Genomic DNA, 144179 nt, shown 5'->3' on the forward strand with positions numbered 1-144179 from the left:
GACATATGAAAACGGTATTCAAACCACACAAGTGAGGTATCGCCGCGATCGTTAGAGCGAGAGCAATAATTTTAGCCTTAGGCCTACTCTGTAACTCAAAAAATGCAACCTGTAGAATTTTTTAAACGTCGCCTATCAAGATTTTTAAGGGTAAAAGTTTGACGCCATGCCACGAGCGGGCGCAATTTTTAAGCGTGACATGTTGGGCATCATTTTACTCGGCGTAACATTATCTTTCAAAATATATAAAACAATTGGGCCAAATTTATTGTTGTCTTATTTTTTTAATTCAAAAAAGTGAATTTTTTCCAAAAAAAGTGCGCTTGTAAGACCGCTGCGCAAATACGGTGTGACAAAAAGTATTGGAATGACCACTATTTTATTCTCTAGGGTGTTAGAAAAAAAAATATATAATGTTTGTGGGTTTTAAGTAATTTTCTAGCAGAAAAAAATGTTTTAGTCTTGCAAACACCGAATCTGAAAAACACCTAAGGTCTGGAAGTGGTTAAATGGGTCAAGGGTTCAATAAGGAGTGCAAATAGAAGGGGGAGAGAGAGAGGACACCCTTGATGGGTGGCTCTTCCAATAGGAAAAGGGTCTGATTTAAACCCAGCATATTTGATAAACGCATTCAGCTTGTCATATAAGGATGAAATCAAAAATGCGGTCCAAACCTCAATTTCTTTTAATATATTGTAAGTATATGGCCAAGAGAGCTTTTCTTATATTGGCGCAAGGAGATAAACCCAACTTGAACTCGATGAACAAGTTTGCCAATTACTTGATTTATTAAAAGCAAAAGGAGAGGGTAGTGGGACTTTGTATGAAGCAAAACTTCAGGATAAGGATGCAAAGGCATGTTTGACAATTCCTCATCCATATACAAAAATTCAAGGTAAATAATGTAACATTGGTAACAAAGGTATCAACTTGATGTCTTGTATTTCATATATATAACACATTAATATGAAGTACATTGTTTAGAGATAAACATAAATGATCTTAAAATTGATTGAAGCATAAAACATTTTGAATGACGTGCGTAATCCTGGAGAATCTCAAACACATTCTTGCAAAATGTAGCATATAACGGCTCTACGCATTTCGTGGAGTTCATCCACTCATCAGGAGCAATCCGAAGTTTAAAAAGCATCTAAAAAAAAGATAAATGCAAAAAGGAATCAAAAACGGCGGCACACGGGGAAGGAGGTCAGAAGCAAGAGGGGGGGACATAAATTCCCCAAACACTCATACAATACAATACAATTAAGCTGAATCTTTAAAAAGTAATGTTGACAGCTAGGGGCACTGTGGGAACAAGCCTCCATGGGATTTGAGGCAATAATATCCACTGCCATATGATGGCACAGTCAGCAGGAAGGGACACATATGGAACACATCTATGGAACTGTAATCCCCAGAAGAGCACATGTGTAATATATTCCAGAGGACTTCTGTGAAAAAAAATTAAATGTGTGATTATGTATATGTATCTGCACAAATGTAAACAATTTAAATTACAGCCCAAGGATCTGTGGTAATGTGAAAGCTAGATGAAAGGTAAGGATAAAACCACTTGGTGAAAGAAACCACATGGCTAACTAAGACTAATATGACAAACATATTGCCAAAGAAAAGGCCGGTGAAAGGGGTAAAAAACAACCAAATAACCTATAAATACCTGTGAATATCAGCCAAGGTGCGTGTGGCCTCGGAAGTGTAAAAGAGGGGTGCTCGACCAGCGTGTGCTAACTGTGGCAACATATAATCGCAGTGTACTGCCTTTGTCACGCTGCATGATACGTCCAAACAGCTGATAGCATTCGGCAATTGGCGCTCAAACCTCCCTCGTGTTGAATGCAGGTGGACAACCAGCATTTCGATGCATGGCGCCAACTAATGACGTCATGCGCGTGGAGCGTGGCGTCGATGCCTGTCGAGATCCCGCCCACACCGGCGCGTCCATTGGGAACGGGGGAGGAGAGAGGGCCCATCGCAGCTCCCAAGAGTGGAGACAACCACAATCGGCCAAGGCAATCAAAAATAGTTAACAGTTATAACACCCAGAGTGCCGACTAGATCCCAATGCAGTCATTGATAATATAATTAGTATGTATATGCTTCCATCCCTTATATCAGTGGTCATCAACCCTGCCCTGCAGGGCCCACTAACAGGCCAGGTTTGCAAGATAACTGAAATACATCACAGCTGATATCATTTGCTCCTCAGTGATTGCAGTATTCTAGACTGCATCTCCCCAAGGTAATACATAAAACCTGGCCTGTTAGTGGGCCCTGCAGGACAGGGTTGATGACCACTGCCTTATATCATTGAAAAAAGAGGGAGAGAGGGGAAATTGTGACTTTGATTGAGTGGGTAGGTTCATCTGCCTCCATCCCTAGTAATGTGTTAAAAGCAAAAGGAGAGGGTAGTGGGGCAGGATAAGTATTCAAAGACATGTTTGATGATTCCTCATCCACATACAAAAATTCAACGTAAATAATGTAACATTGGTAACAAAGGTATCAAGTTGATGTATTGTACCTTTGTTACCAATGTTACATTATTTACGTTGAATTTTTGTATGTGGATGAGGAATCATCAAACATGTCTTTGCATACTTATCCTGCAGTTTTGCTTCATACAAAGTGCCACTACCCTCTCCTTTTGCTTTTAACACATTACTAGGGATGGAGGCAGATGAACCTACCCACTCATTGCCTTATTTAAAGTCTCAAGTTCCCCTCTCCCCCTTTTTTATCTATTACTTGATTCAAGCAGGTCGCAAGTATTTTAGCTAAAAGTTTAATGTCAATATTAATAATCAAAATAGGACGGCAATTTGTCCAAGAGGTTGTTTTATATTTCGATTTGGAAAACATGAAAATTATGGGCAAAAAGGATTCCGAGCGAAAAAGAGTGTCCCCTCAACAACGTATGGAAAGCCTCAGAATAGAAGATAATATATCAGAACATTTCTTGTAGTAGGAAGCAGAAAATCCATCTGGGCTGGGACGTTTTTTATGTTTTAAAGACTCAAGTCGTTCACGGTGGGTCTGTGAGAGTGTTGGAAGGGTAATTTGTGAAAAAAGTGAATCAGCAGCAGCATGGTCGAAATGATGTTTGTGTATGAATCACGGTTTAGTTAAAGTAGCACAGATGTCGTAGGTTTTTGCAGTGAGCATAAGGTTCGAGCTAATAGGGTATCTGGTTTGTTTGCGTTAAGGTAATAAAGGTATTGTTATTTACGTATATATTTTTCTGCAGAGTCTGTGAGAAACAGGTCAAATTTTAAGCGGGCTGTATCAAGCATAGCTTTAGTAGAAGGGGGGGGGGGGGGATTTTGTAATGCATCATGACACAGATTGAAGTCATTTTCTAATTTTTGGTGAGGGAGCTTACATTCGCATTTGAGATATGATGCTTGCCAAAGCAAAGGCAGAACAGGGGGGATGCCTTTGTAAACAAGACATTCCCCTGTGCTGCCTAGTGACATGTCACTGATCTACTGTTTCCCATGATCGGGAACAGTGATGTGTCACTGGTAGCTCCTCCCCCTAACAGTAAGAATCACTCCCTAGGGCACACTTAACCACTTTAGCGCTACCTAGTGGTTAACCCCTTCACTGCCAGTGTATTTTTTACAGTAATCAGTGCATTCTTATAGCACTGATCGCTGTAAAAATGACAATGGCCCCAAAAATGTGTCAAAAGTGTCCGACATAAAGTCGCAGTCACGTTAAAATTGTAGATCGCCGCCATTACTAGTATAAAAAAATAATAATAATAAAAATGCCATAAAACTATCCCCTATATTGTAGACGCTATAACTTTTGGGCAAACCAATTAATATACGCTTATTGCCTTTTTTTTTTTTTTACCAAAAATATGTAGAAGAATACATATCGGCCTAAACTGAGAGAAAAACAATTTTTTTTTTAAATGGGGATATTTATTATAGAAAAATATTGCTTTTTTTTTTTTTTTAATTGTCGCTTTATTTTTGTCTATAGAACAAAAAATAAAAACCGCAGAGGTGATCAAATACAACCAAAAGAAATCTCTATTTGTGGGGAAAAAAAGGACGTTTGGGAGACACGTTGCACGACGGCGCAATTGTCAGTTAAAGCGACAAAGTGCTGAATCGCAAAAAGTGGCCTGGTCTTTACAGCCAAATGGTCCGGGGGTTAAGCGGTTAATGCACCAAGACGAATCCTGGGATCTTGGAATAGGGGAGGAGATGGTAGCACAAACTGCACTATGATCGGACCAAGTAAAGGGTGTAATAACTGATTATAAGATCTCTAGGGCCATGCCAACACTTAAGATATGATCAATCCTAGAAAACGATTTGTGTGGATGAGAGTGATACATAAAGCATTTACAAGCTGGATTGAGTTCACGCCAAGAGTCTAACATGTTAATGCGTAGAGGTAAATTGCTGAAGTGAAAGCTTAGGGGATCAGGAGGAGGGAGAAGGGGAAGATTTATCCAAGAAGGGAAAATACTTGGTTTGGGTCTCCACATATTATCACTGTACCTAACTTGTGTGAATCAATTACATGAAAAGATGGGAAAGAAATGATAATGTTTCTTAGGAGCATAATATGATACAATGGTAACAGCAACATCAGAAATGTGCCCAATAAGAATTAGGGGCCATATTCACGTACCTGCGCCGCGGCGTAACGTATCCCGTTTACACCGCCGCAAGTTTTCAGCGTAAGTGCCTGATTCACAAAGCACTTGCCTGTAAACTTACGGCGGTGTAACGTAAAGGAGTCCGGCGCAAGCCCTGCCTAATTCAAATGGGGCGTGTACCATTTAAATTTGGCGCGCTCCCGTGCCAGATGTACTGCGCATGCTCCGTTTTGAAATTCCCGCTGTGCTTTGCGTGACGTCATTTTTTTGAACGGCAACGTGCGTAACGTACTTTCGTATTCCCGGACGTCTTACGCAAAAAATTAAAAAAATTGAAATTCGACGCGGGAACGACGGCCATACTTTAACATGGCTCGTCTACATTTAAGCAATGTTAAAGCAGCCGTAACTTTGCGACGGGAAAAAATGACTAGCGACGACGTAACGAGCGCGACAACCTTCGTGGATCGCTGTAAAATGCTCATTTGCATACCCGACGCAGGAAAACGACGCAAACTCCACCCAGCGGCGGCCGAAGTATTGCAGCCTAAGATCCGAAGGCGAGTTAAGATAGATCAGAAAAAAGTATGTCCCTGGAAAATCAGTGAATCTTTTGCTCTAGCTGCAGCTAGAATTTGTTCCTTGGTAGGGAAATAGTGTAATTTGGCAATAATATCATGTGGTGGTCCATCAGCTTTGCGTGGTGTGAGGGCTCTATGTGAACCCTGTCCATTTCCATTCATTCGTCTGGTATGGAAGACTGTAGTTCTTGAAATAGGGATAGTATAGTGGCTTGCAAATCAGTGACAGATTCATGTATTCCACGTATACAGAAATTGGAATGACAGATCCGATTTTTGTAATCTTGTAAATGAGATTGAAGGACTACCGTGTTTCCCCGGAAATAAGCTCTACCCCGTAAATAAGACCTAGCATGATTATCAGAGGGCTGCAATATAAGCCCTACCCTGAAAATAAGCCCTAGTAACGTTCATTAAAAAAATGTAAAATTGGTATGAGGTGAAGTGTGTGTAACTATATTTAATACAGTAATCCCATATTTACAGCCACTGCTCTGCCGGAGGTTTCTTTCTCTCCTCCCGGCTGACATCTGCACCGCTCCTTCATCACTCCAAAGATGCTGCTAGCAGGACTTTTTTTATTGTCCTCCTAGCACACTGTTCCAATGTGAAAGCCCTCAGGGTTTTCACATTGAAGAGACAGCAGCGGCTCTTTCAGGCGCTATATTTAGCGTTATAGTGCCTGCAAAGCAACCCAGTGTGATAGGGGGTCTAAATCCAAAGAGACATTTGAAAAGCAGTCAGTCTGTATTCCATTCAAGGTAGAGGGGTACAGCAGGATGGAATATAAATGCAGGATTACCAAAGACATTAGAAAATCAGTCAGTCTGTATTCAGTTAAAGGTGGAGGTGTTATGCCCCTATCATCCCTGAGATAAAAGCGGATATTGGCTCGATTGTAACCTCCTCAGCGGGAATTTTACCATTTAGAGAATACTATAGCCGTCTATATTCCTCATGCCTGCCATCAGACTTTGACCCTGCTGTCATGCAGCCATTACTAGACTCTGTGGCCTTGGACTGGCTCTCGGATAGGGAGCCTGAGTTTCCGGTACGGTAATAAAAGGTTCTCTTGGTCATCAGCTCCTTTCCAAGTGGCAAAGCTCCTGGCCCAGACGGTCTCCTGATAGAATGTTATAAATTACACAGTGCCCTTTTAGCCCAGAGATTGGCTTCTTTATATACCACCTGTCTTGCTGAGAACGCCCTCAATGAGGGATACTCACATAGTGTTGATATACAAAAAGGATTCTTTCTGACGATCCTTATATGTAGACTGTATTTGCACATGCAATACAGTGGATCAGTGCAGTAATATTAGTGTGAAAGCTAAGGTCCTTTGCAGTGATAAGGGCATTTGCTTTAAACCCAGACCAATAGTTGAAAAATAATTGAAGATTTTACTTTGATCCTGGCTTGTTCTATGCTTTTATATCTCAACAACATGGATTTTCAAAAATACAATATATGTGAAAACTGCAAGACCTTTCTATTTTGAGAAATATATAGGTGCTTTGTGTAAAAAAAAAACACCTTGAGGGATATCAAAGGACAGAAGTTTATTGAAACATAACTAAACTCTCAAGAATACTCACCTCCACCTTCCAACGAGGCTGTGGTTACATTCCTGGCCGCTGTCCTATTCTCTTGGGGCTACTTCCAGGTGACAGTTTTTAGCCTCTTGATTGGCTGGTGGGAGCGACATCAGTCATTTTGATACAGCCAGAGTGAGCTAGGAATGCACATTTTACTTTAAGCTCTGTAATTTGCTTGCTGGCTTGGATTAATGCTCAGAAATTTTTCAAGAAACAACATTAGTGGATCAACCTTGTGTTTTGCACTTGTGTTCTATTAGAGTAAAACCTTGGTTTGAGAGTAACTTGGTTTGAGAGCATTTTGCAAGACAAGCAAAATGTTTTAATAAATTTTGTCTTGATATACAAGCGATGTCTTGATATAAGAGTAGCATCATGTCACAACTGAGTATGAAAAAGAAGAGAGGAGCCTCTAAGTGTAGCAATATGGTTACATTTAATGAAGGTACAACATTTAGCAACTTATTGCTACACTTAGAGGTGACTCTATTCTCTTTTATACCCTGTAAAAAAAATGCTTTGATATACAAGTGCTTTGGATTACAAGCATGTTTCTGGAACGAATTATGCTCGCAAGGTTTTACTGTATAGATTTCTACAGAAACTGATAGTTGTAAAATCACTGATCTCTTTTTGAAGTGTCTTTAATAAGCAGAAAGTGTAGTATATATGTTATTCCACCAGAGGATGCTAGTTATCTGATTACCATTTTCAAAAGCCCTAAATTGCTTTTTTAACATGAGCTGATTTAACGTGCATTATGGTCAATGTTTTAAATCATATATTTATTTATACATTGTATTTCAATTATTTCTAGAATACTCCTGTTATTCTGAACAGTCCTGAAGTTTGTAAACTTACTTTGGGAAGATCTCCACACATTTACTTCCTTTAATTCTGTTACACATTTCACAGAGCCTGCCTTTTGAATTACAAAAGTGTTGAGTCGGAGACCGTCAGGAAATGAAGTCGGTACAGAAATCACTAGCGAGGTAAAATGGGACATGTAGGCCCTTGAAATTAAAAGTAAACAGCAAAGAAGCTGCAAAGCATGTAGGTACTTCAGGACATTATGGAAAGAGATGACCAGCAGACAGGCAGTGTCATAACAAGATCAAAGGTACTTTACTCACAAAGCTTACAAAGGTGCAACTGTATTGTTGTGACACAATTGGTTTGCAGTCACAAAAACAATAGCATTAGGTACAGAATACATTCTTAAGATGGACTCTAAAGAGTGTGGTTGATGCTCCCCAACATTGCTTAGGTAGTAAATGGCATAACTTTCCTATAAGGTACTGTATATTCGTGATAAACAGATATTGTTGCAGAATTGTATACTGGGGGGAGTTGTGAGACTTAAAATATAAAATTGCAGTTAAAGCATATAAAGAGAAAAGACATAGTAGGAAAAAGGCGGGAAAGAAGAGGCAGGAAAAATGGAGAAGAATCCCAGATGGCTCACTATCAATTTTATATTGATAAAAGTGTCAGGTTGAAGGTTGATGGCTGGAAGTATACGACCCAGGGTTGCCAAATTTGAGTAAATTTCGATTACTATCAGTTAAAATGACAGTGCGTTTCTCATTGATCACAACGTCTTAGGTCTTAGCTTATTTCAAACATGCCTGGGCTAAATGATGTCTATGTTATGTTGGCTTTAAAAGGGTTTATATTTATACATTAGTAGAAACTGATCCTATATCTGAACATATAGTAAACACCACAAAATATAATCAAATATCGGCATATAGACAGCTGAGGTTATAAGCCAACCTTAACTTTTTTTGACTGTACATTTGTTTACGGCTCCACCACCATCAATCTATATTATAGATTATATTACCTATCTATATTATATATCAGCACTGTCCAGACAGAGGGTCAGGGGTCATGCAGCCTCACAGGACAGTCAGAGGATAATGAAAACTCCTCCTACAAGCTTTAACCAGTGCTTGGCTTGACACTAAATGAAGTCACAAGACTGCTATATACTGCTGATGAGAAAAGGTATTTATCAGTTTATATTAACTGCATCGAATCACATTTTCATGTCCTGTGTACTGTGGGAGACCAGATATAGTGAATGCAGGGTCCTAGGTTTAGCATCACTTTAACCACTTCACCCCCGGAAGGATTTGCCCTTTTAATGACCAGGCCATTTTTTTGCGATACAACACAGGGTTATATTAACTGACATTTGCGTGGTCGTGCGACGTTGTAACCAAATGAAATTGAAGTCCATCTTTTCCCACAATTAGAGCTTTCATTTGGTTGTATTTGATTTACTCTGTGTTTTTTTTTTGCGCTTTAACCACTAGAGTACCGCGCCATCGTCAAATGACGGCTCCACGGTGACTCTGAAAACTCAACAGGACGTCTATTGACGTCCTGTATTCCTCCGGCCACTGGGGGGCGCACCCCCGAGATGCCGATGCGCGTGCCTGGCGGTCGCGATGTCCGCCAGGTACCAGCGATCGGTAACGAAAGAGCAGTGACGTGGAGCTCTGTGTGTAAACACAGAGCTCCACGTCCTGTCAGGGGACAGAGGAGACCGATCTGTGTCTCTTGTACATAGGGACATAGATCATTCACCTCCCCCAGTCACCCCCCTTCCCCCACAGTTAGAACACAATACAGGTATACATATTAACCCCTCCCTCACCCCCTAGTGTTAACCCCTTCAATGCCAGTCACATTTATACAGTAATTAGTGCATATTTATCGCATTAATCGCTGTATAAATGTGAATGGCGCCAAAAACGTGTCAAAAGTGTCCGATGTGTTCGCCGCAATGTCACGGTGACAGTAAAAAAATCGCAAATCGCCGCCAATACTAGTAAAAAAATTAATAAAATAAAAATGCCATAAATCTATCACCTATTTTGTAAACGCTCTAACTTTTGCGCAAACCAATCAATATATGATCATTGCGATTTTTTTTTACCAAAAATATGTAGAAGAATACGTATCGGCCTAAACTGAGGGAAAAAAACGTTTTTTTAAAAAAAATTGTGATATTTATTAAATAAAAAAGTAAAAAATAGTGTTTTTTTTTAAATTGTCACTCTTCTTTTGTTTATAGCGCAAAAAATGAAAAACCGCAGAGGTGATCAAATACCACCAAAAGAAAGCTCTATTTGTGGGAACAAAATTATAAAAAAATTGTTTGGGTACAGTGTAGCACGACCGCGCAATTATCATTCAAAGTGCGACAGTGCTGAAAGCTGAAAATTGGCTTGGGCAGGAAGGTGCGTAAGTGCCCGGTATGGAAGTGGTTAAACAAAAAAAGAGTGACAAATTTGAAAAAAAAAAAAAACGTTTTTTTCCTGCTATAAAACATACCCAGTAAATAAAAAAAAAATCTAAATTCTTTATCAATTTAGGCCAATTTGTATTCTGCTACATACTTTTGGTAAAAAAAATCAAAAAAAAAATCAATAAGAGTATATTGATTGGTTTGTGCAAAAGTTATAGCGTCACCAAAATAGGGTATAGATTTATGGCATTTTTATAAAAAATAAATTCTCCAGTAATGGTGGTGCTCTGTGATTTTTAGTGGAACTGCGCCATTGCAGCGGACAGATCAGACACCTAACTGACATTTTTGACACTTTTTTGGGAACCAGTGACATTATTACAGTGATCAGTGGTAAAAATATGCACTGACATTGTACTAATGGCACTGGCAGGGAAGGGGTTAACATCAGGGGCGATCAAATGGTTAAATGTGTTCCCTGGGTGCGTTCACTAACTGTATGGGGGATGGGCTGCCTGGGACAACACACAGATCAGTCTTCCTGCATAGCAGAAAGACAGGATCTCTATTTGATCCCCTGACAGAAGGGAGATCTGCCTTGTTTACTTTGGCAGATCCCAGTTCTGTCTCTGCGAGGAGGGATCACAGGGCGGCCTACGGACATCGAGTCTGCCGGACCCGCTGATTTAATAATTATTTCAAATACATTTTATTGCTGCGTGTGTGTCATTAATTTGCGTCAAAAGAGGAAAAAAAGCTCTGTTAAATCATAGGTCTAACTACAGTGGAACCTCGGATTACGAGCATAATCCGTTCCAGGAGAATTCTTGTAATCCAAAGTACTCGCGTATGAAAGCAAGTTTCACCATAGAAGTCAATAGAAACGAAAATAATTTGTTCCGCATTGACTTCAATGGCATGCAATATCGCATGTGGCCAGAGGTGGGGGGGGGCGCCCCACCTCAGGACAAACATGGTACTGCACACCGCTGTGGCTTGAATCCTGCTCGCAAACTGAGTCAGGATTTTTAAAAATACAGCGCTCGTATTGCGAAACGCTCGTTAACCACGTTGCTCGTGTTACTCGCAATCCAAGGTTCCACTGTAACTTATATGTTACCCTTTTAGACAAGATTATGTTGATTACATTTTAGGCTGGGAATCTAGAACTGGGCTAAATACATAAAAATTGCACTGTGGAAAATGTCTAATATTTCTCTATTCTTTCTCATGAAACCTTATACTATAAAGATAAATGTATCAAAACCTGCTACCAATTTAAGTCCCATCTGTTTTAATCTAAATATGAAGAGCATGAGAAGGATAAAAGTGGTAGAAGTATATTGTGAGTTCAGTAAGTCTTTATTGCAGCTGATAGATGATCACAAAATTAGCCATTACATTTCAGGGACTCAACACTCCCCCTTCATCACTAAACTCACAGTCCTGTCTGGCGTTGCACATCGCCTGTTAAGGACATTCTCTTGCTTTCACTCAAGTTGTTTTGTGGTTCGGGTTTTGAAACTTCCTTTGTATGCAGTTTCCTCATAGTCCTCAGCCTAGGAGATCTTGAGACAATATATAGGCAATAATAAACTTTTTCTGAATAAAAGGGCTTAATTTTCTGCCAGACATCTTATTATGAAAAACAAACAAGACAAGCAAGCTTTTATCATGTGAATGCTATATTCAGAGAAGGTCAAATAAAATGTTAATAGAGCATCATGTGCTGATAGGGACTGGTACCTAAGATAAAATTGGAGGGAAGGAACACACCCCCTCCACACGGCACACAGGAACAGAGCTGAGGCTGTCAATCATCTGGAGCTCCCTCCTGTCACCTTTTTTCTCTTGGTGTCAGGAAAACTTGTCAGAAGTGAATTATACAGATAGCACAGGAACAAAACAGCAGACAGAAATTACACTTAGTGCTCTTAATTGAGACAAGAACACACTATAGAGGGATATGCTTTGTTCATACGTCATGTCTGGGGTTTACACATAATCGATACACCTCATTATTTCACTTTGTAGAAATCTACACAATGCATTTCAAAACTCATGTGGCACGTCGAAAAAAAAGGCCTCATGAGTAATCCTAAGTGCTCAGACAGGACAGATCTTCAGAATATCCTCACTTTGCCCATTCAGAGCAAAATTGACAGTGTTTATGAAAAGGCCATGACTTCTCTTTAACAAGCCCTATATTTTTAAGTAATTAATATCACCCGCCGTTTATATACATCATCTGCACTTGGTTATGACTTTTTATTGGTATTATAGTGAAGAAGTAGACCCGTGCTTGATATACCAGGACTTTGGTTTTCTCCAGGGATCAGTACTTAACATATCAATATCAAAAATATTAGCCTTCGTAGAGATGCTTAGTAAGAGATTCTGTCTGGCTCATGAAGCTTCTGTAACAAGATGGTGAGCAGGCGTGAAACATGAATGGAAGCTGGCGGATCCCAAAGATTTTTTCACAAGGTCGGATAAAGCGCAGGCCTTCACCTGACAGGGCTCCCCTGCAGCAATCGCATGCTTTAACCCTAAGTGAAAAAGAAAATAAGGATAACATTACTCAGTAATACTTTAGAGTATCTCTACACTGGCTCAGTCAGTGGGAAAGACAACAGCAGGTTTTCCTGTGCAGAAGTTTGTCCAGAAATGTCCCCCTTTTATAGGCCATTACTGCAGCGGCCCTTTCAGAAAAAAGAAAACAAAGGTCTAACTGCAAAAAAAGAGAGAGAGAGAGTAAATAATTACCTCTCCCGCTTTTTTTTTGCCACTAAATGCTACTCGCTTGAAGAGGTACCTTTCTCTGAAGTCTGCTGAGAATACAACACATCACTACAGGACACTTCTTTTGCGGATTGACCTTTTGCGGGAATTCGTTTTTGTTGATAGAGTCCCTTTAAAGTAGAACTTCACAAAGTTTTGGATAGCGTAGGGACCACTCCACACCAGTAAAGCAATGGCTTCCGGGGTTCTGCTCTTTGGAGCATATTCCCCATATATTCACCACTAGGAAAACAATGGTATTAATGTGTTGCAACCTCCATTCTCTATAGAAATATAAGGATAATATGGCCCAGAATAAGAAATCTGGATGGTCAGTTCTTGTTGTCACAAAAGTTTAGCAGGGGGGGGGGGCCTTAACAGGTAGTAAAGAACCAGAAGGGCATATACCCCATTCCCAGCTTTATCCAAAAGTAAATGAAACTGGGTGTTGCTCCCCGTCAAAATAAATGTAATGTTTAATAAACAGGGCATTAAAGTGAACAAAGAACAAAAACACCAGTTTATTTTCCAAAATGACAAAAGTTTTGTTTTTTTCTTTGTTAAAGTGGAGGTTTCATCAAAAAAACTATTTTGCTTTAAACTGTAGCTTACGACTAAAAAAGAAAAAAAATATTTTTTTTTTTACTCATCTGGAAATGCCTGTTGCTATGTGGTCCCACGAAATCTGCCTCTGAAACCACCTAGGATTCTGACATCATCTCCCTCTAATGCTCCTGGGAAATGTGTATCATCATTTCCCAGGATGCAGTGCGCTGTCCAATTATCACTCCCCATCCAAGACTTCCAGGAAGTAAATGCCTGTAGGCTTCACAATGCCCACAAGCAAAATGACAACGGTGTAGATATAGTTTTATAAACTATCTTTTTTGAATATCTATGCGGATCGGCGGCGGATTGTAAAATAGTAAGTGACCAGATTTATATTATAAAAACGCAGGATGAAAGGACATACATTTAAAAAATGCTAATTGTGGTTGGAACTCCGCTTTAATGTTGAAGGGGTTTCCTCTCTCTTTCTCTCCTGATGACAAGACAATAAAATCAGCTCAAAGCAGAAAAATAGCATTAAAGTGTAAGTAAAAACTTGTTTTAGGCTTGCAAGTTTTCTATTGCAGTCTGTTTCCTCCTGGGGAGATTAACCACTTAAGGACCGCCTCCTGCACATTTACGTTGGCAGAATGGCACGGCTGGGCACAAGCACGTACAGGTACATCCTCTTTAAGTGCCCAGCTGTGGGTCGCGGGCGCGCGACCCGGTCCGAAGCTCCGTGCCCACGGGACCCACGGACCCGATCGCCGCTGGAGTCCCGCGATCGGTCCCCGGAGCTGAAGAACGGGGAGAGCTGTGTGTAAACACAGCTTCCCCGTTCTTCACTGTGGCGCCGTGATCAATCGTGTGTTCCCTTTTATAGGGAAACACAATCGATGACGTCACACCTACAGCCGCACCCCCTACAGTTAGAAACAGACATGAGGTCACACATAACCCCTTCATCAAATGACGTCCTCCTGTATTTTCAGGTCCGCGCTGAAGCCGTCATTCGGCTATAGCGTGGGCCTCAAGTAGTTAATTCACCTTTTATCGCTTTCTTAGAGCACATCACGGGACACAGAGCATATTCATAGCCATGACAATAGGGTTATGCTGACAGCTTCAGGTGAATGGATGATAAGGATTTCCCAAAGCACTGAATAAGAACGGAGGACAACATGGTAACAAGTCAACTGGCCCAAAACAACTAAACCAGAACAGGTTAGTACCTTACGCAGCAGCCCACAAAAGACGCTGATCAAAGGTAGCGGTCCTAGTAGCTCTAACATCCACTTAGTAAAACTTTGGAAAACTATGAACCAAAGACCAGGTAGCAGCTTTACAAACTTGAGCTACTGAAGCCTGATGTCAAATAGCCCAGGAATCAGAAAAAAGTGAAGCACTGTCTAATGGGAAGGGGTTATTCCTAGGAGGGTATTTCCTTCTTCTTTTTTTTTTTTTGTTACCAGTGTCCAATTACCTAAAGGTAGCATAACCCTATCATCATGGATATGAAGATGATCTGTGCCCCCTGAGTGCATTAAATACATAATTACTGTATTACCTGTGCAGCACAATACTAAAAGGCCTGTTGGAAAAAAAACTATATCCTGCATCATTTGATTTTAAATTCTAGCCTGCACATCACTTACTTGAGCAGTATTTCTTTGACTTCACTAGGAATGTCTGCAAAGTAGCGAAACAGGTTGTTTTTGGCAAAAGCCATGGCAGCTATGTCAAGGAGGCGTTGTGGTTGGATGTGGGTGTTCTCTCTCCAGAACAGGGGGTGCATTTGGTTGTTGCCTACACGTAGCTGCTTAAGCTTTAGTTTTAGTGCCCCACAAGGCAATGCTGGCAAGCTGTTTCCTTCCACATTCAGGAACTCCAAAGCTCTAGACAAATACAGATTATTTACAACATAATACTGAAGAACACATTTCAGTTTTTTTGATGGAACAATGTATACCAGCTGCATTGAAGGAATCTTAGGCATTAGGGTTTGAGGGCTTGTTTACACGGGCTGCCAGAAGAATAGTAAAAATGGGCAGATGACCCACAGAGTTTCCGCTCCCCTACCACCAAACCACAAGTGAACATGGCCAGGGGCATGTTAGTACACATTGGCAAGGTTGTGGCGGAATACAACAGTTTGAGATTAGCATGGGGTATTGCTGCCAAACACAACCCAGTTAAGCGAATGGGGCCACGTTGTGGCAAGATATTTCAAAAGAAAATCCCAGTGAGGCTGAAAAAAAAAGAGCACTAATGCCTCGTACACACGGCTGCGCTTTCCGAGAAAAAAAGTCAGACGGAAAGTACGGCCGTGTGTAGCCTCCACCTGACTTTTCTTCTCGGAAGTCCGACATACCTGTTCTCTTTTTGTCCGTTGGACTTCCAACGGGGTCACGGCCATATGTGCGAGGCATAAGGCTGCTGTTCTACCAACCCTCTAAAAAGCGGTGCACTGTGAATCACTTTGCAGAGGATTGTAGACAGTGCCACTTGAGTAAACAAGCCCTAATGCCATACACGATCATTTTTCGGCATGTAAAAAACAACATTTTTCAGCATCTAGAAAAAACATAGTTTTTTCCAACTTCATCATTAAATTTAACCACTTCCATACCGGGCACTTATACCCCTTCCCGCCCAGACCAATTTTTAGCTTTCAGCGCTGTTGCACTTTGAATGACAATTGCGTGGTCATGCTACACTGTACCCAAACAAAATTTTTATCATTTTGTTCCCACAAATAGAGCTTTCTTTTGGTGGTATTTGATCACCTCTGGGATTTTTATTTTCTGCAAAAAAAAATACTGAAAATTTAGAATTTTTTTTTGTTTCAGTTATAAAACATTGTAAATAAGTACATTTTCTCTTTCACGGATTGGGAACTGATAGGCACTGATAAGGCGGCACTGATGGGCACCGATGAGGTGGCACTGATGATGGGCACTAATGTGCGGCACGGATGGGCACGGATAGGCGGCACGAATGGGCACGGATAGGTGGCATGGATGGGCACTGATAGGCGGCATGGATGGGCACTGATAGGCAGTATGGATGGGCACTGATAGGTGGCACGGATGGGCATAGATGGGCACTGATAGGTGGCACTAACGTACTAATGTATGTTTTGTACTAATGGATGTCAATCAGTGCCAAACAATAATGCCTGCCAATCAGTGATGCCCATTGTGGGCACTGATTGGCATCCATTATTTGTGATTGTCATCCCTGGTGGCATACCTGTGGTGGGCATCCCTGGTGGTCTAGTGGCATCCCTGGTGGTCCAGTGTGGGCATCCTCGGGGGGGCTGTGCTGATAATCGATCAGCACAAACCCCCCCTGTCATAGGAGCATCCGATCGGCTCTCCTCTACTCGTGTCTGGCAGATGCGAGTTAGGAAAAGCCGATTACCGGCTTTTCCTGTTTACATCGTGATCAGCCGTGATTGGACAAGGCTGATCACGTGGTAAAGAGTCTCCGTCGGAGACTCTTTACCAAGATCGGTGTTGCGGGGTGTCAGACTGACACCCTGCAACAACAATGACGTCCACTCAGGATATTGAAACCACTTTGCAGACGTCTTTTTGCATAAGGCGGGCAGCAAGTGGTTAAAAAATGCTCTAGCAAAGCGTGGTGACGTACAACACGTACAACGGCACTATAAAGGGGAAGTTCCATGCGGATGACGCCACCCTTGGGGCTGCTTTAGCTGATTTTGTGTTAGTAAAAGACGATTCACGCTTTTCTGTCTGTTACAGCGTTATGAATGTGCTTACTCCATTATGAACGGTAGTTTTACCAGTACGAGCGCTCCCATCTCATAACTTGCTTCTGAGCATGCGCGGGTTTTTAACATCGTTTTAGCCGACACACGATCATTTTTTACAACCCGAAAAACACCATAATTTAAAACGTTGTTAAAAAATGCAGCATGTTCGAAACTTTTTTTTTTTTACGTTTTTCAGAACACGAAAAATGATGTGAAGCCCACACACCATCATTTTAAATGACATTTTTTTAAAATGTCGTTTTTTTCATGCCGAAAAATGATCGTGTGTACGCGGAAAAAGAGTTTTATTTTTCAAAATATTTTCAGGATTGGAAAGCACTCATATTTAACATTTGTCTAAAGAAAAAGCAGGATATTGCTTAAAAATGAGGATCTGTTGAAATCATTAAATATAATTAGTTAACAGTTTTACTTCCTTAGCATGCAATGAGACAGCAGATTACATATAGTCAAGGCCAACTAAGTTGTGCTTACCCACCCTCTGCTTAGCAATCTCACCATTTCCTTACCATTTCCACCCTCTCCTTAGCATTTCTACTTTCTCCTCAGCATCCCAATCCTATTCTTAGTATCCCCACCTTCTCCTAACCATTTCTATCATCCTCTTAGCATTCTTACACTCTCTGGACCATTTTAATTGAGAACAAAACAGGTGACAATTCAGCTTCTTCATACAGCACAGTGGGTATAGAAAATAATCACCCACTTTAAAATAATCAAATTTTGTTGCTTTTCAGCCTGAAATGCAGACAGCTACTGTTTTTTTTATCCAGCTGTATTTACTAAGTGTAACCTTTAGCCCTGGTTCACACTGGGTACGATTTGGAACGATTTGAGATGCGATTTGACATGTCAAATCGCATCTCAAATCGGCGGCAATTGTCGGCAATGGCACTGTCCTAATCAGTGCGACGCCGCATCTGCGATTTCAAAAAGTAGTTCCTGTACTACTTTTTGCGATTTCGGGCCGCGATTTACATTAAATTGCGGCCGAAATCGCGGCAAAATCGCAGCCGCAAAATCGCGGTAAAATCGCGCATTTTACCGCGATTTTGAATTCGCAGCAGTGTGAACCTAGGCTCAACATCCAAGTGAAAGATATAACACCAAAATGTGAGGGAAAAAATAAAAAAAATTCAATAACCGAATCACTGAGTTGAAAAAAGGATCACCCCCTTGTGTCAGTATTTTGTTGAACCACATTTTGCTTTAGTTACAGCCTTAGTCTTTTGGGATATGTCTCTACTAACTTTTCACATCTAGACTGCAATATTTGCCCACTCTTCCTAGAAGAACTGCTCGAGTTCAGTTAAATTAATGGCGGGTGATTCTTTTCCATACCCACTGTAACATTTTTACTATGCGTGCTATACACTTATTTCACATGGCAAATAAATGCTGCACATCCAGGGCACAACAGGAAGTGAGATGTACTCTCTTTAAAATGAGGTATGCTCGCTCATAAGACAGGTGTCATTGGAACAAGTGTCCCCACTGAAAGATTTCCCCACTCCTGTTCTGATGGCATCTCATAATATTGTTTTCTCCCTCACTTTCATTCCATGCGATGGTGGTCACAGGGATAAATAGAAAGTGTATCTCCCTGATGGGGACACAGATACAAACATGACAGGGGTGCTAACCCCTCAGCACTCGCGCCAAATGCACATACACCATGTCGATTTTAGAGAGAGTTCAAGCTAGTTTCACATCTTAAAAGCAGATATAAAATTGAGACTGATCAGTTTCCTTGCTGAAATCAGGTGATATTTAGTTGCTGACAAGTGAGGTGAAGCCTTCTCTAGAAGCATGGATGAGTTTTAATGGCCAGGAGACAGTATGCTTGGTAAATTATATCTGTTTTGCAACACAAGCCAACACAGGATTGGCAATATAAATAGACTAAATATAAATGAAAAGTACTTTGGGGTGTGTTATTTGATGGAGTCCAAGCTGAACAAGGTGGGCTATTCAATATTAGGGATGAACCGAACACCCCCCGTTCGGTTCACACCAGAACCTGCGCACAGACCAAAAGTTTGTGTGAACTTTAGAATGTTTGAAATCTAAAGTGCTAATTGTAAAGGCTAATATGCAAGTCATTGTCCTAAAAAGTGTTCGGGACCCTGGGGACATGTATTAATGCAAAAAAAGTTTTAAAAACGGCAGTTTTTTTCGGAGCAGTGAATTTAAATTACTTTTTATCCTTTAGAAATGAGACTTTGTGCAGGGACAGTTCTAAGCACGGGAAACAAGCGCTGCTTTACATGCATACTATACACCCCCCCCCCTAGGTATGAAATTTGAAGGAAAATTTCACTTTTATTGTTTCACTTCAAGCATTATTAAATTCACAGCTCCTGAAAAAATTGCATTTTTTTTAAAACTTTTTTTGCATTGATACATGTCCCCTGGGGCAGGAACCAGGTCCCCAAACATTTTTTATGATAATAACTTGCATATAAGCCTTTAAAATTAGCACTTTAGATCTCTCCCATAGACTTTTCCAGGGTGTTCTGCGGCTTTTCAAATTTGCTGCGAACACCCCAAATTGTTTGCTGTTCGGCAAACAGGCAATGTTCGAGTCGAAGCTCATCCCTATTCAACATGTTCTTTGTACCAAGGGTACTGATGTCCTGCAAAACCTCTACATTTAGTTAAATCTTTCTCTATGCATCCAGGAAATTCCAGACACATACATTCTGGACTGATGCCTGAGACATTAGCTCACTCTTGGAGCTCTGCCACACTGCACCACTATCCTTCAAGCTAATGGGGGCGCTGTTACTGACTGATGGGATGCTCGAATAGGTTAAAGTGGTTGTAAACCCACTTTTTTGACTTTTACCTACAGGTAAGCCTATAACAAGGCTTACCTGTAGGTAAGGAGAATATCTCCTAAACCTGCACGGTTTAGGAGATATTCCCCTCGCAATGCGCCGCATTCGCAGGGGGGATCTACGGCGAAAGGACCGGCAGCCGCCGGACCTTGCCGAGTTTTAAATCTCCCGTGCGCACGCGCGGGAGTGACGTCATCGCCGCTCCAGCCAATCACAGCGCTGGAGCGGCGATACCCGGAAGACATGCCGAGGCAAGATGAAATCTCGCTCGGCGTGGACCAGGTAAGTGCTACACACCTCGTTCCGAGGTAAGTATTTCATAATGAGCTAATATGCGGTGCATATTAGCTCATTATGACTTTTGCCTTACAGGAGAAAATAAATAAATAATTTGATGCGGGTTTACAACCGCTTTAAGGAGGCCCATTAGTATGGTAGAGCTCTAAGATACAACTCAAGTTGACACCTTCAATCAGCTGGTGCCCAGGATAGGGTCTATGATTAACTATAATATATAAATAAATATAACCTTCAGGTAGCTTTTGTCTGCTTTTAATCCATAATTAATTGGATATTGCAGGTCTTTTATTTATCTCTGCCACTTACAGTCTGCAGATTAAGCACAGTTAATCAAATTTACTCACAGTGAGAGTTGTTGAGCTAAAACCCTAGCATGTTCCTATCGCAAAGGCTGACCAGTACAAGTTGCTAAAACCCTGTCTAGACCTTTGCACAAGAATACATTTTTACCAGAATGAGGAAAGGGAAGTTATTGTACTTATTTTAGTATGATACTGTTTTGATGAGCCACCAGTTGATATTTACACAGGAATCCGAAGTTGACATTTTTCTTTTCCTTCATTTTTTAATTTGTATTTATGCCCTGACATTCAGTCCTCTTAGCAATGATGCAGAATAGAGGTAAGCCTGTTTCCTGCTTGCCTTTTACCTCATTGTTACACAGTACAGCAAGTGACACTCTGTTCCTTCTCCAGCACCACGCACAGCTATTTCCTGTGACACACTGTGCAACACAGGATTTAAATGCTTGGGCCAGCGCAATTTCCTCTACTAAAAATCATCATAAACAGATAAAATCCATAACCCATTAACCCCTAAGAGTTACCCCCCCTCATTACCAGGCCATTATTTGCGATAAGGCACTGTGTTATTTTAACTGACAATTACGCTGTTGTGCAACACTGTACTCAAATAAAATGTATGTTTTTTTTCCCCACAAATCAAGCTTTTTTTTGGATGGCATTTGATCACCCCTGCGTTTTTAATTTTTTGCACTATAAACAAAAAAAAAAGCTGACAATTTTGAAAAAAAAAAACAATATTTTTTACCTTCTGCTACAAAACAAACCCCTCCCCCCCCCAAAAAAATGTCTTCATTAGTTTAGGCCAATCTATAGTGTATATTGATTGGTTTGCACAAAAGTTATATCGTCTACAAGCTATGTGATATTTTTTTTGATTTTTTACTAGTAATGGCGACGATCTGCGTTTTTTAGCGGGACTGCGATGTTCTCACCCTTGCAATCTGATTCCTGTGCGAGTTCACGGTTCGCACTGCGACCTGTGAACCGATCTGGGGGTGTCATTAACATTGTATTGACACCCGCAGCGGTTCGCAGAGTGCAGTGTGAACTGCCTGCGGGAGAAATGCTATACGGGAACCGGCGCTGTAATCGCTCTGGTTCCCGCATCGCTACAGTGTGAACCTAGGAGGAGTGACACTTTTTGGGGACCAGTGACACCAATACAGTGATCAGTGCTCAAACAATGTCATTGTACTAATGACACTCGCAGGAAAGGGGTTAACATCAGGGGCGATCAAAGGGTTAAATGTGTCCCCAGGGAGTGCTTCCTAACTGTGTGAGGGATGCTTTAACTGTGGGAAGACAGAGATCCATGTTCCTAGCAGAAACACAGGATCTCTGTCTTCCCTTTTCACAGAATGGCGATCTACCTTGTTTACATATGCAGACCTCCATTCTGCCTCTATCGGGAACGATCGGCAGGTCCGCTAGGCCTGCTGATTGGCTCCCATTGTGTCCAATCACAGAGGCAGTGGGTTGCCGGCGGCCCGCATGCATGCCGCAGACCTGGAAGTGCAGAATCGCGTACCTGTATGTTATAACGCATGTAGGAGCCACTGCTCTGCTGTACATGTATGTGGGGCGGTCAACAAGGGGTTAATGTGGTAAAGAAAAGTATAATTTAAGGCTGGCTTTTATTACTAACATTTATCAATAAATATTAAATTTAATAAAAAAAAAAAAATCCTAACAACTACATACAAAGCAATTCACAACTCTCATCACAATATATGACCCAAATTGTCCTCTTTGCTCCTCTCAAGACCTCCTGTTCTCTAGCCCCCTTGTCACCCCCTCCCATGCTCAGCTTTAGGACTTCTCCAGAGTGCCTCCCATCCTCTGGAACTCCCTACCCAAAACCCCCACCTTTTTGGGGAGGGCTATCCCGCCTCCACCCAATAAACTGAACTTTTACTTTCTCCATCAGCTCATCTTTTACAGTTATTACCTTTTGTATCCCTTGATAACCCCATTTAGATTGTAAACTGTCACAAGCTTGTATGTGGCTCATTCTACTAAACATATACAAACAAATAAAAATGTACAATTACCTGAGATTGGAGATATCATTTGGAATTAAAGAGATATCATTATAGGACACATCCAGCACCTGCAGATATGGCAAAAGAAACAGTCTGAAAAAAAAAAAAAAGGGCTGTCAAGCAATACGCAGGAAGCTTGATTTACTAAAGTCAGAACTATTGTGAAGGGAACCTGGAGCTGATTTGCTAAGGCTAAATTGAAATGCAACAAACAGTGTATTCTTCACATGATGCCCTCATTTCACACTGTGGTAAATCATACCCCAGCAATAAATAGTGCTCTGAAACTATGAATACATTTTAGAGCTCCTTTGCAACTCTCTTTTATTGCATGTGTATTAAGGCAGCCCATTCATTTGGAATGGGCTCCCAACGCAACGCAAACACATTGCAGCAAAGCTCGCAACGTGCATCGTGGTTTACTGCAAGGCACGAGTGCACTGCTAGCTACTGTATTTATATGTTGGGATGACTGTCAAATTGTAATGCAGAGTAAAGTGGCTTGTTTGAAATTAGTTAAAAACTGTCATAAGTAAAGTAGGTGGACTTCCATTACTGACCCCCTTCTAAAATTACAAGTATGATTGTTATGGTGATCCTGAGTCACTAATGAATAGAGATAGGGCTTAAGGGACCCCACAACCCAAAAAAGGGAGAGTCACTAAGACCCCATTCACACCTGAGCGTTTTGTACCTTGAAGCCTGAAGCTACAAAACGCTGGAGGGGAAAAAATCTATTATTCTCTATGGAGATGGTTCACATCTCCACTCCAAAACGCCAGGAGCTCTAAAACGCCTGAAGCTCAAACAAGTTCTGGGACTTTTTTTAGGCAGATTTGGGCGTTTTTCTGCTTTTTACATTGGTGACCTTTTAACCTGTACAAAATCTCAGCAAAAACACGTTAAAAAACGCCACAAAAATTGCGGTAAAATCGCGCCTAAGTCACTACTAAGTTACTGCTTCATAAGAAGAAGTATGCAACAAATGAAATCGGTACTCCTGATCCAAATACATATTCCTAATCATTGACTAAGCCAGGCAACCAACATTTTGAAGAGGAGATTGCAGCCTATAAATTTCTCCTATGCTAAGTTTCCTTTTTTAAGGCTACCACACTGACATTGGATACAAAAGCACTATTGGAATTCTAAAAAATGTAATGTGCTGCAGCTCTGGCAGCACCAAGAAAAATGAGTGTCTGTAAGCCCTAGGCAGGAATTCGGAAATAGTAGCAGATGTCCATTTGGAGACCTTTGTGTACAAGCCTTAAGAATGGCATACAGTGCCTTGGAAAATATTCATACCCCTTGTAATTTTCCACATTTTGTCACGTTACAACCAAAAACGTAAATGTATTTTATTGGGATTTTATGTGATAGACCAGGGGTCTCCAAACTGCGGCCCGAGGGCCAGATGTGGCCCTTTGCTAGCCATTATCTGGCCCTTGGGGCACTATTCCTCCCACTGATATGTATGAGGCAATTATTTCCCCAACTTTTGGGGATGTCTTTACCAGCTTTGCAGAGAGTGACATTTTTGCCCATTCTTTTTTGCAAAATAGCTTAAGCTCTGTCAGATTGGACGGAGAGCGTCTGAACAGCAATTTTCAAGTCTTGCCACAGATTCTCAATTGGATTTAGGTCTGGACTTTGGGCCATTCTAACACATGAATATGCTTTGATCTAAACCATTCCATTGTAGCTCTGGCTGTATGTTTAGGGTCATTGTCCTGTTGGAAGGTGAACCTCTGTCCCAGTCAAGTATTTTGCAGACTCTAAATCCCTGTACACACGATCGGTTCGTCTGATCAAAACGGACTGTTTTCATCGGACAAACCGATCGTGTGTGGGCCCCATCGATTTTAAAAATTTCCTATGGACAAAAAAACAATAGAAAAAAACGATCGTCTGTGTGGAAGTCCATCGGTCAAAAATTCACGCATGCTCAGAATCAAGTCGACGCATGCTCGGAAGCATTAAATTTCATTTTTCTCAGCACATCGTAGTGTTTTACGATTTTTGACCGATTGTGTGTAGGCAACACTGATGAAAGTCAGCTTCATCGGATATCCGACGAAAAAATCTATCGGATTAGATTCCATCAGATATCCGATCGTGTGTACAGGGCATAACAGATTTTCTTCTAAGATTGCCCTGTATTTGGCTCCATCCATCGTCCCATCAACTCTGACCAGCTTTTTCAAGGAACTGTAATCTACGGTACATTAAACTTTTCTGTTTAATCTTGTCTATAAAACTACCTGTGTTATTTCATTACAAAATCATCAACAGAGGAATATTCTAGGCTGTTCTGACAAAAGCTTAACGCTTCCAGAAAGTCCCACCTCTCTCACATTCCTATTGGCTCATCACTATGATGGTCGGCTTTACTGGCCAAAAGGAATGTGGTAGCAATAGAGGTAGAAAGGAAGGTAGGCTTTAGCACACTGAGGAAGTGTCAAAGCTTGTTTTGGCTTGGTTTTGTTTTAGAGGCATAGTGCTTTTAATTCAGTACTTTAGGATTCACATACCATAATGTTATCATAAATACTGCAAACGCATTGTTTAGAGAAACAAAGACACCTGGCCTAATGTCATTTTTTTTTAATGTTAAGGTACAACAATGTGCTGTGTGACTGGATTAGGACTGCTAAATGCTGATACTGAATAGGTTCCCATGAGCACCAAACCATTGTTCTTTCTTCAAGATTTTTTAGATGATCAGTTAGTTTGTGGTGCTAAAAGGCAACGCGCCTAGCATAACGTCTGAAGAAATAAAAAAGGAACAAAAAAAACAGGTGTGTGGGTGGCCAGTGCTACAGAACCAAACCACTATATTTTCCATCTTGTATTAATATCTCAACACTAAAAATACCCACTTCCTCAACAAAGCTTTTAGAAAGAAGACCAGTAACACATTGCCACCTCTATTATTTTATTTGAATGTTATTATCAAACGGTGTGTGTTTAACCACCTCAAAATGGGACACTTTCACCCCTTCCTGCTCAGGCCAATTTTCTGATTTCAGTGCTGTCAGACTTTGAATGACAATTACTCCAAAAAAAATTCTGACAAGTTTGAAAACAAAAACATGTTTTTCTTTGTTTGTGGCTTGTGGCACTGACATACAGTGATATAAGAGCAGCTAGCCATTGTACATGATCACCGCCACAGCGGTGCAATGTTACCATAGTGACTTGTTCTGGTAACAGCATGTAAAAATATATATATACAGCTGTGCTCATAAGTTTACATAAGTTTTTATATATATATATATATATAGCAGCTCACAAAAGTGAGTACATGCCTCACATTTTTTGTAAATATTTTATTACCGGTATATCTTTTCATGTGACAACACTGAAGAAATGACACTTTGCTACAATGTAAAGTAGTGAGTGTACAGCTTGTATAACAGTGTAAATTTGCTGTCCCCTCAAAACAACTCAACACACAGCCATTAATGTCTAAACCGCTGGCAACAAAAGTGAGTACACCCCTAAGTGAAAATGTCCAAATTGGGCCCAATTAGCAATTTTCCCTCCCCGGTGTCATTTGACTCATTAGTGTTACAAGGTCTCAGGTGTGAATGGGGAGCAGGTGTGTTAAATTTGGTGTTAGCGCTCTCATTCTCTCATACTGGTCATTGGAATTTCAACATGGCACCTCAAAAAATGTGTTGCTCTACATAAAGATGGCCTTGGCTATTAGAAAATTGCCAAGACCCTGAAACTGAGCTGCAGCACGGTGGCCAAGACTATACAGCTGTTTAACAGGACAGGTTCCACTCAGAACAGGCCTTGCCATGGTCGACCAAAGAAGTTGAGTGCACATGCTCAGCGTCATATCCAGAGGATGTCTTTGGGAAATAGACGTATGAGTGCTGTCAGCATTGCTGCAGAGGTTGAAGAGGTGGGGGGTCAGCCTGTCAGCAGTGTTAATTTTGTTGACTAAAACATTTTAGTCTACTAACTTAATACCATTTTAGTCGACTAAAATAGGACTAAAACTAAAAAAATTGAGATTACTAAAATAGGACTAAAACTAAAATGTCATTTTAGTCAAAAGACTTAGGCCCCATACACACGATAGAATCCATCCGCTGAAAAATCCCAGCGAATGGGTTTCAGCGGATAGATCCTATGGTGTGTACACTCCAGCGGATGTTTCCGCAGATATTTATCCCCTGGGATGGATTTCCAGCGGATAAATATTTGATGACATGCTATCAAATCTATCTGGTCTGTACAGACTCACCGGATCCATCCGTCCGAAGGGATCCCCCGCATGCGTCGTAATGATTCGACGCATGCGTGGAATTCCTTATATGACAGCGTCGCGCACGTCGCCGCGTCATAATCGCGGCGACGGCGCGACACGTCATCGCCAGAGGATTTCGGCACGGATTTCGATTCGATGGTGAGTACACTCCATCGCATGGAAATCCGCGCAAATCCTCAAGAGGATTTATCCGCGGATACGGTCCGCTGGACCGTATCCTCGGATAAATCCTCTCGTGTGTATGGGGCCCAAGACTGAATTGAAATTTGATGTCAAAATTAACACTGGTCTGTAGTGCATGTTCATACCTCAATACAATAAATAATAACATATTCGATTTTTTACTCCAGCAGTATATAAAGAGTTTGAAAATTGTAGAGAAATGCTTAACTAATGCATTACAATTTAGCTAGACCCATTAGATTTTAGATGAACAAAATGAGTTTTAGTCGACTAAAATGTACTGGAGATTTTAGTCCTGGAGATTTAGTCGACTAAATACGACTAAAACTAAAACAATTGCAGAAGACTAAAATAAGACTAAAACTAAAATGACATTTTAGTCCTAAGACTAAAACTAAATCGAAATTTGCTGCCAAAATTAACACTGCCTGTCAGTGCTCAGACTATACGCCGCACAGTGCATCAAATTGGTCTACATGGCTTTTGTCCCAGATGCACAAGAAAGCTTGCAAACAGTTTGCTGAAGACAAGCTGACTAAGGACATGGATTACTGGAACCATGTCCTGTGGTCTGATGAGACCAAGATAATCTTATTTGGTTCAGATGGTGTCAAGCGTGTGTGGCAGCAACCAGGTGAGGAGTACAAAGACAAGTGTGTTTTGCCTGCAGTCAAGGTGGGTGGAAGTGTCATGGTCTGGGGCTGCACGAGTGCTTCCGGCACTGGGGAGCTACAGTTGATTGAGGGAACCATGAAGGCCAATATGTACTGTGACATACTGAAGCAAAGCATGAATCCCTCTCTTCGGAGACTGGGCCGCAGGGCAGTTTTCCAACATAACGACCCCAAACACACCTCCAAGATGACCACTGCCTTCCTAAAGAAGCTGAGGGTAAAGGTGATGGACTGGCCAAGCATGTCTCCAGACCTAAACCCTATTGAGCATCTGTGAGGCATCCTCAAATGGAAGGTGAAGGAGTGCAAGGTCTCTAACATCCACCAGCTCTGTGATGTTGTCATGGAGGAGTGGAAGTGGACCCCAGCGGCAACCTGTGAAGCTCTGGTGAACTCCATGCCCAAGACTATTAGTGGCCGGGTATCATGATCAGTAATTGGCTGTGTCCAGTGGACACAGCCAGTTACAGATAGCAAGCAGTTCTGGGTGGACATATGGATACATTGACCGGGCAGGAACTGGCTGAGTTTACGTTTACCACATGCATGCACGATGCGTTGGAAGGGATAAATGCATACCCATCTGGCAGAGAAGATAATGAGCAAAATGACACTATCAAAGTCCTGAGTTTCTTTAGGTTGTGGATCCCAAATGGAATGTCTTTGACGGGGTTGTTTCTAAATTTCAGAATTTCCAAATGTTTTAGTCTGTATACCTGAAACATAAATTAATTACAATGTTTACTGCAGGTCATTTATTTTCAGTTAGGAGGTGAAGAAAAATATTTTCCAATTACTTGTAAAATAAAATGCATTTTTTAATATTCCTTTGTATATTACTGTGAAAAAATTATGCTATGTATATATATACTGTACTATATTAGAGCTGCACAATTCTGGCTAAAAATAGGAAATCACGCTTAGAATAAAGATCACGAATCTCTCACAATTAGGGTAAAAAAAAATTCACATTATACAAAAAAATTGTCTAACTTTACTGTTTAGTGTTTTTTAATTCATTAAGGTGTATTTTCTCCCAAAAAAATACATTTGAAAGACTGCTGTGCAAATACAGTGTGACGTAAAATATTGCAACAACCAACATTGTATTCTCTAGGGTCTCTGCTAAAATATATATATATATATATATATATATATATATATATATATATATATATATATATTGTTTGGGGGGGGGGGGTTTGGAGTAATTTTCTAGCAATAAATACTGATTTTAACCTCCCTGGCGGTATGTTTATTTCAGATTTTAGCGGTACCATTATTTTGCATGGAAATTTGGCGTTTTATATTGTAGGCCTGTAATTCTTAGAAATAACTCACTTAAATCTGTCAAAACAAGAGTCTAGTAGACATCCTGGGTATAATAAAATTTGAAACACAAAATCATAAATTATAATGCAATAAATAAATATAAATAATTATAACAAATAATATAATAATAATAATAAAAATCATTACTTTTAATTTTTTGATGACGAATTTCCCCACAAATCACTATCGCTCAATTCTGCAAGTGATTATAATTTATTATCGCTGTTTTCTAGCTGCTCTTAAACCACATTTGACATAAAGGGACACTTTTGGTTGCTATGGACAATCTCCAGTTTCCAGGCAGAAAGAACAGTTTTTATTTTATAAAAGTGCATGTAGGACACAGGACAGACCACTAGGGACAAGGGGGGTGTGTATTTTTTTACATACAGTACTGTAATCTATAAGATTACAGTATACTTCATTTATTGTGTTTATTTCCTTTTTTAAATTTGGCGCCAATCTCCGCCCCCTGTGCGTCGTAACGTCGCAGGGAACAGAGCTCGGCGGCACTCGGCACTGTGAATTGAGTGAGGAGGACACAACTCGCTCACACAGCGCGGCAGCATCGCAGGATCCAGGGACAAGGTAAGTAACTTATATAGAGAAAAGGGTAGTGCTGTGCTGTAAATAGGGAATGGGGTACAAGTGTAGAGGAAGTGTAGCAAATCCTTATATGTAAAAAGATACAGTCTGACTAGTGATCAAAATGACAATGTGAAAAAATATTGACATCAAAATTAACATGCTACAGTGCAGCTAATCCAGCTGGCAAAAGTAGGATAATAAAACGTGGCAGTGCTAGTATCATACAGTGTAATACAATAATAATTGGTGTACTGTTAACCAATGGGGTGTACAGCGTGCATAACACAACACATAACTTGTGCCTGTGGACTCTGCGAGGCGATCCCGAGTCTGGCTCGGGGTTACCGCTTTTAGTCCTGAAATTCCACACCAAGCCAGACTCGGGAATACTGCCAGGGGGTTTAACTTGTAAGCAGCAAGTGTCAGAAAAAGGTTTAGTCTTTAAGTGGTTAAACTGGCCTCATTTACAGACTGAAGTTCATTCCTTTGATCTAAGAACGAAATGTTACTTTGTTTATAATTATCAGCGATGTAGAGATAAACTTGCCAGGCTGCCTGATTTTTTTTTGGTCAGCTGTCAGAAGTGAGCAGAGAACTTTGCACTTGTTACATAGAATCGGGAAATGCTGTTTTAAGTTCGGGAAGGGAATAGAATCTTAACGATTAATCGTACAGCTCTAATACATACACACCGAAAAAGAAAACCCTGTCATTTTTTTATTTAAAAAATAAAAATAAAACAAATAACCCTGTCATGAAAACTAAACTGGCCAAAAGGAGAAGGTAAATACTTACCTCTCCTGCAGATCATCTATCAAAGTCTGCTAAGAAAGCAATACTTTCAGGACTGTTCATCTGGTCCTCTCACCGATATAGTGAAGAAACCCATTGCAGCCAAGCAAGTCAGTGAAGTAAATTATCCTAATCTCTCTCTCTCTGTGGATCCTGGACTTGATTTACTAGAGAAGAAGAGCATGTTTACTTTGCTTGGTGAATTTTCTGTTAGATAAGTGAAAATTCAGCTTGAAAAGAATACCCAACCACATGTAAGGAAGAAAAAAATAAATAAAAATTTCTTGCACATAGTTGGATGATTAAAGTTAGAAAACTTTCTTTATTCACTAAGCTACATGAAAATTCACTTTACAAAGTGAACATTCTCTACTCTTTTGGAAAATCAACCCATGATTTCAATCAGAGAGACAGTCTGAAAGGAAGCAGCTACTGCACTGTCTTCTCTCTGTCTTTATCAAAACTGGAGCAGACAGAATCTTGAGCCATTGTGAATAGTAACCAATCAGCGTGTTCAGTTAAGCTTTGAAAATGAAAGATAGAAGCTGATTGGTTGCCATGTACATCCACTTTTGATAAATTGCACTGATAATGATCTGTGATATTGTGTCACTTTGTAATAAATGCTTTTTTGTAAAATAAAATATTATGTACATAAAAAAAGTAAAAATAAAAAAATAATTAAAGTTATACATTTAAACAAATGATTTAAAACTGACCCTCAAACCATCCACTTTAAACATTCATGTATCAACGTTCTTAATTCACAACTTACCTCTGTAGGAAATTGCCAGAATTCATTAAAAGACAAGTTGAGGTAGAATAATGTCTCATATAAGGGAGTCAAATCTGGAAGTTTTGAAATAAAATAGGCCTGGTTAAAAAAAAAAAAAAATCACAGGTGTTAAACAATGTACTGTATGCAGTAGACTTTCTGCTAAGCCAGTGGTCTCCAAACTGCGGCCAGAAACCTGGATGTTGCCCTTTGCTAGCCTTTATTCAGGTCTTGGGGCACTATTCCTCCCACTGATTTGAGGCACTATTTCTAACACTGACACCAACAGTGGGGCATCATTTCTCCAACTGACACCAATGATGGGGCACTATACCTCCCACTATTATCACTGTTCCTCCCAGTGATACCAATGATGAAGCACTATTCCTCCCACTGATACCAATGATGGGGCACTATTCCTCCCACTGATACAAATGATGGGGCACTATTACTCCCACTGATACCAATGATGGGGCACTATTCCTCCCAGAAATACCAATGATAGGTAGAGCTGCACGATTAATCGCTAAAGAATCAGATTGCGATTCTTCCCCCCTGCTCACAGCTGTCTAAAAAATGTTTTAAAAAATCCAGGCAGCCTGCCAAGTTTAGGAGATAAAGAGATACAATGTAACACTTAGTCCTTTTAGATCAATTGAATGAACTTCTGTCTTTAAATGAGGGAAGTTTAACCACTTCAATACCAGGCACTTTCTGCCCAGGACAATTTTCAGCTTTCAGCGCTGTCACATTTTGAATGACACGGTCATGCAACACTGTACCCAAACTCAATTTTTATAATTTTCTTCCCATAAATAGAGCTTTTGGTGGTATTTGTTCACCTCTGCGGTTTTTATTTTTTGCTAAACAAACTAAAAAAGACCAACGATTTGTATTTTTTTTTTTAGTTTCTGTCATAAAATTTTGTTTTCCCCTTCAGTGACGGGCACTGATGAGGCAGCACTGATATGTAGAATTGATGGGCACCAATAGGCGGCACTGATATGCAGCACTGATACGCATCACTGATAGGTGGCACTGATGGGCACAAACAGGCGGCACTGATGGGCACTGACAGGCATCTGTGATGGGCACTGACAGGCAGCTGTGATGGGCACTGATAGGCGGTACTGATTGGCACTAAGAGGTGGCACTGATGATGTGGTACTGATAAGTACTGACAGGTATTACTGCTGGGCAGTGATTGGCACTGTGGTGGGCAGTGATTGGCACTGTGGTGGGCACTGGCAGAGTTTATTGTTTTTACATTGCTGGGCACTGGTTGCTAGGTGATTGGTACATTTGAGGGGGCTGTGCTGATAATCAATGTGCTGATTATCAGCACAGACCCCCCCCCCCCCCGTCAGTGAGAGCCGCCGATCAGATCTCCCTGTCAGCGCAAACCGAGGAATGCCGTTTACCGGCACTTCCTGGTTCACGTAATAAACAGCTGTAATTGGTCACAGCTGATCACATGGTAAGAAGCCTCTGACAGAGGTTTATTATCACAATCGGCGATGCGGGATGTCAGACTGGGGGTGCGCGCCGGCATGTTATCCTGCTGGAGGTCATATGACGCCCAGTCAGGATAACAGAACCACTTCCCGGCCGTCATTCTTCATACGGCTGGCGGGAAGTGGTTAAAGACTAAACCTTTTTCTGACATCTGTTGCTTACAAGTTAAAATCAGTATTTTTTGCTAGAAAGTTATTTAGAACCCCCAAACATTATATTTTTTTTTAGCAGAGAATAAAATGGCGACTGTTGCAATATTTTTCACATTATATTTGCACAGCGGTCTTTCAAACGCATTTTTTTGGGGGAAAAACAAACTTTAATGATTATATAAAAAACGAAACCGTAAAGTTAGCCCAATTTTTTTGTATAATGTGAAAGATGATGTTGTGCCGCAAGAATCGTGATCTTTATTCTAAGCAAAAAAATTGTGATTCTCATTTTGGCCAGAATCGTGCAGCTCTAATGACGGGGCACTATTCTTTCTCCTACTGACCACAGACAATATGCAACTGAACACCACACCTAAGCCATTGTTTACTCTCACTGGGACACTTTCTACCCCAATGGCCACAATCCAGCCCATCTAAAAGTCTCATAGTCAGTAAACTGGTCCTTTGTTTGGAAAGTTTTGAGACCCCTGTGCTAAACCATGGAGCAAAAATCCTTAACCTCCTTGGCGGTATCCCCGAGCGTGACTCGGGGTGGTTTTTCCATGCTATTATCGGTATCCCCGAGTAACGCTCGGGGTAGATGTGCAGAGCATGCAGCGGCGCGGCTTACCTTCTCGCTGAATCCACAGGCTTGGTTTACTTACCTTGTCCCTGGATCCAGCGATGCATCCCCGCTGTGTGAGCGAGCGGGTCCTCGCTCGATTCACAGTGTCCCTGTGTGCCGCCGATCTCCGTTCCCTGCGACTTTACGACGCACGGGGGCGGAGACCGGCGCCAAATTCAAAAAAGTAAACAAACACATTACATACAGTATACTGTAATCTTATAGATTACAGTACTGTATGTAAAAAATACACCCCCCCCCCTTGTCCCTAGTGGTCTGCCCAGTGCCCTACATGTACTTTTATATAATAAAAACTGTTCTTTCTGCCTGCAAACTGTAGATTGTCCATAGCAACCAAAAGTGTCCCTTTATGTCAAAAATTGTTTTAGAGCAGCTAGAAAACAGCGATAATAAATTATAATCACTTGCAGACAGAGGATGACGTGGTGCACGTGAGGCACGCACGCCGAGGGAGGAGCAGCCCGCGCCACGGACCGGACCTGACCTGTCCCGCTCACGGGGGATGGAAGAAGCCGGAAGACCCGAGGACGCATCAGCGGCGGCGGCCACGACGCAGAGTGGGAGTCTGCAGAGCCGCTAGACCGCCGACCGTCCGAACCGCTCTCCCCCGCTGCCCAGCTGAGACCCCCCCCCTCTCTCCTGTCCCCTCGGTTCCCTCGAGGGAGACGCCAGTCTGAGCGGTGTAGGGAGGAGAGAGCAGGAGTCGCAAATCGAGGTGGGCGCTCCTGGTTCTCGGCCCCCCTGCTGACCCCAACGCTTCTCCCGGCTACCATAAGCCCTGATCAGCACTCAGGTAATACCTTTCCTTCCGCATTTAAATGCATCGCAGATGTAGCCTGAAATAGGCAAACTGAGCAAGAGGACAACCTTGAAACCGAGGGATCGGTAAGATTGGCAGTATATTACAGCATATCACCCCTTTTTGTTTCTCATACCAGAATGCCATATGTGACTGTAAGAATTTAGAATAATCCTTTAATAACTCAAGTATTAAGTCAATAACTGTTTGAGCTAAGTTACAACTTTTTTCTATATAAATTTCTTTATCATATCAATGGCCAGCTGACTACAGGGAACCCTTCCACAATTTTTGATGGTCCCGCACAGTGAAGGGTGGTATTGCCAGGTGAAATATACCTCGGGATTTGTCGTCTGACCCCCCTCAAGTTTCTTATGCGCTGTCTTATTCAGTGAGGCATTTATTCCTAGAGTCGCATGTTTGTCTCTCCCTGAGAAATCACAGCGGGATAGGGTCAGACTATCCGAGGTTGGACTCCATGAGGATTACCTCACCCACCCTAGGTCACTGCATATAGACTCCCTACCCAGTCCGTAGGGTAACAGAATCGGATAGATGGATAACAAGGTGAATAATGCAGTGAGAGGAGAGAGCGGTGATCTTTAGGCTGTCCCTGCTGGTGCAAATCTTGGAAAGACACGTAAACACCTGCACCTACTCACTCGCATATAAATCATTACCGATTTATTTTTAACCATTGTAAACAGTCACCGAAGCACCCCTCAGTTCCTTTAACCCGGGCGGTTACCTGGGTGATTACCAACGTCAAAAGGGGCATTGCCGACCCCTCAGAGCTGAGGCCAAGGCGTAACGGAACTAAGTCCGCTAGGCTATTTTCAGCAGAGTGCTTCTCCTGGTGGGGATATAAAATCCAAGAGTGAGAAGATAGTATTAATAACCCCAAGGTGTGGCACTCTTTTACCTGTGGGCATTTCGGAGACTGGGTTCCAGAGTTCCCTTGGCACCCCGGGGGTTATACTTAGAAGGCTCAGACAGATAGCATTCTGAAAACAGAGTGTGGGCGAACTTCCCCCTCTGCTTACTACCTGCGACACAGATGACCCCTGGACTCCCTAGAACTTTAGTGTAAAACCTTTTGAAGGAGAAGTCTTCACCCCTAAGATTCGCTTTTCCCTCCCTAAAAAGCAAACCCATCATCAAAAAAAAAAAAAAAAAGGGAGGGGGGGGGGACTACCCGCTGCTCAACCTGGGGAAGCGTATTAGAGGGACTAAAAAATACAACATGAATAGATCTACAAGGGGGGCCGCCCCGAAAATCCCTAAAGATAACCCCCCCACTAGTACAATTAGACACTATATGACGCCCGATGTGAGCTCTAAAAGCCCAGGTCTGTCAAAAAAAGCGGAAAAAACCGGGACAACTAAGAAGGGAGCAGGGGGGGCGGTTACCCCAATTGCGGATACATCAATAGAATGTGAGTATGAAATCAGTCAAACGGATGACCCCAGACCGGACACTCATATCCCTACAAAGGGGGAATTAGATGGGATGCTAAAGAGACTGGAAAATGTGATAAGAGAAGAAATTAGCTCGTTGAGAAAGGATTTATTTCATATGTTGGAACGGGTTGAGGAAGTTGAAAAAAGAATGGAAAAGCAGGATCTAGAATTAAACGAACTAAAAAAACAACATCAGACTATGAAACAAAACCAGAGGTGGTTGCAATACCGCTTAGAGGACCAGGAGAACCGGGACAGAAGACAGAATCTAAGAATACGAAACATCAAGGAGGAGAAAGGTGAAGATTTGAGAAAAATTCTCAATGACCTGTTTCTCCCCCTCCTAGATAATGGCATGGAGGGCCCCCTCAAAATAGAACGGGTACACCGCGTAGGAAAGATCAGAGAGGGAGGAGGCAAATGGTATAGGGATATCATTGTGAGGTTCAGACATTCCAAAGACAAAGATGAGATCTGGTCAAAATTGAGAAGAAAGACTCCTTTATGCTACGACGGAACTGAAATTCAGATTTTTACTGACCTAGCCTGGGAGACCTTGGCCAGAAGAAGGAACCTGAAACCCCTCTTGGAACAGATGCGCCTGCTCAATGGGGGTTCCCGGCATGCCTGGTAGGCCGCAAAGAGGGGGTCTCAGCTAAGCTGATATTCCCTGAGGACTTGGAAGGGTTTTGTCGTAAACTAAATATGCCCGTGCTGGAGATCCCCGGCTGGGTTGAATAGTCGTATGACATCAACGGGTCCCTCTAGCAGTTTAGAGAAGTTAGACTTGGGGCGACAGGGGGGGATGGGAGGGGGAAGGGGGGGGACTGGAAAGGGGAGCAAGGAGGCAGGTCCGCAACCCTACCCATATAAGATCAACCCCCAGAAGATTATCCAGAGGGGGAACATGGGAGGGCGGGGTGTCGGGAGGCCCACCTCATTCACGAGAACCGACGAGTAGGGGAGACCGAGGATCTCTACGGTTCAGAGGCGATGTTTAGGCCTAGGTGGGGGGGAGGGGAGGGAGGTGGAAGGGGTGAGGGAAGGGAGGGAATAGGAAATCTGGCTCTCAGGGGATCTCTCAGAAAGATGGAGGAAATGACACAGGAATAGGAAATGGCAGATGTAAAATTTTTATCTTACAATGTGAAGGGATTAAACTCAGCCGTTAAAAGATTGAAGATTTTAGCAGAGATTGAACAATATAGAGCGGACATAGTGTATATTCAGGAAACTCACTTGACCTTAGACTCAAACATCAAGTTGTACTCCCCAAGATACCCAATCTGGTTCTATGGAGACGCCATCTCTAAACAGTCAAGGGGAGTAGCAATTGGGTTTACAAGAGAGCTTGGTTTTATTTTGGAGGCAAGGATGACAGACCCCGAAGGGAGATTCTTATTTTTAAAAGGAAAACTAGACAACACGGTCTATACTCTAGCAAACATTTATGCCCCAAACGTACACTCAACCCAATATCTAGGTAAAATCCTGGGGAAGTTGAAAGATTTTTCAGAAGGTTATATAGTTCTGATGGGAGACTTGAATTTTGCTATGAATCCGAAGGAAGATAGTACGTTCCGGGGGAGGGAGACAACAAATGTCTACCTACAAAAAATAAAGCATAAGATCCACGACAGCCAATTGGTGGATGCTTGGAGGATTTTCCATCCTAATGTACAAAATTACACATTTTTCTCTCCCCCCCACAGAACGTACTCCAGAATTGACTACATCTTGGTTGATCATAGGTTGCTGGATTCTATCATAGAGACGGACATTGGAATTATGACCGTCTCAGACCATGCCCCAATAACTATGAAAATTAAATCATCTATACAAAAGAGTCAACGGCCTGAGTGGCGTTTAGACGACAACTTGATTCGGGACGAAGGAGGGGCAAGTAGGGTAGAAGCCGAACTTAAACAATATTTTCTCTTTAATGATACAGAGGGAGTCTCTAGTGCCACCCTTTGGGAGACACACAAAGCATATATAAGAGGAATTCTAATTGCTGAGGCCGCAAAAAAAAAAAAGGGAGAAAATGCAAAATTAATACCTTGATAAAAGACATAGAGACCTTAGAACGGAAACATAAAGCTCAGGGCTCTAAAGAGACTTACCATAACCTAATTTTAAAGAGAGATGCACTCAAGGAGATTATGGAATAAGAAGCTAGGAACAAACTTAATTGTATCACGAGAGAGAGGTATATCTGGGGTAATAAACCCAGCAAGCTCCTAGCTAAAATGGCCCAAAAAAAGAAAACCAGAAATTACATTGAAAAAATCAAAAGGAAAGATGGGAACTTTGCCTATTCAACCAGAGAAATCGCGGATACATTTAAAAGTTACTACGAGGATTTATACACAATAAAACACCCAGCCTGGCAGACAGGGGAAAGAGATGCTAAGACCCGAGATTTCCTGGACAAAGCAGGATTACCCAGAATAGAGGAGATAGAAAGCTTTAACATGGACCGTCCTATAACTGAAGAAGAAATAAAAAACTTGTTGAAAAACACGACGGGCGGGAAGAGTCCCGGCCCGGACGGTTTTTCCGTCATGTACTATAAAAGATTTAGTGACATTCTGATACCGAGGATGTGTAAATATTTCAACGGGCTTGGGTCCGAATTCGAAACTAGCAAGGAAGCAATAGCCGCCACGGTTGCAATAATTTTGAAAGAGGGGAAGGATCGCTCAATCTGCTCGGGATACAGACCAATCTCCCTGCTGAATACTGACATTAAGCTTTTTGCTAAAATCCTCGCGGAGCGCCTGAAAGGGGTTATGCACCTTTTAGTGCACCCCGACCAGGTAGGTTTTGTCCCCAACAGAGAGCGCAAAGACAATAGCCTAAGGGCAATCCTCCTGCTCCAGACCATAAGGCAGAATGCGCCCCCAGGTCTATTCCTGTCGGTTGATGCTGAAAAAGCGTTCGACAGGGTAGACTGGGGGCTCATGATGAAGACCCTTACCAACATGGGGATAGGGAACAGGATGACCCGCTGGATCAAAACACTCTACCACCACCCCACCGCAAAAATTAAAATCAACGGTATGTTATCGGAGCCTTTTGAGATGAAAAATGGGACAAGACAGGGGTGCCCCCTGTCCCCCCTTCTTTTTATTCTATCTTTAGAGCCTTTATTGGCTACTATTCGAAAAGACCCAGATATCAATGGGGTCAGAGTAGGAGAGGAGGAACACAAATTGTCGGCTTTCGCCGACGATGTGTTATTTTATGTAACCAACCCGGCTAAATCCATCCCAAAGCTCTCCAAGGTATTGCAACAATATGGCGCTATTTCAAACTTCAAAATCAATGTAACTAAATCAGAAATCTTGAACATCAACCTAAATAAAAGGGAGGTAGGTCTGGTCAAGGGAATTTGTGCGTTTCCGTGGACTAAAGAACTAAAGTATCTAGGTATTAAACTGGCCAACACGGTGCAGAAGATGTACAAAATAAATTTCGTACCTCTATTAAACGAGATTAAAAATGAACTAAAAAAAACGGCAAACAAACCCATATCATGGATTGGGCGCATCAATATGTTGAAGATGGTAATAGTCCCAAAAATACTATACAAATTTTTATTAATCCCAATTGCTATCCCTCAGCAATTTCTTAGAATCCTGAATTCCCTCTTATTAAATTATGTTTGGAAAAATAAAAAGCATAGAATATCCCTCTCTATCCTTAAACAAAGAAAGTCATTCGGCGGCCTGGCAGTCCCGGACATTAAAAGCTACCACAAGGCGGCGGTTCTGTCTCGAGCTGTAGAATGGGCCCGGGGTAGGTCTGACAAAAGATGGGTACAAATTGAACAAGCTCAAATAAGCATACACTTGAATAATATTATTTGGATCCCTGCACACTATAGAGCACTCGATCACAAAGTACACGATATAACACGATATACTTTACGAATGTGGGACAGGACGCAGTTACAATTAGACGGGAAATTTAACTCCCCTCTAATGAATTTGAAAGAAAATCCCTATTTCGCACCAGGGGAATATAAAATTGGTGGAAAATGGATTAGGGGTGACACTGTTCACTTGGGCGATATTGTAAAAGAAGGCGAGATAATGCCCTATGACGATCTGAAATCCAGAACGGATTACTGGAATCTTGATAGGTGGCATTATTCACAGCTGCACCATTTTGCACGGCACCTTCACCACCCATTACGGACGAAGGAGGAGCTAACTCCACTGGAGAAGATATGTATAAATAAAAATTCAAAGGGCACTATCACTAAATTATACGGCATACTGGTTAAGATAGGTTCACGGGGAGAAGCACCCTTTCTGGAAAAATGGGAAAGGGAGCTTGGAATTTCGAGAGGTACAAACACGTTTCAGAGGATCATGCAATTAACCCATTCATCAGCAATAGACATACGAACCGCCGAAGCAAATTATAAGTGTATCTCAGGGTGGTATATCACCCCGGATAAAGAAAACAAATATAAAGCAGAACAGACCGCAGATTGCTGGCGGGGTTGCCGAGAAAGAGGTACGATGGCCCATTTATGGTGGCTATGCCCGAAAATTCAAACTTATTGGGATATAATACTAAGTCAAATAAAGATCATCACTGGCGACGAACTAAAGAAGGACCCCTGGGTAGTGCTCTTTCACTGTAGCCAAGGGGTGGTGAGAAACTATAAGCAGTCCTTACTCCCCCACTTGTTAAATGCAGCCAAGAGACTCATACCAAAAAAGTGGCAGGAGATTAAAAGCCCTCAGGTCTGGAATTGGATAGACGCAGTAGAGGAAACATTTAGGTTAGAAGAGTTAAAGGAAAGCCTCTCAGAGACGCACAGGGAGTTTAGGGAGAAATGGGAAAAATGGAAGGAATACAAAAAAACATGGAGCTATGCGGAGAGGGTCATGGGGCATTAGAAATAGGGTATAACCAAGCAGAACGAAACAACACCCATCATTTTTATAGTCATCTCCAGATCCTATTTAGGTAGTATTTACCTCTTTCCAAAAATCTAAAACCATATTCTCTTAGGTAAAGAGAGTGAGATCCCCGGGAGCCATGAGGGGAGCGGGGAGTGGGGAGGGGAGGGGGGGGACAAAAGTCGTAACTGGTCACTAGCGAACCCTAGCGGGAAAGTGATACCTATATTCTGTTTCTTTCCGCACACGACCACTGTTAAAAAAAAAAAAAAAAAAAAAAAAAGTTCAGAATATATATACCACACATGATGCAACCCACAAACAGAGACGTAAGAAGCATCAAATCATGAGCTGGTCTCTTGAACTTGGTACTAGCTGAGGTGGTAAAAAAAAAAAAAAATAATCACTTGCAGAATTGAGCGATAGAAATTTGTGGGGAAATTCGTCATAAAAAAATAAAAGTAATCACAGCGACAATTCTGCAACTGAGCAAATTTCAGTGATTTTGAGTTGATTACATTATTGAATAATTTTTATTATAATTATATTATTATTTGTTATAATTATTTATAATTATTTATTATATTATAATTTTGTTTTTAAAAAAAATTCATACCCGGGATGCCTACTAGACTCTTGTTTGGTCAGATTTAAATGAGTTATTCCTAAGAATTGCAGGCCTACAGTATAAAACGCCAAATTTTCTTGCAAATAATTGTACCGCTTTTGGTACGTAATTCCAGACAGAATCATACCGCCAGAGAGGTTAATAAACTTATCTGGATAGTACAAGAATTATTGACTGTTGATAAGTACCTTTGATTCTGACATGAACAGATAGCAACTGTGTTGTCATCTGCCACATCCACATCAGGAGAAAAATCCTTCTTTCGCAAATAAGAGCAGCATTTTCCAGTAGAATGGACAAAATCACTGGCTAATTTTCAAAGCAAGCAATCAAAGAGGTGCAGTCAAGATTTCTTTCCACAGATACATTATTGCTCTAACAGCATGCCAGACACACAGTAAGGCTACACCAAAAGAGAAAACTAGTATCAAATAGAAGTCTAATCTCAGGTTTGAGTGTATCTAAACCCAATTTAACATTGACATGGGTGCTTACAATGGTCAGCTTTTAATAATTTATGTAAAACCTTTATCCATGAGAAAAAAAAATACTGTTGCTGTAACAGCTTATAATGGGTTAGATGGATTTTGGCTTTAGGCCTCATGCACAATGGATGTTTTTACAGCTACTTCTAGGTGCGTCATTTTTTTTTTTTTTTCCTGCCTCTAAATTCTCTTACGCCGTAGGGCCTAAGGGTTAGTCTAAGTGTCCATGCACACGTAAGCTTTTATCAGCATTTAGTGGCAAGGGCTTTTAGAGGCAGAAAATTAAACCCACTGCCAGTGCGTCCAGAAGCCAGAAAAAATGCTTGACGCTTGTAAACACATGTAAACGTGTCTAAACGTGTGTTACCGTTATGCACGTTTAGCACTTGAGCATTAATTAATTTCAATGCCTAATAAATGATTATTCTGGCCAATGAAATTAATTAACACCCAAACACCTTAACGCGTTATACACTTTTACAAGTGTCAGGCATTATGCTGCTGCCAGGAGGAAAAGCTTTTAGGAGCGTTTGCAAAACATCCTGTGTGTATGAGGCCTTAATGTGTTAGTCAAATACACCCAAATCTGCTAGAGTATCTAAAGATGGTACACTAGTAGATTTTTGGACAAACATCCCTGTACGCACTTACGCCGGGGACAGATCTCCAGAATCTGACAGACAGAATGATCTCCCTGCAAGGTAAGGCAGAGTCTCCTACACTGGTACTAGAGCCACCTACCTACACAGGGAGGTATTAGAGCTGGGCCAGGTAGAAAAGAGCAGCGATACAAAGAAGCTTTGGGGGACTTAAGAGGGGATGAGGGCTGTGGAGGTGAGGAGGGAAATGTGTGCAGAGGTGGGTGATGGAGGAGAGTGGTGAACTGGTCAGAGCTGATAAGGAGTGGTGGAAATGAGATGTGGACAGCCTGTGCTGCACACTGTGCATAGCACACCCCTTAACTTTGCACTCTGTATGTGAACTCCTTAACCATGCACTCTGTACATAGTGTACCCCTAAACTCTGCACAATATACGGATTGCAACTCTGACCTCTGTACACAGTGCAACCCTGACCTCTGCACTCAGCGTACTCCTGAACTTTGTACATAGCGTACTCCTAAACTTTGCACTCTGTACACAGTGCACCCCTGAACACTTCACTCTATACGTAGCGTACTCCTGAACTCTGCACTCTGTACATAGCACACTCCTGAACTCTGCACATAGCGCACTCCTATACTCTGCACTCTGTACATAGCGTACTCCTGAACCCTGCACATAGCACACCCCCCCCAGAACTCTGCACTCTGTATATAGCTTACTCTTGAACTTTGCACTCTGCACTGTACATAGCACACCCTAAACCCTGCACTCCTGGTTCAACCAGCCTTTTGAGGGCAACCATACTGCTGATGTGGCCAGCATGAAATTAAGTTTGACACTCCTACCCTAGCTCTTCCATGCAATGCTAGCCATGTTGTAGGAGACACTGATTTTGCACACTTTTTGACACCATCCTGTCTCCTGTTTGGACTAATAGTGATGGCTATTACATTGGTGCTGACAGCTATAAGCTATTTTCTTTCTGCGATTCAACTAGTATACTGTATCTCTTTCCTTGAGCCTATAGAATACACTCTCTCACTGTAAACCGACTTCAACTTTCAACTGATGTGTGGTACTTCATTAAACAGATTTTGGTCTAGCTGAATTTAAAAATGATTTTGTGACTTTTGAAGTAGTGTAGAACTAAGATTATTATACATTTGTTTGAAGTTCTCACCTTTAGACTTAAGGCATGTCCTCCATGTACTAGACATTCAAGCATTGCAAGGTCACAGTATGTTTCCAATACTTTACTTTGATCCTTATATATGGAATCAGAATTTCTGAAATGTTGTGACTTATATAACTGATGGAGAGAATCTTCTCCTTGAAAAAAACAAAATAATATTAATCATAAAAACATTCAGAATCATACAATTAGACAGGCTACATGCAGAAACAGAGAACATGCCTCTGCATATTAGTGTTTATACAACTGTACAGTGTGTTGGGTCCTCCAATTAGTAGATAAAAATCATACAGTATATGAAAAATAAACAGAAGGCAATGTACCTAGAGCTCCTGCACTTTCTGCATCCTCCTTTATTATTGCTTGCTGCTGCTCTGCAATGTAAAATAAGCATGTTATCAGTATTTTCGATTTAAAATATTTATAGGTTACAGACACATCTGCCCCTGTATTTGTGTGACCACCAGCCACCATGGGATCCCAGGACAGCAGCTACTGAAACCGGGGGTCTGCCAGGGTAAGAAAAGACAAGCCTATGTGATTTTTCAGCCACTTTAACCACCTGTCGACCGCTTAGTGTTTCTGCACTAGGTATATGTAAAAAAAACTAAACCAAATGTTTTTTATTTATGTTCACTGAACGATTTATCGGTCATTACATGATGGCACTATCGTTTGCACTCACGACCGAACGTTCGTTTTTCGAAAGTTAGTTCGGACGATTTTTCGTGAAGTGTATTGCCAGCATTAGGCTGGGTTCAAACTGGTGCGATGTGGGAACACTGTGAATGCACTGCGGGTTCCCACATTGCACGTGACTCGCAAGATACTTCACATTACACTATGCTGGGAGTGTCAACAGAAAGTTAATGACACCCCCAAATCAGTTCACATATCGCAGTGCAAACTATCAGTTCGGACAGGAATTGGATCGCATGGGTGTGAACACCCATGCAATCTAATTTTGGTGCGGACCAAAAAAGGGTCCTGTACATAAAAGATACATTCTGACTGGTACATAAAAAATATATTTCTGGTTCTATTTGGTTATTATGATTTATTGTGTTTTGTAACGTATGTAAGTACATTACTTTTTGCCCAAGGTATAGATTTTTTTTTTAAATCAGATTATGCATTTAGGATATACTGTGAATTGAAGAAAGTGAATTACCAAGAGCAAGCTGCTGCAGGGGAACTCTTTTTGATACTTCAGGGATGTTGTGAGGCGACAACAGCACATTGTGAATCTTATCCTGTATCCTTCGCTGCAGCTTTGCAATGTTGTCTTCCATGCTGCTATAGGGCAGACTAGAGATCATTGGCTTGTTCAATAACTCTGCCAAATTTCCTGTGTGGTAAGCTGACCTTGTAATGTCATTAAAGGTAAATTCAGGAACGGACTGTTGGTAGTGGGCACCATCATTAATATGTGTCAGAACATTTACATTTTGCAATGACTGCTTGTGGCGCCTTTTTAATGGAAAATCTGCTGGCCCTGTGCGCATTAACTGTCCATGATGTATTTGCTCAGTGATAGGATATTTATGCTGTTCCTGGATACAGCTCAGTGTGCTCAGGTTTCTCCAATATACAGGGTAATCATCACTGTTTAATCTACTTGCAGCAGGTGTAGGGACTCCATGGTCACGAATCCAGTCTGTCAAAAAAAAGAAAAGAAAAAAGGAAACTATTGTTTACCCACCAATGCACTGTATTTCTTACATTTTAAAATGTCATAATCAGTGCAAATATTTTTACATCTACTTTAACTCCCATTATAACCCAGGGCAAAATACTCAGAATTACAATGTGATTAACAGCTGCAGTTTTGGCTTTCTTAGCAATAAGCTTCATACAAAGAAAACCTGTGCACTAGCTGTTCACATAAAAACTTTGTTTAGCTTTAATAATTCAACCATTTAAAATGAAAACTATAGTTGATAGTTGTGAGCATCTTAATGCCAGATAAGGTATAAGACTGGGTTTACACTGGTGCGCTGTGCGAGATCGCATGTGATTCGCACCGCGCTGCAGTGCAAATCACATGTGAGGTCCATGCAATGTGATTTCAGCCATTCAGATAGTATGGCTGATATCGCACCACATTCGGACCAAACACACACTGGACCCTTTTTTTGCACCAGAATCGGATCGCATGGGTGTTCATGTCTGAACTGTCAGGTCACAGTGCGATATTTAAGCTGAAATGGGGGTGTCAGTAATGTTGTATGACACTCCCCAGCAGTTTGCATATGGCAGTGTGAACTGCTGTGCGAGTCGGGTGTGATTCACCGCAGTGGATTCGCAGGGTTCCCGCATCGCACTAGTGTAAACCCAGGATAAATCGTTAGATCAGAAAAAATTATATAAACATCAAGAAGAGCCTTTTTCATATTTACAAATAATTGGCATGGAAAATAATCAACTAGACTGTACAGTGTGTGTTCAGTCAACAGCAGGGTTGTATATAATATACTATATATGAGAATAATGTTCATACAGTAACTGTCTTTCCAAAATGCGGAATATCAACAAAAATTTTTTTTTATAAACAATTGGTGTCCAAATGTGACGAAAGAAAATGTATTTTGGGTAATGTTAAGTGCATTAGCAAATTTAGATACACCAACGAATTGAAGTCAATTTATAATCAGTTACATAGCAAACAGTTTTTTTTCCCTTTTTGGATAAAGATTTTGCATGAGTAAATAACATTTTATTCACCCCTGGCAGTGTTACGTGGCTTGTCTCAACCATGTAAACTGATACAGTCTGCTGGAGAACTTGTGGTTTTGAAAGACAACAGGCTTGCTGGCTGGATCACCAGATAAAAAAGAGAAGAAAGAAAGCCTAAAAAAGTAAACTAATACCCCATCACATCTAAGAATTGGTAAGCTGCAATATAATAAATGTTTGCTTTGGGGTTTATTACTGCGTTAATCATATACAGTATATTATAACAGAAAATAATCATATAACATGATGACTCAAAGTAGACCTATAGCAAATATAAACTGATTCTGGTATGGGACACCGGGTATCTCACTGGGTTTCAGTGAATGAATGAGGTGGCAAGGGAGCATGGGTGAGGGAAATTTTAGAATCAGAGTGGCGGGGCTGCTATTTTGTTGTTTGGTTTAGTATTTGTTTAATTGTGCTTTTGCAATTTAAAATGAGCCTCTTTGACTTACTTTGGCTTCTAAGGACTCAATTTGCATGTATCTTAGTCTGATTGGGTCTACATTCTGACTATTCAATATAAATCTCTAAGACCCTTTGCCCTGTACCTGAGAACTCAGACTGCTATACATTCTTTTTGTACGTTTTTATTTTAGTAGCTATACTAATTAGATACATGCATTCCTATTAAGATGTGTAAATCAATATGCTCACAATGCAATATACACTTTATGTGTCTTTTACAAAAACAGTTGAAACTGCTATGTTGTCAGTTCTTTAATGAACATACCTTTGCAGTGCAGGTCTGTGTTTTCTGCAGTCACCAAATCACTACTCCCATGTTTATTTTCTTGTATCGCACGGATCTCCTGGATTTGCTGCTGTTCACAAGAATGGGCTCTCCCTGTATAAAATAAACACATATTAAGGTATAAAGTGGCTGACTATGGTTAGTATGTTTAAGGTGAACAAATAATCAACAGAAAGCAACAGGATATGTCCTAAATTTGCAAACTTTATTCATACTGGCTTTATTCAAGAAAGATTTCTTATACTTTAATGGAAATTAAGGGCGCTACCTGGAGTCCTTCTGTACACCAAGCCTTCAGAAATATAATTTCCTGCTTGCGTGACTGGCTGACTGATTTTCCCAAAAGTCTGCACCAAGGCCCCTTTACACTGGGGCGTTTTTTGGGAGTTATTCAAATGTTTTTTTCGAGTGTTTTTCAAAAGTTATTCAGGCGAAGCCTCATCTGCAATCAGTGTGAAAGGGTAAGGCGTTTGAACAGCGCTTTCAATTCATTTCAATGGAGAGGGGTGTTTTTGGAGCGTTTTTTTCAGCGCCCAAAAGCTGCTCCAAAGATACTGCTTGCAGGACTCAGTGTGAAAGGGTCCATTAAGATGCATGGAGAGCGTTTTATGAGCGTTTTAATAGCGCTATTTTTAATGCTAAAACGCTGTAAAAACGCTGCAAAAACGCTCCAGTGATAAAGGGCTCGAAATATGCAGTTATCTCTCTTCAAAGCACTATGTGCCATAGCTGTCTACTGCACCATTCCTCTGATATCAAAATGATAACTCCTGATAAGTTCACCGTCACATATGATAAAAGCAGACCGAGTTTTGTGTTGGGGAGGTCGCTATAAATAGATTAGCAGCTTGCTGAACGATTCAAGGGACAGAGCTGAAAGTCTCTACCTATGAGGAGAGGGAATGTGTGCCTTTCCTCCAATCAGCCGTCTTGGCTGTATGCCCTGGCTATACTGCAGTGGTAACCAGGAAGTGAAATTCTCCTAATACGATATGCACTTTCTAAACAGTATACAAAGATGAAGACAGCAGATATACAGTACATGTAAAACGTATGTAGGGAGATTTGTTTCATCCCTGTGTATCATCTGAGGCTGTTCACTTCACTGAGTATATCTGAGGGTTTACATTCACTTTAATCACTTTTAAAGGAATGAAGACCATGTAGCCTTCCTTATTGGAGAAATAAACAGCAGAAACAGGAAGAAAACTGCAACACAGTTTGATAAAATACCTGCAATGTACATTGTTCACCCAGAGGGTATTGATGTTTCCTCAACAAAAGTAGATTCTTTAAGAATAAGAATTCCTTTTTGAACAACGCATATGTGTGCATTGTGGGTGGGGCTGTAATCATCATGTAAAAAATGGAGCTTAAAGTGGTATTAAATCTAAAACTAAAAAAATTGACATATTGCAGCTTACAACTCATTAGACATGGTGACTGCATTATTTTTCTTATTTTTTTTTTCTCTGGCTTTGCCTGGTGATTCGGCCAGTAACACACCCCCTGTGTCCCCACTCTGGATGAATGAGCACAGATAGTACCTGTGGACAGCAGCATTGTCAGTCTAGGGGAGGGGTAGTCCTAGATGTACAAGCAGATTTAAACACAGTAACAAATTGAAGCCAAACCCCATCTAATACTTTATAAGAAGTTACAGGAACATTTTCTTCTCCTTTTGGGATAAATAAAAGCTGATAATTGTAAGCACCCCTATCAGTGGTGAATTTGTCTCAAACTTCTAACTGCTACATCTGGAGGAGAGAACTTGTTTTTTTGAATAACAACATACTTACTGGCCAGATCACCAAGTGGAAATAAGGGAAGGAAAGCCTAAAAAAGAGAATGAATACAGCCACCCCATCTAAAAATTGATAAGCTGCAATATAAAAAATGTTTGCTTTTGGGTTTAGTACCACTTCAAATGGAAGATTATCACAAACAGGTCCACTTTGTACCAACTTTATGAGATGCATTCCTTAACCGATTCAGCAGAATGGCACTCCTGTGCAAACTGACGTACCTGTACATCAGTCCTCAAAAGCAGGATAGTGGGCGCGCCGCGGTAGTGTGCCCGCTAGTCCCGGTGACTCGATGTCCGCCGGCAGCTTGCGATCAGGGCGAGGAGAGGCAGAACGGGGAACTGCCTATGTAAACAAGGCATTTCCCTGTTCTGCCTAGTAACATGACAGAGATCTTCTGTTCCCTGTCATCGGGAACATCAATCTCTGTCATGTCAGTGGTATTTATACAGTAATCAGTGGCTATTTTTAGCTGTGATTGCTGTATAAATGTCAATGGCCCAAAATAGTGTCAAAAGTGTCCGATCTGTCCGCAGTCATCCCGATAAAAATCGCAGATCACCGCCATTACTAATGAAAAAACAAAATAAAAATGACGTAAATCTATCCCATTTTGGAGACGCTATAACTTTTGCGCAAACCAATCAATATACACTTATTGCGCTTTTTTTAACCAAAAATATGTAGAAGAATACATATCGGCCTAAAATAAGGAAGAAATTGTTTTTTTTATATACATTTTTGGGGCTATTTATTATAGCAGAAAGTACAAAAATATATATATTTTCAAAATTGTCGGTCTTGGTTTAAAGCGCAAAAATTCAAACAGCAGAGGTGATCAAATACCACAAAAACAAAGCTCCATGTGTGAAAAAAGGACATAAATTCTGTTAGGGTACAGCATCGCACGACTGTGCAATTGTCAGTTAAAGCGACGCAGTGCCAAATTGTAAAAAGTTCTCTGGTCAGGAAGGGGGTAAAATCTTCCGGGGCTGAAGAGATTAAAGGAAATCTGTAGAAAAAAGGTACACAGTGGGGTTTATTTACTAAAGGCAAATCCACTTTACACTACAAGTGCACTGTAGATGCACTTGGAAGTGCATAACGTCTGCCCACTGTGAATGGGATCTTTACTCTGACTGCACATGCAGTGTGTTTATTCTGCGTCAGTGATTCACAAAGTATAGAAACCCTTACACAGCCAGGCAACAAGTATTTTCAAAAATACGTAGGCTGCTGCTGCTTGAAAGCTTCTTTTAGAAAAGGTTTCCTTCAATACCATTATGTGTTATTTCCATTTGCATACCTTTTTCTTTTTTATATGGCTTGTTTCCTTTTAGCACAGGTACTATTTTAGGGGGAAGAGGTCTACGCAATAGCTTAGGTGGTTCCAACATACTTTTCAGTGGCAGACATGGCAGCTCCATCACTAAAAAATGAAAAACACATACAGTATGTGAACAACAGAATTAAATAAAATCTAAACGATTCATACCGTAGCAATTATGTTCACTTAAAACTGAACTCCAGTATAAGCAAATATTGTCTATATACAAGAGTTATATCAATTCTTACTTGAATCTTGGGATGACGTGTGTATTTCTTCCAGATTTGTGCAGTAATCCAGTATGAAACGTTGCTTCCTGTATTAAGACCTTTCACTGCTGTTCTTTCTTTTTGCAGGGTGGCTGGTCTTGTAGCATCCCTTCTCCTGTGGTACCCCACAGGCAGCCTGTAGTGGGTGGAGTCTGCTGGGTCCCTCCTAAAGCTCTGCTCCATGTACAGGCTATATACAGCACAATAATGATGTTACTTACTTTTACAATGCAATGTCTGGGTTTGCACAAAGCAGGTTTATATAATTTGTGGCTATTTAAATATATATTTAAATGGATTTATTTTGTACCCTGAGTTCAGCTTGAGTGAACATTATTTTATTAATGTTTGTCAGATAAGACTTGTCTGCCTTTTCCTACAGCTATATCCCACAGAAACAATGCTTTAGAATAAATCTTTGGATAGTTACTAAGACGCAATGGAGCCGGTGCTAATTCTAAATATGGTGTATAGCAGTGATTAGCAAGGCAATCACTATTGCCGAAACGTGTCAGATTTTTTGTTTTATTGTCATTTTAATGTACCAATAAACGACACTTCAAGGATTACAGTCTTGCCGGCTCTTCTTACTATTGATGCATTTGAGTGTGTTGGGGACACATCGAGCCTCAGCACCTGTGAGTGGACCTGGTGTATGGATTGGGTTGTCCCTGCAGAGAGCGGTTTACCTTTTTCTTTTCCATGCAGTATTAAAAATGTACTAGTTAAACACTGGCTTCAAGATAGCCAGAACAAATAAAATATTAGCCGATACAGCGAAATATCCTCTGACAAAACGTTATCACTTGCCTACTGGGCCCTTCCTGCCCAGGCCAATTTTTAGCTTTCAGCGCTGTCGCACTTTGAATGACAATTACTCATTCATACAACACTGTACCCAAACTAAAAAAAATAAAATAATTTCACACAAATAGTGCTTTCTTTTGGTGGTATTTAATCACCACTGGGTTTTTTTATTCTTTGCCAAACAAAACGAAAAACATAAAAAAAAAAAAAACTTCTTCTTAGTTTCTGTTAACATTTTTTGCAAATGGGTAATTTTTCACCTTTACTGATGTATGCAGATGAAGCTGCACTGATGAGGTGGCACTGGTGGTCATTTATGAGGTGGCACTGATGAGGCTGCACTGATATGCGGCACTAATAGGTAGCACTGAAGGGAACTGATAGGCGGCACTGATGGCCACTGTGTCATAGGGACACCACCGATTGCCACGCACCCACGAGGGAGGACGTCATATGACATCCTCCCAGAACTAGAGCGGATTTTAGGTCTATTATAAATATATATTTTTAGCTTATTCATTTTTAAACTCCTGAGCCACTTCTCTGACTCATTCAGGTGAGCCTGAGCTATTGATCACTGTAAACCACAGGCATTTTACAACAAAGAAACTAAGGAGACATAAATTGTGAAAAGAGGCTGAGAACTCCACATGCTAATTAAATGGAATAATAATCATATACAATATTCCACATTTACATTGTTATAATGTTTTACATTTGACAAATTTATGCTAAATGAGTAGGGGAACTATGTACCCCATTCTCTTTCACCTGGAGGGGGGATCTAGGGGCCCCTATTAAAGGGGGCTTCCAGATTCTGAAAAGTTACCCCCGTACCCCCACAACTCCCAGAGTTGTGGGGAAGAGGCCCCTGTCCTCATCAACATGGGGACATGGTGCTTTACATATTTACCGTATTTTTCGGCGTATAAGACGCACTTTTTTCCCCCAGAGATATGGGGGAAAAAGTCCCTGCGTCTTATAATCCGAATATACGGTATGACACTGCCCCACGCCGCCGCTGGCTCCGCCCCCTGTCACCGCTCGCATCTCCTCCCGCCGGAACCTCTGGAAGAGAGGCAGGAGAGCGGGGGACAGACTTTCCAAACCCCCCTGTTCGCCGGGCGATCTTCCGGCTGGCTGGCTCGGGCTGCTCTGTCTTCTGCTAGGTGGTATGACACTGCCCCACACCGCCGCTGGCTCCGCCCCCTGCCACCGATCGCATCTCCTCCACCGCAACCTCTGGAAGAGAGGCAAGAGAGCGGGGGATAAACCTTCCAAACCCCCCTGTTCGCCGGGCGATCTTCCGGCTGGCTGGCTCGGGCTGCTCTGTCATCTGCTAGGTGGAAGAGCAAGGTAAGGTAAGGCTGCATTTGTGGCATCTCTCACTCTGCATGTACTATGGGCAATGGTCACTCTGCATTCACTATGGGCAATGGTCACTCTGCATTCACTATGGGCAATGGTCACTCTGCATGTACTATGGGCAATGGTCACTCTGCATGTACTATGGGCAATGGTCACTCTGCATTCACTATGGGCAATGGTCACTCTGCATTCACTATGGGCAATGGTCACTCTGCATTCACTATGGGCAATGGTCACTCTGCATGGGCAATGGTCACTCTGCATGTACTATGGGCAATGGTCACTCTGCATGGGCAATGGTCACTCTGCATTTACTATGGGCAATGGTCACTCTGCATGGGCAATGGTCACTCTGCATTTACTATGGGCAATGGTCACTCTGCATTCACTATGGGCAATGGTCACTCTGCATTCACTATGGGCAATGGTCACTCTGCATGTACTATGGGCAATGGTCACTCTGCATTCACTATGGGCAATGGTCACTCTGCATTCACTATGGGCAATGGTCACTCTGCATTCACTATGGGCAATGGTCACTCTGCATGTACTATGGGCAATGGTCACTCTGCATGGGCAATGGTCACTCTGCATGTACTATGGGCAATGGTCACTCTGCATGGGCAATGGTCACTCTGCATTTACTATGGGCAATGGTCACTCTGCATGTACTATGGGCAATGGTCAGACTGCATTCCATGGGCACTGGAAAAAATTTTACTACAGTATTTGGTTCAGAATCTTTTTTTTCTACATTTTACTCCTTTAAAATTGGGTGCGTCTTATATTCCGGAGCGTCTTATACGGCGAAAAATACGGTACATAGTTAGTCAGAATGAAAAAAGACACAAGTCCATCCAGTTCAACCACAAAAAAACAAAACAAAAAAAAAACAAGGCATAGTACCTCCCCAATGTTGAGGGCATGTGGCCTGGCATGATTTGGGAGGGGGAGGGGGGTAGATTGCTTAAAATCCATACCAGACCTGAAGGGCCTGGTATGCATTGTGGGGGACCGCCACACATTTTTTTTTTTATGTTTGCTGACAGCTCATTTGTTTACATTCTGCTGTGAGCCAGGAATCCCCCATCTAGCAGCAGACACTTTCTATTAGGACGCCAGTGGGCGATGACTCCTTACCAACCTATGACTACCTGCTGTCAAGTATGGATGAATGACTGGTTGTTGGGATGTTCTCTCCTTAACGACCAATGACTTGTCCCTGCTGTCAGAGCAGGAATGAGTCATTGGAGTCATTGGTTGTTAGGAGGCCAGCGGGTTTCGGCTCCTTAAAGGATTCGTAAAGGCAGAAGGTTTTTACCTTTATGCATTCTATGCATTAAGATAAAAAAAGCATCTCTGTGTAGCAGCCTCCCCAATTACCTACCTGAGCTCCTTCTCTCACCAGCAATGCCCACAATCCCCTCAGCCATCCAGCGGTGCTATTGTCTCCCGAGACTGTCAATCAAAGTCAGTCAGCCAATCAGGAGAGAGAGGGGGTGGGCCAGGTCGGGGCTCCATGTCTGAATGGATACACAGAGCTCTGACTACATGACAACATGTAGCAAGCTGCTGGCTGAGGGGCACTAAAAGAGGGAGGGGCCAGGAGCAGCAAAGAGGGACCCGAGAAGAGGAGGATCTGGGCTGCTCTGTGCAAAACCAACTGCACAGAGGAAGTATAAAATGTTTGTTATTTAAAAAAAAAAGCGAGCCTTTACAATCACTTTAACAAGCAAGACAAATTGCAGGCAGAAAAAAACGCAACCAAAAATGCACGTACATACTTTTTGGTGCGTCTTGATGGAAGTCTATGGGGCACAAAATCGTACTGCATCACACCAAAGTAGCACAGGTACCTCCCCAAAGTTGTATCACATTTGCATTGAAATAATGTAAACGGCATCATTAAAATCAATGTCATTTGCATTGTCATACGATTCTGTGCAACTCAATTGCAACCTGAAATCGCACTATTGTGAACCAGGCCTGAGTTTCTAAACAATTTAAAAACAAATAAGCTTCTGCTCTAGTGAGCTTGTCTTTAACCACTTCAGTACTAGGCACTTTCACCCCCTTCCTGCCCAGGCCAATTTTCAGTTTTCAGTGCTGTCACACTTTAAATGGCAATTGCGGGGTCATGCAACACTGTACCCATATGACATTTTTTAAACAGATAGAGCTTTCTTTTTGTGTTATTTGGTACCGTTGGGTTTTATATTGTATTGCTAAACGAAAAAAAAAAAAAATATTAAATTTTCATTGTTTGTTTTTTGTTTTTTTTATCTGTTTTAAAAATGTGCTCCTTCACTGATGTGCGCTGATGAGGCTGCACTGATGAGGCTACAAAATAATGGGCACAGATAAAAACATGAACCCATGCTTAAAGTACTTAATTATACAAATGGAACAAACTGATGCACTCATCGATATTCAAGCAAAAAATATCCCAAAACAGATAAACCAAAAATGTGTTGTGCTGTTCCATAAACAATTCCATGCACACTGAAGCTGATAAAAGCCAGTAGCTTTGCAGGGAGCCTTTCAACGATTTTTAGCGTTTTTAAATGTACCTTTTTTTTTCCTTCTTCTTTTTTTTTTACAATGGATAAAAAAACGCCAGCGTTTTTTTCCCGCCAAAAAACGGCACTTTGAACGCAAATTTCGGGCGTTCAGAAAAAAGCCAATAAACTCCAAAGCTCATTAACACTAAAAAACACCCAGGTGTGCATGGGCACATAGGCTAATATAGAGTTCAGTTTATGGGCTTTAAAAAAAAAAGCCAAAACGCCAATAAACTGCAGTTTATCAGCTTCAGTGTGCATGGAGCCTTCAAATACCACAGCCAATACAATATAACCAGCGGCAGACCCAAAAAGAAGAGTATCAGGGAAGCTCTGTGCAAAGCCATTGCACAGAGCAGTTAATATGACATGCTTGTAGGGCTGCACGATTCTGGTCAAAATAAGAATTAACGATTCTTTTGCTTAGACTAAGGGCCCTTTCACACTGGTGCGTTTTTGCCGCGTTTCCGCGGTAAAAATAGCGCTATTAAAACGCTCCCCATGCCCCTCTCCATTGAAATGAATTAAAAACGCGGTAAAAACGCGTTAAAATCGCGGTAAAATCACAGTGTTTTACCGCGATTTTACGCTCCGTTTTTACCGCGTTATTACAGTGGTTTTTAATTCATTTCAATGGAGGGGGCATGGGGAGCGTTTTAATAGCGCTATTTTTACCGCGAAAACGCGGGAAAAACGCACCAGTGTGAAAGGGCCCTTAAGATCACGATTCTCAAAAACTGAATGCCAGAACCCCCCCCCCCCCCATATAAATCTGTCAGCGTCATTTGTGTTCCACGCTGGTTACGTGGAACCAGTGCCGGTCCCCCCTTACACCAGGCGTTTCCAGCAGGGCCCCCCCTTACACCAGGCGTTTCCAGCAGGGCCCCCCCTTACACCAGGCGTTCCCAGCGGGGTTCCCCCTTACACCAGGCGTTCCCAGCAGGGTCCCCCCTTACACCAGGCGTTCCCAGCGGGTCCCCCCTTACACCAGGCGTTTCCAGCAGGGCCCCCCCTTACACCAGGCGTTCCCAGCGGGGTCCCCCCTTACACCAGGCGTTTCCAGCAGGGCCCCCCTTACACCAGGCGTTCCCAGCAGGGTCCCCCCTTACACCAGGCGTTCCCAGCGGGGTCCCCCCTTACACCAGGCGTTTCCAGCAGGGCCCCCCTTACACCAGGCGTTTCCAGCAGGGCCCCCTTAGTTATTGTACCCCTCCTCCTTCCCTGTGTTAGTTTGTCCCACCTGAATAGTGTGACCTGCAAATACAGAGGGAGAAATTTACCAGAAGACAACAAAACAGTCCCATTCTCCATCCTCCATCCTATCCTTGTGATCAGGAGGGAAGAAGATTCATCATATTATTAATCATCAGGTATGATGCCCCAGCAGCATAGACTCAGTACAGAGTAGCCAGGACAGAAGGAGCCGGCCGGGTGGCTTCTAATAGGAATTGAGCTGCAGCTCCGCCCACCCCCGCCCCTTCCCACGTCATTACACTCACAGACAGACATCAGTGGGGCGGGAGGTGGGCGGTGCTGCAGCTCAATTCCTATTAGCAGTCACCCGGCCGGCTCCTCCCGTCCTGTCCACTCTGCACTGAGCAATTCCTATTGCTTGGTCTACAATAAAATGGCGGCCGTCGGAGACATTGTCTCCGCCCGGCCGCAGACCTCTAGCGGCGGTGAATAATCGGGGGCCCTGAATAATGACTCTGCGTGGAACCAGCTGTGAAAAAGCAGAATGGCGGGTCATCCAGCGGGGAGATCGTGGGCGGGGAGAATCGAAATCGCGATTCTCTCCGCGATTAATTGTGCAGCTCTACATGCTTGTTATAAAAAAAAAAAAATGTTTTACTTTTTTTATTTTCTTAACACCATCTCTAGCAATTCTTCAATTTGCTGCCTAACACTGGCCATAGCAACTGTTACAGCAGACTCAAAATATCATTGGCAGATTATTTTTTTCACAATCTGGGATCAGGCTTGGAGTCCAGTAGCTGAAACAGAAGCAGGATGGGAGCACGGCAAATCGCATGACAAGGCACACCGGTGTAAATGGGTACTATGTATTAAAGATTTCAGACATGCATTCATTTGTGCATTTAATACCTGCCTAGAGTTCAACTTTAGCCTACAGAACTGTGATCACCACTAGACAAACTGGAGAGGACAATGTCCTAACTGCACACTGCCTCCCTAAAACTATGGAAAGTTATTGGCTTTATGTTGGTAGAAGAACTTACTCAATGGACATGGGTGAAGCAGTATAAGGCAAGCTATAACCAGACGAATAACAGGTACACCAGTGTGAAAGTGTCCTACAACATTGCAAAGTTTGTGATGGTGTTGTATCACCAACCAATGTTTGGAAAATACTGCTCAACTACATTTATCTTAAACATTGAGAGCCGGTTCACACAGGGGCGACTCGTCAGGCGACTCAGCCGCCTGACAAGTCGCGCTCCGCTCTGTTTAATGGAATCGTTCTAATAGGAGCGACTCAAGTCACTCCAACTTAAAAAAAGGTTCTTGCACGATTTTGGGGTCGACTCGGAAGTCGTCTTGAGTTCGCCTTGTCGAGTCGCCGCCAAAGTCGTGCCGCCTGAGTGTGAACCGGGTCGAAGGGTCAAATCTCCACTAAAATGTCTGCAGTGTTGTGCTTACTACAAAATACAACGCTGAATTTCACTGAGCTGTAAGTGTGATACACTAGATCAGGGGTCTCCAAACTTTTTACTTCGAGGGCCACATTCTATATTTTACACATATTCGCGGGCCGGAAACATAATTTATAAATAAATCCACAGAAGAAGAATAGAATAGAATTTGACTTACTGCTGACAGCAGGATTGGATGGTGCTCCTATATTCTTTGCTGGCACCTAAACGCTGGAGCATCATGCAGCGGGGCTAAACTTCCAGCGTGCATGAGGCTTTACATCCGTGTCACCATCATCTGTGTCCCCATCAGTCTTCCCATTCATCTGTGTCCCCATTTATCTGTGTCCCCATCATCTGTGTCCCCATCAGTCTCCCCATCCATCAGTCTCCCCATCCATCTGTGTCCCCATCCATCTGTGTCCCCATCCACCTGTGTCCCCATCAGTCTCCCCATTCATCTGTGTCCCCATCTGTGTCCCCATCCATCTGTGTCCCCATTCATCTGTGTCCCCATCAGTGTCCCCATCCATCTGTGTCCCCATCCACCTGTGTCCTCATCCACCTGTGTCCCCATCATCTGTGTCCCCATCATCTGTGTCCCCATCAGTCTCCCCATCCATCTGTGTCACCATCATCTGTGTCCCCATCTGTGTCCCCATCCATCTGTGTCCCCATCCACCTGTGTCCCCATCATCTGTGTCACCATCAGTCTCCCCATCCATCTGTGTCACCATCATCTGTGTCCCCATCAGTCTCCCCATTCATCTGTGTCCCCATTCATCTGTGTCCCCATCAGTGTCCCCATCCACCTGTGTCCCAATCCACCTGTGTCCCCATCATCTGTGTCCCCATCATCTGTGTCCCCATCAGTCTCCCCATCCATCTGTGTCACCATCATCTGTGTCCCCATCAGTCTCCCCATTCATCTGTGTCCCTATCAGTCTCCCCATTCATCTGTGTCCCTATCAGTCTCCCCATCCATCTGTGTCACCATCATCTGTGTCCCCATCAGTCTTCCTATTCATCTGTGTCCCCATTCATCTGTGTCCCCATCAGTCTTCCCATTCATCTGTGTCCCCATTCATCTGTGTCCCCATCAGTCTTCCCATTCATTTGTGTCCCCATTCATCTGTGTCCCCATCAGTCTCCCCATCCATCTGTCTCCCCATCCATCTGTGTCCCCATCAGTCTCCCCATTCATCTGTGTCCCCATCAGTCTCCCCATCCATCTGTGTCCCCATCCATCTGTGTCCCCATTCATCTGTGTCCCCATCAGTTTCCCCATCCACCTGCGTCCCCATTCATCTGTGTCCCCATCATCTGTGTCCCCATTCATCTGTGTCCCCATTCATCTGTGACCCCATCATCTGTGTCCCCATTTATCTGTGTCCCCATCCATCTGTGTCCCCATCCATCTGTGTCCCCATTCATCTGTGTCCCCATTCATCTGTGTCCCCATCCATCTGTGTCCCCATCAGTCTTCCCATTCATCTGTGTCCCCATTCATCTGTGTCCCCATCATCTGTGTCCCCATTCATCTGTGTCCCCATCAGTCTCCGCATTCATCTGTGTCCCCATCAGTCTCCCCATTCATCTGTGTCCCCATCAGTCTCCCCATTCATCTGTGTCCCCATCAGTCTCCCCATTCATCTGTGTCCCCATCAGTCTCCGCATTCATCTGTGTCCCCATCAGTCTCCCCATTCATCTGTGTCCCCATTCTTCTGTGTCCCCATCACTCATTAGGCTATCCCCACAAATTGGTGTCCCCATTAGAGCCCCCCCCATCATTTATCCGAGTCTCCCTGCACATTTGTGTCCCCATCACAGCCCACCCCGCCTGCATATTTGTGTCACCATTAGAGCCATCAGCCCCCCTCCTCACATGTTTGTGTCCCCATAAGAGCCACCAGCACCCCCACATTTGTGTCCCCATCAAACCCCACAGATATTTGTGTCCCCATCAAAATCATCAGCCCCCCACATTTGTGTCCCCATCAGACCCCACAGATATTTGTGTCCCCATCAGAGTCATCACCCCCCCCCCATATATATATATTTATGTCCCATCAGTCATCAGCCCCCCCACATTTATGTCCCCATCAGTCATCAGCCCCCCCCCCCCACATGTATGTCCCCATCAGAGTCATAAGCGCCCCAAAATGTGTGTCCCCATCAGTCTACAACCCCCCCTCCACGTGTGTCCCCAGCAGAGTCATCAGCCCCCCAAAATTTGTGTCCAAATCGGTCTGAAGACCCCCTCCACGTGTGTCCCCATCAGAGTCATCAGCCCCCAGATGTTTGTGCCCCATCAGCGCCATTCAACCCACCCCCACTCAAGTGTATCAGCCCCCCTCCTTGCATGTGTCCAGCGCGTCTCCACTCTCCGCCACTGGCTGTGCAGACCTGCTGCATCTCCCGACTCCCGCCCCGCTGGTATTGCACACTCGTTACTGGTTAACAGCGAGGCGGGAGGCGGGAGCAGGGAGGCGGCAACCGGTCTGCCCTAAACACCTTATTGGCTGCTGGGATGCCGTGGTCCCAGCAGCCAACACACACAGTGAGATGCCGGGAGGGATTGCGGGACCTGCGCTGCATATTGCCTGGGGCGAATATGCAGCGCAGATTCCACAACTAACAGGTGGACTAAGGAGTCACGCTGCGGGCCGGAAGAAATGGCCTGGCGGGCCGGATGTGGCCCGCGGGCCGTAGTTTGGAGACCCCTGCACTAGATGACTATACAGTAGGGCTGTTACTGATCAAAAATTTTCTGTTCGATTAATCGTTTGTTTTTTTAATAGATTAATCGACTAATTTCGATTAATTATAACGCACATACAGATCCAACTACTTTTAGCTGATCTCCTTGGAGATAAAATCGATGTAGCTACATAAACTGTAAAAATGGTGTGAGTAATACCAAACAGTACCAAAAGCAGTCATAAAAACATGTAGCCAAGTATGATACTGGTATAAAAATGTGTACAATGATACCACTGCTGAATCCAGATGAGGAGAGGTTAACATCAGTCCTTCGGCATGTAGATGTCCCGTGAAGGGAACTATCACAACTCCCAGTGGATGGTTGTAGAATCCCAGGTTGATAGAGGGAAGTGATAGAGGGAAGTGTAACAGCCCTTGCGTGTGGCAGATAGTAAGGTCCCGCCGGCATGCAGATATGAAGGCACAGCAAAGGAGCCCTTCAGATGGACACGGCAAGCCGCCCCGGTGTCCGTGACATTACTGGATCTCCGACGGAACTCCCTGAAGGCCCAGAAGCCGGCGGAGAGGTGAGTACCAATCAAAAGAATTTTAATCAATCAAAAAGATTTTGATCAATCAAAAAAATTAAAGGTTAATCGATTAATTAAAAGTTAATTTGCACAGCCCTACTATACAGTATCTCACAAAAGTGAGTACACCCCTCACATTTTTGTAAATATGTTATTATATCTTTTCATGTGACAACACTGAAGAAATGACACTTTGCTACAATGTAATGTAGTGAGTGTACAGATTGTATAACAGTGTAAATGTGCTGTCTCCCTTAAAATAACTCAACACACAGTCATTAAAGGGGAGTTCCAGCCATTTGTATGTTTATTAAAAGTCAGCAGCAACAAAAAGTGTTGCTGCTGGCTTTTAATAAACAGGCACTTACCTGCTCCAGCGCTCCAGCGACGCGCCGGCCGGGGCTCCGCTCCTCTCCCCCCCTCCCCGGCCGGCGTCTTCATCTTCAGTGTGGGCACCCGGCCGTGACAGCTTTCGGCTTCACGGCCGGGCACCCACTGCGCATGCGCGAGCGCGAGCGGCACTGCGCATGCGCGAGCGGCGCGGCCCGGCGCCGTGTAATTGGCCAGGAGATCGCCTAGGACCTGTGACGTGTCCTAGGCGATCGCCTACAGCAGCCACATCCTGAAGGCGACTAAGCTTAGTCGCCTACAGGAAGGAGGAAGTGGGACAGGAAGTCCCACTCGTGCTGAAGCCCCCACTCCCCCCCCAAAAAAATTACATGCCAAATGTGGCATGTAAGGGGGAGAGGAGTGGATTGAGAGGAAGTTCCAAATTTGGGTGGAACTCCTCTTTAATGTCATTTCTTCAGTGTTGTCACATGAAAAGTTATAATAACATAATTACAAAGATGTGAGGAGTGTACTCACTTTTGTGAGATACTGTGTGTGTTTATTAGATTTTAATTTAGGCTTCAGGGAACAGGATGTGGTCACAGTGCGGTAGGCGTTTGTATGCACTTGAGAGAAAAAGTGGGTGAGGAATATGGTCTGTATCAAACCTATTTCATATTATTAACAGCATTATAGAACAGACAGACAGATGTACATATAAAGAGAGTGATAAGTTGGGGGATTATAGCTCATTGGTAGTGCAGAACAGTCAGTTTATGCGGCCAGACATACGTTTCAGGGCTTCTCCTGCCCACTTTTATTTAAAGAAAGCAGAAGTTTACATATGAATATCTTCCCATGTACGGGTTCTCACCATCAATACGACAAAAAAACAATATTCAGTCACATGGCTCTTCGCAGCTCTACAGCTCAGACCTCATGCCTGTCCTGTCACCACAGGCAAAGAGGACAGAAAGCCGCAGGGATTTCAAACCCTGAACCAGTACAGCGGCGATGCGATCTGTCAGTGCGGGGGATCGCCGAACTCCAGGTTAGCGGGACCGGGTGCAATGGGAAGGGGGTCCAGTGTAAGTTCACCTTACAGATTTTCCGTAAAAGTGAACTTACACTTTAATGGTGGGCCTAGTCATGATAGGTATGGTTTAACGGCTTTAGGACCGTCCGCCCACATTGTACTGCGAACGGGCGGCTCCAACAGGCACAGCAGCATACCTGTACGTCCGTGCTTCCAGGTACAGAGGAGCTTGCCTGATCCCCCCCCCCCCCACCCCCATTCCCTTTAATGATTGCTGCTGTGATTGGACACAGCAGGATTTTGTCAGCAGGTACCGGCCAATGACTCATGTCTGAGACCAGCTGATCAGCTGTGTCCAATCACCGCCCAGAGCCCTGTGTTGGCAAACAACACAGGGCTCTTCACAGAGAGAACAATCTCCTTGTTTCTTCTCCCTCAGGGAGAAAGTACAAGTAGATTTTTAGTAAAAAGCAGTTCATAATATACACATTAACACTTGTTAGGCACACATTTAAACCCGTGATTACCCCGGGATGTTAACCCCTTCCCAGCCAGTGTCATTAGTACAGTGACAGTGTATAGTATTATCACTGATCACTATATTAGTGTCACTGGTGATGTCAGTTCCCACCTAGCATCAGTTAGTGTCAAATTATCCACCGTACTATCACAATCCCACTATAAGTTGCTGATCACCTCCATTACAAGTTTAAAAAAATCCAGTATATATCCCATTCTATGCATTAAGATAAAAAGCCTTCTGTGTGCAGCAGCCCCAACCCCCCCCCCCCCCCCCCCAATACTTACCTGAGGTCCTTCTCTGTCCAGCGATGTTCGTGAGTGTCTCAGCCATCCGAGATTCTCCCTCCCGATTGGCTGAGACACAGCAGCGGTGCCATTGGCTGCCACTGATGTAATTTAAAGTCAGTTAGCCCATCAGGATGCATAAAGCTGAAAAAACACAAGGGTTTACAATCCCTTTAATGGCTGTGTGTTGAGTTATTTTAAGGGGACAGAAAATTTACACCGTTATACAAGCTGTACACTCACATGAAAAGATATAAAAAAAGACAGTTATAGGAAACTAATCTCATGATGTAAATATGGTAAACATCCAATGCTCTATGCCCATGAACCAAAATATGAAACCCCACTGGTCAGGATTGAGGCCTCATTTTATCCTGCTAGTAAATAGTATATTTGTTCATGCTGGCAATACACAGTCATTTTAGATAGTTACACCCATCTTTCAATCACAGAAGCAATAAAACAGTTCAAGGCAACCCATCACAAACAGTTTTGACTGCTTCATGGTCTTGATTGAAACGGTTGATTTTCAGTTGTCTTGATCTGTTCAGTTGTTTTTTGAATTGAAAGCTGTTTGAAAACAGGCCAGCATAAGGGTTCTATTTAGAAACATACAGAGGTTGATTTACTAAAGGCAAATAGACTGTGCACTTTGCAAGGGGCTCCAGAGCTTAGTAAATAAGGAGGAAAGAAGTTCTGCAAATTTCACAGCCTATTCTCTTTAGTAAATCAATCCAATAGTCTGTAATTCCAAAAAAGAGTTATGTTTATAAATTATACATAAAAAAAGAAAAGAAACAATCAAATGTGTATAATCGCTCTGACCCTGACACCAGGGCAACCTTGGCAGAAGACTAGGGCCCGGCGAGGGTCCAGGGGGCAGGCTTACAGGTTTTCTGGTCACAAAAGAGCCAGTTATGGTCCTGTACACACGATGAGAAAATCAGACGGAAAATACAGATTTCGAAGCTATCTACAATCATCTGATCGTTAGTACACAGCTTTCGAGAGCCAATTCATGCAGAATTTTCAGATGGGACAAGCACTAAAATGTTTCTCGTACCATACCAGATCATGCGATTTTCGTTTAATCCGTAGTTTTCGTACGAAAAATACAATACAAATACAATACAAAACATTACAGCACTTCCGAATTTTTATTCTGTCGTAAGAGAATTTTCGCAACTTTAGTAACCTCTTCATTTTCGATATAAGACTAGCATGCTAAAAAAATAAAATAAACAAACGATCATTCGTCCGATAATCTCATTGTGTGTACCAGGCATAAGGGAGTAAAGGTAAGGGTGAAAGAAATCAATCACAGTACAAAACAGGAAGGACTCTTTCACATATATATATATAGATGTCCGTTTTGATGGACTGCGTCTGCTCAGCGGGGATCAAATTGTTGATCCCCGCTGAGCCAGCGGATGACAGGTCCGTCTCTGCTCACTGTGCAGGGATGGACCTGTCAGAGCCCTGCTCTCCTCTAAGGGGGGTTCGATGAAAACAAACCGCCTGTCCGTTTTTACCTGATCCGACGGATGGATGGAAAATAGGGTTTCAATCTGTCTGCATTTAGCGGATCGGATGTCAGTGAACATGTCACCGCTGACATCCGTCACTCCTTAGAGGTACATGAAGCGTCCATTAAGGTCTGCCTGAAAAACTGACAGGTGGTCCTGAACGGGTCCGCATGTGTGAAAGGGGCCTAAGGGCTCATTCAGACTGGTGTTGAAACCTAATCGGCACAGTGAGATGTTTTCTTTTGCATCCATTTTCAAGCTGCATGCTGGCAGCCTATAGAAATGGATGCAGATTCAGGGGCTGCACGGACACAACCGCATGTCAAGATTTTACAAGCAGGCAGGAGCTGGTTCATAGATCTGAACACACATTGGGGGTTATTTACTAAGGGCAAATCCACTGTGCACACTTCCAAGTGGACTGTAAGTCCACTTCGAGGTGCAGTTGCTGTAGATCTGAGGGGGACATGCAAGGAAAGTAAAAAAACAGCATTTTTGCTTGTACATGATTGGATGATAAAATCAGCAGAGCTTCCCCTCAGATCTACAGCGATTGCACTTCCAATTGCAGTGCACTTGTAGTCCAGACTGGATTTGCCTTTAGTAAATCAACCCCAATGTCTGCATTCAGACCCATGTACCGGCTCCTGTACACTTGTCAAATTTTAACATGTGGTTGTGGTTGTGTTCTTACAGCCGATGCATCTGCATCCACTTCTATAAGCTGCTTGTGTGCAGCTATGAAGTGGTTTCAGATGCAATACAAAGCATCTCAGAGTACAGAATGGGTGTCAATGTCTAAGAAAAAATAAAGTGTAGCGCTAGAAGAAAAACCCTGGTTAGAGTGTTACTCACCCTGCTTATTTCATTTCTTTCTATATCTTTAGTGGGTAAACGCACAGCCTCCATTTACACCTGAGCGTTTTGTCACATGATTCCTGAAGAGCAGCAATACTCAAAATGAAGAATTCCATTCTTCTCAATCGGCCTGAGTGCTGTCCTGACTGTCATATTAAGGTCAATAAAGTACATTACATTCTTTGGGGCAGATTTAATAGTCTGTGGGGTAAAAATCACACAATTCTGTTCCTGTCCCACACATGTACAAGCATGTAAAAGTAAAATCGCCAGGCTTGGCTTCATAGCTGCACACAAGCAGCTTACAGAAGTGGATGCAGATGCATCGGCTGTATGAACACAACCACAACCACATGTTAAAATTTGACAAGTTTACAGGAGCCGGTACATGGGTCTGAATGCAGACATTGGGGTTGATTTACTAAAGGCAAATCCAGTCTGCACTACAAGTGCACTGCAATTGGAAGTGCAATCGCTGTAGATCTGAGGGGAAGCTCTGCTGATTTTATCATCCAATCATGTACAAGCAAAAATGCTGTTTTTTTACTTTCCTTGTATGTCCCCCTCAGATCTACAGCAACTGCACCTCGAAGTGGACTTACAGTCCACTTGGAAGTGTGCACAGTGGATTTGCCCTTAGTAAATGAGTACATACTACAAGCCCCGGTTCACATGTATGCAGCCCTGCGTGCCACGGGTGCGCAGGCATGGCAGCCCATTCATCTGAATGTGCTTACTTGCCTGTATTATCTCCAGAAAAAGATCTCTGCATCGTTTTAACCCCCGCTTCACATCTATGCTGTTTCCAGCTGCTGCATTTGCTTGGATGCAAAATGGGCTGCTGTACCTCCTAAAAACAGAGGGATAAGGTCTCTACAACTTTTCCAAAAACGCAGCTGCAAAGAAACCACATGGCAAAGTGAGCTTCCCAGTATGGGACACCGTGCTGCAGTTTCCAGTGCATGGGGTGCCATTTGGATTACTTGTACCCCCCAGGTATCTCCTAAGCAGCAGAGCATTTTTGGGTATGCGATTACGCACCACACTCGCTCAGATGTAAACCTAGCCTTAAAACACAGCTGCATGAAAATTGTATGGTGCACCATGCGATTTCCATGTGCAGGAAACTGCACTGTGTTTTTCAGTGTGTGGGGGGCCATAGTCAATGGCACCCCATGTGTTTTCTGTGCAGCACCATGCTTTGGATGTGGGTGCGGCAATGCATGCGATTTACACTCTGCACCCACATATATGTGAAGGCAGCCTTTAGCTCAGTGCACACGTATGTTTGTGAGATTGCATCACAAAGGTAAAGCAGCCCATTCATTTCAAAGGGCTGTCCTACCCACGAGAAACAAAATCCCCAACGCTTTTTGTATAATTGCGCCGCACTGAATAGCGTAGGGGGTTATGGTACTCTGTGCGTCTGCTAAAATGCACCGTTTCTTGTGTTGCCCACCGATTTTGCATGTGTTGCCCACCCGTAGAGATGTGAACCTTGATAGTAAGGCATATCACTTTATTATATAACAATACTATGTATCATTGAATTGTATGCCTGTGTAATCTTCCACACTGAGCCTGTTACTGGTACCCGTGCTATGTACTATAATGAAGGAGTTGTGTACAGTACATCACACCCGAATGTGGGCTCACTACAGAGCCACCAGCTTTTCTATCCCCCGTCATTATCACTACAGCTGACAAGTGTAATATGAATGTGAAGGCACCGAGCTCCGTATACCTGACCCCGCACCGCGCCGTCCATACTTCTCTGAGGAGCGTCCATAGCAACCTGACTGGAACAAACACAGCCGAGCCCGGCCTCCGGCACGCATGCGCACATCACTGCTGCATGAGCGGGAACACAGTGTGTGTGCTGATCTCCTCACGTGCAGTGTTTTGCAAAAGCGAACATTTCATCAGCTAACGGATTTGTTTTCGAATTTTCGTTTACTATTTGAATAATCTCCATAAACTATCAAAATAAATGTAAAATTAACCACTTCTCGTCCATGTTTAAATGTCTTGAAGCAGCTACAACCATGATCTGATATCAATTTTAACAGCTGGAGATCAGCTTTCATGCAGAAGTAATAATAAATAATAAATCACTTTTAAAGTAAGGTGACCAGATTTTTTAAATGAAATCCGGGGACATGTGTTTTTTTTTTTTTTTACTAGTAATGGCGGCAATCAGCGACTCTCTGCCCGTAGCCGCCGCCACCCGCCTCACAGCCTGTCAAGTCTCACTCTCTGGGCCCCGGCTACTACTGGGTGGGGAGCGGAGGAAGATCACTCCACCAGGGAAGGCAAGGAGGTAAGCAAGCAGGCGGCTGGCCAGCACTTGAGCCAAGGAAGAAGAACATGCGAGCAGAGCTGAATGGGCATGCACCCGAAACTGAAGTAACATTCCCTCCGCTCCGACCAGCACATGATCGTCAGAAAGGGGCACAGATAATGGAAAATAATACACCCCCCTAAACTAAGGTGACCAGATTTTTTAAATGAAATCCGGGGACATATTTTTTCTTTACTAGTAATGGCGGCAATCAGCGACTCTCTGCCCGTCGCCGCCTGCCTCACAGCCTCTCAAGTCTTACTCTTTAGGCCCTGGCTACTACTGGATGGGAAGCGGAGGAAGATCACTCCGCCAGGGAAGGCAAGGAGATAGGCAGGTGGCTGGCCAGGATTTGAGCCAAGGCAGAAAAACATGCGAGCGAAGCTGAATGGGCATGTGCCCGGAACTGAAGAAATATTCCCTTCGCTCTGACCAGCACATGATCATCAGAAAGGGGCACAGATAATGGGAAAAATACAACCCCCTATGCTAGTAGGCACGGCGGAACAGGGGGTGTGCAATTCTATTTTTTTTATTTTAATTCTGCAATGATTGTCTTTAAAATTGCTCCTGCCCCCTATTAAATCCAATCTGGGGACAAAACCAGGGACAGACTTGGTCCGGGGACAGTGTCCTCAATCAGGGGACTGTCCCCTGAAACTGGGGATGTCTGGTCACCCTACCCTAAACTAGTGGGAGTGTAATTCAGATTTTTTTTTTATTCTGCTCTTTGAAATTGCCCCAGCCCCTGTTCAAATCCAATCTGGGGACAAAACTGGGGACAGACTTGGTCCAGGGACATTGCCCTCAATCCGGGGACTTTCCCCTGAAACCGGGGATGTCTGGTCACCCTATTTTAAAGGGCTCGAAAGAGGCCCCCGCACCACCGCCATTCCTTTGCTCTTCATTCCAAGGACTGCAAGTAGTCACATTGGCTGCCCACCAACTGGACTGCTTGCAGCAGTCCTGGGAATGAAGCCAGGAGTGACACGTATTTTGTCACTTCCAGTTTTAGCCAGGGAAGATCTGTGCTTTGAAGGGCAGAGGAGGGATCAAAGGTCTACTACACATAGCTCCCAACTGTCCCTGATTTGGAGGGACTGTCCCTGATTCGGAGCAATGTCCCTCTGTCCCTCTTTCCTCCTCATGTGTCCCTCATTTTGTTCTGATTAATATAGTTGTATATAAAATGCACTTTTTATCTATCAAAAAGTGTTTTCCAGCACTAAACCTTTCATCTGACTTCTAAATTGCTGCATTTGTAAAATCCAAAAGCCAATATAAAGGAATAGTAGTGGTAAAAAAGCACTTGTGGGTTTAACCACTTCAGCTACGGAAGAATTTACCCCCTTCCTTACCAGAGCACTTTTTGCGATTCGCCACTGCGTCATTTTTAACTGACAATTGCGCGGTCGTGCAACGTGGCTCCCAAACAAAATTTATGGGGTTTTTTTCCCCCACAAATAGAGGTTTTTTTTGGTGGTAGTTGGGCACCTCTGCGGTTTTTATTTTTTTGCGCTATAAACAAAAATACAGCGACAATTTAAAAAAAAATGCAATATTTTTTACTTTTTGCTATAATAAATATCCCCCAAAAATGTATAAAAAAACACATTTTTTCCTCAGTTTAGGCCGATAAGTATTCTTTGGGCCGCCGGGCACGCACACCGGGTCCCGCGCAATGCAGCGGGCGCGAGCATGCCCCCTAGACCACCGGGAAGCCCAGGACGTCATTTAGGATAGGAGATCTCATCTGTGGACGTCATATGACAATGGGCGGTAGGGAAGTGGTTAACCAATCTTGTTTTTTTTTGTACAATTCCCCTTTAAGGGGGTGTGGCGGAGGGGGGCCTATGCCTGCATACTTTGGCTGATAGGTGTCCCTCATTCCCTTCTCAAAAAGTTGGGTAGTGTGTAAACCCATGATGTCTCCATAAAGAGGATCCCATTCCCCTGTCCCACAGTGCTCACATGGAAATGCAAACATGCACGTAGATTTGGCACACATATGTAAACACTGTCTGCATAACACATGTAAGGTATCGCTGTGAGATTTGAGAAGGCTTCTGTTTTGCTAGACTATACCAAGAAGAGCTGTTTCTGCAGAAATATGTGGTTTACCAAAGGTGGGCATAGGATGGTGCTGAAAAGTGCAGGCAGGATCTCACTGGGGTTGCCACATTTGTTCTGGCATAATAAAAGACAGAGGGTGGAGTAGGGGAGAGGGCTAATAGCTGCACATGTAGCATAGTTGCCAACGTTGTAAATTTTTTTATAGGGAACTTTTTTTGCCTGCAGGCAGAGTCTTATTGTAATTAGGGGGCAGGGCATATGCGTGTAGGCGTGGCATAGGAAAATGTGACGCACATGGCACGGCACAACAGGAAAGTGGGCGTGGTTTATGCGGGTTGGTGGGTGTGGCTTAAATGGGCATGGCTCAAACGGGGGTGTGGTTAGACTCTGAGATAGGATCGAAAAAGAAAGGGGGGAAGAGGGAGGGGGAGAGAGAGAGAGAAAGAAAGAGAAAAAGAAAGAAGGAGGGAAGGAGAGAGAAGGAAGAAAAGAAAGAAAGAAAGAGGGGAGGGATGGAGAGAGAAGGAAGGAACGAGGGATGGAGGGACAGGAGGCCCAGTTCCTACACAACAATATAAATGTGCATTCCAGAGTTTAACCAATCAGCAGATAAAGATACTCCAAACACTTGGTGTTAGCGCCTCAATCATCCCGACACCATGGGTGTTATGGTTTCAGGATGATTGAAGCACATTATTTCTATAATTACATTGTAATGTAAAATTAAATCATTCAACTCACCATAATGCAGAATCAGTGGGACACCTGAGTGTGTCACCTGCCACGTTGCCTGCCACCAGATGCCATCAGGTGCCCCCAGCAGAGACCGTCCTTGCATCAAGTGCCCCCAGCAGAGTCCATCCTTGCATCAGGTGCCCACAGCAGAGTCCCTCTTTACATCAGTTACCCCCAGCAGAGTCCATCCTTACATCTGGTGTCCCCAGCAGAGCCTCAGTCCTTACACCAGTGTCCCCAGCCTCAGTCCTTACATCAGTGTCCCAAGCAGAGCCATAGTTACCCCACTGTACATAGTAACCCCCCCTGCACATAGTTACCCCCCTGTACATAGTAACCCCCCTGTACATAGTAACCCCCCCTGTACATAGTTACCCACCTGTATATAGTTACCCCCATGTACATAGTAACCCCCATAGTACATAGTAACCCCCTACTGTACATAGTTACCCCACTGTACATAGTTACCCCCTGTACATACCCCCCAGCCCCCCTGTACATAGTTACTACCCATCCCAGTACATAGTTACATCGCTTTCCCTGACTGTACACCGACATCCCCGCATAACACAACCATGACAATGGCAGAGCAGAGCAAACTCCCACAACAAACGGCATCGTGTGTTCAGTGGAGAGGGTAGGGGCCTCCAATTCCTGCAGCCAATCGGTTTCAGTGTACAAGAAAATAGTCTACTTGTACACTGAAGAGAGAAGCCGATTGGCCGCCCCTCCCCTCTCCACTGAACACACAAGGAAAGACACCTCGCGGCGGTCACGGCGGTCGTGTTTTTGTAGCCCGCCGGCCATTTTTACCCAAAACATTCTTGATTTTCCCAGGACAAAATCCCAGGAATTTAATCGGGACGAGCCCCGATCAGGACAAGCTCCGATCGGGACGAGGGTCCCAAAATCGTGATTGTCTCGGGAAAATCTGCCAAGTATGATGTAGCGCATAGACCCTGGAATTCATAAAGAGAGTCATAGATGGATGCAAAGATTCTGGCATTGGTTTGTGCAACAAATGTCACAACTAGCAACCGATTTATGTACCTGGCAGAAACTAGTAAATCATCATTGCATGTTCATCCCCAGCCACACTGCAAGTATCACTGGTTGCTAGGATGCTGTCTGCTACACAGCCAAAAGTGTCATAGCAACCAATAACACATCTCTGCTTCCCTTCAGCTGCTACCCGAGAGATTTCCTAGCCAACAGGTGAATGTTAGCAAAGGGGCAGGTGCCATTATTATATTTTGGTTAATGATTTCAACCAGCATCCCTGCCCCTTTGGTTATGTATCTGATGGCTAGGGAATGTACTACTTGCATTTAAAGTGAAACTTTCCATTCCCCAAACATAGTGGTATCCTCACAGCTTGCTCAGTCAGCTATTTCAAGTGCATTTCTTTCCCAAATGTGCAGTTTGAGTATAGTAAACAGCGCTGTCACTAATGTACAGTGAGGGACAAAGGTATTTGATCCCCTGCTGATTTTGTAAAAAATAGAGGGTGGAGAGTTGACGTTACACTCGCAGAGCTTACTTGTGTAAGCCAAGTTCTGCTATTTATTTATATCTATTATATCTATTTATATCTATTATAGCTATTATATCTATCTATATCTATATATTTATTTATTTATATCTAAAGGCAAAACTTTTTTTTAGATTTGGGTGGGCTAGAACCACTGTCAGGTCTTTATTACTTTGGGAATTCATGCTCTCCATTTGCCCCAGTGACCATTGTCATTGATAAAAGTTAGGGTATTTTCAGAATTTTGAGTTGCCAAGAGAACAGGAATAGAGGGGAAATGTTCCAACAGGGACACTTTTTCCTGTGACGTAAAGAGGAGATTTAGCGCATTATAATTTCTAAGTCCTCTGTATCTTCCGAATTAGACATAAATGCAAAGAAAAACAAATTCAAGGGTAATAACATATGAAACTTCACATGTCACCATATCACCTTGAAGGAATCAATGTAAATGGGAAAACTGCTATAATAATTGTGACAGGAGTGACTTTGGGTCGGGGGTTTGTGGAACTCAGCTTACCTTGAAGAGTCTCAGAGGCTCCCTGTCCAGCTTCCCCGACACCTCTTATGTGTAAATCACCCTGTGTCTCTAAAAGGGGCACAGGGGAATGAGAACCCCCACTATGATCTGTGCTAGTCAGACTCAATGCTGTATATATGTATATATAATGTGTGCTGTCTCATTATGTTGTGTACTATTTGCTGTGATGGTTTGGGGTGTGACTGTATTCTATTGTCTGCTGTGGCTGTCTGCCTCAACTATTATGGGATGTGTAAGTGTCTTGCTGTGAGGAAAGAGGGAGGGAGGATTCCTCCAGCAGCCTCCCTGCTAAGACTGTTTACTGATGATAAGTTTAAACACATCTGACCTGTGTGTCCATTGTCATTGGACAGTTTAACCTGCCCTGTTTTCCAAAAGTGGGGGGAAGTGGTTTGAAGTGGGATCTGTATAACAACATGTGCTTGAATAAAGTAGTCTGCTGGTTTTTACCCTATACTGATGTGTTGTCTGTTGACTGGGGGGGCTAAAGAATCTTGGATTGTGCTGGATCTGGACAGAGGAAGCACTGACAGTGGACCTAGATCTGTTTGAGGACAGAGGATTCGCCACAATAGTAAATAATCAACTGAGTATTATAATGTTTTTCATGTGGAGAGGCTTTGATATAGGATATATATCCAAATAGTGGTCTGCTGAATTAAAGATTTTTAATGCCAATCACTGTCAAAAATCAAATTATAGCTTGGCTACCTGAAGTGACCAATAATTATTGGCTCAATCCAAACACTAAATAAAGCCTAAGCTAACTTATACAGAGAATAAAATGTATTCACAAGGCAGAGAGCAAAGCTGCGCAAACAAAAAAGCAAACAGCCATGCAATGGTCCAAACAAAATAGAATTAATGTGGACCCTGAAGTGTGTACATAACAGGGTCCTTCAGCAACGAAGAATCAAAAACAGGCCAGTGATGAAGCAATGTCTAGCAGGGCCGGACTGGGAATGAAAACCAGCCCTGGAAATAATTTCATACCAGCCCCACAGCATTAATATACCAGCCCAAAAAAAAGCGAGAAATCCATGAGAGAGCCAGAGAGGGGCCGGGCTGCAATGGTGAGAGAGGGTGCAACGGCGAGAGAGAGAGAGGGTGCAACGGCGAGAGAGAAAGGGTGCAACGGCGAGAGCAGAGGCGTTTCTACTGAAACTGCGCCCCTGTCAAAACATTTGAAACCCATCTTTCAGATAACCATAACAAAAAAAAAAAACACCCAAGCTTGCAGTAATATCAGCACCCATAAATATGGCCTTACCAGCACCCATAAATTCAGCAATATCAGCACCCATAAATTCAGCAATATCAGCATGGTCAGGGACAGGCAGCAGTGCAGGGGGTGTTTCCTTGTAATGGATACAGTCCTCTGCCAATGCTGCGCCAGTGCCTCTGACACTGTACAGGGGGAGAGAGGGAGTAGGATTACCAGCGGCCCCGTCTGCTTAGCACACACGCACAATCACACATGATGATGACTTTAAGGCCTCTTTCACACTGGGGCGGTGGGGGCATCGGCAGTAAAGCGCCGCTATTTTTAGCGGCACTATTCAGTCGCTAGCGGGGTGCTTTTAATGGCCGCAAAGTGTCACTTTGATTCCAATGGGCAGGGGCGCTTTAGGAGCCGCTCCTATTGCGCCTCAAAGATGCTGCTTGCAGGAAATGTTTTAATGTCCTGCCAGCGCACCGCTCCAGTGTGAAAGCACTTGGGCTTTCACACTGCAGTGAGTGGAACCACTCTTTCAGGGCGCTCTGCAGACGCTATTTTTTGCGTTATAGCGCCTGCAAAGCGCCTCAGTGTTGACTACTTTCACACTGAGGTGCTTTGCAGGCGCTACAAAATAGCGCCTGCAAAATGCCCTGAAAGAGCCTCTCTTCTCACTCCAATGCGAAAGCTTTCACACTGGAGAGGTGCGCTGGCAGGATGCTCAAAAAAGACCTGCTAGCCGCATCTTTGAGGCCCTGAAGGAACGGTGTACACACTGCTTCTAAAGCGCCCCTGCCCATTGAAATCAATGGGCAGCGGTGCTGAACCGCCAGCAAAGCGCTGCTGCAGCGGCGCTTTGCGGACGTTTTTTTTATCCTTTTGGGCCGCTAGCATTGTGCTGGCAGGACACTCAAAGTCTATGAGGCGCCCCGCTAGCGACTGAATAGTGCCGCAAAAATGACAGTAAAGCGCTGCTAAAATACTGACGCTTTAGGTGGAGCCTCCTCCAGTCAAACAAATGACAATCTGGCTGAGTGGCCGGTCACACTCGTAAATGAGCATGGGAGGTGCCTGTCACACTCCTCCATACTGCCAACAGTTAAAGTGGAGGTTCCCCCTAAAAATAAATTCTAACAATACATTGAGAAGACTGATTACGCTGCGGGTATGCTGTTTTTTTTTCTTTTTTCGTACATACCTCGTTATCGCCGTTTCATCCCTCGGCTTCCGGGTATGATTCTTGCTGGACCTAGTTGATTGACGTTCCTCTGACCGGCGCATACTGCGCATCACGACTTTCCAACAGAACCCAAACGTCATTGCGCAGGCGCCGTATAGAGTCAGCTCTATACAGCGCCTGCGCAGCAACGTTCGGCTTCTTTCGGAAAGTCGTGACGTCAAGTATACGTCGGTCGGAGGAACGTCAATCAACTAGGAACGCCCAGCCCCACAAGAATCATACCCGGGAGCCGAGGGATGAAACGGCGATAACGAGGTATGTACGAGAAAAAATACAAAAAACAGCATACCCGCAGTGTAATCAGTCTTCTCAATGTAGTGTTAGAATTTTTTTGGGGGGGAACCTCCACTTTAAGTAACCAAATTTTTCAGGTAAAGTGCCGTACCGCCGGGGCTATAGTGCGGGAGGCAGCCGCAGGAGGACAGGTGGGAATTTTTTGGGCGTTTTTTTTTTAATTACAATTTGCAGGGGCAGCAAGGTGACAGAGAGGAGGGGGGGGGTGCAAATTGTAACCTAAACCTGTATAATAATCTCTCTCACGAGGCATTGCACCCCCCCCCCCTCCTCCCCTCCTCTCTGAGATTATTATACAGATTTTAATTGCAGGGGCAGCAAAGATAGGTGACAGAGAGAGAAGGGGGGGGGCCGGGGGGGGTGCAGATATGGTAGGAGAGAGAATAGTTTTTATTGCATTAAAATTAATTTCTTCACCTTGTGCTCCAAGGCAGGGTGGCGACGCCGTTCACTTCTCCCCTCACTCGTGACCGGGCAGACACTGCAGAGACATTATACTAGGCGCTGTTGGCGCCGCACGGGACGATAGAATTAGTCCTAAAAGTTTTTTTTCTCCTGCTCGGCTCCTCCCCGTAGACACATGATCAGTGATGCTGCTCACTGATTAGCTAGGTAAGTTCTTACCTAGCTAATCAGTGAGCAGCATTACTGATCATGTGTCTACGGGGAGGAGCCGAGCAGGAGAAAAAAAACGTCAGGACTAGTTCAAGAAGGGATTCGTGAGGCGGCGAGTATGGCGGCCGCAACCTGCCGGCCCGTGGCTGCTTTTAACTACCGCAGTCTGCAGGTATGAAAAAGCAGCCCCAGGAAACTCAGTGCAGCCGTCACCTCTGCAATTTAAAACAGCGGCGGCCGCGGCGATCGCGGCTGCGGCCCGCCGCTGATTATAGTTGACTGACAGGCAGTGACAGCAGGCAAAAGCAGGCGGCCTACCGGGAATTTTCCCGGTATCCCGGTTGGCCAGTCCGGCCCTGATGTCTAGCAAACATGGATAACAAGCGTAATGGTGAAGACTTAACATGTGCATAGCTCCAAACTGTCCCTGATTTTGAGGGACTGTCCCTGATTTGGAGCAATGTCCTTCTGTTCCTCTTTCCTCCTCATTTGTCCCTCATTTTGGTCTGAAACATATAGTTGTATATAAAATGCACTTTTTTATCTTTCAAAAAGTGTTTCCCAGTGCTAAACCTGTCATCCAAATTCTAAATGGCTGCATTTGTACATTTTAAAAGCCAATATAAAGGAACAGTAGTGGTACAAAAAAAAGCCCTTGTTAATTAGTCTTTGTTGTTGTTGTTGTTGTTAATTCTACTTTAAGGATGTGTGGCCTATTCCTACATACATTTGGTAGTAGGTGTCCCTCATTCCCATCTTAAAACGTTGGGAAGTATGCATGTGCTAAATTAGGGTGACCAGACATCCCCAGTTTCAGGGGACAGTCCCCTGATTGAGGACACTGTCCCTGGACCAAGTCTGTCCCTGGTTTTGTCCCCAGATTGGATTTAATAGGGGGCAGGGGGGCAATTTCAAAGACAGTCAGTGCAGAATTAAAATAAAAAAAATTGAATTACACACCCCCGTTCCGCCGTGCCTACTAGCATAGGGGAGTTGTATTTTTCCCATTATCTGTGCCCCTTTCTGATGATCATGTGCTGGTCGGAGCGGAGGGAATATTTCTTCAGTTTTGGGCGCATGCCCATTCAGCTCCGCTCGCATGTTCTTCTGCCTTGGCTCAAATCCTGGCCAGCCACCTGCCTATCTCCTTGCCTTCCCTGGCAGAGTGATCTTCCTCCGCTCCCCATCCAGTAGTAGCCGGGGCCTGAAGAGTAAGACTTGAGAGGCTGTGAGGCAGGCGGCGACGGGCAGAGAGTGCTGATTGTTGCCATTACTAGTAAACCAAAAATCTGTCCCCGGATTTCATTTTAAAAATCTGGTCACATTATGCTAAATAGCATTCAGGATCCTTAATTATATCTGCATCGTTATTCAGTATCTGTAGGGTCCAAGAGAAGCACAGTAGGACAGCCAAGCATCATCTTAATCCAGCCATTATAGGTCAAAGTATATCATACCCTGCATAAATATATCCGTAGGGCACTAGAACACAGTAGAACAACCAGGCACCAATTTCCTGAAGGTTGTATGTCAGAGTACTGTATATCGTAAGCTACCAGCAAGGCCTACCGTACATAAGATACTGCATACTGATGCTGCATACCGATCAACTTCTGAAAAACGAGCCTGTTGCATAAATGCTGCTCAATCAGCATTAATCATTGTGTTCTGCTGGCAGGGAAGTTTCCCAGCTGTCAAAACACAATAGCTCAGTGGGGAGGATTCACCCATCTACCTTTTTTTTGTTCAACTTGTTGGTTGAATGAAAAAAAAAGTATTCATCTACTCGGATACACACAGTCTCTGCTTCTATTTTGACCTGTATACGTGGTGTGGAGAGGAGGAAATGCACAGTTGTAATGTACAGGAAATCTTACATATTCTTAGCGTAAGACACATATAAAGTTACTGAACACTCTTTGTCTTTAAACAGATGACATTTTTGACTTCTGAATTATATTTAGGGTGGATTTACAAAGCTTGGTGCAGTTCAGAATGTATCACTATAAATGTTTAAAGGAAGAGCTGCGCTGTAGTAAGCTAAAATGTGACACTAGTAACAACGAAATGCTAGATAAATATCAAATTAAAATTATGAAACACCTACTGTCAGCAATGTCAGTCAAAGTCCAACTGAGAATCTGTGTCAAGACTTGAAAATTTCTGTTTACAGACGCTCTCTATCCAATCTGACAAAGTTTGAGGTATTTTGCAAAGTAGAATGGGCAAAAATGTGATTCTCTAGATGTGCAAAGCTGGCAGAGACATACCCAAAAAAGACTTGCAGCTATAATTGCAGCAAAAAACAAAGTATTGACTCATTTCAGCCCGAATACAAATGCACCCCACACTTTTTAGATATTTATTTGTAAAAAAAAATTGAAAACCATTTATCATTTTCCTTCCACTTCACAATTATGTGCCACTTTGTGTTGGTTTTCCACATAAAATTCCAATAAAATACATTTACCTTTTTGGTTGTAACACAACAAAATTTGGAAAATTTCAAGGGATATGATTACTTCTTCAAGGCTAGGGATGAGCTTTGTGTTCGACTCGAACGTATGTTCCACTCGAACATCGTCTGTTCGTACGTTCGACGAAATTCGAACGAAATGGGTCGTTCGCGCCAAATTCGAGTGACGCGTAATGGCCCATAATTCACTGCGGCATTGCACGCTGATGGTTGGTCAAGCATCCACTATGACCCTGCATGCTTGGCCAATCACAACGCGCAAAAAACGGAGAGCCATAATTGGCCAAAGCCAGGGTGGCTTTGGCCAATTATGGCTCAGGGGGTTTAGTACACGCCCCACACTATATAAGGCTGCCTGCAAGTCGGCCGCGTGTAGTGTGTTGTGGCGTTGTTAAAGAACAGATCAGACAGTCAGTCAGTTAGAGAGAGAGACAGTGTCTTTTCTACCAGATAGATAGATAGATAGAGCAGGCAGGCTAGTCAGTTTAGTTAAATTTACAGTGTGTAGAGGATATATATACATCCTAGGAGTTGTACATATATTTATACACTATATAGCTTAGCTAGATCAGCTATTCCTATTTGGCAGAGAGTAGATTGTGCTAGCTGCAGTGCTCTAACGTGTTGTATTGCCTGTGTGCCTGTATTGCCACACAGCACGTGCGCTTTGGGGGGCCAAGCCTGCATGGACAGTCTCACAGGCCACCACCACTGGAAAATCAGTGGCCTCATCAGGCACAAGTGTCATGTAGTTTGTTGAGGGTCTCTTTAGGAAATTGTGCAATATGCAGCAGCAAAGTATGACATGGTTCAGATTCTACTTAACAAACCTACAGTCCTTATCTTGTTTGCACCGCCTGTATAGTGCTGTTCAAAGTATATAGGGCCAAAGGGTCTTGTCAGGGCCGATCCTCCCTATAGGCTTACTATGCAAGCCGCTTAGGGCACCGAAAAGCTGTGAAGGGCCCCCTAAATTACTAGAGGCCCCGCCTGGTGAGAAGCCATTTTCGCCCCCCTCACCCCGCTTCTAAACATGCTGGCTGAGTCATTTCCGACAGCAGAACATCCCCTCCCCCCGCTTCTCAACTTTCTTTAATGTGATGACATGTCACTGTCGTCAGCGCCCTCCGCTTCTCATTTTTAATGTGCCAGGTCATTTTGCTTAGGGCCCCAGGGAGGTCAGGATCGGCACTGGGTCTTGTAATGACCTGGCGGGAGTGGTGGCGGGGAAACTCATGCTATTTTTTTCAATGATTTTTATCCATATTGCACGGACCAAACTTTGAACACTGGGGATATTTAAGTTTATATGGACACTCTGCATTAGTATTTTTTATTATATTCACATTTTTTTTTACCTTCGACGCTTTGTTAATGGTATTTCCAAGGATTTTTTTGGTTTTTTTTCACACGAACTAGTATTTATTCACTTGATCATTTTCAGGTTTCTACCTAATTTAGGAATTAACCCCTTTTGTTAACTTATTAAGATCTCACAGACCTATTTACTGATATCATTTTTTTTCACTCAGTCTGTGTTTCATAATTTTAATTTGATATTTATCTAGCACTTCATTGTCACTAGTGTCACTTTTAGCTTACTACAGTGCAGCTCATCCTTTGACCATTATTATTAGTGTTGTATAACATTTTTAGTTGCCGCTTTACTATTTATCAAATTAGTGCAGTACACCCCTCCTTTTCATAATGGCTGTAAATGTATCTGCTATCATATGAATATATATAGAAAAAATGCCCAGCTTTGAGAATCTCATGAATGTGTATCACAGTAAGATTCTAAATAAGACTGCTAACTAACAAACTCCTTAGTTTTGAAACAGTACATCTGAATAAGCAGCAGCAGTTTGGTGTAATAGTCTCTGATGTTAGGATATTTTCCAAAAAATAATAAAATACATATTGGTCTGTTTAGTAAAGCAATGCAATCAGGAAGAAAGATATCTAAAGTGTATTGTTCTATAGCTACTTTTAGCAAGAATTCTCTCTTGCTCTATGCAGGCTATCCACTACAAAGAAAGGCGCTAGCTATTAGTTGGTGGTATTTGCACATTGCCATTTGCTCTATTTAACAAACCCAGCATCTTTTTATATTTTGCATTGTCTGCCTTTTATCAGACGTTCCCAAGTTTTGTCACACAAGGGGCTGCTTGATAAGTTCAGTGCAATACTAGTGCTCAACCATAAGGTTTGATTACTGAAAAATGTACGTCCAATGTTTGGGTGAGAATCAAGTTGTGTACGTTATGTAACATGGCGTCATAAAATTTACCTGCTGAATGCCTCAATTTTTATAATGACCTTGATCTTCTACAACAAGCTATACTTGTTTACCATATTCCCATGGGACCTTACCTTCCGGATGGCAACAAAGATATCTATAGACATTAGATGACAGCTGTCTCATATAACATACAGTGCCTTGAAGAAGTAATCATATCCCTTGAAATTTTCCAAATTTTGTTGTGTTACAACCAAAAAGGTAAATGTATTTTTTGGAATTTTATGTGAAAGACCAACACAAAGTGGCACATAATTGTGAAGTGAAAGGAAAATGATAAATGGTTTTCAATTTTTTTTTTCAAATAAATATCTAAAAAGTGTGGGGTGCATTTGTATTCAGCCCCCCTGAGTCTATACTTTGTATTTTGCTGCAATTATAGCTGCAAGTCTTTTTTGGGTATATCTCTGCCAGCTTTGCACATCTAGAGAATCACATTTCTGCCCATTCTACTTTGCAAAATACCTCAAACTTTGCTTAGATTGGATAGAGAGTGTCTGTAAACAGAAATTCAGTTGGACTTTGACTGACATTGCTTTTAGGCCCAAAAATTATATTTTGATCTTATCTGACCAGAGCATCTTCTTCCACATGTTTGCTATGTCGCCCATATGACTTGTCGCAAACTGCAAAAGGGACTTCTTATGGCTTATTTTTAACAATGGCTTTTTTCTTAACACTTCCATAAAGGCCAGATTTGTGGGTTGCACGACTAAGGCCGGGTACTCACGAGTAAACATGTACGGTGAAACCGGTCCGTCGGACCGTTTTCACCGTACATGCCTGCCAGAGGGCTTCTGTACGATGGTTGTACTAACCATCGTACAGAAGTCCGCGCGTAAACACTACGCGGGGCGTGGGCGGGCCTGCCATTTAAAGGCTTCCACGCATGCGTCGAAGTCATTCGACGCATGCGAGGGACGGCGGGCGCTCGGACATGTATGGTAGGTCTGTACTGACGACCGTACATGTCCGAGCGGGCAGGATTCCAGCGGACGGTTTTAAAACACGTCCAGGAATATTTGCCCGCTGGGAAAAGGCCCGGCGGGCAAATGTTTGCTGGAATTCGGCCCGCTCGCGCCTACACACGACCGAACATGTATGCTGAAACTGGCCCGCGGACCAGTTTCAGCATACATGTTTGGTCGTGTGTACGGGGCCTAATAGTCATCCGGTGGGCAGATTCTTCCACCTGAGCTGTGGATCTCTGCAGCTCCTTCAGAGTCACCATGGGCCAAGTCTTGGCTGCTTTTCTGATTAATGCTCTTCTTGCCCAGCTTGTCAGTTTAGGTGGACGGCCATATCTTGGTAGGTTTGCAGTTGTGCTATACTATACATTTTTGGATGATGGATTAAACAGTGCTCTGTGAGATGTTCTTTATCCCTGACCTGTCTGGGGTGTTCCTTGGCCTTCATGATGCTGTTTGTTCACTAAGGTTCTCTAACAAACCTCTGAGGGCTTCACAGAACAGATGTATTTATACTGAGATTAAATTACACACTAGTAGACTCTATTTACTAATTAGGTGACTGAAGGCAATTGGTTTCACTAGATTTTAGTTAGGGGTATCAGAGTAAAGGGGGCTGAATACAAATACACACCACACTTTTCAGATATTTATTTGTAAACAATTTTTGAAAAACATTTATAATTTTCCTTTCACTTAACAATCATGTGCCGCTTTGTGTTGATCTATCACATAAAATCCCAATAAAATACATTTACGTTTTAGGTTGTAACATGACAAAATGTGGAACATTTCAAGGCCCATGAATACTTTTTCAAGTCACTGTGCATCCTTTTTCTGCAGCAAGAGGAAGTTGCTCGGTATTCAGCCCAGAAAAACACAGCTGTTTTTTCCTCATAACAGTCTCTCCTTGGGCATTGTAGTCCACTGGTCCCGTAACTGTCATAGCATGGTTCCTTTCTCAAACTACATCTCCCACAGTTCAATGCAGCCAGCATCCAAGTATCTTAAGCTCCTTCTGCTTGTCAGCTCCCCCTGTTAACCCATTCAGCCTGATAGTCTGGTGCGAACACAGAGAGTAACTGAAGCACGTTGTCCTAGAATTGTTCTCTCTCTAGCCAAGCACCTGGCTGCACACAGCAGTGACAGCACAAGTGTTTTCTAATGTATGTGGCTGGCTTATGTATGAGCTTAAAAACTGTAAGCCAATGGGGTTGGTTTACGAAAATCAAATAGGCTATTCAATTTGCAATAAAATGTTCACTTTGCAATTTTTCCTTATCTTATTGAATGAGGTGAGCCTCTGCTGACTTACTTCGTCCAATGTGCAAGCAAAAATACTATCTTTTTATTTCCATGCATAGGATTGAAAATTCTTTGAAAAGTACATTTTCACCACATTCACTAAACTAAAGGAGCATTACCTTTCAAAACAAACTGCCTATTTGTCTTTAGTAAATCAAACCCAATGTGTATTCAGACAACAATCTCTGTGTACTCACTCCTGCCTTGCCTTTGCATTAAACATTTATTTATATGCTTTGACATGATTATTGAAATCCATTGTAAATTATTTGCCATGTGAAGCTTGGAGCCACCAATTTCACAAGACAGGATGTAAGTAATTTAAAGGCTCAAAACTTTGTAGCAAACTGGTATTTGATGCAAAACCAAGGGTTAATCATTTTTGAAAAGTAGAACCTGAAATTAAAATTGTAATTGTCTAAACTCTTGTAGTAGCGCCTATCAACGCAAACTTTGCATAGCTGAAAAATATCACTAGCAGCACTCCAAGTTGCAAAAGCACTGTCTAAGCAGCTTAGGATGTGGGTAGTAGTGTTAACATCTTTTTGACTAATCAGGTGGCGCTTGAAATAGGGGAAGGGTTAAAACGGCTGAATTTCCTTATAAAGACATAAATTCATGTCAGTTGTTTCCTTCTTTTAACCACAAAATAAAGCCTGACTAGGGTGCTTGCTTGATCTAACCCTACTTGTCTTACACGTAACAAACATCATTTGGAACAAGGTAAGCTTTTCCTAATAATGTATACCCAGCAAGCACTTACTATAGGGTCATGGTTGGTCATTGCATCAAGTGAACCAACGAGATAGCACTGTATCTTTTCTATGCCTAAATAAACCCTACAACTGCAAAGGAAATCTGTGGTCAGTAAGCACGTCAATCAGTAAATTGAAGCATGTGCTAGATTTTTTCATTCGTAAGTCTTTGTAACATGTCATTTATATCTTATGGTTTCTTTTGGAAATTGTTGATCTTGTCAGAGGTGCAACTTGGTATTTTTTCTGCGTTTGATACAATTTAATGACTTACTTTAAGTCAAGATGAAGTGTTTAAATGTCTTGTCCTTTTTTCTTTTATGTCTGGAAGATTTCTCAAGACTGTGACAGTCCTACTGAATAACTGTTTTTGTTCAGGGTGATATATTATCCACTACACGCGTTTCCTTTTCTCTTCCGTTGAACTGCCATGTGTGGCATACTACAACTGTACAAAAAGTATGCTGTAGTAAAGTGCAGTACATTTGACTAGCGGAAGTAAAAAGCACGTGTAACATGCCAGGATAAACTTTATTTTAAGCCAAATAAATTTAATTTTTTGGTTTTATTAATGAAAATAATGGTAATTATGACAAATACAGATTTTTTATGGCGTAGTGAAGCCTATAATCTATGATAGAGAAAATAAAACAGATTTGGCTACTGCACAAGAAAGCTGGGCCTGGTGGTGTTTTACGGCATTGTATTAATTGTATTACCATCAAATAGAGGGCACAGAGGGTGGGATGGGGATATACTACATAATAATGTTTTTTTTTTTTTCGGGGTTTGTGTGTGGAATAGGGAAGGGAGGACGGGTGGGATATAAAAAGCGGGGGGGGGGGGGGGGGGTAAGTCATTAGTGGTTTTATGGCCTTTTAGAGGCCTCAGGTTTCAAACACTTGGTAAAAGTGTTTTTAGGGGATGGGTTAACAAGGAATAATAAGGAATAATGAGCGATAAGTTATAGAATGGCTTTTTAGAAGCCTCATATTTAAGGAGTAACAATTTTTTTTTTTTTTTTGTGTTTGGAAGGGGGGGGGAGAGAGCCACGAGGAATAAGTGAGGGTGGGGGGGGATAATTTTTCTCCCTTTTTTGCTTTTTTTTTTCTCTCTCTTTATTTCCCCGGGGGGGGGGGGGTACGGATATAGATAAGGATGTTTATTGTATAATGGTGTGATATAATGTAACATATTGTTAAATAGAAATGAATAAAAAAAATTGATAATATAAAAAAAAATTGTATTACCATCAACAGTGCACCTGTATTAAAAAGTACTATTTGAACATTTTCGTCTTTAGATTTAAAAAGGTATTTCTACTTTTGAAAACTTTATTGTTCTCATTGTATGGCAACAAAATTATTATAGACTGCCTCTGCTATTGGTCAGGGCCCCAAAAGATGAAAACCTAGATGGGCATTGGGAAAGTTATAATATACCTTCAAGTTTTTTTGAACATATACCATTAAAGTCAATGTAGTAAAAATGAAAGTGTCACCCTCAGCAATCAATAATTCTTTCAGTCAATCAGTACTGTCCTTGTTTGAAGTAGATTTAAATGGAAATAAGAAAGAAATTAGTTGTTTAAGGCAATGCCTCCATTTCCTCTGCTTATATAGTATATCCTCCTAATCAACAGTTTGATGTTTTTGTTGTAAATCTTTATTTCTTTAGTAATCCCCATGCTTCCATTATAAAATACTTTTAAAACTACAGCATTAGTAAACATTTAATTAACATTGTACTATATTGTAAACGTACTGAATTAAAACCCTATTACATACAACATTGGTCGATAATATATAATGTATACTGTATAATAAAATAGCTATGACCATTCAATGAGATGGCCACTAATAAGAGCTAGATAGATGGCCACTATCTAGCTCTTATTTGATTTACATCTATTGCACGCTTTTCATGTGTGGTATAAGTCAGTCTGCTTTAAAGTTGCTTTCCACTTTCCCGTCAAGTCTATAAATATAAATGATTGGATGTTCAAATATCATTTTCATCTTGTTTGACATTTCAAACCAAAGGCAATCCTGCTGCTGAAAACGAATTTCTAAAAGTCATTTCATCAAAACCGTTATCTCAACTGGGTGGATGTGTTGGGTAGTTGAATTGCTCTTTACCATTTCACATCTTTTGGTAAATACACTTTTTTTTTTATCAACTGTGGTCATAATGACAAGTTCCTATTGAATTTTTCATTACATTTTCATGACAGTTGGAGGAAAGAAATTGAGTGTCATTGGGTCCCTTTTGACCCACATGATAGAATCATGTTTACCTTACCTTACACCGATGAGGGTCAAAAAGCACAAAACAATCAAATGCTTTTTATAATAAAAGATTTACATCATTGAATCTTTGCAGCAGCACTTCTGGGGTGCAAAGGAATCATTTGCATGACTCTGACTTTGCCTATTATTCTAAGTCATATGGTTGAGTCTGTCCTAGATGATTTATTCTCCACCAAACCTCATCAGCTACCTGTTAAAGCTTTTTAACAGTACAGCATTCAGAGAGCAGTCAGTGCTGAATAAGTCTACATTCGTTAAAGGAACTCTGAATAGATTAAAAAGAGATTTTTTGGCTGGACTACACTTAAAAAATGCTTCAACTTACAAAAAGATTCAACTTAAGAACAAACCTACAGACCCTATCTTGTTTGTAACCCTATCTTGTTTGTAATCTGTATTCAGATTCAATAGGTGCAGAAACTCAACCACACCCACCCACTGCCATCGAACCGCATCAAACAGTCAGTGTGACCGAATTGCACTACCAGTGGGAGGATCCTAAAGGGGCAATAAATACCAAGAGTGTTTTACGTGCAGAGTTCAGGGATGCGCTATGTACCAAGTGCAGGATTCACGGGTGTGCTATGTACAGAGTGCAGAGTTCAGGGATATGCTACCTACAGAGTGCAGAGTTCATGGGTGCAATGTGTACAGAGTGCAGGGTTGAGGAGTGTGCTACATACAGACTGCAGGGTTAAGGGGTGTGCTATGCACAGTGTGCAGGGTTCCAGCTGAAATAACCCCTAGGTGCGAGGGCCACATGGGCCCTGTTTTTGACACATGTGCTTTAGATGCTTTATATTTTTCATAGCATGTTAACAAAATCTTACAATGCATATTGCTAAAATTCATCTGTAAGAAATGTAGACAGCAGAAGTCTTGTTTAGAAAAGCAAAACTTACAGTAACGATAATGCACAAAGTGTGCTAATCTATAACAGCTTCAATCTTATTTATAATAAAAATCAGCCCTTTTTTTTGCAATGTCCATAAATGTAATATCTATAGAGGTAATGTATTATATGAATATGGACATGAAATATGGTTATGCACAAATATTAGACAAAGCTGAGAAAGAGGAAACATATGTAACCACAGAGTGTACATATTTCATTTTGAACAAAAATCTATTTTTAATACCGTATTTATCGCGGTATAACGCGCTGCCGCGTATACCGCGCACCCCCAAAGTGACCCCCAATCCTGTGGAAAAAAAGTTATTTTTGTACTTACAGTTTTGGTGTCTTGCGCGGCGTCCATCGGCGGCCTCGTCGGGTCCGGCGTCCTTCTGCGGCTTCGGGTGTCCTCTTCGGCGGGTCAGGCGTCCTTCTGCGGCGCCGGGTGTCCTTCTGCGGCGGGTCCGGTGTCCTCTTCGGCGGGTCCGGTGTCCTCTTCGGCGGGTCCGGCGTCCTCGCGGCGTCCTCGCGTCCTCCCTGCTCGTTTCCCGCGCCGAGTTTTGAATACTGCGCCAGCATATACCGAGCGCAGTACACTTGGGCAGGCTCGGGCAGGCTCGGCAACTGTCGCGCTCACGTCCTGTACGTCCAGGACGTGACCGCGGAAGAAGCCGAGACTGGCCGAGCTTGCCCGAGTGTACTGCGCTCGGTATATGCCGGCGCAGTATTCAAAACTCGGCGCGGGAAAGCGGGTATCGGCGTATATCGCGCACCCACGATTTTGCCCAGGGCAAAAAAGTGCGCGATATACGCCGATAAATACGGTAATTAATGGAACTAAAACAAAGAGGTTCAGATTTATCGGGTAGAATAAAAGTGCATCTGATGCCTAAATCCTATGGGCCGGATTCACAGACAACTTACGCCGACGTATCTGTTGATACGCCGCGTAAGTTGTAGTATGCTCCGTCATATCTATGCGCTGTATTCAGGAAACCAGGTACGCCTGAATTTCTGCTTGATCCGACCGACGTAAGTCTCCTTACTCCGTCGTATCTTGGGTGCATATTTATGCTGGCCGCTAGGGGTGCTTCCGTTGATTTACGTGTTGAATATGTAAATGAGCTAGATACGCCGATTCACGAACGTACTTGCGCAGTAAGCTACGTCGTTTACGTAAGGCGTACGTCCGTCGTAAAGTTATCCCACCTAAAGCAGGAGTAAGTCATGTTAAGGTATGGGCACGGGAACAGCGTCGTATTTTACGTTGTTTACGTAAGTCGTACGTGAATGGGGCTGGGCGTAGGTTACGTTCATGTCGTACGCATTGAGCCGTTGTTTCTTAGGGAGTATATGCGACGTGATTCTGAGCATGCACGCGCATGCGCCGTTCGTTCGGCCATTCATTTACATAGGGTCACGGTTAATTATAATACAACACGCCCACTACCTTCCAAATTTGAATTAGGCGGGCTTACACCGGCCCATTTACGCTACGCCGCCGTAACTTAGGGAGCAAGTGCTTTGTGAATACTGCTCTCGCCTCTCTATGTTACGTTGGCGTAGCGCATATGAGATGCGCTACGCCCGCTCAAACATACGCCGCTGACTGTGAATCTGGCCCTATTTGAGTACATAGTTTATTTTCTCCTTATCTACCTAATTTGCAAGTGCAGATGTGTAAGTAATAACATTCTCAATGTGCCACACAGGAGAGAGATGAAGGGAAGCTTCCAACATGAGCTCTGGCAGGCCATTCTGTTCATGCTGAGAGTGGGGCTCTGGGGTTTATTTACTAAAGGCAAATCCACTTTGCACTACAAATGGGCACTGACTGGCAACATTATGGATCAGATCAGACAAGTGATGCCCAGCAATGCCACCCATCAGTTTTATCAGTGCCACCCATCAGTGTCCATCAGTGCCCATCTATGCCCATCAGTGCCCACCTATCCGTGACCATTAGTGCCCATCCGTGCCACCTATCAGTGCCACCCATAAGTATCCATCAGTGCTACCTATAAGTGCCCATCAGTGCCACCTATGAGTGCCCATCAGTGCCGCATGCCAGTGCCACCTATCAGTGCCTATCAGTGCCGCCTATCAGTACCCATCATCAGTGCCACCTCATCAGTGCCACCTCATTGGTGCCCATCGGTGCCGCCTTATCAGTGCCCGTCAGTGCAGCCATATCAGTGCCCGTCACTGAAGAAGATAACTTACTTATTTTTCAAATAATTAACAGAAACAAAGAAATTTTTTTACCAAAAGAAAGTTTTGTGGGAACAACATGATAAATAATTTGTTTGGGTACAGTGTAGCAGGACTGTGCAATTGTCATTCAAATTGTGACCGTGCTGAAAGCTGAAAATTGGCTTGAGCAGGAAGGTGTATAAGTGCCTGGTATTGAAGTGGTTAAAGAATAAGGGGAAGCTGTGTTCACTTCAGTGGTCCAAATAATGTGCAAGCAAAAGTCCTGTTTTCCTTGCCTCCTTAAAGTGGAACTTTATAAACTTAATAAAATATAATGTTCTTTAGCAAGGAACATACATTCCACATTATTAATTATGCTACGAAAAATTGTGTGTGCTGTAAATTTCCTCGAGCATTGCTCCTATTTCTACTTGCTGTAGGCCACCATTTTGCTGAAGCCCAGAGCCCTTGAACAACACTAAATCATAAAGCGGAACCAAACCCATTGCTTTAACGGTTTAAAAAAAACGTTACATTCCTGGAATGGCGGGATGGCGGGATGGCTAACTGTCACATTTTCTTGTGATCTCAACCAAACTGTCAAACCATCAAATGGCTGGTGTCATAAGTGATAACATGTGCAGCACCATGGCAGTTGCAAACAGAAGAAACTTCCTTGGCTGTAAAAGAAGGTTTAATTCTGCTTTAAGGCTGTCAGCAGATTGGCCTCTACAAACTCAACAGTGGCTAAAAATGCTTAAAAATGGAGAGCAACTGAGCATGTGCAGAGACAGTGTATTGTTGGATTTTAAACAGTATAGGCACTTATTTTTTACATAGCTATACCTGCAAAAGGGGCCAGTATGAAGGGATCTACAGGGCCGATCCTAGGCAGTGTGTGCGGGGTGCTCCGCACCCAGGTGCCGCAGAGGTGGGGGCGCCGAAGCTCCAAAGTGCTCCCCTCCCTCCTCCTTGTCTGTGTCCAGAGGCGGAGCGCATGTAGCGGGTGCTGCGGTTCCCCATCCCGCCTGCTCTCTCCGCTGGCAACTGACAAGAGCCTATACCTCCCACTGTCTAATGGGCGACACCTGCTGGGGGGGACTCTGATGGGCGACACCTGCTGGGGGGGACTCTGATGGGGGACACTAATGAAGACTTCTTAGGGGAGCATCTCTGTGTTTGAGTCGTAGCCATAGAAACATTTGTAAAGGGGAGGAGTTAGTAAGATGACCACACCCATGTTGGGGCACCAGAAATATTACTGCACCCAGGCGTCTGTGACCCTAGGATCGGCCCTGGGGATCTAGCAGGACTTCATTTTCTAACTAAAGTTTCACTTTACGTTAATCAACATATCTGCTAATAAACGTGTCTCTTAACCCCCCTGGCGGTATTCCCGAGTCTGTCTCGGGGTGGAATTTCAGGACCAAAAGCGGTAACCCTGAGCCAGACTCGGGGGCCGCCTCACAGAGTCTACAGGGACAAGTTAATTACCTTGTCCCTGGATCCTGCAATGCCTCCCCGCTGTGTGATCAATCGGTGTCCTCCTCTCTCGATTCACAGTGCCGAGTGCCGCAGAGGGGTGGAGATCAGCGCCAAATTAAAAAAAGTAAATAAACACAATACATACAGTATACTGTAATCTTATATATTACAGTACTTTATGTAACAAATACACACCCCCTTTGTCCCTAGTGGTCTGCCCATTGTCCTGCATGCACTTTTATATAATAAAAACTGTCCTTTCTGCCTGGAAAGTGTCCCTTTATGTCAAAAGTGGTTTTAGACCAGCTAAAAAACAGCAATAATAAATTAGAATCACTTTCAGAATTGAGCGATAGTGATTTGTGGGGAAATTCGTCATCAAAAAATTAAAAGTAATAATTTTTATTATTATTATATTATTTGTTATAATTATTTATATTTATTTATTGTATTATAATTTATACATTTTGTGTTTCAAATTTTATTATACCCGGGATGTCTACTAGACTCTTGTTTGGACAGATTTAAGTGAGTTATTTCTAAGAATTACAGGCATACAATATAAAACACCAAATTTCCATGCAAAATAATAGTACCGCTTTCAGCACCTAAAATCTGAATCATACCGCCAGGGAGGTTAAACTATTGTGGGTTATGGTTGTTGATTGAATGTGAAGCACAATTTGTCAATCAGAATTTCCTACCTGTTACTGCAAGAATTGACAAACGCAATCTGCTTGGTCACTATACGCAACACCTAGTTGTTGCTTCTCCCCTCTTATAAATCTACTTTACATAAACTTTATAGCTGAACTCCAGGCAATAAATGTATTTTCAAGGGCAAACACTATGCCACACTAGTTTTACCCTGTAAGAGACAAAAACTATTCTTCTCAGTAGAAAAAGCAGAACTGTAAAAGAGAAGTAAAAACAGTTAAAGCAAGGGAAAGACCAGAAGAGAAGCAAGACTGAGAAGTTAGACAGGAAATAATGTGTCATATGTAAGTTTAGATCACTGACTTTATTTTTCTTATCCACAATAGTACCATTCTGGAAACAATAATGATTAGATCTGCATATGCTTTGCCGCCATATGTGCTGATCACTTTTTTTCAGCACATGATTTGGGTAGAGAGTTTTTTTTTTGCAAATTTTTGTATTTTGCATTATATTAGAATAAAACATAAATTATATTATATGGCCATTTTCAGCCATATAGTTTTCTTAGATTAAGGGTTTAGGCTTAAAGTGAACCTATACTCCATTTTAAAGATATTATATTATAAATCTTCTTACCTGCACCTTGTGTTTTCACCTCCATAAGATGTGCATTGATCATGAAGTTTCATGGTGTCATTGTACACAGAGCCTATGGTAGAGTAAATCTTCACGTTCCTGTGTCATAAGTTTCAGTTTGTATTCAAGCATAGGGCATGCAGCATGGCACTGCACAGGTCAATGTATGAAACACAGGGGTTGATTCACTTATGCCCTGTACACACGATCGGTTTGTCTGATGAAAACGGTCCGATGGACCGTTTTCATGCGACGAACCAATCGTGTGTGGGCCCCATCGTTTTTTTTCCCATCGGTGAAAAAACTTAGAACCTGTTTTAAAATTATCTGATGGTTAAAAAACCGATAGAAAAAAACGATCGTCTGTGGGCAAGTCCATCGGTTAAAAATCCACGCATGCTCAGAATCAAGTCGACGCATGCTCGGAAGCATTGAACTTCATTTTTCTCAGCACGTCGTAGTGTTTCACGTCACGCGTTCTGACACAAACGTATTTTTAATTGATGGTGTGTAGGCAAGACTGATGAAAGTCAGCTTCATCGGATATCTAATGAAAACATTTTCATCGGATGAACCGATTGTGTGTACGTGGCATAAGGCTAGTTTCACACTGAAAGCGCAATGACGTCAGTGGTAAAGCTTTTTTAGCGGCGCTTTACCGTTGTTTTAGCTGCGCTTTTCGGCACTTTTCAGGCGCTCTGGCAGTGCTGCCCATTCATTTCAATGGGTAGGGCATTTTGGGAGTGGTGTATACACCGCTCCCAAACCACCCCAAAGATGCTGCTTGCAGGACTTTCCAGAACATCCCACAAGCGCACCACCCCAGTGTGAATAGTTACACTGAAATGAATGAAAAGGTGGTTTCATGCGTTAGAGGCTATTTCTAGCCCTACAACATCTAAAAACCGCTTCAGTGTAAAAGCAGCCTAATGCCACATGTTCAATATGAGCTTTTGGTCGGAATCATTGAACTTCATTTTTCTAAGCTCGTCGTAGTGTTGTATGTGACCGCATTCTTGGCGATCTGAATTTCCGACAACATTTGTGTGACCGTGTGTATGCAAGCCAAGTTTGAGCCAACATTCCGTCGGAAAAAAATCCACGGTTTTGTTGTCGGAATGTCCGATTGTGTGTACGCGGCATAAGAGATAAATACCACATGATTTTTTGTTTTAAAATCATTCATGCAGTATTTATGTCAAAAGTGCTGTAATCAATTCACTAAAAAACATGCATTATTTAACAAATTTGTTAATATTTTGCGATATTTAGCATTTAAATCTGGTATTATTTTTTGTTTTCTTATTGCAGTTTTCTTCACAGGCTAACACTACACCAGAGGAAGATTTGTTCTGCGAATGAAGGCACACAGAAACATTTTGAAATTATGAAAACTTACTGTGACTTCATTTAGGGTACTTTCACACTGGGCGGATCCGTTTCACACACTCCGCTTGCTCAGCGGGGAATCGATCCACGGATCCCCGCTGAACAGGGGGATGACAGGTCCGTCTCCGCTCACTGTGCTGAGACGGACCCATTAGAGCCCCGCTCTCCCCTATGGGGTGATTGGATGAAACGGACAGCCTGTCCTGTTTTCATCAGATCCCATCCTATCTGATCCGCCAGACAGATGGAAAATAGGGCCATCATCCATCTGGATTGGGTGGACAGGATCGGATCGGATAGCAGCGGGTGTCAGCGGACATGTTACCTCTGACATCCGCTGCCCCATAGGGGTGAATGGAAAGTCCAATCAGGTCCGCATGAAAAACTGACAGGCTGACCTGATGGGAAAGCCAGTGTGAAAGAGGCCTTACAGAACCATCTTCTTGTACTGAAATGTTACATTTATTTATATTCCTATGCATAGGTCAATTTTGGTCTCATCTGACTAGAGTACCTTCTTCCACATATTTGCAGTGTCCGCCACATGGCTTCTCGTAAACTGCAAACAGGACTTCTTATGGCTTTCTTTCAACAATGGCTTTCTTCTTGCTACTTTTCCATTAAGGCGAGATTTGTGGTTGTCCTGTGGACAGATTCTCCCACCTGAGATGTGGATATCTGCAGCTCCTCCAGAGTTACAATGGGCCTCTTGGCTGCTTCTCTGAGGCCTCGTACACACGACCGAGAAACTCGACGGGTGAAACACATCGTTTTTTTGCCGAGTTCCTTGTGAAGCCGTCGAGAAACTCGACAAGCCAATTTTCTCCATTCCCGTCAAGGAAATAGAGAACATGCTTTCTTTTTGGCTCGTCGAGTTTCTCGACAGTTTCCTCGACGAAAATGTACACACGACCGGTTTCCTCGGCCAAAAAATATCTCCCAGCAAGTTTCTTGCTGGTTTTTGTCGAGAAACTCGGTTGTGTGTACGAGGCCTAATGAATGCTCTCCTTGTCTGGCTTGTCAGTTTAGGTGGATGGCCATGTCTTGGTAGGTTTGCAGTTGTGCCATACTCTTTCCATGTTCGGATGATGGATTGAACAGTGTTCTGTGAGATGTTTAAAGCTTGGGATATTTTTTTATAACCTACCCCTGCTTTAAACTTCCCACAAGCCACATGATTAGAGCCTGAGGCTGGCTTGAAAAAGGCTAGGCTCAGGGCCACCTACTTGTGACAATAGCAAATGAATATTTGCTCTTGTCTTCCGGCTTCTCCTCCTGGCCAATCAGGACAGGAGGCGGATCGGTTTGGCCGGGAGGAGAGGCCAAGGAAGCCATGGAGGGGTGAATGAGGGGGCAACCGTCACTGTGGAGGGATGAGTGCAGGGGACTGTCACTGTGGAGAGGTTGAGTGTTTTGTTTGCTGCCCCCCCCCAAAGTTTAGCACTAGCCGCCACTGATATGAAACATTAATAATGCAGCAGGATGGTAGAAAGCCTCATCAAACTAGAACATTTACCATTTACACGTACAGGCTTGATTTATATTTACCTTGTTTAGCCACTCCTGAACACCTTTGGGTAAATCTATAGGCTGAATTTATTTAAGGAGGGGTGAAGGGCAACTACAAAGTATCTAAAAGACTCTCTGCAGCTCAAGCAATCTATCGGATATTCCTTCCTCTTTAAAATCTTCATTAGTGAACTGTACTACTGTTTTGCATATGACTCGGACGCCATTGCTAGTTCCAGTGTTTCTGGCTTTAGTATTAAAAAAGTGCTAATACCATAATACAGATGGTGACATAACATTAAGCTTAATGTTAAGCTGGCCATACACTGCAAGCTGAATGAAAGGATTCTAACAGAATGATCCATCCACGCTAACAGCAGGGATCGACACAACTTCGGCTGTAGGCTATTGTACTCTGCCAGCTGTCAAAATACCCAAAGAGTGCCCACATCCGATTTGATGCAGATGCTGTTTGGCCAACAATTTTTAACCACTTAAGACCCAGACCATTATGCAGGTTAAGGACCTTGCCCATTTTTGCGATTCGGCACTGCGTTGCTTTAACTGACAATTGTGCGACGTGGCTCCCAAACAAAATTGGCCTCCTTTTTTTCCCCACAAATAAAGCTTTCTTTTGGTGGTATTTGATCACCATCATTTTTATTTTTTGCGCTATAAACAAAAATAGAGCATCAATTTTGAAAAAAAATCAATATTTTTTACTTTTTGCTATAATAAATATCCCCCAAAAATATTGAAAAACTTTTTTTTTCCTCAGTTTAGGCCGATACGTATTCTTCTACCTATTTTTAGTAAACAATTTGCAATAAGCGTTTATTGATTGGTTTGCGCAAAATTTTTAGGCCCGGATTCACAAAGCACTTACGCCGACGAATCTCCAGATATGCCGCGTAAGTGTAAGTATGCGCCGTCTTATCTATGCGCCGTGCCCATAAACTGAGATACGCCTGAAAATAGGCTTCATCCGACCGACGTAACTTTCCTACGCAGTTGTATCGTGGGCGCATATTTACGCTAGGCGCATTTGCCGCTCCCATTGATTTTCTATGCACATATGCAAATGAGGGAGATACGCCGATTCACAAACGTAGTTGTGAATCGTACATCCGGCGTAAAGTTATTCCCCATATAGGAGGCGCAACTCATGCAAAGGTATGGTTCAGGGAACACAAGCCGTCGTATCTTTTGTCGTTTATGCCCACTTCCACCTACGCTGGCTTATGCCGAGGAAACACAGCGTATCTAACAGCAAGTGGGAGCAAGTGCTTTGTGAATCCAGTGCTTGCCTCTGCGTAAAAGAGATACGCTACGGCGGCATAAATATGTGCCGATGTATGTGAATCCGGGCCATAGCGTTTACAAAATAGGGGATAGTTTTATTGCATTTTTATTAATATTTTTTTTTTACTACTAATGGCAGCAATCAGCAATTTTTTTCATGACGAAGACATGGAAGGTGTGTTTACACACACCTCTCCCCGTTCTTCAGCTCCAGTGACCGATCGCGGGACACCGGCGGGCTTAAAGAGACACGTACAGGTACGTGATTGTGCCCAGCCGTGCCATTCTGCCAACGTATATCGGCGTGAAGGGGTCCGTATGTGGTTAACCTGGTTTCTTTGGTAAAAGTCAATCTGCTGTATGGAAACAGGGTTGAATCAGCCCAAATTCGGTGCATGTATGGCCATATTAAGTTCCCACAAGATGGGCTTTGAAATATGTATCCCTAGGTTACAATCCTTTTTACCTTCCCCAGTGGTACACAGACAAAAAAAGAACTTGGCTGGGTGTTTACCCCTTCTGTACTCACCAATGAAAACGAAAAAAATAATTGTCTCTACATACACTTTAAGGTGTGTTGTGTTAGGCAGTCCATTTAAAATTAATAGGCTGTCAAAGTGCCTCAGTGTGCAGAAAAACACATCCTGCATGATGTTTTCCATGCAGGGCAAAGAACAATGCACAGAACATATGTATATAAGAGTTGTGGTTTGCTGTAATGCAGGTTCTTTTCGGCACAATGTAAATGTATATTGGGGTGAAGTTGCCCTCATTCTACTGCGGCAGGGTATCTCTCCTGCGCAAATCGATGTAGCTGTCGGCCCTTTAATCAGCTATAGCAGGCATGCGTGCCTCTGGAGGCGCCCACTGCATGGCGGGGGACCTGATGCGCGTGGTCTGCGGGCGCAATATATACACACAAATCCTCATTCTGTCAGGAGAGGAGAGACAGATCCTCTGTTCCTACTGTTCCTCCTCTAGTCAGTCACATCCCCCCACAGTTAGAAACACACACACACACACACACACACACACACACACACACACGAGGGAACACAATTAACCCCTTAATCGCCCCCTAGTGTTAACCCCTTCCCTGCCAGTGACATTTACACAGTAATCAGTGCATTTTTATAGCACTGATCGCTGTATAATTGTCAATGGTCCTAAAAATTTGTCAAAAGTGTATAACTTTTGCGCAAACAAATCAATAAACGCTTATTGCGATTTTGACGTAGAGATGGAGAGGGGCAGTGCAGAATTAGATCAAATCTTCAGCCATCTATGTAAATATGTATGTTTATTATTTTGGTTTCCTGCACTTCTCTTTAATCTTTGAATTGTAGTGCACAGGTGTAGATCTGGTTTCATTAATAAAACAAGAATGAGCCAACCTTCTCTACCCAGCTTTTTTAAATCAAATAAGTGCATTTTAAATTGGCAACTTGATGCACCCCCTTACCTGAATCTGAATTCAATTTAGATATCTTTCCACACTATTTATCAAATATATGCTTGCTTTTATCTTTTTTGTATTACATAAGAGTTTGAATCAAAGAACAAAAAAGAACAAATTAAGGACAAAAATAATAAATTGTAATATCCATGCAATATTTTCAGCCGTTTACTTCTGATGCAGGAAACATGATACAGGATGAGGTTTTTCTGTAAACCTCATTTGGACTTTAGATATCAGAGCTGTAGTTGAAACATACTCGAATAACAGAAAATATGACCTGACACTACTAATAAAACATTTGTTTATATGCAATGATACAGCTGTTTTTTTATGGATAGAAAATTTGTAAAAAAAACTTTGGGTAATTCAGCTGAGCATACAGTGAAGAGTGTTTAGATTACAGTACTGTATGTAAAAAAATACACACCCCCCTTGTCCCTAGTGGTCTGCCCAAAAGTGTCCCCTTATGTCAAAAATGGTTTTAGAGCAGATAGAAAACAGCGATAATAAATTATAATCACTTGCAGAATTGTGCGATAGCGATTTGTGGGGAAATTCGTCATAAAAAAATAAAAGTAATGACAGCGACAATTCTGCAACTGAGCAAATTTCAGTGATTTTGAGTTGATTACATTATTGAATAATTTTTATTATAATTATATTATTATTTGTTATAATTATTTATTATATTATAATTTATAATTTTGTTTTTAAAAAAATGTCATACCTGGGATGCCTACTAGACTCTTGTTTGGTCAGATTTAAGTGAGTTATTCCTAAGAATTATAGGCCTACAGTATAAAACGCCAAATTTCCTTGCAAATAATGGTACCGCTTTCAGCACCTTTTTTCTGAAAGAATCATACCGCCAGGGAGGTTAAGCTAATGTATTTACTGTTATGTGGTGGATCCTCATACAGTCACATATTTTTTTTCCCATAAAGCCCCTTCCACGCGATCGGCCTGCAAAGATCCGCCTGTCCGTTTTTTAGGCGGATCCGAGTGGGCCATCCATTGACTTGTATGGGCAGGGGGCTGAGATGTGTCTGCTGACCCCTGCCTACCATCTGATCTGACAAGATCCGCTCAAAACAGACAGATGGCAATACGTTGGCCATCCATCCAGCGGATGGGATCGGATAAAAACAGACATGCGATCATCCGATCTTCCCATAGAGAACAGCGGGGCTCTGACAGGTCCGTCCCTGCACAGTGAGTGGAGACGGACCTGTCATCCGCCTGCTCAGCGGGGATCAACGGAGCCGTCACCCGGTGAGCTAGCATAGTCTGCTGAATGGATCCTCCCCGTGGGAAAGGGGCCTACGTTTTTGAGCATAATTGCAACTTTGCACGTATAATTATACAACAAATTCTGTTCATCTTTAATGATATGCAGAATTTCTACAAGGTGAGCTGAATTGTTTTGAATGGTCTTACATATTTTTTTTTAGAACATCATGAAAGTCTCAATGTCATGTTTTTTTACATAGAGCTGAACGGAACAACATTGCAACATGGCGTCTCGGCCTATTACAGGAGAAGAAATGGAGGAGTTGAGAGAGGCATTCAGCAAAGTTGGTAAGCCATATCAATTTCATCGCTTGACCTTAGCTAACAATAGAACACAGAGTTATTAAACGCAAAGAAAGAAAAATCCCTTCAACAATATACAAAGTTTTTTTACAAATGTTATTGCAGACCTTCATGTGCTTTTCCACCTTAGATGCAGAGCCTGGCCATACCAGTAGAATTTCCCAATCAATCACACTCATGTTGTTTTTTGCAGTGGGGTGTGCTCTGTGGTCAGTGTAGATGATAAGATTGTTTAGCAGAGATTTTCTTTAGATAAAAAAAAGTCCTTAAGCTTACCATACACTCTACAACTTGATTGTACAAAAATATACCAACTACTGTGTAATCTAAGGGCCTGTACATTTGGATACAAGTACATTTGTCCTCATAATAGAAAGTTTAGAATATTTAAAGCGGAGTTCCGCCCAAAAGTGGAACTTTCGCTTTTCGGAACCCTCCCCCCCTCCGGTGTCACATTTGACACCTTTCAGGGGAGAGGGGGTGCAGATACCTGTATAAAACAGGTATTTGCACCACTTCCGGGTATTGACTCCCGCGGGAGTCACGCCCCTTCACGTCACCCCCCCCTGCAGTCTTCTGGGAAACACAGTGTTCCCAGGAGAGAGCGGGGACCAGTGACGACGCGTCGTGCACTCGCGCATGCGCAGTAGGGAACCGGGCAGTAAAGCCGCAAGGCTGCATCCAAGGAACGATCGATTGCTCATCCTCGTCTGCCAACTTTGTGGGTGCGTTGGACAGGTAAGTGTTCATTTTTTAAAAGTCAGCAGCTGCAGTATTTGTAGCTGCTGGCTTTTTAAAAAAAAAATTGGGGGGTCTTCCGCTTTAAGGAAGATTTTTACAATCAGATTGTAATGTGCATGGTTCCTCCTATATACATTGTGAGAGAGTAACATCAAACAAGTATAAAGTATAGCAGGAGGTTTGACAAATAACTCCCAACAGACAAGAAAAAAGGAAGGACTGAGGAAGGCTAAAATATCCTGCATTTCTATTTTATCCATGATATTCCAGGACTCTTTTTCTTTTCGCCTTATCCAAAAAATGCAGGATTACATGATCATGCTTCAAAACCTCACACTTTTAATGAACAATATGTGAAAGTCATTGCTAATATAATTATTTTTGACTTTTTTTATCACCCTTTTAATTCTTAAATACACAAAGGTCTCGTACACAGAACCGTTTTCCTCGACAGAATCCATCAATAAACTTGGTGGCAGAGCTTTTTTGCTGAGGAAAACGGTCGTGTGTATGTTTTTCATCGAGTAAACTGTCAAGGAACTCGATGAGAAAAAAAGAGAACAAGTTCTCTTTTTCCTCGTCGGGTGTCTCAATTTCCTCCTCGTGTTCCTCGTGGGGCTGGTTTTCGACGAGAAACATGTTCGTGTTTATGCTTAGAAACCCGCACATGCTCAGAAGGGTGGTGCCAGTGGAATCAAACTTCCCCTTTATAGTGCCGTTGTACGTGTTTTACGTCACTGCGTTAGAGAACGACGAGATTTGGTCTTGACAGTGTGTACGCAAAGAAAGCTTGTCAAGTTTCTCGACAAGCCTAACAAGGAACTCGTCGAGGAAAACAATGTTTCATTTACGACGAGTTCCTCGGTCGTGTGTACGAGGCCAAAAGCTTCGTATTGAGTCCCTGATGGTTCTACATGAATGTACTGATTTTTTGTTTTTAAAACTCTGCTTTCCCTCTCTTTTAGATACTGATGGAAATGGATTCATAAGTCCAAATGAGTTAAATGACTTGTTCAAAGCTGCTAATTTGCCTCTACCTGGATATAAACTGCGAGAAATCACCCAAAGTCTCATGGAGACTGGAGATCAGAACAAAGATGGAAAGATCAGCTTTGATGAGTTTATTTTAGTAAGTTAGTACAGAACACATTGGCAATATAAACTTAATTTTTGCATCCACATTTGGATGACCACCTATTCTGTATTTGTTACATATACCCATTAACAAAGCACAACTTAAGAAAATTCTGGTTACCTTTTTACGTGATTTTTACTTGCCTAAAAATCCTTAATATGCACTGTGCTTTGTAATGTTTAGCTGGTAGCAATAATCACTGTCTTCTCTCAACGGAGATGGCTTCCCCTGCAGGGATAAGATAATTGCGTATTCCACTATCAACATTGCCTGTCTGTGTTTATGAGGGAATCGTGCAAATGTATTTTGCAGGAAACTGGAGAGTGCAAAATCTGGTGCAGCTGTGCATAGAAACCTTCCATTTTTTTTGTCAAAGCTTAAAGTGGTTGTAAACCCAATTCATGAAATTTTAATTAAGCATGTGTAGCACCCTCTACCTTAGGTAGGTGCTAGAGTGAGGATTTTTGTAGAAAAGCTGCCAGAGCAGGTAAATTTGGGCAGGCCTATGCTTCAGGCTAGGCCTGTTTGTGTTGATCTGTGGGCAGGGTGTGGTTAGTGTAGCAGTGGGTGTGACCACCTGTGTTCTAGTTCTGGGGCGCCTCCTCTGCTTTCAGGGAGAATGATCTGGAAAAGGGGCAGGGCACAGGACTGGAGTGGCAGGGAGCTCATGTGAGAAGCCCTGTACAATCCCCAATTGGAATTGGCAGGGGCAGGCCTCCCATATAAGCTCAGGTCCAGCCCACTGGGGTGGTTATTGTCGGCCGGGAGACGTGGAGAATGGAGAACTAGGCAGCAGCAGGGGCCCCATCCCCATCTGGGGGGGGGGGTGTGAGGCCTAGCGGTAGAGCCTGGGAGAGCTGGGAGGGAGCTTCATCCTTACACGGTCATGGATGGAATGTCCTGGAACAGAGGGGCTGGAGAAGCTGTCAGAACATGCGTCCAGCTAAAGTTTTCCACCATGGACTTGGCACAGGTGAAGCTTGGTGAGTGGACCACAGTGGATTGCTAGATGAGGCATGCCATGGAAGCTGGGTGCGAGGCCAGAGGAGAGACTGTGGGGAATGTATCAAATCGATGTGGCCTGAGTGCGCAGGATTTGCGGTCCGGACTAGCTGGCAACAGAAGTCCACCTATTTGCACATGCTACTAAATTATTAGGCCACTGGGGAGAGGTACTGCAGACCTCTGGCCTAGTAACAGCAACAATTACAGCCAGCATTTGAGACTGTTTAGAGCGGTCTCTTACGCTCACAGAGGATGATGTGACAGGAAAGATAATGATCTACATTGAAAGTTTGTGCAGGAGGATAGAAGTCCTGGGAACAACAGTCTGCAGGAGGTACGCAGAGGAGGGGAAATAGTCTGCATGGTGATGTAGGGGAAGAAACTGTAGATATTATATGTGCATCAGTACTTCAAGGTTCAACCTAATTTCAAGTTCCTTAATGTAATGACAACATGTTCTATGGGCATCCCATATTTACTTTCCCCCAACCAAGTTATATCCCTCAATAATCAAAAACAAAACAACGCAAATGACTGTTTATTGTCACTTAGGTGATAGATGGAGGTCTGACAGCAGGGTGATATGGTGAATGTTAGTTACTAGTAGAAACCAAGTGCTACACACGTATATCTGTAGTGTTTACTTATCTTTCTTCAAAGCTCTAAGTGCCGTTTCTCTCTGGTGCTTTGTTCCTCTGTTATCAGCATGGGTCACTTCTGACAAGTTGTCTGACACATGAGATAACAGCAGCTGAAAATTTGGGCCAGGGAGGGTGCTTAGAGGGAGAGCAGAGAGCTTGTCTATTTAGCAAACAGCTCTGCATGTTCCTTCGTTCCTCTGCCTATGTGGAGTGGAGGTGTGTCCTCCAATCAGCAATGGCATCCCTAGGGGGGGCAGAGGGGGCCTGATCCCCCCAGCATTATGGTGTGCCCCACCATGTGCCCCCCCCTCGGGCCGCCGCTGGAGTAACAGTCTCTCCTGAGAGGGAGAGCGTCCCCAGTCAGCTCTGCAGGGGTATCCTCCCCCCTCCCTCTGCTCACTGACACTGCATAATGCGAGCGCTCACACAACCACAGCTGCCCGATCTGCTCCTTCCCCTGCATCCTCATTGGCACGGAGAAGAGCGAGTTGCAGGAAGGACTTCACGAGCACTGTGGGGGGGGGGGGGCAAGCCTTGATCTCAGTTACTGAAAAAACAGACCGATTTCTCCCGTCCTTAGGACAGGAGAACCAGCAGACTGCAGTACACTGTAATTACTGTAATTACTGAACTGCATTATCTGAACTGCATTATCTCCATCCCTACTCTCCTCCATCTGTCTCCCTCCCCCTCTCCTGTTCTTTCAAGACATTTACAATTTACTTTCAATTTCAGTTAGGCAGGTAATAGACGGTGCAAATTTCTTTCCTGCATCCACAGATTGCAGGAGAGAAACTTGCATGATTCCCCCATTAACACAGACAGTGCTGACAGGGTAATATCCCTCCTGCCCAGCAATTATATTCTCCCACCAAACAGTGATTATCACTAGTGGCTATAACAACCACTAGTGATAATCATAAGTGAATCTGCTCATTAATGGTTCAAATCTCAGCCAGTTCCTGCTGAACCACCTGAGATTTAAACTGTCTATGGCTGGTCTTAGCTCTTAGGCAGCCCAACATTGATCACTTTTTTTCATTCAACTATTAGGTTGAATAAAAAAAAAAAATCCAATTCCCCCATCTACACATTATAGGTGGATGGTGGAATCCTCCCAGTGTGGACCAGTGATGGAACAACCAGAGTTGCTGTCCTGTCCCGGCTATTTACAGCGCTGGTCTCTGTCCCAATGGCAGCGGCGACAGCACATTGGAACCCAGTGCTGGTTACTTTATGGGGCTGATGTACAGGAGGGCCAGCACAATTTGTTGTTAGAGATGGGCTTGGCATGTTCAAAATTCCACATGCCAGAGCCTGCCAGGAAGCCCACACTGCACAGCGCTAATCACAGGCAGTGAGACATTTCCCGGACCGCAGCTGCACAGATCAGGAAATTTCTCACTGGCTGTGATTAGCACTGTGAAGTGTTGGCTTCCTGATGGGATCGGGCATGTGGAATTTCAAACACACCCGAGCCCATCTCTATTGGTTGTAGACAGTTGAGCTCCCTGCAGGTTGCTTAGCAGCAGTGGAGCCTTCTCTGATACGTTGATCATGATGCAATCCAGGTGATGCTCCTAGTCAAATCCTAATGTTAAATATCAGTGATTTTATTGATCAAAGCCCACACTTTACAGGCATAGAGCCCACATGGCTGCGGAACATACGGTTAATAATATATATGTGGTTGTACTCTTGATGCTAATAAATACTGTGTTTATTAGATCTTACTGGGAGCATCACCTGGATCACATCCCGATCAGCATGTCAACAGAGAAGGTTATACAGCATTACTGCTGCTAGGTGACCAGCTGGGGGCTCGGCCCTCTTTAACCAATAGTGCCAGCCTTCCCCTGCATGCACCCATAATGTCACCAGCACTAGGTCCTAATAGACTGCCGCCGCTGCCAAGGAGACAGATGCCAGACCAGCGCTGTCAATAGCAGGGAAGGACAGCTGGGGATCCCCACAGGGGCAAAACACCAGGGCCCGGTGGCAAGACAACCTTTGCAACCCTGAAAGTTCTCCCACTGCTTTGGACCCTTACATTTTCTTGGTGTGCTGGTGACATATATCTTGTTTTCTGCCACCCTGGGGGGCCCCAGTATAGTAGGAAGGGAGCTCACTGAAGAACATGCGAAAGGGCCCGTTGTGGGATCGTAGTAAAGGACCCCAGGATATACATATATATATATATAATTGCATTTTATAGTTGGCCCCCCTACTTTTGTCCCTGTCCCCCTATGTGCCCCCCCTAAATATGAAAGCTGGAGACGCCACTACCAATAAGCTCTCACGCAGTGTAAGTCCAGTCTCTCCACCCCCCCCATATGTACTGCTGAATATTAAAAAAAGATTTTTAACACAATCTGCACTTTTCAAAGGGTGTAGCAAGGGGAAGACAGCTGATATAGAAGTAAAACATAGGTAGGAGGATTTGTTTAATATTTGTGTATCATCTGAGGCTGTTCACGTCACTAGGTATATGTGAGGGTATACAACCACTTCAACCGATTGCCGCCCACCCACGGGATTTTACTGCCACAAGGTGGTTCGGCTGTGCGAATCGACATACTGGTACGGCAATTCATGCACTAGTATCTGTGGGCGCGCTTGTGCCGATTGGCCAGCTGGGGAGACAGTAAGACAGATCTCTGTGTTATCCCAGGTAGCCCATCCCCCATACAGTTAGTAAACACACCCAGGGAACACAGTTAACCCTTTGATCTCCCCTAATGTTAACCCCTTCCCTGCCAGTGTCATTAGTACAATGTCAGTGCATATTTTTTAGCACTGATCATTGTCACTGGTTACCAAAAAAGGTGTCAAAAATGTCAGTTAGGTGTCCGATCTGTCCGCTGCAATGTCGCAGTCCCGCTAAATACTGCGGATCACCGCCATTACTAGTAAAAAAAAATAACTTATAAAAATGCCATAAATCTATTCCATAGTTTGTAAATGTGATAACTTTTGCGCAAACAATATATATTTGTATATGTTGGGGTAGGGGGGTTTCCAAAAATCTGTAGCAGAAATCTGTAGCAGAATACATACTGGCCTAAATTGATGAAGAAATTTGATTTTGATGTTATTTTATTGGATGTATTTTATAGCAGAAAATAAAATTGATGGTCTTTTTTTGTTTATAGCGCAAAAAATAAAAAATGCAGGGTTGATCAAATACCACCAGAAGAAAGCTCTACTTGTGGGACAAAAGGACATACATTTTTTTGGGGTACAGCATCGCACGACAGCGTAATTGTCAGTTGCCGTATCGCAAAAAATGGCATGGTCATTAAGGGGGTAAGACCTTTCCGTGGCTGAAGTGGTTAATTGAACAAGCTGAAGTTAGAAGGTGATTGGCTACAATGCACAGCTGCATCAGATTTTACACTATCCAGTTTTAGCAAATCAACCCCATAGTGGTGTTTTCTCAAATTTGACTGCAAACGTGCAAATACCCTTTCAGTTCCTGTTCCTGATTAATTATCATTCTTTTGCAATCCTGAGCATATGCAAGTTACTAGAATGAAAATGTTGTTCATTGTAGTTACTATTTAAACATTTCATGAATTTACTGATTTTCAGTTTTATTCTTTTTTATTTTTTCTATTTATCTTTTTAGGTTTTTCACAATCTTAAAAGTTCAGATGTTGCCAAGACATTCAGAAAAGCCATTAATAAGAAGGAAGGCATTTGTGCAATGGGTGGTACTTCTGAACAGTCCAGTGTAGGCACCCAGCATTCTTACTCGGGTAGGAGGATCTGACATTTAACTCTACTGTTCTGAACTTTTTAACTTTTATTGGTCTTTATGGATCTGTTCACACTTTTCTATTTTCCTGCTACAAATTTACCAGACAGGATCTTGCTGACTGAAACATATAAACTCTGTACAATCTATAATGACATTATTCTGGTCCCTGCAACCTAGAGACAACCTTATTTATGCCTAGGATTTAAATATTTTTTTTCATGGCAGAAAATTTAGATTTCAGATTGTTTAACACTATACACACTAATAAATTAGCTTTCTTCTTTCCATTCCAAATTTTTCTGAATAAGTTATATTTGGGTGTATATATATATATATATATATATATATATATATATATATATAAGGTTCGCCTGCCCCTGACAGTGACTCGAGCTGGGCATCGCCGCTTAGTGAAGGATTGGCTTGGGTGGCTCGGCTGCTCTCGGCTGCTCTAGTCCTGCAAAGGGAACTGATAATTAATATTAGTATATTACCATTTTGTAATAAGGCTTTTAAATTGTAGAAAGTCACCAGATTTTCAGTACTCTATATTGTCTTCTCTGACAGAGGAAGAGAAGTATGCTTTTGTAAACTGGATTAATAAGGCATTGGAAAAGGACCCAGACTGCAAACATGTCATTCCCACGAACCCAGATACTGATGACCTGTTCAAAGCTGTTGGTGATGGAATTGTCCTCTGGTAAGCTTATCTTGACTCTATTCACATATACACTTCTATTATAAAATGCAATGCTGTATCAGAGAACAATTTATTGGATCAAAGTTGCCCTGCCAGCTAACAGATTCTTTGTATAGTTAACATGCACACCAAGCTAGTCCACCAAAAGTACCTTGTGCAATGGACGTCAACCCTTCAGCATAAGCTGGGATCAGTAATATTTCCCCTGCATGATGTCCTACACCAAGGGCTTCACACAAAATGTACTCTTTAAAAAGAGCCTGATATGTATTGAAACAACACCACAACTAATAAAAGTGGTGTGAAGTCTTCCGTGCTGGACATCTTACAGCCACGGCCAAATGTTTTGAGAATGACACAAATATACATTTTTACAAAGTCTGCTGCTTCCATGTTTTTAAATCTTTTTGCCAGATGTTACTATGGTATACTGAAGTATAATTACAAGCATTTTATAAGTGTTAAAGGCTTTTATTGACATTGACATTACGTTTATGCAAAGAGTCAATATTTGCAGTGTTGAGGATTCCTTTTTATGACCTCTGAAATTCGCCCTGGCATGCTGTCAATCAACTTCTGGGCCACATCCTGACTGATAGCATGGAGCTTGTCAGAATTTGTGGCATTTTTTTGTTCACCCGCCTCTTGAGGATTGACCACAAGATCTCAATAGGATTAGGTTCTGGGGAGTTTCCTGGCCATGGACCCAAAATGTTTTTGTTTTGTTCCCCAAGCCACTTAGTTATCACGTTTGCCTTAAGGTGTTCCATCATGCTGGAAAAGGCATTGTTCGTCACCAAACTGTTCTTGGATGGTTGGGAGAAGTTGCTCTCTGCATTTTTGTGTACCATTCTTTATTAATTGCTGTGTTCTTAGGCAAAATTGTGAGTAAGCTCACTCCCTTGGCTGAGAAGCACCCCCACACATGAATGGTCTATGGATGCTTTACTGTTGGCATGACACAAGGCTGATGGTAGCACTTTTCTTCTCCGGACAAAGTTTTCTCCGAATGCCCCAAACAATCAGAAAGGGGATTCAACAGAGAAAATTACTTTACACCAGTCCTTAACAGTCCAGTCCCTGTACCTTTTGCAGAATATGAGTTTGTCCCTGATGTTTGTCCTGGAGAGAAGTGCTTCTTTGCTGCCCTTCTTGACACCAGGCCATCCTCCAAGTCTTCATCTCACTGTGCATGCAGATGTACTCACACCTGCCTGCTGAAATTCCTGAGCAATCTCTGCACTGGTGGTGCCCTGATCCCGCAGCTGAATCAACTGTAGGAAACAGTTCTCATAAAACTTTTTGCCACAGCTTTTGGCCACTCAAAAATGGCTCTAGCAGCTCATATACATACGGAGCAATTAAAGAACCCTGGAACCCACAGCACGACTCACAATTACATAAGTAGGGATGAGCCGAACACCCCCCCCCCCGTTCGGTTCGCACCAGAACCTTCGAACGGACTGAACGTTTGCGCGAACATTTAGAACCCTATTGACGTCTATGGGACTTGAACGTTCGAATTCAAAAGTGCTCATTTTAAAGCCTAATATGCAAGTTATTGTTGTAAAACATCTTTGAGAACCCGGTCTTGCCCCAGGAAACATGTATCAATGGAAAAAAAGTTTTAAAAACTGTCGTTTTTTCAGGAGCAGTGATTTTAACCACTTCCATACCAGGTACTTACGCAGCTTCCCGCCCAAGCCAATTTTCAGCTTTCAGCACTGTCGCACTTTGAATGGCAATTGCGCGGTCATGCTACACTGTACCCAAACAAAATTGGCGTCCTTTTTTCCCCACAAATAGAGCTTTCTTTTGGTGGTATTTGATCACCTCTGCGATTTTTTTTTTTTTGCGCAACAACTAAAAAAAGGCTGAAAATTTGGAAAAAAAATTACGTTTTTATTTTTTTCTGTTAATTTTTTTGTAAATAAGTTTTCTCTTTCAATTACGGGCACTGATATGGCGGCACTAATGGGCACCGATGAGATGGCACTGATGGACATCGATGAGGTAGTACTGACGGGCACAGATGAGGTGGCACTGATTGGCGGCGCTGGTATGCGACACTGATGGGCACACATAGGCGGCACTGATGGGCACACATAGGCGGCACTGATGGGCACACATAGGCGGCACTGATGGGCACACATAGGCGGCACTGATGGGCACTCATGGGCGGCACTGGGCACTCATAGGCGGCACAGATGGGCACTCATGGGCGGCACAGATGGGCACTCATGGGTGGCACAGATGGGCACTGCTAGGTGGGCACTGGGCATGGATGGGCACTGTGGGGTGGCACTGATGGACACTGGGGTGGCGCTGATGGACACTGGGGTGGCGCTGATGGACACTGGGGTGGCGCTGATGGACACTGGGGTGGCAGCACTGATTGTTGCCAGTCAGTGCCCATTTGTGGGCACTGACTGGCATCTTTTTTCTTTATGTTTTATTTTTTATTTATTTTTTTGACTTTTTTTTTTTTTGTAGCTTTTTTTTTTTTTTTGCCCACCCTGGTGCTCCAGGGTGGGCACCCTGGTGGTCCAGTGTGGCGATCCGAGGGGGGGCTGCGCTGATAAACAATCAGCGCTAACCCCCCCTGTCAGGAGAGCCGCCGATCGGCTATCCTCTACTCGCGTCTGTCAGACGCGAGTGAGGAAGAGCCATCGGCGGCTCTTCCTGTTTACATCGTGATCAGCCGTGGTTGGACACGGCTGATCACGTGGTAAAGAGTCTCCGCCGGAGGCTCTTTACCGAGATCGGAGATGCAGGGTGTCAGACTGACACCCCGCATCACCGATCGCTGCGATGCGCGCCCCCACGGGCGCGCGCGGCATGAAATCCTGCAGGACGTTCTAGAACGTCCTGTCAGGATTTCATAACCACTTCCCGGACGTAAATCGGCCATAGGCCGGGCGGGAAGTGGTTAATGATGCTTAAATTAAAAAAAAAATATATGAAAAATTCCTTTAAATATTGTACCTGCTGGGTGTCTATAGTATGCCTGTAAGAAAATGTCGTTGAGAACCCGGGTCTTGCCCCAGAGAGTCCTGAAAAAAACTACAGTTTTTAAAACTTTTTTTCCATTGATACATGTTCCCTCGGGCAAGACCCGGGTTCTCAAAGACGTTTTCAAAGGCATACTATAGACACCTAGCAGGTACAATATTTAACCTCCCTGGCGGTATGATTCTTTCAGAAAAAAAGTGCTGAAAGCGGTACCATTATTTGCAAGGAAATTTGGCGTTTTATACTGTAGGCCTGTAATTTTTAGAAATAACTCACTTAAATCTGACCAAACAAGATTCTAATAGGCATCCCGGGTATGACATTTTTTTAAAAACAAAATTATAAATTATAATATAATAAATAATTATAAATAATTATAACAAGTAATAATATAATTATAATAAAAATGATTCAATAATGTAATCAAATCAAAATCACTGAAATTTAGTCAGTTGCAGAATTGTCGCTGTCATTATTTTTTTTTTTTATGACGAATTTCCCCACAAATCGCTATCGCACAATTCTGCAAGTGATTATAATTTATTATCGCTGTTTTTTAGCTGCTCTAAAACTATTTTTGACATAAAGGGACACTTTTGGTTGCTATGGACAATCTACAGTTTACAGGCAGAAAAAAAAAGTTTTTATTATATAAAAGTACATGTAGGACACTGGGCAGACCACTAGGGACAAGGGGGGTGTGTATTTTTTACATACAGTACTGTAATCTATAAGATTACAGTATACTGTATTTAATGTGTTTGTTTACCTTTTTGAATTTGGCGCCGTTCTCCGCTCCTGTGCGTCGTAACGTCGCAGGGAACGGAGATCGGCGTCACACAGAGGCACTGTGTGAATCGAGCGAGGTCCCGCTCGCTCAGCGCGGTGGCATCGCTGGATCCAGGGACAAGGTAAGTAAACACTCCCTGTGGATCCAGCGAGGCAAGCCAGAGTCTGACTCGGGGTTACCGCTCGCAGCAGGAAAATCTAACCCCGAGTCAGACTCGGGAATACCGCCAGGCAGGTTAAAGGAATTTTTCATTTTTATTTTTTTTATTTAAGCATCATTAAAATCACTGCTCCTGAATATTTAGGTGCAAACTACAGAGCACACGGCCAGTACACACCAAGTAGCTTTAGGTGCAAACTACAATAAACCACGTAAGAATACTGCAGCTAGCACAATCACCTGCCTGACAGTAAATTAGGAAGAACTGATCTAGCTAAACTATACAGTGTATAAATATATGGACAACACCTGGGATGTATATATATCCTATACACACTGTAACATTAACTGACTAGCCTGCCTGCCTGCCTGCCTGCTCTATCTACCTGCAAAAAATGACACTCTCTCTGTCCTCTCAACCACCGCAACACACTACACAAGGTCGACCTGCAGGCGGCCTTTTATAGTGTGGGGCGTGTACTAAACCCCCTGAGCCATAATTGGCCAAAGCCACCCATGGCTTTGGCCAATTATGGCTCTCCGTTTTTTGCAAGCTGTGATTGGCCAAGCATGCGGGTCATAGTGCATGCTTGGCCAATCATCAGCCAGCGATGCCGCAGTGAATTATGGTCTGTAAAACGTAACTCGAATTTGGCGCGAACGACCCATTTTATTCGTATTTCGACTAATGATCGGACATACGATGTTCGAGTCGAACATGAGTTCGACTCGAATACGAAGCTCATCCCTAGTGGGCACCAACTTCAAATGCGCCTATATATCTGGTTTAGTATATCACCTTTTTTGCATATTAGCAAACCCTGCATTTAAAATCAAAGCTGCAAATAGTTTATATATATATATGGAGATATAAACAGACTTTATGTTAGAATCTACAAATGTAAAAGTTTTAAACTATCTTATAAAAAAAGCTTTTGCTTGCAACAGAATTTTTCTTTTATACATGGTTCAGTTTATGACGATTATCCACATGTTTGAAACTAAACATCAGGTAACAAATCGGACTCACTGTTGGAATAACTATTCAAATATTTAAATTATTACCAACCAAAGAATTTGTTATTGCATTCAGCCAAATCAGTAGCAATACAACTTGGTCATGAAACATATTGCCAATTAATAATTGGAGTTCAGCTTTGAAAAAAAAATGTCTGTTGATTTTTATGTAAAAGATTTACCATATTGAAATGTACAGTCCATTAAAGGTAAAGTAATATTTAATGTATTCTGGGGGCATACTGCAACAAACAATCTGCATATTGTAAACTGTACAAACCATTTAACCAGTTCTTAAAGGGGTTATAAAGGTTTTTTTTTTGTTTTTGTTTTTTTAAGTATGTTTATTGGGTTTTTAGAAAGACAATTACAATCATATAGCCAATGTTAATTTTTACATATTCAATTCATCAAAGGAAATAATACATCCAATGTAAACAGTGACATATAATAACGTGTATGTCAGAAGATCAGTAACATATATATACAGGCATACCCCACTTTTAAGTACACAATGGGACCAGAGCATGTATGTAAAACGAAAATGTACTTAAAGTGAAACAACACCTTTTTTCACTTCTAGGGTGTAGTGGGGGGTCAGGGGCTGTAGTGGGGGTGTCAGGAGCTGTAGTTGAGGTCTCAGGGGCTGTAGTGGGGGTGTCAGGGGCACACTGGAACAGGGTGGGCTATGCTCTCTGAGCTTCAGTTCCTTCTACCGCGGCTGCAAAATGTCTGTACAGTACTTGTAAGGCACTTACGGGTATGTCCTTACTCGCGAGTGTATGTAAAGTGAGTGTACTTAAAGCGGGGTATGCCTGTATATACCACGAAGAGGTGTAATTTGTATCAAATCATTTAAAAGGGGGAAGGAAAAGATAAGGGAAGGTATAGGTAGTGAATAGAATGGTATATTCTACTATACATGACATTGGAGACATCACATCATGTATTCAATAAGGAAAGTGACGGAGGCATCATAGTTAACCTATGTTATGTAAGTAGTAAATGTTTGGTATTCTGTAGATTTTGTAAAATGAGTCCAACATGCCCACCTAACTTGGAAGTCCTTAGAAGAGTCATTAGATAGAAGAGTCATTATTTTCTAAATAGGTTCCTTTAACCTCACTGGCGGTATGATTATGTCAGATTTTTGATGCTGAAAGCGAGACTATTATTTTGCATGTATATTTGGCGTTTTATATTGCAGGCCTGTAATTCTTAGAAATAACTCACTTAAAGCGGATGTGCCACAAAAAAAAAATATTAAAAGCCAGCAGCTACAAATGCTGCAGCTGCTGACTTTTAATATTAGGACACTTACCTGTCCTGGAGTACAGCGCCGTCCGCAGCAGAGGACGAGCGATCGCTCGTCACTCTGCTGCTCCCCCCGCCATCCTCAGTGAGGGAACCAAGAAGTGAAGCGCTGCGGCTTCACTACCCTGTTCCCTACGGCGCATGCTCGAGTTGCGCTGCACAGCTGATTGGCTCCCGCTGTGCTCTGGGAGCCGAGTGTTCCCAGAGCACAACGGGGGGAGGACGGGAGGTGACGTTCTGCCCGCAGTTAACCCGAAACTGTGTGGCAGGAAGTGGGTGCAAATACCTGTCTTTAGACAGGTATCTGCACCCCCCCTCCCCCTGAAAGGTGTCAAATGTGACACCGGAGGGGGGAGGGTTCTGATCAGCGTGAGTTCCACTTTAGGGTGGAGCTCCGCTTTAAATCTGTTCAAACAAGAGTCTAGTAGACATCCCGGGTATGATAAAGTTTGAAACAAAAAATCATAAATTATAATATAATAAATAACTATAAATAATTATAACAAATAATAATATAATAATAATAAAAATTATTCAATAATATAATCAAATCAAAAACACTGAACTTTGCTCAGTTACAGAATTGTCACTGTCATTACTTTTAGTGTTTGATGACAAATTTCCCCACAAATCACTATTTCTCAATTCTGCAAGTGATTCTAATTTATTATCGCTGTTTTCTAGCTGGTCTAAAAGCACTTTTGATGTAAACGGAGACTTTTTGGAAAAGTATTTATAATATAAAACTACATGCAGGGCACTGGACAGACCACTATGGACAAAGGGGATGTGTATTTATTTGATACAGTACTGTAATCGGTAAGATTACAGTATACTGTATCTATACTGTGTTTTTTACTTTGAATTTGGTACCGAACTCCGTGCCTGTGTGTCTCAAGGCTCGCAGAGAATAGAGCTCGGCACTGTGAATCGAGCGAGACGTGGCGGCTCACAGATCACATCGGGGAGACATTGCAGGATCCAGGGGACAAGGTAAGTAACCTCTACATGGATCCTGCGATGCAATCTCGAGTGTAGCTCGGAGTTTCCGCTTTTGGTATGAAAATTCACCCCGAGCCACACTCGGGAATACCGCTCAGCAGGTTAAGCTAGTGCATTGTTGGTTCACTTACCTTTTCCTTCGATTTCCCTTCTAAATGTTTTTTTCTTTGTCTGAATTTCTCACTTCCTGTTTATCCTCAGTAAGCTTGCCCCTATCATCTATGGGGGTTAGTCAGGCAGAACAGCTTACTGAGGATGAACAGGAAGTGAGAAATTCAGACAAAGAAAAAAAAAAAAACATTTAGAAAGGGAATCGAAGGAAAAGGTAAGTGAACCAACAATACACTAGCTTAAAGAAACCTATTTAGAAAATAAAAAACAAACCTTTACAACCCCTTTAAGTGTGGCATGGCCAGTTATAAAAAAAGTCACAGAAGAGAAAAGCTGGAAAGCAAATGCTAGTATAAAGGTTAAAATCAAATTTGTTTTTCAGTAAAATGATCAATCTCTCAGTGCCGGATACCATTGATGAAAGAGCAATCAACAAGAAGAAATTAACTCCTTTCACCATCCAGGTATAAACTCATTTTAATTAATTGTTTGCTATGAGCTCCTTTGCAATTGAACAAATCCTTAATAACTCCTTTACATTTTTGCACACATAAAAGCATATGTTTGAATGTACACATTTTCATACATTGAGTTGCATTATTTTAAACCAATTAGAATAAATATTTTCACTCTTACCTAAAAATGTATGTGAAATAAAACATAAAATATATATATATATATATATATATATATATATATATATATATATATATATATATATATATATATATATACATATATATGTGTTGGTAAAAGAATGTAAAAAAAGGAGCAGCCTACATGAAAATACAATTACAAATAGTGCTGCACTATCCTATATTATGATGAAAAATATAATTATAAAATTATAATTCATTTTTGTTTTACACTGATCACAATATAGGATAAAGCAGCATTATTTGTAATTGTATTGTTTTAAGCAAGCCCATTCAGCTTGCATTAAAAATGTATCTACACATTTATTTTAGAAATGTGGCACATCACAACAAACAAGCCATTCACATCCAGTACTATGGGTTAGACTTCAGCACATATAGGGGTTGATTTACCAAAACTGGAGACTGCAAAATCCGGTGTGGCTCTACATATAAACCAATGAGCTTCCATTTTTTTTTTAACAAAGCTTAATTGAACAAGCTAAAGTTAGAAGCTGATTGGCTACCATGCACAGCTGCACCAAATTGTGCACTCTCCAGTTTTAGTAAATCAATCCCACAGTATCTAACGTAGTATTAACCCCAAAAAAACCAAAATGTATTATATTGCAGTTTATCAGTACTCAAAGTGGAATTCCAGGCAATTTCATAGCTCCTTAAACCTGCTTGCACCCCCTTCTAAATCCTATTCTATTTACCATGGGAAAGAAAAATGATACTAACCTAGTCTGAGGACACTTCGGTCCAGTTGTGTGATTTCCCTAGCGGCTGGCTTGAGTGAAGAGGGGAGATCGCGAACAATGGCTGGAATGCCTGGGTGAGGATGTCACCCATAGACTTACTATGGCGCAACATTTGTCAGCTGTTCCTCCTCTCCCCTGAAGCCGCCAGTGAGAGCTAATCACATGACCGGACTAGAACGCCCTGAGAATAGGTAAGTATAAGCATCTTCTTTTTACAGGGTAGTTAGGATAGCATTTTAGAAGGGGGTGAGAGTAAGTTCAAGGATAGTTAGCAATAGCCTGGAATTCCACTTTAAATTTGATGACTGCATTCATTTTCTTTTTTAGGCTTTTGCCATTATTTTCAAATTTTCATTTGGTCACTCAATCTGGTATTTTTTAACTTTCCTTAAAAGACCAAGCTGTCCAGCAAAAGTGGCAGTTAGAGAGAGGAGCAAACCATTTAACATGGGTGCTCATTATAATGGTCAGCTTTTATTTTTTTAACAGCTTCAAAAGTGTTAGCTGAAGTTCGACATTAATTTGTTAGTCAAGTCCATCCAAACCTGCTAGTGCTTCTAACACTACTCTCTCCACAAGCTGAAAATTCTGCTGTCCAAGGGCGGCTCAGAATGGAGTCACCCTCAGGCCTCGTACACGCGACCGAGTTTCTCGGCAAAAACCAGCAAGAAACTTGCTGGGAGATATTTTTTTGCCGAGGAAACTGGTCGTGTGTACATTTTCGTCGAGGAAACTCGACGAGCCAAAAAGAGAGCATGTTTTCTATTTCCTTGACGGGAATGGAGAAAATTGGCTTGTCGAGTTTCTCGACGGCTTCACAAGGAACTCGACGAGCAAAACTATGTGTTTCGCCCATCGAGTACCTCGGTCGTGTGTACGAGGCCTCAGGCCTTGTACACACGGTTCGATTGTCGTATGACCGAGTGTCAGATTTTTGTCAAAAACGCGTGTGCAGGATTTTGTCTAGCACACTAACTATCTGTAAAATGTTTTTCAACAAATCTTGACCTTGAGCAGTCAGAGCAGAGGAAGACCCTGAAAACTTCCCACATTGCCATGCAGAGTTTCAACAATCTACTGAAAGATTTGCATCATGAGATGCGTGGGGAGCTCTTCATTGCCCAAATGTATAAAATCTGGAATTCTTGTATTGCAATGTGCCTATGTTTTGAAGGCTCCAAGTTGTGCCTTGCAGCAAACATATTACAAACATGAATGTAGTGATGTACTATGAGAGTATAAAGAGGAAGTTAATTTCTCAAATGCCACCCTTTGGGCCCCTTCTGCTAATTTCGTGTTAGTAGAAGTTTGTTAGTAGAAGTTTGTTGAGCGTTGATTCGCAATTTTCAGATCGTTCCTGATCTTCAAATGATAGCATGGGAGTAGGCAGTTACATTAAAAACAACACAATGGAAAACTAACAAGGGACACCAACATAGTTGTATATTTGATCTTAAAAACTCAGGGATAATGGTGTTGTGGTAACTTCCCCAGAAAATCAAACAACAACCATAATATTAATATTATTTATATCACTACAAAACAAATACCTTTTAAAATAAAAAATTGTTGCACAGTACAGTAGTTTACAAGACTGAACTCTTCCTGGTTGGTCCTTGATTCCGATTGTGCGTGTTTGTACTTTTGACTTTTGTGTGACAATTTCTGTACTGACCATCCAAAAATCGGACGTTGAGCTGTCGTTCATCAAAAATGTACTAGTCTGTCCATCCAGCTTTTGTCTGCCGAAAAAATTTAAACCGGATGTCGAAAGGAGCATACTAATGGTAGGAATTTTCGATGACAGCTCGTCAAACGACAATTCCCTTCCAAAATTTACATTGTGTGTACGGCCTTGAGACAGGAAGTGTATTAATGGTAGGACCTCTAGATGAAAATAAAGGAAAAAAGCCTAAAAAAAGGCCACTAAATTTAAGGATTGATAAGCTACACTATATTAAATATTTGTTTTTGGCTTTAGATAAGCTTTAGAATGCAATATTCTATATACTTGACTTAAAAAGAAATGAAAACAAATTTTTAAATATAACATTTTTCCTTTAGCCCTCACTATAATGTAGAAAGAAAATACTCTTCCTTTGCTTAACAGCTTCAATAAATATTTCCTGTGAGGCATTACTATGCCTATGGTTACCCAATCAAGTGATTTTTATAAAACGCTTTAGCAGCATCAAGTTACTAAGCTACAATATATGAAATAAATGGTTTTAGGTTTAATACATCTATAACTAATACCACAAAGGTATTATTTTTCTCCCAGATAAATTAACAATGCCAACAATCAGCTAGTGTATGGCTAAGCAACTTACTCAATGAATATCCGGATGGGATACCAAAATGATCATATGTAAAGATCAATGGCACAATGCATTTATATCTTCACATGAATGGGATCATTGTACAAACATTTCTGTAACCCACCCACCCCCCAATCCAACCCCAAACGCAAACCCACACAGTTCAGAAGTTATTTAAAAACATTTTTTATTGTTTGAATATACTACACACGGGGTTAATTTACTAAAGAAAAATGGACTGTGCACTTTGCAAGTTCAGTTGCAATTATTTTCCCCAGAACTTAGTGAATGTGGTAAAGCTCTGTTAATTTCCATCATCCAATCATGTGCAAGCAAAAATGCATTTTTTTTCTTTTCCTTGTACCTGATTGGGTATTCTTTACAAAGTGAAGCTTGGCCACATTCACTATGCTCTAGGTAAAATGTGTCCAACTGCACTTGCAACGTGTGCAGTATATTCTCTTTTAGTAATATGTATGTTTTCATGCTGCAAATTTAGTAACAAGATATAGTAATTGGTGGATATTTTTTTCCCATTTTTCTTCCTACAGGAAAATTTAAATCTAGCGCTCAATTCAGCCTCTGCTATTGGGTGTCATGTAGTAAACATCGGTGCTGAAGACTTGAAGGAAGGGAAACCATACTTGGTGCTGGGACTTCTGTGGCAGGTTATCAAGATTGGGCTGTTTGCCGACATTGAGCTGAGCAGGAATGAAGGTATGGATATGTTCCTGGTTCTTTTTTTTATGGTGTTAGTTGTAAGCCTTTGTGCATTGAGTGTTATTGTTGGTTACTCAATGAATGTTTTTTGTAAGGTAGGTAGCTTGACCTTACCAGACAGCTGTAGAAGCAATGGATTAGTGCATTATTACAGAAATGTATTTATTACAGACATATTTATAGCCCCAATGCAGCTCTTTATATACTGTATATTCACCTCAAGGAGCTTACACTCTAAGGTACATTCTCCCCATCCTTAGAGAGCAGGTGATGTCTTGCTAGTCCTTACTAAACATGTTCAAGAATATTCTGTAAAATCCTATGAACTAAGAATCAGAATAAGTGATCACACTGTCTTGATCTCTTGCTGATAACACAGTTTCTCCCTATTTGTCAATGTGAATAACAACTTTCAATTGTGCTTCCTGAACTGTACATGTTATGATAGCAATCCGTTTCAGCAACTGTTTTAGGAAGATTTAAGTCATGCTAATAAGGTGACTATTGTAAGCATATACAGTATGCTTGTGCCATAGTTTGTGCCACCATCCTACTTACTTAACAGATTGGTCTGCATGAAAAATTGGAAATAAAAAAAATGATTTAATCTACCAAATACTAGCATTATATGATTATATATAATAATATATATATTATATTCAATAGTAAAAATTTGGCAATGGATCAAAGCAATCTGCCAATCACCATATATGTGAATATATATTTCTGTCCTACTTAAGGGCTAGTTAAGCATGAAGCTGTGAAATTAGATACTATAATATCCAAGGAGCTGTTTATTTTAGCAATTGGCTACAGTTAGCCTTATTAGAAGATGGCAGATTTAAAGGGGTTGTAAAGGTTCGTTTTTTATTATCTAAATAGGTTCCTTTAAGCTAGTGCATTGTTGGTTCACTTACCTTTTCCTTTGATTTCCCTTCTAAAAGTTTTTTTCTTTGTTTTTTTTTGTCTGAAATTCTCACTTCCTGTTCCTCCTCAGTAAGCTGTTTAGTAAGCTGTTCTAAATGACTTTCCACCACTCGGATGATGGTGGAAAGCTTACTGAGGAGAAACAGGAAGTGAGAAATTCAAACAAAGAAAACAAATATTTAGAAGGGAAATCGAAGGAAAAGGCAAGTGAACCAACAATGCACTAGCTTAAAGGAACGAATTTAGAAAATAAAAGACGAACCTTTACAACCTCTTTAATGATTACATCTGTAAAGTTCATCTTTTAACACTGTTGACCTTTACAGATAATTCCATAAATGGAAACTAGGCACCACATTGTGCCAATCTATATCTTACTTTTAAGTACAGGCATGTACTTTTAAAGCGGGAGTTCAACCAATTGCTTTTTTTTTTTTTTTTTTCCCTTAGCTTCCTGCTCGTTCGGTCTAGGGGAATCGGCTATTTGTATTAAAATATGATCCGTACTTACCCGTTTTCGAGATGCATCTTCTTCCGTCGCTTCCGGGTATGGGTCTTCGGGAGCGGGCGTTCCTTCTTGATTGACAGTCTTCCGAGAGGCTTCCGACGGTCGCATCCATCGCGTCACTCGTAGCCGAAAGAAGCCGAACGACGTTCGGCTTCTTTCGGAAAATCGTGACGCGATGGATGCGACCGTCGGAAGCCTCTCGGAAGACTGTCAATCAAGAAGGAACGCCCATTCCCGCAGCCCATACCCGGAAGTGGCGGAAGAAGATGCATCTCGAAAACGGGTAAGTACGGATCATATTTTAATACAAATAGCCGATTCTCCTAGACCGAACGAGCAGGAAGCTAAGGGAAAAATGTGTAAGGTATGGGTGAACCTCCGCTTTAAGTACACAATGGGGTTTATTTACTATAGCTGGAGAGTGCAACATCAAGCTCACTTCTGCATAGAAACCAATGATATTCCTGGTTTTATTACCAAAGCTTAATTGAACAAGCTTAGGTTAGAAGCTCATTGGTTTCTATGCAGAAGTGAGCCTGATTTTGCACTCTCCAGCTATAGTAAATAAACCCCATTGTGTACTCAAAAGTGAGGTATGCCTCTATGCTGCTGAGGGCCTATATGGAATCCCCAGCATGGGCATCTTGCCAGATGCAAATCTTGATCTTGAACAGTCAGAGCAGAGGAAGTCCCTGAAAACTTCCCACATTGCCATGCAGAGTTTCAACAACCTACTGAAAGATGTCCCATCATGAGATGCGTGGGGAGCTCTTCATTGCTCAAATTTATGAAATTTGGAATTCTTGTACTGCAATGTGCCTATGTTTTGAAGGCTCCAAGTTGTGCCTTGCATTAAACATATTACAAATATACTAATGCAGACTGGCAATGTGCAGTGCCTAGTTTTTGCCCAGAGCATTATTTTTACTTGTCACCCATAAATAATTTCTGAATGGTGCCTATTTTGATCTGCCTTAATAAGGTGTTTCAACAACCTACTGAAAGATGTCCCATCATGAGATGCGTGGGGAGCTCTTCATTGCTCAAATTTATGAAATTTGGAATTCTTGTACTGCAATGTGCCTATGTTTTGAAGGCTCCAAGTTGTGCCTTGCATTAAACATATTACAAATATACTAATGCAGACTGGCAATGTGCAGTGCCTAGTTTTTGCCCAGAGCATTATTTTTACTTGTCACCCATAAATAATTTCTGAATGGTGCCTATTTTGATCTGCCTTAATAAGGTGTTTCAACAACCTACTGAAAGATGTCCCATCATGAGATGCGTGGGGAGCTCTTCATTGCTCAAATTTATGAAATTTGGAATTCTTGTACTGCAATGTGCCTATGTTTTGAAGGCTCCAAGTTGTGCCTTGCATTAAACATATTACAAATATACTAATGCAGACTGGCAATGTGCAGTGCCTAGTTTTTGCCCAGAGCATTATTTTTACTTGTCACCCATAAATAATTTCTGAATGGTGCCTATTTTGATCTGCCTTAATAAGGTGTTTGATAATGTGTAAGTATTCTCATACATGGCAACTAGTGTTGTGTAAAGAATTTTCTATCCTCTTTCCTGTACAGCTTTGATTGCCCTGTTACGAGATGGAGAAAGCCTGGAGGATCTCATGAAGCTTTCCCCAGAAGAATTGCTCCTGAGATGGGCTAATTACCATCTGGAAAATGCTGGATGTAACAAAATCAATAACTTCAGCTCAGACATTAAGGTTTGTGGAACTCTGCCCATCAGGTTATACATATGGGGAAGAGATTCAGGGTGATTGCAAACATTCAGCAATGGCAAACCACTGAATACAATCAATATGCATATATAGTGGTTTATTGTATTACCAGTTGGTTTCTTATATCCCTCTGGATTGTAGATATATCTCTGTACACAAGGTCTCTGGGTACTATCACTTGAGTCTTCACCTCTGTTCCAGAAATCTTTATTATTTTATGACAGAGAAGTGAAACTTCATATAAGAGTAAAGCCTAGTACATCAGTATACAGCAGCCGGTCCGACAGAAGGGGAATGACCGAAAAAAGTCTGCCAACAGGCGTCCAATTATCAGAATGGGGCGTAGTTTTCCTGTCAGAATACAATACAGTAGCTTAGCAGGGGAGATCACTATACTAACATCAGATTGCTAGTACAGCGTCACCTCTTGAGCTCTTCAGTTTTTTTTGTTCAGCCTGCTGGGTTCAATGAAAAAAACTACTAGTGTGTAGCAGGCTTAACACAGAGCTGTGAATTCCAGCCGGGGGAAAGTTGCCTTTGGAGCCCTTGACAGATTTATTAAGTTAGGGTGTGAACAATTTCACCCTGGTACAGTATTTTTCAAAACTGAAACTATTTTTTTTGTAGACTAGGGGCAGGATACTTGTGAAGTTCTTTTTACAATTCCTTCATTAATTTCCTTATTCTGCTGTCCAGATGTTGATGGTGCTGAAAAAATAACCTAGAATATCAAAGATGTCATGGGTAGATTATAGCAACAGATTTAGTTATTTTAAACCATGTCTAATACTAAAGTAAACAAACAGCTTGCTATGGCAATTCCATCAAAAAGTACCAGTCAATTAGAAGGAAATACTGATTGGCACTTTTGAATGTCTTTTTATGATATGAAATTTCAGCCCAAGACATATAAGCCACATGGCCAGTTCCATTAAACATATAGCCACCTAACATCATACAATATTTACATTACTGTTCATTTACAAAAATTTGTAACTTACAGTAAAAAAGTTGCTATGCACTGAAAAATCCATATTTGGGGTTATTAAGAACAATGTTGACAGGAGATAGGGGGCGACTGGGAAATTGTATGCCTGAATATAGTATTCATGTTTCTGTAAAGCAAATATTAAATTTTCCTCAATGATTAATATATATATATATATATATATATATATATATATATATATATATATATATATATATATATATATATATATATATATTTTTTTAACATGATGTGTAAATAATTCATTTAAATAGAATTACATTAATATAAAGTGGATATGGATGAAATTATATTGTTATTTAACTGCTTGCAAACCCGTCGCAGTACATGTCACATTGACGTACCCGTTGCCTGTTTCCGGATTTTGGGTGCTCGTGTGTGCTCCTGCCACCTATGCCCCTGTCATTTGACACAGCAGGAGTTTGTCAACAGATCCGGGTTAATGATTCATGGCCGGAATCTGTGTCGAATCACAGCCCAGAGCCCTGTGTTGAAAATCAACACAAGTCTCTGAGGGAAAGTAAAAATCAGCTCATATTACACACATTTCACATTGTTAGGCACACAATTAACCCCTTGATTGCCCCTTCCCAGCCAGTGTCATTAGTACAATGACTGTATATTATTAGCACTGATGACTGTATTAGTGTCACTGGAGATGTCAGTGGCAGTTAGTCAAATCCCACAAAGTGGCAGTTAGTGTCAGATTTTCCGCCACACTATAGCAGTCTCACTATAAGTCATTGATCAATAAAAAAGCAGTATATATACCATCATTTGTAGACGCTATAACTTTCATGCAAACCAATTAATATAATCTTTTTGGGATTTTTTTTTTACCAAAGACATGTAGCAGAATACATTTTGGGGTACATTTATAAAGAAATGTATTATTTTTTCTGTGAAAATGTTTTATAGCAGAAAATAAAAATATATATTTTTTTCAACATTTTTTCTGTCCTTTTTTTTTTTATATAATGAAATATATAAAAAAGCAGTGATGATCAAATATCACCAACAGAAAGCTCTATTTGTGTGAAAAAATTGATATACATTTCATTCGTGTACAGTATTGCATGACCACGCAATTGCCGGTTAAACAAGAGCTCCAGGCTCCCCCCCCAAAATGTTTACATCATCAGCTACGATTAATATAAGGACATTTACCTGTCACCTGAGCCGATTCTTAAATTTACTTCAGGTGTAGGCATCTTAAGTAAAAAAAAAAAAGACAGGGTTAGGGTTAGGGGGTTAGGGTTAGGTTTAGGGTTAGGGGTAGGGGTAGGGTTAGGGTTAAAGGTAGGGGTTAGGGGTTAGGGTTGGGGGTTGGGGTTAGGGGTTAGGGTTTCCCATTGAAGAATATGGCTAGGACTCAGGAATTGGAACAGGGACCTCCCCCAAAGGTCAAAGGGTGGGTTCCCAGAGGTCAAAGGTCACAGGGCGTGGCTGACCCACCCCCACCAAAGTGTACCGCCTACCCCAACTAAGTCGGGGAATGAACAAGTCGGGGAAAGCGGCTTGCGCACGCTTTGTGAATGGTCCTGCAGTCTACTGGGGCCTGTGATATGTCCCTGATGTAGTCAGGGAAATAGAAGTACACAAGATGGAGCTAGGAGAAAAAATGCAGTCAGGGAGCACAGCAAAGTCAGGACAGGCAGAGTTCAAATGAGGTCAGGACAAGCAAGGGCAGAAACAAAGATCAATCCAAATTTAGAGTCCCACGCATGAACTAAAAAGATCTGTCTGGCTTTATGCATATGATCAAGCACTTGCTGCAATGATGTTAAATGCAAAAATAAATGACATAACCAAGTATAATATATTTCGCTTTCAAGCCACCGGTTGGAGATCACTTCTCAAGATCTACTGTTTGTCTGTTTTTTTTTTTTTTTAATATTGTATTGATAAATGATATAATATTGTTTGTTTCCACCATAGGACTCCAGAGCTTATTACAATTTGCTTAGTCAGATTGCTCCAAAAGGAAATGAAGACGGCATTCCTGCAATTGACATTGATCTGACCGGACTCAGGGTAAAATGTTTATCGCTAATAACCAAAGATCTTGAAGTATTGAAATTAGGTTTTAATTATAATTAGTGCATACTATAGCCAGGGCCGGCCCTACCATGGGACCCGATGGTACCATTGTACCAGGCAGCACTTTCAGGGGGGCAGCAAATTGCCGCCCGCGCGCCATCCCATTTCGCCAGCTCCGCTCCCCACTCCACTGTGGGGCTAATTGCCGCCCGACCGCTCCTCCCGTTCCGCTCTCCGCTCCACTGTGGGGTTAATTGCATGAATAGAGCCATAACAGGTCATTTTTATACTCCTATATACATGTATAGAGCCATGATAGGTCCACTTTAGTTATCATGATATAAAATAATGGATGTTTGGGCATTTTGGTGGGTGTAATTTTTTTTTTTTGGGGGGGGGGCAGCATTTCATTCTTGGTACCAGGCAGCACAATGTCTTGGGCCGGCACTGACTATAGCTGTGTAGTACCTCACGTTCCTTATGTCTTTTGTGCAGGTTTTAATATTCATTATATTAATAAGAGTATGACATAGCATGCTCACCGTGCTCCTGAGTACTATCTACTATCTAGACAATATTTATAAAAATACAAGGCAGAAAGAAACATGTATCATCATCATCCAGGCATTTTAAAAACCTACTAGTGCTTATTTCATCTCTATCACTATTAACAGGAAAAAGAAGACCTGAAGAGGGCAGAATGCATGTTGGTGCAAGCAGACCAGCTGGGTTGTCGCCAGTTCGTCACAGCAACAGATGTTGTACGTGGAAACCCAAAGCTTAACTTGGCTTTTATTGCCAACCTGTTTAACAAATACCCAGCCTTACAAAAGCCAGAAAACCAAGATATCGACTGGAGCTTAATTGAAGGTATCCCTAGCAACACTTATATAGAAAATCCTACTTCAATTAAATATATATATATTTTTTTAGTTTTGATGTTCAAAACTGTAATTTTATTTGTGCTTGTCATTTATAGCCAGTATTTACAAAACCCCTAAAGCTGAACTCCAGACAAGCCATTAATTGAAATATTCAGTAGTTGTTTTCCTTGCAACAAAATCTTTAACGCTGCACAAACATTTATGTGATCCAAACACTCCCACCAGACCCAAATTCCACTCCAGCAGTAACATAGCTTGTTTTGACACTGGCCAAAATACACTCCAGCCTGCTGATTTGGCAATGAAGAATTAGAAACATACTGACAATGTCATCTTTTGGTTCCTTCTCCGCGCTCCTCTTGTCAACACATTCCCTGTCTGCACATGTAGATACAACATAGCTGATATCAATACAAATGCAGCTATCTGTGTTTGTTGCATTTTAAAATACATGCAATTACATGTAATGAAAATAATATTTAATACATAACTGTATTTTTGTGTTTTATATCTGCTATAATGTCTGAGTTTGCACAGAATAAGCTTTTTCCACATAGCTATGATAATATATTATCATTTTCTGATGACAAAAAATAATAACTACCATTTTATAAGCTTATCCTAAACTTCTATTTATTTTATTGTCAAGGTGAGACAAGGGAAGAAAGGACATTCAGGAACTGGATAAATTCACTTGGTGTAAACCCCCGTGTAAACCATCTGTACAGGTAACAGAAACAATGCCATTAGAATGCCTTTTACCTTTTTAGACAAAAAAGACATCAGCTTGTTATAAATAATTGTATTCGTTTGTTAAAAGAAACCTGTACCAAAAAACAATTATATATACTGTATTTATTGGCGTATAATACTCACTTTTTTACCCTGAAACTAGAGCGTAAACTGTGTTGTACGCAGGGGGCTGTTGAAATTTTTTTTCCTTAAACTTTCCTCTTAAAGTTAGGGTGCGTGTTATACGCCTGTGCGTGTTATACACCTGTGCGTGTTATACGCCGATAAATACGGTATATATAGGTTGCCCTTGCTGACCTCTCCTTCTGAACAGTGGCGGAACTACCGCCATAGCGACCCACGCGGGCGCTATGGGGCCCGCAGCTGAGTGAGGATCAGGGGGGCCCGGTGAGGATAAGAGCATCGGAAAATTGACCGAGTCTTTTTTTTTTTTTCACCGCCGTAGAGAAAATGTGTCTGTGTATGTGATATGCATGTTGGGAAGTGCCATCGGCGCTATAGGGAAGGGGGCGCGGCAAGAAAAAAGCTCCCTGCTCCTAAAATGATTCCCACTCGTCCTTCTATGGCTGCGTCCGTCTCCCGCAAGCCCCGGCGGCAGCACGGCACGGCACAGCACATTTTCACCTGCAAAAAAAAAATGAGCTCAGCAGCTGTCAGCATGGAGGAGCCGAGTGTGACGGCGCCCCCGTGCTTGGTGAATAGTGTGATCGTCCAGACTAGCGTCATTCGGCTGGGTAGCTAGAGTAGGCGGAGCCTAAAGCTCCGCCTACCCTCCTCTGCGCGCCTTGTTTGACTTCATCTCGTACCCATCACATGGAGGACTGAGCCTGGACAGGTGAGGAGACTTTGCTATTAGGGGAACGCCAAAGCCAGGCCCAGACAGTAGCAGCAGGTTAGGCCAGCCAGGTACCATGTATCATGTGTGTGTGTCAGGGACAGCTGCCACCTATTCCAGCAGAAAAACACAGGAGAAAGCTTAAGTAATTCACTAGGAAAGTAGATCTATTCAATTTTGTTCTTCCTGGAAATGTTTATGTTGCTAACTGAGTTATTGAGCAAATATTTTATTTCACATAGGCATTGATTCTGCTTTTTATTATGTGTATGTTGCATTGTATCATCATGATGTGTGCCAGGTTCCAACTGCAAGACAGAGCCAAGCCGCCAAAATGTATAGTGCTTGCTCAACATGCATTAAATAAATGATAATTCTGCATAGCCATAGATATCATAAATAAAGTGATCTGTGCAAGTAGTACCTGCTGTTGCACAAATCACTTTATTAATATCTATGGCTATGCATAATTCTAATGTATTTAATCCATATTGAGCAAGTACTATATTTGATTGGCTGCTTGCATCTGTTTGGTCATGTGCCTGGCACATTACTTGGCCTACTTTCACACTGGGGCGTTGCGCTGTCGGCAGTAAAGCGCCGCTATTTTAGCAGCACGTTACTGTCGTTTTTGCGGCACTAGTGAGAAAAGAGGCTCTTTCAGAGCACTTTGCAGGCGCTATTTTGTAGCGCTGCAGCACCTGCAAAGCTCCTCAGTGTGAAAGTAGCCTAAGACCCCTTTCACACTGAGGCACTTTGCAGACGTTATAATGCGCACGGGGGGGGGGGGGGGCGTTTAGGCAAAATGCACCTTCGCCTGAGTTGGCAAAATTCCTTGCACTGGCCCTGATCGCCGGCATGGTCTCCCAGCCAGGGGAAGAGAGAGGAGAGGAAGAGGCGAGCTGTCCGTATCAGCAGAGAGCGGAATTGCCCGCTGTAATATCTTTCATTAGAACTTCCAGTGTTCCCGGGGCTCTTGTCACATAGCTCAGAGGTGGGGCTATGTGACGATGAGCCCCGGGAAGACGGGAAATTCAAATGAAAGCTATTACAGTGGGAAATCCCGCTCTCTGCTGATCCGGCCGGCTTGCCTCTTCCTCTGCACAGGTGAGGCTGTATTGGGCACAGGCAGGCCAGGCTGCATTGGGCACAGGTCATGCCGCATTGGGCAGAGGCAATGCAGTATTGGGCACAGGTCACGCTGTATTGGGCACAGGCAGGCCAGACTGTATTGGGCACAGGTAGGCCAGGCTGTATTGGGCACAGGCAGGCCAGGCTGTATTGGGCACAGGTCACGCTGTATGGGGCACAGGTCCCGCTGCATTGGGCACAGGTCCCGCTGCATTGGGCACAGGTCCCGCTGCATTGGGCACAGGTCCCGCTGCATTGGGCACAGGTCCCGCTGTATGGGGCACAGGTCACGCTGCATTGGACACAGGTCACGCTGCATTGGACACAGGTCACGCTGTATGGGGAACCGGTCACGCTGTATGGGGCACAGGTCACCCTGTATATGGCACAGGTCACGCTGCATTGACACTAGGGCGGCTCTGGGGGGGCCCCATACCCCATTTTGCTATGGGGCCCTGTGATTTCTAGTTACGCCCCTGCTTCTGAACATGATTTCTTTTTTGTTTCCAATACTTTATTTTAGAACAGCACATGGTAAATACAAAAACCACATTTATGACAGTGCTAGACTGGAACACATTAAGACTCAGTTCACCTATGGCTCACAACAGGGTCCGGGTCCGGTGCGTGCTGGTTCACCGTTTCTCCTGCTATTGGGAATTTGCAATGGTGTGAACCCAGCCTAATAGTTTTATACAATACAAGCCATAGCAAGCAAGAAAAATAGACAACATATACAGTATATGTAAAAGACAGGGACCTGGAATACCAGTTCCTAGAAAGTCTCTGTACTCTGTAGTCAGAAAAGCAGGAGGAAAACAGGGAGGAAAAAAAAGGGGGGGGGGCAGGACTGAACATGATTTTACCTTGTTTTAGTATGTTCAAATTCAATTGTTATGATACTGAACCCAGAGAAAGCCAGGCAAGTAGCACTTTCAAAAGGAATTCAGCAACGGCAGACTTCAATTCTAGCTGGATTCACATCTGTGCATTGCTGTAACACACAGTAAATCACACAGTTTACCACAGGGGCGGATAAAAGCAAGCAAAGGGCCACATCTGGCCCCCGGGCCGCAGTTTGGAGACCACTGCCTTAGAAAGAGACGTCGGTAACTCACTTGGTCCACGCCAAGGTAACTGACATGTTGCCTTGGCGTGTCTTCTGGGTATTGTATTGTATTGTGTTGTAGCACATCAAAACGCACTGGATGGGAGTCACCCATTGTGTGTGCGGTGCTTAAAAAAATGTATCGTGATAGGCTATCATAATGCAGTGAGCGCTAATGCGTGGTGATGCACTGCAATGCATTGGAGCAGTGAAACAGGGTCTAAACATTTTAAATATGCATACTAGTAAATACTGTGGTCCGGATTCACATACATCGGCGCATATTTATGCCGCCGTAGTTTATTTTCTTTACGCTATGCTACGCCGACGCAGCGCAGAGAGGCAAGCACCAAATTCACAAAGCACTTGCCACCAAATCTGCGCTGTGGTTCTTAGGCGTAAGTCGTCGTAAGTGGAAGTGGGCGTGAACCATGAAAATGATGGGCCGAGTGCCATAAAGCTACCATTAACGAACGGCGCATGCGCCGTCTCGTGGACGCGTCCAGTGCACATGCTCAGAATCACGTTGGAACTACTCCCTGATCACTGCCTACGACGTGAACGTAACCTACGCCTAGTCATATTCACGTACAACGTAAACGACAAAAGATACAACGGCTTGTGTTCCCTGGTCCATACCTTTGCATGGGTTGCGCCTCATATATGGGGAATAACTTTACGCCGGACGTACGACTTACGCAAACCGCGTATATTATGCGCTGGGCGCAAGTACGTTCGTGAATCAGCGTATCTCCCTCATTTGCATATGTGCATAGAAAATCAATAGGAGCCGCAAATGCGCCCAGCGTAAATATGCGCCCACGATACGACGGCGTAGGCAAGTAACGTTGGTCGTAGGAAGCCTATTTTTAGGCGTATCTTAGTATGTGGGTCGGCGCATAGATACAACGGCGCACATTTGTACTTACCTCGGCGTATCTTGAGATACGTTGGCGCAAATGCTTTGTGAATCCGGGCCTGTATGTTTATTGCAGTGCAGATTTAAATGGAGAAATGTATACTGCAGAATGAGCTGGCAGATGCATGAGCTTGAGTGCAGATCTTACTGCTTTCTGTGTATGCAGTCTCTCCTCCTGCATTTCACATACTATGGGGGTTATTTATGAAAGGCAAATCCACTTTGCACTACAAGTGCAAACTACAAGTGCAAAGTGCACTTAAAATTGCACGGAAAGTGCACTTGGAAGTGCAGTCGCTGTAAATCTGAGTGGGTAGATCTGAAATGAGGTGAAGCTCTGCTGATTTTTTTATCCAATCATGTGCAAGCTAAAATGCTGTTTTTTATTTTCCTTGCATGTCCCCCTCGGATATACAGTGACTGACTGCACTTCCAAGTGCACTTTCAGGGCAATTTCAAGTGCACTTGTAGTTTGCACTTGTAGTGCAAAGTGAATTTGACTTTAGTAAGTAACCCCCTATGTTTAGATATCAGTGATATCTGGAAATATAAGTGCTATTCTAAGTACTCATCCAAAAACGTTTTCTTTGCAGTGATCTTGATGATGGATTGGTTATATTTCAACTTTATGAGAAAATCAAAGTTCCTGTGGATTGGTCCAGGGTAAACAAGCCCCCATACCCTAAACTCGGAGAAAAAATGAAGAAGGTAATTTTCATATTATAGGCAATTTATGATATATGATCAAACCAGTGTCAAATTACCAAAGAAGCAGAGTAGGCATCAGCCTATGGGTCCCATGTCATTTGAAGCCCCTACAACAACAGATCAAATTAATATTCATTTGATCGTAAAGGAAAAGAACAATGAAGCTTTCTCAAATTGTTTACAACAGATAGAAAAAATTACTTGTCTCAAAGAATGAAATAGTTTACATTGAAGACTCTATAGAGAAAATATTATATATTAATGTAATGTGCCCAATAACAACTTAAAGTGCATAAACCATAAACATGAGGTTCACATTACAGTTTGTCTCTTAAAAGCTCATCTTCTTTTGGCTGTCAGTTTGCAACCTACGTATGTGTGATTTACAATAGTAATGGTCATCTCCATTTAGAAGCCTATGCACACACTGCTTAGGCTCGGTTCACTGCCGCAACCTGAAAGTCACGCGGCTTGCAGCGCGAGTTTGCCAGGAGACTTCCTGGCGACTGGAGTATTACTTTGATAAAAGTATAGAATAGAGGAGAATAGAAGTCGGATAGCAAGAGAGAGAAACGAACGTGACAACAAGTGTAGTATCCCAAGGGTTTTAATACATAGGCAGGATTAAGAACATTTACAGAATAAATGATAAAAATAGGCTCATCTGTAATCTCATCTCTAATGGATCTCCGGGCTGTAATCCAGGCAGCCGTTATGGTGTATGTCATCGGTGTAATGGATGATATCCAACCGCTCAGTGTGGAAAGCAGGGAGGCGATGTCTGGAGCCTTGAGGGGTTAGGAAGTCGCACCCCACGGCTGTGACGTCACCGGCAGAGACTGGAGATAGCTGATAAGTGAAGGGGAAAGGCAAGGCTGCATGCTCGGAGCATTCGGCTCCTTCCACTGGCCTAAACTCCAAACGGCATCTTCAAGTCCTCCGATTGGCATCATTATCCACAGACTATTTATTGACAAGCATGTTATTACCAGTTTATGCCAGTAGATACAGCTTTCTTTGATACAGAGCCGTCACAACTCTGGGGACAGCAGCTGTAGGTGGTCCCTTATACACCTTTTCAGCCCACACTTATATATCACAGACTAGTGATCACAAAAGACTGCCTCCCATCCCATACCATTGTGTCTTTTAAAGTGATACTAAATGTTGGTTTAAAAAAAATAACAAACGTGTCATATATCCCTTTTACTGTGCAGCTCGTTTTGCACAGAGTGGCCCTAAACATCCTCTTTTGGGGTCCTTCGGCAGCTCTCGCGGCTCCTCCCGGATTAGATAACTCCCTAGGAGAAGCGCTTTCCTCAGGGGGTTACCTTCCGTGCATGCTCCTGAGTCATTCATTCGGTGTCCATAGACGCTGAGTGTATGACTTGGCTAAACCCCCGGCGCCCGCGTCATTGGACTTGATTGACAGCAGCGGGAGCCAATGCTGCACTGCTGTCAATCTATCCAATCAAAGCCGGGAATCCATGGAGAGAAGGACGTCGGGGATGCGCCAAGGTGATGAAAGGCTCAGGTAAGTAAAACGGGGGGGGGAGGGGGCTGGAGGGCCAGTGACTGGCAGGTGTTTTTTCACCTTAATGCAGGGTTCGACAAAATCCAGGCGCCTGGTCGCAATTGCGACTAGAATTAGCCCATCCTGTGTCTCCGTGCGCCCCCACCTTCCACGCCGCACGATCGCGGTGGGCCGCGCCGGGCCGGTAATTGAGGCCTCGACGTTGCGGCCTTCTGAAGGCCTAAGCTTCCTTCTGTGATCTGGCGCCATGTTGTGGTGGCCGTTAGCATGACAAGTAAACCAGTAATCCAGCAATTCTAATGGAGCTTTCCCAGTGTTTTCACTACCATCTCCTTCCCTCTAATTAGAGTCCCCAAACATTTTATATATTTTTTATTCTAACACCCTAGAGAATAAAATGGCGGTCGTTGTAATACTTTCTGTCACACCGTATTTGCACAGCGGTCTTACAAGCGCACTTTTTTGGGGAAAAAATACACGTTTTTTAAAAAAAATATAAGACAACAGTAAATTTAGCCCATTTTTTTTTTATATTGGGAAAGATAATGTTACGCCAAGTAAATTGATACCCAACATGTCACGCTTCAAAATTGCGTCCGCTCGTGGAATGGCGACAAACATTTACCCTTCAAAATCTCCATAGGTGACGTTTAAAAAATTCTACAGGTTGCATGTTTTGAGTTACAGAGGAGGTTTAGGGCTAGAATTATTGCTCTCGCTCTACCAAACGCGGCAATACCTCACATGTGTGGTTTGAATACCATCTACATATGCGGGCACTACTCACGTATGCGTTCGCTTCTGCGTGTGAGCTCGGCGGGACGGGTCGCTTTTTTTTGGCTCCTAACTTTTTTAGCTGGCTCCTAGATTCCAAGCAAATTTTTCAAACACTGCCTTAATGCGTAAGATGTATTAAGGTGAAAAAACACGAGCCTTTACAACCCCTTTAAGAGATGTTGGTTTTGAAGTTGGCTGGACTGTTTTTTTTTTTATATAATTCCAATGCACCAGTTCTTTTTTCCTTGAATAGAAGTCAGATAGAAGTTGCTTTGAAATAATACAGGAACCTTTTCTGAAGTCGGACCGACTAACCTGGGATTTCACATGTCACGCAACTTGGGGTCTAACTTGGGATGGCAGAGTGAACTGAGCCTTAGTTCAATGTTATCCCACTACAGCGTGTGCACAAAAAAACTCCACAAACCTGCAAGGGCCTCTACAGAGTTTAATCCAGCAGGCTTTTGTGGTTTAGAAATAGTGGCTTCAGCAAAATCAGAAAACTGAGTGAAAAAGCATTGTCACAAGAGAGAATGTTCTGATGAACAATTTATCTACAAATGTCTGAAATTCTAAACATGTATGACCAGCTTTAGTGAGTGAGTGAGTGAGTGAGTGAGTGAGTGAATAACTTGTATAGCTCTACACATGCAAACTAAATCGCCTCAAGGCACTTGTTCCATCCGTTGTCTTCCTTATCCTTCAAAAGAGGTGGGTCTTAAGTTTTTTCCTGAAGGCCCGTGGTTTTCTTCCATGCGAATGTCCGTTGGTAGAGCGTTCCATAGCCGTGGTCCTTGGACTGCAAATCTTCGTTCTCCCTTTGATTTATAGTGGGACTTGGGGATGTAGAAGAGGTTTTGGTTGGATGATCGGAGAGTGCGATGGGGGGTGCAGTGATTTATTTTCTCACATAAGTATTGAGGAGCCTTTCCTTGTGTGCATTTGTGGGTGAGGCAGAGGGTCTTGAATGTGACCCGATCCTTTACTGTTAGCCAATGAAGGGTCCTCAGGATGGGGTGATGGATTCCCAGATTTTTTGTTTCTTGTTACCAACCTGACTGCTGTGTTCTGAAAGACTTGTAGGCACGAGATCTGGTATTTTGGTAGTCCTAAGTAGAGGGAGTTTGAGTAGTCGAGTTGAGAATTGATGATTATTCCGACTACTACCGCTGTATCCTCTTCCAGGATGAAGCGGATGAGTCTACACAGTAGGCAGAGAAGGTAATGGGATCCGCTGACTACTGATCCTATTTGCGCATCCATCGACATCTCTGAGTCTAAGGTTACTCCAAGGCTTTTGACCTTGGTACTTGGGGTGATGATCTGTCCAAGGATGGTGGGTGGTGTCCATTAGGTCCTAGCTTTATTCTTTCGGTTTGCATGGAGGAGAAGAAGTTCTATTTTGGATCCATTGAGTTTGAGGAAGCTCTCAGTCATCCATTCGTCGATTAATGCCAGGCATTTTTCTAATCCGTGATATTGGTCGTTTTTTCCGGTGATCCGAAAGTAAAGTTGAGTGTCATCCGCATAGGAGTGGTAGCACAAATCCATGTGTAGCAACACACTAAAACTAGCAGAGAGGTAGCAAGAGAACATTAAAGTGGAAGAAAAGCCTAACTATAACTATTCTTAAAAATGTTCCCTCACTCATCCTAACTATCCTGCCTACACGGTATAAAAAAAGATCTGTGTAATTGCCTCTATTTTATTCAATCCGGTCCAGTCACGTGATTCTGCAGCTCCGGCTTTCCTGTGTCAGTGAGTGGCTGCTGCAGTGGAAAAGAGCAAGTGGAAAAAGCAGCTGGACCATGGGAATCTATGGTTGAAGCCTTGTACACATGACAGAGGAACTCGACGGGCGAAATACATTGTTTTTCTCGTCGAGTTCCTTGTTAGGCTTGTCGAGGAACTCGACAAGCTTGCTTTGCGTACACACTGTCAAGACAAAATCTCCTCATTCTCAAACGCGGTGACATACAACACATACAACGGCAGGGGAAGTTCGATTCCACTGGCTAAACTCTTGGGGCTGGTTTTGCTAATCTCATGTGTTTGCGTGTTAAGTAAAAGTTTGTTAAGAGATGATTTGCTGTTACAGCTTGAAAAATGTCTTATCTCCATTACAAATGCTACTTTTACTCCTGTCTCATACTTTATTCTGAGCAAGCGCGGGTTTCTTAGCATACACACGCTCGAGTTTCTCGTTGAAAACCGGCTCGTCGAGGAACTTGACGAGCCAATTTGAGACTCCCGTCGAGGAAATAGAGAACTTGCTCTCTTTTTGGCTCGTCGAGTTTCTCGACAGTTTCCTCGACGAAAATGTACACACGACCGGTTTCCTCGGCAAAAAAATATCTCCCAGCAAGTTTATTGCTGGTTTTTGCAGAGAAACTCGGTCGTGTGTACGAGGCCTGACAGTTGTTGTCAAGCTGGAACTGCAGGATCACATGACCAGACCGGAGTAGAATAGATACCAGCAAAGATGTTTTTTTTACACAGGGTAGATGAGATAGGTAGGAGGAGGGGGAGGGAACATATTTAGGAATAGTTAAAGTTAGGCTTTTCATTCACTTTAAAGAGGAGTTTCAGTCTGGGGGAAAAAAAAAATTAAAAGTCAGCAGCTGCAAATACTTTAGCTGCTGACTTTTACTATAAGGACACTTACCTGTCTCCAAGGAGCCCGCGAAGCGGGCACCCCAAGCCGATCCGTCCATCGGCACAGTGTGCAAGCGCCGGCATTGATTCACAGCCGGTTTCCTACTGCGCATCAGCGAGACGTGCAGCGAATTCTGAATAGTCCCGTCGTCATCGGGGGGAATGAGGAGGGCACGATGCGATTGCAGAAATTATGTACCTCACCGCATCGACATAGGATGGAATTCCAGAAGAAAAGGAGCAGAAAGGGTACCAAAAAGCCCCCCACAAAAATGATATATATCCAAAATTGAAGGGGGTGGGGTTTAAGACAGAGTGGTCTTTTTGCCTGGAACTCCGCTTTAAGCAGTATACTAGCTGCAGAATGAGACTGCTATATTGTTATTGTTACTCTAAAGCCTTTCACGTTAATATATTTATATTTAATGAATTTATATATATGGTTTGGTATATTGCAAATTTTTTCTACTGTTTTCAAAATTTCTAGCTTGAAAATTGTAACCATGCTGTGGAACTGGGAAAGAACAAGGCAAAATTTTCTCTGGTTGGTATTGCTGGTCAGGACGTGCATGAAGGCAACAAGACACTCACACTTGCATTGATGTGGCAGTTAATGAGAAGGTATAATTGTTAATTTTGAGTTCTAATGGAAAAAAACATTTAAAGAAACACTCATGCATTAAAAGGATGGTTAAGCTGAGATCTGCTATACATCAGTGTTAATTAATCAGATCATCCAATGCTTCCATGTTGAGAATGTCCTCCTCTAGGTCATGCAGTAGCATTTAATAGCCCATAGTTTCAAAAATGTCTTATAAACATCTAATTTCAACTGCTGCACATTCTATGAACATAAGCTGCTATGTTCATAGCATGTGCAGCAGTTGTAAAGAGATGGAAGATCCTGGAAGAGTGAATTATTTTTGCTGGACCCAAGGTACAGAAGTAATTCAGTCCCCTTCACATTGCTCTTCTTGGTGTTCTACTTTATAAAGATAGAAAGATGGTAGGAAATCACTATAACTTAGAGTGTTATAATGCTCAGCTTATGGGGCAAAAAAGTATTTTAGGAATATTAATACTTTCTCTTTGGCACGGCTGTTGTATCGTCCTATATAGTACAGGTATACTGTAAACCAGGGTCTAATAAATCTAAAGATGCAAATGCTAGATGTATTAAAGGCTCAGAAGTTTAAGCTGGCAGCAAAAATGATTGACAATACCTGTTATGTTGCAGCAGAGGTTGAGTGACTTTTACTTTACAAGGCACCAAAGACTGTGTATTTTTTATGCCTTAAGCCCTGTACACACGGCCCGGATTCTCATCTGGAAAAAATCATAGTTTTTCCTGATGAGATTCCTGGCAAGATTCTCTTGCAAGCCGAAGGTTCTTTTGAATGGCACGAACGCGGTGACGTCATCGACTTTTTGCTCTGCACCCAGGTGATTCTGTCGGCAGGGGCGGACTGACCATTGGGACTCTCGGGCACTGCCTGAGGGCCCCAGGCCACTAGGGGGCCCCATCAGGGTTGCCAGGCTCAATAAAAACAGGGACAGTATGTAAAAATCTGTGTTTTTTTACATCTGTCCCTGATATGTTTGAAACCAACATGCTTTTGATGTGAAATGCCCTGCCTCTGCACTGCCTCCTGGCGTGGTGGCCATCTATAAGCCTGGGGGCCCCATAATCTTCTATTGCCCGGGGGCCCCATGAGTTGTCAGTCCACCCCTGTCTGTCGGCACCTCTGAGCTCAGCACTCTGGATCCCAATCAGGACCTCCATATAAAGCAATGATGGTGCACACTGGACAGCAATGGGCATTCTCCGGTCTCCCTCACAGCAAGAGGAAACTCTGTCTTTTACAGGCTGGCAAAATGCAGTTCTTTCACCTACTTTTGGCAAATTCTCTCTGGGGAATGTAGTTCAAAAGCTCTTGATCACCACAGCATAGTCACTCCTCTGGACTACTGTTCCCACAGTGCATTGCTGCCTGATTTAGTCTATTAAACTCTTCCTTCTCAGTAGCTCCCTCCTTTTGCTCTAACAACTATTAACCAGTCCTGCGACAGGGAACAGCTGCAGCCAATGTTTCTCTCACTCTCATTCTTAGCCAAGCACCTGGCTACAACTGTTAACATGTTGCTGATTTTATTTTCTTTAAAAATAAAGACGGTGTTTAAACACAATAGCAATAGCATCCTGTAAACACAGTAATGTTCTGGGTAGTGTAAACTGTAAGTTGAAGAAAAGGGGTTTTTGATATTTATTTACTGTTATAAACTCTCCTTTTGTCTTATCATTCTGATTGAAGGAACAAAGGGAGTGTGAGTTAGTTTATCCCCCTGTTTTAATAATCAAGTGGTTCCAAGCAGGAAATGTAATTCTGTCCTGTAATTACCTTAAATGTCGTAACTGTTTTTATATTCCAGGTATACATTTAATATGCTAGAGGATATAGGAGGTGGACAGAAGGTTAACGATGACACAATTATCAACTGGGTAAATGAAACTCTTAGAGAAGCTGGAAAGTCATCATCCATCTCTGGTTTCAAGGTAAAATTTGACAAACTGTTTACATGTGCCAAGGGGTAAATGTCAAATCTATCTTCCTCTGTCAGACCTTTGAACAACAGACCTTTACATGAGAGTGGGATATGGAAACGAGATATAGCGGCTTGTTTTTCCCAGAGGAACTTTTGGACACTTAGCCCTGGTTCACACTGAGCTGCGGGAATGAAGCTGTGTGAGTTAAGCTGAATTCGCACGATTTCACTCCCATGCGTCAGTCCCAATTTCCGCAGCAATTTTACAGGCAGGTTTCTGCACAGATGTCAATGGAAATCGCACCCCGAAATCGCAAAAAAGTAGTACAGAAACTACTTTTTTAAATCATTGCAGTGCTGCAAATTGCATGTCAAAACGCACCAATGTGAACCAGGGCTAATGCTGATCATACACCAGCCATTCTGCTACAATGAAAGTGTCCAAAAAAATAGCATTTTTTGGGTTACCGGAATGTGGCTTTGCACCACAACCATGTAACAATTTACTTATCAACAGCAACATAATAAAAATACAAACACAACAAAAATACAATACGCAGCCTCTTGCTTCCTATAAGCAGACAGGCTGGTAAACATCTTTTAAAATTCTCCTGAAATATGTTTTGTGCTCAAAATATATAAGGCAAGACTATAAAACAGAAACTGCATGCCTAAAGGCTGTCAATAATACACATTATTTCTTACCTAAAGTGAAATAATTAATAACACTATTTTTATACATTTCTGGCATTCTGGACATTTTCTATATTCCATAATTTATTACTTTGCTGTACTTACTATTAAAGGGGTTGTAAAGGTAAAAAAATGTTTTCCCTAAATAGCTTCCTTTACCTTAGTGCAGTCCTCCTTCACTTACCTCATCCTTCCATTTTGCTTTTAAATGTCCCTATTTCTTCTAAAAAATCCTTACTTCCTGTTCTTCTGTCTGTAACTACTGTAAGGAGTTAGCTCGGTAGCGGGGTGTGTGACCCCTTGGATGGGTTCACTACACACTGAATTTATACAGACAGGCAGTCGAAGACGGTTGAAAACAAAGATTTTGGTTTATTATTCCATCTTGCTGGAAACAAGTGCAAGCATCCAAACAGCATAAACAAAATCAAACATAAAATAAACCCTGGCCACTTGGGACGTCTATCTTCACCACACAGGAACCTATGGAGTCTGGCACAGCCTAGTGCTGGGCAGACACTGCTGGTCATACAGCAGAAAAACAATAGTCTTTTGACTTTTATCACACAGAAAAATCAATCCTCTCCTCACCTTCTCAGAAGACTTTCTGGCACTGCTCTCCTTACTCACAAAGCCTCAGGATGCAGCCATCTAGTGGTAATCCTCTGGATTACTTATAGAGACCTTAATTGCCTCATTCTAAACAGCTGAAGTTTTCCAACGCCCTTAGACCTATTCTGGCTACTTCTCGCAGCCGACGCCTAATAACAATTGGTGTATTGTCTAAACAAGGCAGAAATATATGTCCCGTCTGTGACAACACCCACAGATTTACCTGACTTCCTGTCACATACCCCCCCTCTTGTTTCAACCCTAGGGTTGGGACACAGGTTGCCAGGCAGGCATGCACTCGGGACAACCCATCTGCTTTCCCCATTTTAGCACCGGGGCGATGCGTTACCACAAAACTAAATTCCTGGAGGGCCAGGAACCACCTATTTATTCTCCTATTGGTCTCTTTGTTCTGTGCCATCCACTTCAATGGAGCATGATCCGTCACCAGTTAAAACTGTCTACCCACGAGGTAGTACCGGAGAGAATCCAAAGCCCATTTCACAGCCAAACATTCTTTCTCAATGATGGCATAATTCTCTTCATGGGCCTTCAACTTTCGGCTGAGGTACATAACAGGGTGTTCCTCCCCTTTGATAATCTGAGACAGTACAGCTCCTAAGCCCACATTTGACGCATCTGTCTGAACCACGAAGTCCCGTGAAAAATCAGGTGAATTTAAAACTGGCTGACTACATAAGGCCTGTTTTAAAGCCTGAAAAGCTGTTTCTGCTTCGGGAGTCCATTTGGTCATTACAGACTCCTTCCCTTTGGTCAAATTGGTCAGGGGAACAGCCTGTGAGGCAAAATGGGGGATAAAGAGGCGATAGTAGCCCGCGATCCCCAAAAATGCACGAACCTGTTTCTTGTTGGTGGGACGTGGCCAATCCTGAATAGCCTCAACTTTGTTTTTATTTTGAGGCTTGATTAGACCTCTTTCAATGGTATACCCCAGATACTTCACCTCTTCTAGCCCAAGGGTACATTTTTTTGGATTGGCTGTAAACCCGGCTTTCCAGATCAAATCCAACACAGCCTGAACTTTTGGCAAGTGTGATTCCCAATCCTCACTGTGGATGACAATGTCATCGAGGTATGCAGCAGCATAGGCTCGATGAGGCCGAAGGGTCTTATCCATGGTGCGTTGGAATGTGGCGGAGCATTTTGTAACCCAAAAGGCATCCTCTGATATTGGAAAGATCCGTCTGGAGTTACAAAATGCTGTTTTTTCCCTGGCCGACTCCGAGAGAGGAATTTGCCAATAACCCTTGGTCAGGTCTAACGTTGTCATGTACCGGGCAGTGCCTAGGCGATCAATCAGTTCATCTATGTGGGGCATGGGATAGGTGTCAAACTTAGTGATTTGATTCAGGCGGCGAAAGTCATTACAAAACCGCCAACTTCCATCTGGTTTGGGCACTAAGACAATGGGACTTGACCAATCACTATTTGACTCTTCTATCACCCCCAGCTCAAGCATTTGTTTTACTTCCTGGCGAATTGCCTCTCGCCGTGCTTCTGGAATTCTATAAGGCTTCAACTTGACCTTATCCCCTGGTGTGGTGATAATGTCATGTTCAACTCCGGAGACCCAACCTGGCAGGTCTGAAAACTTCTCCTTATTACGGAGCACAAATTCTTTAACCTCCTGTTTCCGAGTTTTGGATAGTGTCTCCGCTATCCCAACTTCAGGGACAGCCAGGTTAAATGGAGAAGAAAATCGGGTAGTCTTAGCGACCAAGGACTCTCTATCCTTTCATGGTTTCAGCAAGTTCACGTGATAGAGCTGCTCAGGTTTTCGTCTTCCCGGTTGGCTAATTTTATAATTCACCACTCCCATTCTTTCCAACACTTCATATGGACCCTGCTAGGAGTTTACTTTCGACTGTGGGGACCAACACCAACACCCTATCACCAGGTGCGAAGGAACGGACCTGGGCCCCACGATTGTAAATCTTTTGTTGAGCCAATTGGGCTTGGGCTAAATGTTCCTTCACAATCGGCATCACTTGGGCAATTCTGTCTTGCATTTGGGCCACATGTTCAATCACACTTCGATGAGGGGAACTCTCACTCTCCCATGTTTCCTTGGCAATGTCCAGTAGGCCCCGAGGGTGCCTCCCATACACTAACTCAAACGGAGAGACGATTGGGGAACCTCTCTTATTGCAAACATCAGATAAGGGAGCAGATAATCCCAATTCTTTCAGTCTTTATCCACCACCTTCCTCAACATTTTTTTTAAGGTTTTATTAAACCTTTCCACTAACCCGTCTGTCTGAGGGTGATATACTGATGTACGTAATTGGGTCACTTTCAGGAGTTTACAAAGTTCTTTGGTCACCCTAGACATAAATGGGGTGCCCTGGTCAGTTAGGACTTCCTTAGGAAGACCCACACGGCTGAAAACCTGAAACAACTCTTTGGCAATGGTTTTAGCAGAGGTGTTTCGGAGAGAAATCGCTTCTGGGTACCGAGTGGCATAGTCCATTATTACCAAGATGTGCTGGTGCCCTCTAGTGGACTTCAGTAAGGGGCCAACCAAGTCCATGGCGATCCTCTCAAAAGGGACCTCGATAATGGACAGGGGTACCAACGGACTGCGGAAATGTGGCATGGGTGCAATAATCTGACACACTGGACAGGAAGAGCAGTACAATTCCACTTCTTTAGAGATCCCAGGCCAATAAAACCTCTGGGTGATCCTCTCCCGGGTTTTTTCCGCTCCCAAATGTCCCCCAAGAATGTGCCCATGGGCCAGTTCCAAAACCATCTTGCGGTACGGTTTAGGCACTACCAGTTGCTCAATGGTATCCTCTGTGACACTCGATATAACAGGTCCCTTTCAATAATGAAGTAAGGGAGGGCAACCCTCTCATCAGGGTTAACTAACTCCCCATCTATCTGAACTACATTCTCCCGGGCTTTTAGCAATGTGGGGTCCCTCAATTGCTCAGTGAAAACATTTTCTCTGTGCACCTTGAGGTCATCAAACCCTATCAGCCGCTGTTCCTCTTCTGAGGTAGCAGGCTCCTCCCTAGGGACTGGTGTTTCCCCTGCTAATACTGAGAATGGAAACTCAGGAGAATCCTCACAGTTATAGGTTTCTGGAGTAGATGGTTCAGACTCAGAAGAACCACCTACTGGGGAATCTGGGCAGTCCCAGAGTTCCCAGAATTTTGGGAAATCCCTTCCCACAATGGCGTCATGTGGCAGTTTGGGAACTAAACCCACCTGGTGACACAAGTTACCGAGGGAGGTTTCAAAAGAAACTGTAGTTACCGGATATTCTCTAG

At 42.6% G+C, this 144179-nt stretch overlaps 2 protein-coding genes across 2 annotated transcripts in view; one reads left to right on the forward strand and one right to left on the reverse strand.

The window, feature by feature from the left end:
* Window positions 1-11420: 11420 nt before the first annotated feature.
* Window positions 11421-67680, reverse strand: LRRC63 (leucine rich repeat containing 63). The gene is made up of 11 exons (XM_040341258.1): window positions 67601-67680; window positions 50326-50448; window positions 47194-47307; window positions 44896-45381; window positions 44048-44098; window positions 43713-43861; window positions 31323-31421; window positions 28415-28551; window positions 22706-22789; window positions 15063-15302; window positions 11421-12626 (listed from the first exon to the last, which is right to left on the reverse strand). The coding sequence occupies exons 2-11, from the start codon at window positions 50444-50446 to the stop codon at window positions 12443-12445; spliced, it is 1665 nt and encodes a 554-aa protein (XP_040197192.1). The 5' UTR covers window positions 50447-50448; window positions 67601-67680; the 3' UTR covers window positions 11421-12442.
* Window positions 67681-84106: 16426 nt separating this feature from the next.
* Window positions 84107-144179, forward strand: part of LCP1 (lymphocyte cytosolic protein 1) — a 67514-nt gene continuing 7441 nt past the window's right edge. The window contains exons 1-14 of the mRNA XM_040341259.1: window positions 84107-84213; window positions 99573-99660; window positions 101382-101545; window positions 106826-106955; window positions 107525-107657; window positions 115445-115526; window positions 119331-119496; window positions 122524-122666; window positions 125629-125724; window positions 126405-126600; window positions 127264-127342; window positions 131954-132068; window positions 137522-137655; window positions 139465-139588. Of these exons, the coding sequence (XP_040197193.1) occupies window positions 99597-99660; window positions 101382-101545; window positions 106826-106955; window positions 107525-107657; window positions 115445-115526; window positions 119331-119496; window positions 122524-122666; window positions 125629-125724; window positions 126405-126600; window positions 127264-127342; window positions 131954-132068; window positions 137522-137655; window positions 139465-139588 (1626 nt within the window). The 5' untranslated portion in view covers window positions 84107-84213; window positions 99573-99596. The remainder of the gene's footprint in view (window positions 84214-99572; window positions 99661-101381; window positions 101546-106825; window positions 106956-107524; window positions 107658-115444; window positions 115527-119330; window positions 119497-122523; window positions 122667-125628; window positions 125725-126404; window positions 126601-127263; window positions 127343-131953; window positions 132069-137521; window positions 137656-139464; window positions 139589-144179) is intronic.

Source organism: Rana temporaria, chromosome 2 (assembly GCF_905171775.1).
Source record: "Rana temporaria chromosome 2, aRanTem1.1, whole genome shotgun sequence".
Classification (NCBI taxonomy): Eukaryota; Metazoa; Chordata; class Amphibia; order Anura; family Ranidae; genus Rana; species Rana temporaria.

What these genes read in the sequence shown, in the direction of transcription:
- LRRC63 (XM_040341258.1), bottom strand. Translation starts at nt 50,446, where the DNA reads ATGGAGCTGCCATGTCTGCCACTGAAAAGTATGTTGGAACCACCTAAG. An exon ending in AGAAAGTGCAGGAGCTCTAG is followed by an intron (nt 43,862 to 44,047) that starts GTACATTGCCTT and finishes GTTTTTTTCAAG; the next exon opens with GAGAAGATTCTCTCCATCAG. An exon ending in GTCAAAGAAATACTGCTCAA is followed by an intron (nt 12,627 to 15,062) that starts GTAAGTGATGTG and finishes TTTTTCACTTAG; the next exon opens with GGTTAAAGCATGCGATTGCT.